At 36.9% G+C, this 144179-nt stretch overlaps 1 protein-coding gene and 1 pseudogene across 3 annotated transcripts; one reads left to right on the top strand and one right to left on the bottom strand.

Annotated features, from left to right (window-relative positions):
* The first annotated feature begins 796 nt into the window (after nucleotides 1-796).
* ATP6V1H (ATPase H+ transporting V1 subunit H) lies at nucleotides 797-113087 on the top strand. Of its 3 annotated transcripts, none has more exons than XM_037506640.2 (14): nucleotides 797-1029; nucleotides 2303-2450; nucleotides 11240-11342; nucleotides 12308-12397; nucleotides 19437-19550; nucleotides 22120-22224; nucleotides 25003-25056; nucleotides 35638-35735; nucleotides 44276-44468; nucleotides 51967-52145; nucleotides 54246-54371; nucleotides 81132-81233; nucleotides 93534-93647; nucleotides 112581-113086. In XM_037506640.2, exons 2-14 carry the CDS (start codon nucleotides 2338-2340, stop codon nucleotides 112639-112641), a joined length of 1452 nt encoding a protein of 483 aa, XP_037362537.1. In that variant the 5' UTR covers nucleotides 797-1029; nucleotides 2303-2337; the 3' UTR covers nucleotides 112642-113086. The 3 variants fall into 3 exon arrangements, with proteins under 3 accessions (XP_037362537.1, XP_054548241.1, XP_054548242.1); XM_054692266.1 differs by having other exon boundaries at nucleotides 2317-2450; XM_054692267.1 differs by lacking the exon at nucleotides 25003-25056 and having other exon boundaries at nucleotides 112581-113087.
* On the bottom strand, nucleotides 46119-46687 carry LOC119256964 (60S ribosomal protein L28-like; annotated as a pseudogene).
* Nucleotides 113088-144179: the final 31092 nt, after the last annotated feature.

The following is a 144179-nucleotide window of genomic DNA, read 5'->3' on the forward strand; positions in this document are numbered from 1 at the left end:
TGCAGCATTATATAATCACTATGTGTTTATTCATAATGTATAATATTGGCTGTTTTTAAACTTGATCTACATTTGTAATTTTTACCAGAAATATATTGGTTTTATTAATGTCTTTCTGTGCTGATTAACAAAAATATGCGATTAAATATACCTAACCATTATTCGCAGCGTACTTTTATTCATTATCTTAAGACCAGCAACGTAGATGAGGCCGGCATTAAGGAAAACTTGGGCTTAAGTCACGTTTATCTGTAAAAAATCAGGGGGCTTGTTAAATTTGAATTTTAGAAAAACTTTTTTTTTCCCTATATAATTGCAAACACTGCCTGGCACATACACTTTGCTAAATCTGCAACCCGAAGGCAGGATAACTTTTGTAACCCATGGCTCAGCATCAGTCGCTTTTTCAAAATCGGTAAGAAAATGTCTGCTTCATTGCGTTGTTAAATCCAAGTGCAAGTCAGCCCATTTAATCACACTAAATTTCGCTACTCGAAAGAATGACGGCTAAGGTAAATGAGATTAGGTCGTCCTGGCTGACTGCGTAGGGGGTCCTCGGGGCCCCAGGTCTGGGCACAGGGTTTCGGGTGGGGGGGGCCCTCAGGTGCTCGCCCCACATTGGCCCGCCCTGCCGAAGCACCAACCCAGCGCTGTCTCCGACTCCCTTTCTCCGGGTCTGGTCGCCTTTCTTCCGCATCCCAGCTTCCGGCTCGGCGAAAGCGCTTCCTAAGAGCACCGCCCTCCTGCGGGCATTTTTGAACCTTCCCGGCTTCCGGCTCCAGGCTCGTCACGTGCCTCTGATCACGTGATCGGCGCTCCTGTCATTCTACTGCGGCCGCTCCGGCTTCCTTCTGCCTGTGCGGTCCTGAGCGTCGGCTTGGTGCGGGTCTTCTTCATACTCCAAGTCTCCATCAAGTCTCCCGCAGCCGTTGAGACTTCCGGGCCGGGCAGGAGACACCGACTTGGCTCCGACTTGTCCTCCCAAGCCGGCCGTGGCCCGGACCGCCGCATCCTCCCTGCCGCCTTTGGGTGCGTTGTAGGGTCCCCAGGGTTAGCTAAGTTAGGCCGCTTTTGGGTCATTTGCCTCGGGTACCAGTCCAAATGAAGCGACCCCTTCTGATTCTCCACCGTCCGTGGTGCGTGCTTGTTTTCCCCTGCTCTGGCCCCTCCTACCCTTCGCCCCCAGGTTCCTAGATTTCTTCCGGGCCTGAACTAATAGATTTTCAGAACTACGGAGCCTTCCCCTCAGGGGCGAGGGATATGAGGGTAATAAGGGTGGCTAGGGAATGAGGACGAGCAAAAACTACACTTTTTCTTACTGGGATTGGGTGACGACCCGGATCTGCTGGAGGTTCGAGTTGTTCAGGGACCTCGATGACCGTCCTGAAACACCTTCCAGGAGATCCCTTGGGCGGAACTTGCTTGGTACCAGCCTGGCCCGGATAGAGCCTGTTTCTACCAGCACCCTGCCATTTCAAATGCTTTTGCTTGTTTAGGCAACAAATCTCAGATATAGAGATTTCAGTTTCAAACTAACTAAGGTCATTGGGACCCCGCAATCGAATTTAGCATATGGTTTGAGCTTCTTAGTGGCTATGGCTGTTAGCGTATATTTTGTGAACCTATATTCTGTGTGATAAAAGGCTTAAGCTTTTATCTGTAAGTTTAGGAATGATAATGGAAAGGTCATCACTGTAGATTGTCATCAGATCAGGCTACCGTTGTTAAATTGTAGCTGGTATTTGTCCCAAAAGTTTCTCCCAAGATTGATTTTGAAAATACTATGAACTTTGGTTGAAAAATAAGGGCTCTATTGTTTAAGAAATTAGTTTCACTTTGGGAAATTTTAATTTGAATAAATAATTTTAGAAAGCGCTTGTAGATTTTTCATATGCATTTAAAAATGATGCTTAGTAAACGTAAGTAAAATAATTGACCCTGTCTTTAATCCACAGTCTCTTGTTTTTTCCTCTAGCAGAAAAGGATAGTTGATCTTAATTGTGTACATTTAATATATTTTTCTAGCTTGTATTCTTAATTTACGTAAGCACGATTTTTGATGTTAATAATTTAAATAATTAAAAATTTTTTACCACAGTATTAGTTTCAGTAACTATAAAAAACTGTTCCTGGAAAAGCAAGAACCTTTAGAGAACACTTCTATGGACAAGATTAGAAGTATTTTGATATGCTTATTATTTAGACTATTTAATATTTCGGTAGGATGCTGGGGAGAGTGAAGTGATGAGGATTATATTAATAACGCTTGGTAATCTGGTTTTACCTTGCATCTAAATTGAAGATCTCTTGAAAAAGGTTCACAATCAAAAAATTTAGATGACCAAAATGGATATTCGAGGTGCCGTGGATGCTGCTGTTCCAACCAACATTATTGCTGCCAAGGCTGCAGAAGTTCGTGCAAACAAAGTGAACTGGCAGTCTTACCTTCAGTAAGTACTGATTTGCTGTGAGTCATGGATAATCATGTGCTTTTTCATCAGCCTTTTTCATGGTCATGCTTCTGTGAGAGAAATACTGGAAAATACTTATGAATGTGGAAGAAAACACTTCCTTCTTAGAAGAATTAGCTGTCATAGAGAGACGTTAATGTATACTAGAGAGTAGTGTGGTGGAACGGTCTAGAGCTCTGGGGAGGCAGAGCTGCTTAAAGGACTTTTGGCCTTCTCTGTCTGGAAAGCTGTACCGTTTGAATGAGTGAAAAACATAAGAGGAGGGAGGAAGAAGATAAAGAGCCTTCCAGGTTGGCCCAGTATTCCTAAATATAACAGTGGGTACAGATGGTGTTGCAGAATGTCTCAGGCAACTAGTTAAAGATCTGGGTTTGAAATCTGATTCTTTTGTCTTCCCATTTGGTGATCTTAGGAAAACCCCTTAACCTCTCTGAGAGTCAATGAAGTAAATATGAAATGTGGGTAGATATCTTATAGGGTTGTTGCTGAAATAATGTGTTTAAAGTATTAGTATTGTTGAAATCAGGCATTAGTTTGTTGAATGCATTCAAAAAATTTAACTCTTCCTTTTTGTGGGTATTAAGATTTAGCATGCTGGTGTCCTGTATTTATCTGTAAAGTAAGTTTCTTGACCATATTTTGTTATATTGACTTTATTTCCTATTTTTATTTTGGTGAGTTATTAAGAAATTGAATTCATATTTTCATATACATTTTGAACAAAATTGAGAAATTTTAGTTTTATATTTTTGCAGTTTTGTTATAAGAGGGATATGCACTGTACAAAAATGAGCCTTTTGTTTTCGTTAACTTCTTTGCTTGTCAAACATTTCTTAATCACCTGCCAAGTTTGAGACATTTTCCAGGCTTTAGGGCTACAAAATAATAAACTCACAATCTAGTAGGAAAGTCAGATATATTTTTTTAAATTTAGTATGTTAATTGTGATACTAGAAAGATGCAAGGGAATGACGGGTGCATAGAAAAAGGACAGCTGATTCTGTCTCCGGAAGTTTTCCGTGTTCCCTGAGCTGAGTTTTAAAGTTCTTAGCCATTTCGCAAAAAGAAGCAACCTTTGCAAGAAGAAAAGCCAACATAAGGAAAAGCACAGAATTAAAAACGGCACGCTCGGTCGGAAATAATACATGTTTTGGAGCAGGCAGTGGGGAGAGTGGAGGCTGGAAAGGTGGCCAGAAACCAATAGTGAAGGCACCGTGTGCCGTCAGGAGATGTTTGGACTTGGTCAGTGGTTCTCAAGATGATTCTTAAGATATTAAACCCATCTTTGATGTGAAGCCTAATGAAGCTCAGCATGTAAAACAAATGAAAATGGTAGTTCAATGGAGGTAGGAGATTTCTGTCTTAGCACCTTCTTTTGAGGCTGTTCACCACCCTAATTAGGGTTTCAAGGAACACAGTTTTGTTTTTTAAACCACTTTATTGAGGTATAATTGACACGAACAAAGCTGTACATATTTCATGTACAAATTAAGTGTGCTGAGAAGTATACACTCATGAAATCGTCACCACAATTTATGCCATAAATATACCTCCAAAAGTTTTTCCCACTCTCCTATTTCATTTTGCTTTACCTTATTTTGTGATAAGGACACTTAATGTTAGCACATTTTTTGATTATACAATATGGTATTGTTAACTACAGGCATTTTGACATACAGTACCTCTCCAGCACTTATTCATTTTGTATAGTTGAAACTTTGGGGCCTTTGACTAATATTTACCTTCAGTCCCTGGTAACTCCATGATACTCTTTGCTTCTATGAGTTTGACTGTTTCAGATTTCTCATGTAAGTGGAATCAAATAGTGTTTCTTCTTGTGTGCATGCCTTATTTCTTTTAGCACAATGTCCTGCAAGTTCATCCATGTTTTTTTGCAAATAGCAGGATTTCCTTCTTTGTTAAGCATGAATAATATTTCATGGTACATAAATAACACATTTTCTTTATTCATCCATCCATTGACAAACTGTTTCCATATCTTGACTCTTGTAAATATTGCTGCTGTGAACGTGGAAATGTGAATATCTCTTTTAGATTCTGATTTCGAATCATATACCCAGAAGCAGTATTTCTTGATCATATGGTCATTCTATATATATATTTTTTCAGTTTTGCTTGATTGGTACCTGTGGTTTTTTTTTTTTAATTGATGTAATATTATGTTCCTCCCCATCAGGTATATTTTTATTTTTGGAGGAACCTCCATGCTGTATTCTGTAGTGACTGTACCAGTTTATATTTCCACCAACAGTGCACAAGGGTTCCTTTTCTCCACATCCTCACCAACACTTTTGTTTTTTTTAATAGCCATTGTAACAGGTATGAGGTGATACCTTCTTATGGTTTTGACTTGTATTTCCCTAATGATTTGTGTTGTTGATCACCATTTCATATACCTGTTTGCCATTTGTGTGTCTTTGGAGATTGTCTGTTCAGGTCTTTTACTCAATTTTAATTGAGTTATTGGTTTGTTGTTGTTTTTTTTTTTGCTATTGAGTTCTTTATTTATTTTGGATATTAACCCTTACTCAGATAGAATTTGCAGATATTTTCTCCCACTCCACAGGTCATTATATTGATTTTATTTCCTTTGGGAAGCAGAAGCATTTTAGTTTAATGTAATCCCAGTTGTCTATTTTTGCTGCTGTTGCCTGTACTTTTGGTGTCACTCTAGAAATGAATTTAAGTCTAATCCATTTTGTGATGATTTCTGTGAGTTGTGTAAGATAGGGTCCAATTTTATTCATCCCCATGTGACTGTCCAGCTTCCCAACATCATTTATTGAAGTAACAATTGTATATTCTTGACACCCTTGTCTGAGATCAGTTGACCATATATACATGGGGGTTTACTTCTGAGACCAAGAAGCACAGTTTTAAAAGCACTGTTGAAGGTGTAGGCAATCACCAGTATTTGTAATTGGGTGTTAGATGATTGACATTTGGTTGGATCACTCTGTCAGCCTGAGTTTGTGGATAACAAGCCTAGGGCTCGAAGAAGAGGGACTTTCTGCTGTTTTCCCTGTTTATTGCTATCTGTATAATTGTTTAAATCCCCTGTGAAATTAGGATTTGAAGCTGTTTCCTAATTTTAATCCAGAATGAGTTTAGAACAGGGAACAAGGAGTGTGGTATTTATAAAGTCTGAATCTGTTTATAACCTAAATAGAATAGTGTTGTTATTAATCATAAAGCACTGGCTGACTGGCAGAGGTTCTCTAGCATTGGCATTTGGAACATTTGTAGTTACATGGAGCCTTTCATTGCTTTGTCTTCTGTTCATCCTGTCCTATGCCTCTGTACTACATAAGTTTTATTCTCCCTTTTTCTTTTTATATCCTTTATTCTATTGTCCATCATATGAATTTTTTCTTATAAATCCCCTCTTTGTATGTTTATGCAGAAATATTCACCAAATGTTAAGTGTGTACCTGCAGTTCATGTGCTTATTATGGGGACATTAGTGGGTGTGCACTGTACGTCCCCTAAAAGAGCTTATAGGTTGTTGGGGACTGGATATGATAGATGAATTATTAGTGAATCTTCTGTCACATCATATGCTAATAAAACAAAACCTATGGAAGAGTTCCCCAGTGTCATAAAGGCAATATGCTTTATCCTTCACAAATTAAAATGTTATCATGAAAATGCAGTATTTAAAATATCTATTTATATATGATTATGTTTTTCTAAATAACTAGACAGAACATAAAGGAATTTAAATGGTAGAATTTCAGTCAGAATGGAATCCCTGAAACTATGTCTTGAGGATATAAGAATCTAAAATGACATTCTTCCTCTTGAATTTATAGTTTAATTTTTAAATGAACCTTTAAGTAAAAATTTAAATAATATCATGAGTGTTAAAATGAAGACAGATTGCAAGGTTTTCTCAAATAATTACTTGGCTCCTCTGGAATTTCACAGAAAACATAACAATACTCAGGAGCTGTCTAAGCTCAGAAGTTGGGACTGTTGTGCAGGAAGCTCTCTCTCACCCTGTGGAGGGTTGGGGAATAAGACTTGGAAGAATGTGCAGGTAGTCTGGGTGACTCCTTTGAGCTGTGAGAGGCCAGTTTATGGCACTTTCCTTCACCAGTTTTATAGGGTGAAAAGCTGGGAGCTGGGAGTCATGTCCACTCTTCTCTTTCCCTTACAATCCATATCTATTAGGAAATTCATTTAGCCCCGTTCAACACCTGTTCCTTGCAGATCACTTCCCTCGAGTTCTACTGCTCCTGCTCTAGTGCAGGCTGTGGTCATCTCTCATATACCCTCTTCTTATAGCCTCAGACTAATGTCTCTGCTCGCAGTGTTGTGGGAGCAATTCCTTACATAGTTGTAAAAGTTATTTCAAAAAGTAGAAATGAGATCATGTCACTCTGCTCACAAACCTTTGGCTATTCTGCCCTTTTTGCTCTTTCTAACATAGCAGGTATTGCCCACCTGGGTCCTTCCACTTGCACTGTGTCTCTCTGGAACTTCCTCAGATCACTTGACTCATTAGCTCACTACATTGAGGTGTCTAAGCAGGCGACCTTAGAGAGGCCGTTCTATAATCCAATTAAAATTGGTCCTTTTCTCTGGTGTCACTTTCTTGCTCTTTATGCAGCTTCAGTTATTTTCATAGCATATACAGCCCTGGCATTATGATGGTATGTGTATATGTATTTTTCTAATTTTTTAAATTTTATTTATTTTTTTAAAGATTTATTTATTTATTTTACAAGAACCGGGGTACAGGCCAGATGTGCAGGAGGGTGAGAGGATTCACCAGAGACAGAGCATGGAACAGAATAGGCAAACTGACGAAATACACTGCTGAGGGGAGCAGTGGGTGAGACAGGAGAGATCTGTCACACCATGTGGGATTCTCCCCGGCTGGCCAGCATTGAACCTGCGCTGCAGAGGCTGCGGACAGCTTCGCAGAGTGGCGCTCAACTGCCTGCGCCACCAGGGGAGGACCCATATATATTTTTTTTTTAAGTATTTTTTTTGTTTGTGTATTTTTTATTTTCCCAATGAATTGCAAGCCCAAAGAGGGATATCTAATTTGTTGCTGTGTTGCCTGTTCTTAGAAGTATCTTCCTGGCACTTAGTAGACTGCCAATTAATATTAGTTGATTAGTCTATGGCCGTACCATTCTGAACATGCCCCCTGAATCTGTCTGATCTTGGCTGATATTGACTAAGTCACCATTAAGTAGCATACTTTTTGGGAAGTGGTAGACAAGTGTTTGCAAAAGGATTCTTTGTAACTTGTGGTTTCACATTATCTCTTCTCCTCCAATCCCTTTTTATTGACTTGCCAATGGTTTACATTTGGGGACTACAACTTCACATACCCATATGTGCATATACTTGCATATACTTCACTTACCCTCCAGCATTATTTTCTTAAGTGTGACATAAGTTTTCTGCCCTTTATTTTTTAATTTTATTTTTTTAAAAAAATTTATTTATACAAGCGCTGGGTACAGTCAGAAGCGTGGGAGTGTAAAAGAATTTACCAGTCAGGACCAGAACAGGAAGACTGATGAAACACACTGCTGAGGGGAGCAGTGGGCGCAGCAGGAGAGGTCTGCGCTCCATGTGGGACCCTTGCCCGGTGGCCAGGGATCGACTTAGGCTGCAGAGGCTGCGGACAGCTTTGCAGCCCAGCATTCAACCGTTGCGCCACCGGGGAGGCCCAAATTTTCTGCCCTTTAAAGATGAGTGGATAGGTATTCAAATAGGGCAAGTAACATACATGCTCATCAAGGCTTTATTTAGTCAATTCACTAAAAATGTTTTTATTGAACAGCCTAGGTGCTAGGTAGAACTATCATTCAAAGTCTGATTGGTATGGAGTAATAGGACCAGCTGTGTGCTGGAGAAAGTAAGTGGAAAGAATGTGGAGGAGAATTAGATTGGAAGTGTGAAATCCTTTGGACTGTTACCTCAGGGCTGAGTTACTATAGAGGCAGGGAAGTCAAGGGGAGGGTAAAATTAGGCGCTGGAATTGATAGTGGTGATTAGGATAAGACCAGAGTCCCAAACCTGTTAGATTTTGGAACTAGCAAAGGAAGACTCAGAAACAAAAGAATTTAAACAATAATGGCAAAGGCTACTGGCAACAAACACAAGGAAGTCAGATTTTAGAAGGAATGGTTTGTCAAATAAACACAATTATTTAAATGGAAATGAAAGCTGCAAAATTTTAAAGTTAGCAAGTGCAGCCTTAATTGTACACCTTCTTTATGGTAGGAAAACTACAACTTTTCCATATGATTATCTTATTTACAAAGGTCATGACACATCAGCACAGCAGAATTTGGGGGTAAAATTGTTTTAGCTGGAAGGTTGAGGTTTCAGAAAAGATTTCACTTATTTTACTTATTTTCACAGACCCAGATAGAATGACATTTCTATCTTGTTCTGTCCAGAGAGCAGAGTGCAGTTTTTCCTACTTGGTATGTGAAGAGCTCAGCCACAATCGAAACAGGACTCTGTGTTCTTTTTTGCTTCTCTCATCCCATGGACCAGGCTAAGGACGGAGCATATGTGGGGATGTATATCAGTTAGTGATTGTAGTTCTGCCCCGGTAGGATCTGCAGTGCCTCTAATCTGTGGAGGGAGAGGTCCAGTACCTACACATGAGTAACGTCTATAGGTGGTCAACCCAGAGTTCATACTGTGAGTTATTAGCTTGGAGGTTAAAGGGGAGCACTCTGGGAACCTATGGAGTGCTAGTGAAGAGACCCTCCACAGAACCTGAGGCACATAGTAGGAGTCTAGAAGACCATGAAGAGGACTGGCCTGAGGAGGAGAGAAGAATCCAGAAACTAAGAAGTAGTGACCACATTGTTACCTGACTCAGAGAACTCTAGAAAGACAAAGACTGAAAATTATCCTTTGGATTGGCAATGAAGGGATCATTGGAAAAAAATAGATGTGAGTAGTTTAAAAATTATTTAACAAATGGAAGCATATATGAAAACAAATTTACAGTGCTTAAAACTGTAGCACTGATACAGGAAATATAACAGTGGGAAGCAAATTAAAACTATAAAGTAATTTAGAAGCAAATTCAGAAGCAAATTAAAACTATAAAGTAATTTAGTGTGTAGTAATTATATACAACCTAGAAGGGATAAAGTGAAACACAGGGATTCTGAATATGTAAAAGTCAAGATCTTTGGGAGAAGGTGGAGTTGGGATAAACGTGGCAGGAAGTATGAGAATTTAGCACCCTTGTCTTAGGGAGGGCACAGCTCTGAGTTTCTTACCTCCTGTGTGCTCAGGGAAAGCTGTCCTTTAAAGGGCTGTGCTTTCTTCTTTCTGTATCCTGTGTTTCTTTCTCAAACCCTCATCTCTCCTGGGAGCACTTCCTTATAAACAACTGCATATGAAACCTCATCTCAATGCCTGCCATTGGCAACCCAACACAAGGTAGCTCCAAAAGAGGACCATACTTGTGTAGCTATGCATATTGGAAAACTAGTTGAAATTCAGTGACTTCTCCCTTAACATAATGGGGGGCAGGGAGTGGCAGCTTTTTAAATTACTGTGTTAAAAATATTGATGCTCTTTGGATAATTGTGTATTATAAGAAGTTTAAAAAAAATTAAACTTGAATATACTCCATGTTGTATACACCAAGTGCTTCCTCTCGTATTTTTTCACAACCATATAATTGCAGATAGTATTGCAATTGCCATTTGACTAGTGTAGAAAAATAGTGGTTAAACCTGTCAAATAAAATTAATAAAAATAAAAATAAAAATATAATTTACCTGTCAAAGTTTCAAATTGGAGTTGGAAATCTTTCTCTGATTGACTGAAATTCTGTGCTTCTCCTACTAGTCTCATGATCCAAAAGAGTTGACATATATCCTGAGCGAACCAGCAAGGCTGTTTTGATATTTCTTTTAGTAAGAAAGGGTGGGACCAAGTTTGCTGTAGTGTGTTTGAGGCCTTAATGGACATAAATGGTTTGGATTGGAAAACAATGTGAAAGGTTCAGTGGTGATGATGCTGAATTTGTGAAAGGGGCATGATATAAAAGACAGTTGGAGTTGGATATGGTTTGGGAGAGAAAGAAGACAGAACTCTTGATTTGAATCTCATTGAATGAAATTATTTGGAAAAGAAAAGCAAGATTCCAAGGATTCAGTCATGGGGAGAAGCTGTGCAGAGCAAAGAGCCATTAAAGAAGGGAGCCCTGGAAGAAGTAGGAGGAATTCTGGATAGTGTGGGGGTTCTGCTGGGAGGGTAAGATGGGATCAGGATGGAGAGTGTATTTTCTCTGATGAGAAGGATCACATTATTTTTAAAGAATACGCTGGAGAAAATAACTATAGATGTTCATGTAAAGTGACTTTTGTCTTGATGAATTTAAGGTCAAATAGATTGTCTAGCTTGGAGAGGGGAGCTAAAGCTGAGATTTTGGATAATGACATTTTATTGAGTATCTATTGTGGCCAGGCTTTGTGCTTATTATCTTAATATTTAATTAACATCCTCAATATATCCCCTTAAAGGCACATTGGTTGTTGTTCCCATTTTACAGGAAAGTTGACTCATTTCCAGAGGTCATACTATCAGTAAGTAAGCTAAGCTTTAAACTCAGATCTTTCAGATGACATTGCATCGTCCCGTAGGTTTGCTACAGAGAAGAGGGGAGAAAGACTGGGAATTCCTGTATCATTTGCTTACTGCGGTCCTTCAGCTTTTATGAACAAAAACAACTTATTCTTACTTCCTAGGGGCCAGATGATTTCTGCTGAAGATTGTGAGTTCATTCAGAGATTTGAAATGAAAAGAACTTCTGAAGAGAAGCAAGAAATGCTTCAAAATGAAGGCAGTCAGGTGACTGATACAAACACTGTGTCATGAATGCTCTTCTACCTCATTAAAAATTCTAGAAAACTTTTTAAAATCACCATGTAATATTTCATTGTTGGCATGTGTCATATTTAACTGAAAATCATTTTTTACTGGGAGACATATGAGTGAATTTCAGTTTTTTTGGTTAATATTGGAAAAAATGTTATATTTTAAATGTTTATTCTTTCATCCTTTTTTATTTCTGAAAATCTTAGAATTGATTCCTAGAAGGGAAATTTCAAAGTATGTGATGTTTTCAGAGTTGCTTAACTTTTTTTTCCCCTTAGGAAATTCTTTCCACTTTGTTTTCTTACTAGAATAAAATGCAATTCTACTGCCCTTCAGATTTTCAGCCAGGCTCTGCTTGGCTGAAGAAAGCCATATTCAACTCAGTTTGATTTTCACAACAGTCCTGGAAATTGGGGAGGAAACATAATATTGACTGCAGTTTTTATTGTATTCCAGAGAGACTACATAGTTACATAGTTGAGAAGTTTTAGAATGAAGACAATTTCAGTCCCCAATACTCTGTTACTCTAGTGTTTTGCTTTCTTGTAAATGCAAAAAGCAAAACTAAACCCCAAAACTAGAGATAAATTTCAGTTGTCTGTATAATTTAATCTTTATGCTCTTGTGGGTAATCAGGAGTTGATATGATTAGGTGTGTTTAAAAATGGTAAGCATTTTGAAATTTATCACTAGAAACTACAAAAAATCTGAGACATACTTAACAAAATTGGTAAAAGGTGTACATTTTCCATAATAGAAATCTGTTAGGTGCTCAGGTACATTAAGTAACATATACATGCCTGTCTAGGTTTTAATTAGTCAACTCATTAAAAATTATTTTTTATGATTTATATAAGTAAAATAATATTTTACTGAAATCCCATATTAAAATGTTTGCAGTTGAAAACAGTAATTACCGTTAATTTTATTTTTTCTAGTGTGCTAAAACATTTATAAACCTGATGACTCATATCTCCAAAGAACAGACCGTTCAGTACATACTAACTATGGTTGATGATATGTTGCAGGTAGGTATTCTTAATACATGTGGTGACTTCATCTTTTCGTGTACTGTGCTGTAACAATGTTTTTGTAAGATTTTATTTACAGCATTGGTTCTTTTCTAGAGTGTAAATAAAATATTTTTTCTTCATTATGTAGTTGTAATTTACTGACAGTGATAAAGATGGGTATGGCCCCACACAGGCTATTTTTATTATTTTTCAGATTGTCACGTAATCACTATACATATTTTACCTCAGTAACTCACACCAGCAATGTTTGGTGAATCACTCCAGGCTTTCTGGATGCTCTTGTTACTTACAGATGATATGTAGTGCATTCTCTGTATAATCAACAGATTTCAATGCTCCTGTGTTCCAAATAAGTGCCAGGCACTGGAGGTTCAGTGAGGAATTTAAGGCAGGGTGCTTCCTCTCAAAAGCATATGAGACTTTTCCAGTTGCATTAAATTGCTATTTATTGCTTTACTGTTCCTGAACATGAGGGGCCTTATTTATCCACAGTCTTTTATTTTATATCAGAACATAATCTAGGTTTGGATTGGTGGTATATAGAGCAATTCTTTTTGAGACAAGTCATCTGGCTGCTAAAATCAATGCCTGTCTATGTCTCAGTCTTGAAGAAAAGTATCAGTCTGACTTCTTACAGGGAATTGTTTTGTTAGTGTACTAGGAAAAACATTTATTGTTGGCCTGCTGTATGCCAAGTACTATGCTATATTTAGGCTGCAAAGGTCAGCAAAAATGGTGTTATCTATCTAGAGGCCATATATTACAGGAATATGATGATTTATAATGTGAGTCAGTATCAGTATTCAGCCTGGACTGATGCAGACCTGTCTGAAAGTGTCCTTCATCTCTGAAAAATTTTTCTTTTAAAGAGTTAAGAAAAATGGAGATGGCAAACATTGGTTATCCTGGTTATTATATAAGACTGCACCGAGAATAAGGAAGCTGTAAGGTTCTATGCATACCTTGGTTTCTTACACACACACACACACACACACACACACACACACACGTGCACATAAATATACTGAAATTTTATACACACTTATACTATACTATGCTATATACTATAAAGTAAAAACCATGAGTTTATGCTATATCCCATTTCATTTCAGCTAACACCACAGAGTTTATTGTAGTCTCCCCTTTCTGTAATGTAACTCTTTTCTGTGAAATGTTGAGCTCCTCTTACACTTTGTGTATTTACTTGTTTGTTTTACCTGTAATACCAAAAATGGGGTTTCAGAGTTGCTGGCCCATACAATTGTGAAAAACAAGTTCTTTATAGAGTCAATATTTGTATTTTATCTTTAAATGGAGTATTTTATCTTTAAATGGAGGGTATGTTGTCAGAGCACTGTATTCAAGTTTATTTAAGAGTTGTTATATTTCTTGAAATGCAGTTACATTATTTTGTTTTTGCGTTCTTTATATTTTGCTTATGTATGTTGATCTTATTATTTTTGATTATGTAAAACATTAATGTTTCCAGAAGTCAAAACTGTACAAAAAAGGTACACTCAGAAATGTCACCAATCCTCATTCCATTCTTATGTACCTCTTGTGGATAACCAATATTGTAGATTTCAGGTTTATTCTTCTTCTCCTTTTTGCAAAAATAGATCGGTAAATGTGTGTTTTCTTATTTCATCCTCTTTCATATAAAAATACATATTATAATCTCTTGTATTTCACTAGTTTTACTTACTAAAATGTACCAGAACATACAGCAAGAGAGGGGGAAGGAGAGGAGTGAAAACAGGGGAAAAAAGAGCACAAGGGAATATGATGATAGATGATGGGTCCTATGGTTGTGGGAGTATTATGGGGACTACACCTGAGGGGAGAAACCAATTACTGTACAAAAATAAAAACAATGTAAGAAAAGAAAAATAAGTAAATAAATAAAAGTAAAAAAATAAAATATGCCAGAAATCATTCCATGTTAGTTTATAGAAATCCCCTCATATATTTTGACAACTACAAAACATGCACATTGCCATTAGTAAATATACCATAGTTTACTTAATCAACTTCTAATGTAATGCTCATTGAGGTTGATTCCCATATATGTATTTGTATTTTTGTGTGTGTGTTTGTATATATATAAATAAATATACACACAAATTTATACAAAAATGTGTATAACTATGTATACACACATACATACAAATGTACTGTTGACCCTTGAACAATGGGTCAACATTGTTCTGACATAGCACTGACCTCTGTGCAAAAATCTCTGTATAATTTTTGACTCCCCCCAAACTTAACTACATTCATCCGTGGTGTCCATAGGGAATTGGTTTCAGGATCCCACCCCACCACCTCATCCCCTCAATACCAAAGTCCAGCAGAACGCTCAAGTCCCTTATAGTCGGTCTTCCATATCTGGATTTTGTATTCTTGGACTTGATCAACTGAATAGTATCTGGCATCAGTTGAATTTGTGAATGCAGAACTTACGGATAGAAAAAATATCTGAGTATAAGTGTTTTGGTACAGTGCAAACTCATGCATACATGCATTTTTTTGTTGTTGTTGTTTAATATAAAGTTCTGTTTTTCAAACTATACAAGTGGGAGGGACCTGTTCACTAATGTATTTTCACCGGTAACTGGGGCATCTCCAGCCTTCATGTTTCTGGTATAAATTACTTGAGCTGTGTGCTTTGAAGCCCGTGAATGATTTCTTTACTGAGGAGCTCCTTAAGGACTGCCTTGGCCAGGGAAACTCCGATCTTCAATAGCTCAGAGACAATAGCAGCTGAGCCTATAAGCCTATAAGCTTATTGCATGTGGTTTTGTTATTGAACTTGATCCAAACTTTGCCTTTGTACCACTTCTTTTTTGACTCGGTCCTCAGATTTATTCACTGGGTCTTTGTCTTGTTAGACTTCCTGGCTTCTTTCTTTCCGTGGATGGCATGGCATAGCTCAGAGAGCAACTGCTAGCACTGCAGTGTAAGATGTAAGATGTAAAACCAAAGATGTAAGATGTAAAACAAAAAGTGGCTCTAATCCTTTATAATTAGAAATAATGTGACCTTGTGTGAATGTAATTTTATATTGTTAGGAGGGTACTTCTTGACAGATTCTGAGAATTGAGATTTCTAGGTAAAAGGAGCTATAAAAATAGAAGGGATTATTCTCAGTGAATTAATTCAGAAGGAAAAAGAAAAGTATCAGATGGTTTCACTTATAGGAGGAATATAGGGAAACCAAATAAGGGATCAGGGAGAAATAATAACAATAAAAAACACAACAATGCAAAACAAAAATAAACAACTATAAATCAGAGATATTTTGTAGGGGAGGAGGAGGTAGAGGGGTCAAAATGAGGGTGGGAAGAGCACAAGGGACTCTGGTGATGGTGCATGGGTGAATTGGTGGTGGAAATTCTATGGGGACTACACCTTAGAAAAGAAAGCAAACATTGTAAAAAAAAAATGAACAATCATGTAATATATATATATAAATATAAATTATTAAATATCGAACAATAAAGGTAAATAAATGAAAAAAACCTGGAGTAATTGACAAACAGTAAAAAAAAAAGAACTACATGTTTAGTTTTGTCAAGATACTGCGAAATACTCCATCTTGCAGTACCAACAACATAGGAGGGTGCCTGTTCCCCTACGACCTTGTCCATGGAAGGTACTTTTACCAATCAAGATGGTATTGTAAGTTGAACATCTTCATAGATACAGTTTTGTTCTTGTCTTTCTGAAGGATCTATTGAAAGATTCTGATTTAAGTAGCTGACATCCTTTGCTACCAATTCAATGCATTTTTGCATCTGATTTTATTAGGTGAATTTTAGTTACATTGAAAAATTTGTACAACTTTGACTATTTGATTCCTTGTATTATGTGAAAAAATTATAGTTACAATTTACCCCTATTTCTAATTCATTTCATTTGTGACACTTTTGAGTAGAATACTCTTTGAAAGAATTGCTTGTTCTTCCTCACATGTTTGGGTTATAACTTATCTTGGTATGTATGTATCACTTTGTTTGGAACTACTTGGGCATCTTGGATCACAACCTCTGGTTGGTCTCCCATATTGAGATGGTTTTCAGCAAATATTTCTTTGAATAAATTTTCTGTGCCTTTCTTTTTGTCTTCTGGGACCCCTATGATACATGTTACTTCTCTTTAGGTTGTCCCTAAGGGCTCTTACTCTCTTAAATTGTTTTTTAATCTATGTTATTCTATTTGTGTGTTCTCTGACATTGTGCTTTGACTTCATTAATTCTCTTCATTCCATTTGTCTGCTTTTGAGGCCCTCTGTGGTATCTTTTAATTTGGTTATAGTGTTCGTTCATTACTTCTAATTGTAACTACCTTATATTTACTTGTTCTTTATTCTGTTGCTCTTTTATTGTATCCTCCACTATTTTTTTGAATTCTGTGGGTAATGTTATAACAGTTACCTTGAACTCCCTTCAGTCATGATATACGGGATTTTATATACTGGATATTTATATACTGGATATTCTGCTGGATTGAGACTCCTCAGGGTTTTTATTTTCACTTTGGTATTTGTGTTATGTTCTTCTGTCTCTTCATTTTCTGTCATTAAGGGTTGTAATAGGGATAGACTTTAAGACCATTGTCTTTGCACCTATTGAAGTAATTAGAAAACTAGTACTGGTGAGGGGTAGTAGGTGAAAAGGACCAGGACAGTAGGGCACCAAAGGATCACCTCTAGTAAGTGTCAGGGATTGACGCTTTCTACTGTGCTGTGGATACTGGAGTTGTGTGGTGGGGATTCACAGGGATCCCCTCTGTTAGGCCAACACTCAGTCTAAGTGTCTCAACTGGGCTCATGTCAGCTTCCACCTCTAGGCTTTTTTTGAGCACTCGATACAATCTGTGCTCAGATTGTAGTTGATACAGGGGTCACAGGCCAGAAGTTGTTCTCTTTTCTAGCATAGATCCTCATCCTTGGTTATTTGCTCCTATTGTTAGCAGGTACTGAAACACTGGTTTATGCAAATTGCATTTATTTTCTTGTTTTTTGTCCTTGGGTGGAGTGGTGTGTGTTTTGAATATGCCAACCTATGAGTAGTAGCCTCTTCCCTGAGGAGACACTGGCCATCTGACTTGTTTCTCCCCACTGATTCAGTCTCCAGTGTTCTATATTGTGAGCCTCAGGCTCAAGCCAGTAATCCTTACTCTGCACTCCTGCTGCTATAGTTCTCCAACAGTGTACCATCTGTCCTGGGTACCAGCTCTGAGAGTCCCTTACCTAGTGCAGTGTGGGGTCTCCAAAGTCCTCAGTGTTGGTTTATGCCCCTCAGTTAACCACGGTGGGGGCCCTTCATAGCAGCTGCCCTTCCCTCTTGTGGGTTGTACTGCCCCAGTATCACAGTAAAATCTGTTCACTTTTTTGTATTCCTTTTGGACCATAGCCCCTAGTGTGTGCCGTGGTCTGTTTTATCCTTCAAGGGCTTTTGGCTTTGTTCTTCTGCAATCTAGTTGTGGATGTAGGAGGAGCAACCCAGGGCCTTTACTCTGCCACCATCTTTGGACTTAGGTCTTAAAGCAGGAATTGAAGAGGAACATGGCTTAAAATAGTTTCTACTCTTTGCATATGCAGGGTACTTTGTTTATTTACGTGTATAATGAGACTTACATATTACAACTTTGTAAATAATCCACCAGTGGAGTGATGATGACCACCCTGAACTTTGATCCTTTGATAAAGTCATTATCATAGTTATTCTAATTGTTTATTCTGAACATTCTAAATAATGTTTTATTACTTGAAGAGATGGTAGTTTGTTCCCTAAATAGGTACTTTTTGGCACAGACCAAAATTAAAACCAGTATATTTAAAAAGAATTAAATGTTGGTCTGAAAATTTGAATTTTTGTTTATGGAGCTCAGAAAATACAGTAGCCCCCTTATCCATGGTTTCATTTTCTGTGGTTTAAGTTACTCGTGATCAATCTCAGTTTGAAAATATTACATGTTCATAAGATATTGGTGGGGGAGGGGGACAGAGAGGCCATGTTCATTACTTTTATTACGCTATATTGTTACAGTTCTTTTGCTACTAGTTATTATTAATAGCTTGCTGTGCATAATTTATAAGTTAAACTTTATTATAGTTATAGATGCATAGGAGAAAACAGTATATATCTACAGTTCAGTACTATGCCTGGTTTCAGGCATCCATGGAGTTTGTGGAACATATCCTTCATATGTATTGCTACTTAGGAACCATATTCACTTAGTGAACCAGAAAATGTACTAAAGTACATTTAGTCAGTGGTACACAAAGGAAATTTAGGTGAGAGGTAGCATTTGCATGACTTGAATTCAGAATGAATTGTTCCCTAAATCCTGTATCCATCTGCTAGTATGATATGTTGTTTTTACTGTCTTTTTTTTCCTTCTGATTTTTGTATTTGTATGGCATAGGCAATGGTAGGTCAGAGGTGCAGTTTGAGAAGAAGTGTAACTTAAGTTGCTACATCTTGCAGAACTGGGACCTGTTATCTTGGCGCACTTGATTTAAACTTAGAACTTTTTTTTTAAGATTTATTTATTTATTTATTTATACAAGCACTGAGTACAGTCAGAAGTGTGGGAGGGTGAGAGAATTCACCAGAGCCAGAGCAGGGAACAGAACAGGCAGACTGACGAAATACACTGTTGAGGGGAGCAGTGGGCGCAGCAGGCGAGGTCTGTCGCGCCATGTGGGACCCTCGCTGGTGGCCAGGGATCGAACCAGAGCTGCAGAGGCTGCGTGTGGGCAGCCTCGCAGCCCAGCGCTCAACCGCTGCACCACCAGTGGAGGCCCAAACTTACAACATTTTTTAATGGTGTTTTTATTTTTAAAATATCTATGCCCATTCCCATTGCTAGCCTCAATCCATAATAACATTTCTTACATACTGGGAAAAGAAAACACACTGATAGGATATAAAATGGAAGGTTGAGAAGCAGTGCACAGTTGTTAACAATCTTTTGTAAAATGCATTCTAATTGGTGATATCATTTTTCTTTTTTCTATTTTTAGGAAAATCACCAGCGAGTTAGTATTTTCTTCGAGTATGCTAAACGTAGCAAGAGCACTGCCTGGTCCTACTTTCTGCCAATGTTGAATCGCCAGGATCTCTTTACTGTTCATATGGTAAATTTTACATTGATCAAATTTCTGATTTAGGAAAGAAACAAAACAGGACCATTTACATCTTGGTAACCTCCCAGTTTCCAGAAGAATAACTGCTGTGATGCTGACTTTTCACAGCAATTTTTCTTTGTAATGTTCGTAAATTGATGTTTAGTAATGTGGGAATATTGGGAAGTCAAAGAAGATATGGTTAGTTTGAAATGAGTTCATTGGCATAAAAACCTTTGGTAAATTCACATGCTTAAACAGCTTTTGATTGTCAGTGATAGGATTAACTGAATTTTACTGCAGAAAATTAAATTTTGCTTTGAAATTGCTGTGTTTAATTTTTTATTTTAATTAAGTAATACTTAATTGCTTTTTAATATTAAACACTCCTGTTTTAAACTTAGCCTGGGGGGCTGTTTTTTGGAAGCTTTAGCACTGAAAATCTTCATGGAGTATGGAGAAATTATGAGAGGAGGGTTGAGAAACTGAAGTTTTATACAAGCCTTTTCTTTTCCAAGTGTGGAGTGGGCTATAGTGGGGGAGTTCCTGAGGCTGCTCATTTCAGTGGATGCTTTAAGTTTTTCAAATCAGGAACCACTGCCCATGAAACATTTTAAAGACCAATTATATATTTTTAAAGATCAATTATATATTTTCTTTCTTTAAATTGTTGAGAAAGTTGTGAATATATCTAGTTTAAATATCTTCCTAATTTTGATGGCTTTATAATAAAATTGCCAAATATATTAAAGACCAAATAAACATTTGGGGCAAGGTTGGTCATCATTAATTGTGTGGTCAAATCCACATTTTAATTTTTTTTCATTTCAATTACTTTTAACTAGTCTCAAACTTTGAGGGTCAGGTTGTCATTGGTTCACTATGTACTCATGAAGAACTTATGCTAAGAATGAAATTGTTTCTTTGTCTTCTGTTTTTCTTGTGCTTACGTTGCTGATAATATTTTAAATCCCTGGTTTTCTTACAGTAATTCTTTCTAGATAAACCTTGATAAGTCTATCCATTTCATGAAAGATCAATTTAAACTAGAAAACATATCTATACATTTACTTAGCTAGGCACATGAAAATGTTTTTATGTCATGACTGAATGAAAGAATCAAGGTGCTGTTGTTAACCCTCCATGGTATAGAATTCCAAATATTCTATAAGATTTAAATATTTGACATATTGACCTTGAAAGTGTGCCTCTATTACTTGCCTTAGCTGTATCCAAGTATAAGAACATACTTGGACCATACTTGGGTAGGGAGTTTGGTTAGCATATCCTCAGCCTTCCAGTCTCTATGAGGATGAATTATTATTGAGTAATAGGAGTTTTGAAACACTGACTTGCTTTCAGAAAGAATATTTATTAAATTGGGTTTGTATATGGAATAGTGGTATTTTCTGCTGCTTATTTTTTCTATATATTTGTGTGTGTACATATATATGTAATTACAAATAAAATTATAGGATTAAGATTATATATGAATTGGTAAATATAGACTTATACTGCTTATTTTTTTTTAAATTATGATTAGTTTTACAGGTTGAAAGAAAATTGAAAAAAAAAAAATCTCTGAATGTGCAGAAGGGGTATTTGTTTATATCATGAGTGATGACTATTCAATACCTAGTATATATTTTATTTATTTATTTATTTTAAAAAAGATTTATTTATTTATTTATACAAGCACTGGGTAGAGTCAGAAGCGTGGGAGGGTGAGAGAATTCACCAGAGCCAGAGCGGGGAGCAGAGCAGGCAGAAGGACCGAAGACACTGCTGAGGGGAGCAGCTGGTGGCAGGAGAGGTCTGCGCACCATGCGGGACCCTCCTCTGGTGGCCGGGGAGCAGCCGGGGATGGAACTGGTGAGGCGGAGGCTTCGGGCAGCTTCGCAACCCAGCTTCGCAACCCAGCACTCAACCGCTGCGCCACCGGGGAGGCCCTAGTATATATTTTAAACAAGAATAAAGATTTTTAAGTATGGCCACTCACAAGTAGCTTAGAATGAGGAGGTGTAGTGCGTGGAAAAGATTGTTTCTCCGGCAAGTGAATTGATGAAAGTCTGCCTCTTAAGAAAGCTTTTTGTGTTCCTTGAATTTTTGCTTTGAATTCTTACTTTTTTTTAAAAAAAGATTTATTTATTTTTATACTGGAGTACAGGCCAGAGGGGCGGGAGGGTGAGACACTGCTAAAGGGCACAGCAGGCGAGACAGGAGAGGTCTGCTGCGCCAGGTGGATATCTTCCTGGCTGGGGATCGCAACCGCGCTGCAGAGGCTTCACAGTGCTGTTGCTCAACCAGCTGCTCCACCGGGGAAGCCCTCTTACTACTTTCAAATCTCAAAATAATACAGGAGTGTCATGAAATTCTTAGAACACAACTAATTTTGTCTCACTCTGATGGAAATAATTTAAAAATACATTGTCGCTATTTCAAAATACATTTTAAAAATGAAAAATTAGCAATTTTATATGAATTGCTAAAAATCATTTGGCAAAATAGTTATGAGTCTTGAATTTTTAGGTATGTGATGTGATTTTTTTCATAGTATTTTAATGCATTCCTTATTTTTCAGGCAGCAAGAATTATTGCCAAGTTAGCAGCTTGGGGGAAAGAATTGATGGAAGGCAGTGACTTAAATTACTATTTTAATTGGATAAAAACTCAGCTGAGCTCACAGGTAAATGACATTCCTTTTAGAATCTTTGGAAGGAATATAGCATCCATATTCTCTTAAGCTATTTATGGTAATTATTTGACATGAAAAAAAGTCACATTAAAATAATGCCATTTTGAACTTGATAACTAAGTCAGACTATTTTTAGGTGTCCTAGTATGCTGTATGCTCACTTTTTCTTTAGCTGTCTTCAACTCATTTCTGTCTTTTCTGCCATTTGGGATTTCCTATTCCTGCTTTTGGGTGGGTAGGGAACATCTCTTTTCTAGGTGGCTGCTGAGATTGCACAGGTCGGAGAATTAAAAGGACTCGAACAACTCCAAAGAGCATACTTATGCAAGGCTTGTAAGAAAGGAAGAGAAACAGTGCAGCAGGAGAGAAAAGGCAAGCTTTGGACTGAGTAACTTCCAGGCATAGCCTCCTTGAGACTATGAGCCCCCAAGACTTGTGCAAGAAATCTTGGTTTTGGGAGCTGTATTTTTGTGATATTGAACATTTAGGCTTAAGGTTAAACACGCAGCCTGCTCGTTAGTTACCTTTGTTGCTTTGAGGCACTCAAGCCGTATTTCTCCATGGAGGAAGATAACTTGCTTGTTTAATGGCAAGTTAAAGCAACAGAAGTTTTCTATTTGTCATGGTAAAAGTTAAGACACTTGGCTCAGTGGAGTGTCCCTTTATTTTATGCTCCAGTGATAAGCATTAGGTTCAACTAAGGGGGAGACTTGATAGGAATGATACTTAGAAAAGGAGGGATTGAAGTTGTGTAGGGAAGAGTATACTGGGAAAGAAAAGACTATGAAATTTGGTATGGGATAGGTGACATGGCAGAATGGGACCAGAGGTAATGTTGGTAGTTACATTGTCAGTGTTAGGTAACAAATAAATGTCTATTGGAAATAAAGTTTTGTAATTTAGATTTCAAATCACCAATGTTTTAATAGATTTTTAAACTGAGGCAAAAAAGACCCAAGATGACATTTTGCTAAGATTTTTTTTTAATCTTGTCTCTGCGTTGCATTTTTTTGATGGAGCCTCACTGATTTTTTTTTTTTTTATTTGGATTGGGATATTCTTGAACAGAATTATTTTTCTTATGTCAACAGTATGAATTTTAGCACTTGTTTTGGTGTAAGCTTTAAAAATATTTTACAGGAGCCACACATTTGCAGATTTTACTGAATTTTTGAGGTATTTCAACATAAGATATTTAGAACATGAAAAATGGGTATGAGGATGATATTTAAACTTTCTCAGTATCATTTGGATTCAGAACGCTTATTAAGCAGGTAACTCTTCTTCCCCTCACTACTTTTTTTTTCTGTTTTGAATTTTTCCTTTGAACAAATTACGTTCTGCTTTAGTGCTTAGTGGTAATGAGGCTCTTCTTGTAGCTGGATTCATAAAATGAATTTTGCTTGGAAAGTATATTGTATTTTCCCACCAACACTAACGTTGTAGGTTGTGTTTTCATCGTAGACTTTTCCTCATAGGAGTAACATTTATTTGTGTCTCACAGGTAATTTTTCTCTTTTGGAACCATTAACTGTGATCGTTGCAGTGCCCACCAAATGGGGAAAATACATCTCTTGTCACTAGTAGAAGGAAATATTTCAATGTCTAGGACAATTTATATTACAATTGAGCTTCTTGGTATTAGATAAGTGCTCAAAATATTTTCTATATTTTCCTAGCGCATTCTTTTTATTGCACCATCTTTGACTTTGGTTATGGTGTGGCATTTCTGCTTTGCAAGTCCTTCTGCTTCAGGTGACTTCAGGCTGTCTGGGTCTATTGTGGCTTTGCTTCTCAGAGTCTGTTCACTGTGTCTGCTGGGTTCTGGATCATACTATCTCTCTTATTGTGGGGAGACATGTCCTTTAGAGTGTTTTATCAGAATTAAATTACAGAATTCTTGTTTAAAGAATGAAGTACAGGATCACTGGGGATTTTATTTGCTGCTTAGCTTAAGTATCGTATGATAGTTCTCTATCTGGCTGGCTTCCTACTCTTTCTTAAGTATTTTCTCCCTCATTAAAAGGGACCACATTTGCATGATTCTAATGAAAATAAACTATCAAAAATCCAAATTAGCAGTAATTTTGGATATTTTATTCTTTGACTTCATAGTGAAATTTAGGAGTCTTTTGGTAGTCTAAGATAGTGTTCTTGGCCTATGGGAACACATGGCTGGCACTTAGTATTTAGTTATTGAAAAAATCAAAATCAAAATTTTCTTTGAGATACTCATTTTCACTTTTCTCTTGCACATTCAGCCTCTGACATTCACCCTAAACTTTTCTTTGATCATTTCTTTACAATATGTGAGACTTTGATATTGTAACTTGTTCATATTCCTGTGAATAACCTAATTTTAGGTTCTGTGTAGTATCTTCCCATCATCAGGCACCTGTTTTGAAAACTTTGCCACAGAATATAGCATAGATGGTTCAGTTTTAAGGCAGTGTCTTATTGGAGAAACAACTCATTAACTCCTGAGTCTTGGAAATTTATACCAGCTTCACTTATGAAATTTAACTTGATCCTAGCATTCAATTTATTTTTGTTTCATTTTAATAATTTATTGATTAAAGTATTATTTGGAAGACCATAATGATATTTAGAATATTTTATATCATCCCTATGCTTTCTATTATTTGGTGATGCTCTGGTGAATAGAATTAGGGAAAAAATATAAAATATACTTAGCTCCCATACATAAGCTGATAAATTAGGATAAAATTAAAAACAAAACTAAGTAATAAGTTATTTATTTCATAATAGAAACTGCGTGGTAGCGGTGTTGCTGTTGAAACAGGAACAGTCTCTTCAAGTGATGTAAGTATATTCCTTCTTAATTCACTGACCTCCTAACATCCTGAATATACATTATTTTGAGTTGTGGACATTTACAGTTTTGAAAGTGTAAATCCATGAATTTGATGTCATCTCCAGTTAGGTTAATGATATTATAAAAACTACGTAAATATTTATGGCCTGTGGCTATCACTTTTTCTGTTGGTAGACATGACACTTGGTTTTTCCTGCTCTTTTTTTCAGGCCCCTTTAGTAATGAACTATAGAAGTGATCCCTGAAAGTACAGTTTTGCCACTTTAGAATCAAAACAATAGTCTGACTTCAGATGCATGGCAACAAGGTGCTCTTTGATTTCCCACCTTCTTTCCATTGGTGACCTTGAAATCTGAACATACTCTCAGTCTCTTTCTTGAAGGTTCTTCCTTTTTTCAAATGGCTGTCAACTTGAAAAGTAGACTTCTTCATAAGCTATTAGGCTGTTAGCCCTTCCTTTGATAGTTGTATTTCAGTAGAATAATCAAATGGGTAGTTAATACTTACTGAATATTTATTATGTATATAGTACCGTTTGACTCATTTTATGTTTACATCTCTTCGAATATTCACACTTGCACTTTGACATAGGTCTTACTCATGTTTTATGGATTGGTTATACAGAAAGGTATTCTAGCTTGCTACAGGTGTTGCAGCTAATGAGTGGCAAAACCCCCAAAGAATTTAATTGCTTACTGAGAGAATTAACTTTTGAGGGAGCTAAACTGAAGTATTGGATCTTTAGGTATTCCCCAAGTCACAAAGCCTATTCAGGCTTAAAGAAATACTCATACTTTTTCTTAAATTTCCTTTAGGTGTTCAGAGCCATTTGGCAAACTGCATTATATAATATTGCCACTTGATGTCAGTATAAACAAAGTTTTATGCTGCAAAGTGAGAAATAAGTATGAGCCAGTAGTTCTTACCATCTAAAATGACCAACAAAGTATCATCCTAAACTGTGTAATACTTTTCAGTCTTTTAGAAGAGGTGGACTCTTTCTGAAGAAGTGATTTAGTTCTTTACTACTTTGTTGCTAAGTGCATCAAAAGTGCTGCCCAAATAGCAGAAGTAAGTGAACTCTGGCAGTGATTCATACAGTTCAGGCCTGTTATTTAACTGTAGTTTTATCAGTATGGTGATTTGTAAAGTCTGTGAGGATCCAAAGTAATTCACAGTTACATTTTTTAAGTTTTAAGAGCATTGCTATTTACCTAAACAATTCTTGGATGATTTTCATTGTTCAATTACTTTATACCTTACTAAAATCTTTAATACACTTAAAATATTGAGGATGAGTAAAATATGTGCACAGAATGAATGTTAAAAGGAGGAAGTAGAAGAACCTGAGAGTTTGATTTTCTGGTTAGATTTGGCAATGCAAAAGAAAATTAAATGGTAAAGTATTTTACTACAAGACTTTTTTTATAGTCATTCTCAAAGTATAGTGCTGATAACAATAACAAGGTAACTAATATTATACATTAGATGCATTCTTAGAAGTTGTATTCAAAGCAGTAATTTATAAAGTAAATCATACTTTAAGTCCATATTCTTTTTCCTCTAATAAAGAATTCCAGTAGTCATATAATTGAGTTATATGACTAAGCAAATTCAATTGAAAGTAATACTTGAAGAAGATTTATGAATTTGTAAGTTAATAATGAAATTAATTTTTTTGTGAGATTGTATCTTCAGTTAGATATCAATTTAATCTAGGTATTTGATAAATACTCATTAGAGAATCCCTTTTAACATGCCCACTTAAAGAGAATTTTTTTTGTGTGCTTTGCATCTTTTTTTAAAAATTATTTTATTTTATATAATTCTTACATAATTTTTCATTTTTGCATAATGTATGCATTTTCATTTTGGTTATATTCCCCATACAATTCCCACCCCCCTTATTCTGACCCTAATCCCACTTTTCCCCCCACCCCCCACCATAATGTGTCTCTGGTCTATAGTTCTTGTTGATTTTGATTTTTCCTTTATTGCAATTAGTCTTTTTCCTGGTCCTTTATTTAGGGTTTCTAAATTCCTGCTATTAGTGACACCATCTGGTATTTTTCTTTTTCTTTCTGGCTTATTTTGCTGAGCATGATCCCTTCCAACTTCATCTATATTGCTGCAAATTGTGTGAGTTTATCTTTTTTGTTTGCTGAGTAATATTCCATTGTGTATATATACCACATCTTCTTGATCCAGTCATCTATTTTTGGGCATTTGGGTGGTTTCCATAGCTTAACTATTATAAATAGTGCTGCTATAAACATAGGGGTGCAGGTGCCCTTTTGAATTAATGTTTCTGTGTCCTTTGGGTAAATACCTAGGAGTGGAGTTGCTGGATCATATGGAAGCTCTATCTTTAGCAGGTTAAGAAATCTCCACAGACTACATCAAATTAAAGAGCTTCTGCACAGCAAAAGAGATAATAACCAAAACAAAGAGAAACCCCACCAACTGGGAGAAAATGTTTGCACACAAAACTAATGATAAAGGACTGATCACAAAAATCTACAAAGAGCTGATGAAACTCAACAAAAACAAAGAAAATAATCCAGTCAAAAAATGGATAGAAGAGCTAAAAAGAAACTTCTCTGAAGAAGAAATGCAAATGGCCAACAGGCATATGAAAAAATGTTCAACATCACTTGTAATCAGGGAAATGCAAATCAAAACTACAATGAGATACCATCTCATACCAGTGAGAATTGCACATATTAAAAAAACTAACAACAACAAATGTTGGTGAGGTTGGGGAGAAAAAGAAACTCCTGCATTGCTGGTAGGAGTGCAAACTGGTCCAACCACTATGGAGAGCTGTGTGGAGATTTCTTGAACTACTTAACATAGAGCTTCCATATGATCCAGCAATCCCACTCCTAGGTATTTATCCAAATGACACAAACAGTAATTCCAAAGGGCACCTGCACCCCTGTGTTTATAGCAGCACTATTTACAATAGCTAAGCTATGGAAGCAACCCAAATGCCCAAAAATATTTGACTGGATCAAGAAAATGTGGTACATATACACAGTGGAATATTACTCAGCAATCAGAAAAGATAAACACATGCAGTTTGTAGTAACATGGATGGAGCTAGAAGGGATCATGCTTAGCGAAATAAATCAGAAAGAAAAAAATACCAGATGGTCTCACTCATAGCAGGAATTTAGAAAACCTAAATAAGAGACCAGGAAAAAGACTAATCAATACAAAGTAAAAATCAAAATCAACAAGCACTTATAAACCAGAAATTCACTGGAGGGGAGGGGCGGGGTGGGGAAAGGAAGGACTAGAGTCAAAATAAGGTGGGGGGGGGTGTAATTGTATGGGGACTATAACCAAAATGAAAATGCATACATTGTGCAAAGATGAAAAAAAAATGTAAGAATTATATAAAATAAAATATTTAAATAATAATAAAAAAGAAATCTCCACAGAGCTTTCCATAGTGGTTGGACCATTTTGCACTCCCACCAGCAGTACAGGAGAGTTCCTTTTTCTCCACATCCTTGCCAATGTTTTTTGTTGCTAGTTTTTTTAATATGTGCCATTCTCACTGGTGTAAGATGGTATCTCATTGTAGTTTTGATTTGCATTTCCCTGATTACAAGAAATGTTGAACATTTTTTCATATGCCTGTTGGCCATTTGCATATCTTCTTAAAGAGAATTTTTGGCCTACATGTATTTTATTCCTTAATAAGAGGTGATAATTATCATATAACTTAGAATGTTTTAGTGCTTTGTAGAAACTGATATTTAGTTTCTTCCAGGTTTTTTAAAAATCTGCAACTGAAATCAGTATTATTTTCCTTCACTGATAAGAAAACAAGTTTAAAAGTTTAAGTGATTTGCCAAAGATAATTTGGCCAAACTTCTGTGATTGGTAAAACCACTCTTTCTTTCCTCCCTTCTTTTCTTTGGTTGTTTTTTTCATCATACCACACTTTATATAAAGTAAAATGCACATATTTTAAATATCTAGCTCAGCAAATTTATATTATATAGCCTTCTACTCAAAACTTTCACCTCAAACTCCTATAAAGGTTATTCTTACTGTGACATCTAATACCCTAAATTAGTTTTGTCTGATCTTGAGCTCCATGTGCGTGGAATCAAACAGTATGAATTCTTACATGCCTGAATTCTCTTGTGCAATATTGTGTTTATGATATTCATTCATGTTATACTTAGAAGTAATTCATTCCTTTTATTGCTGTGCAGTCTATTAAATAAATATTATCCAGTCTCTTTGTGATGGGTAAAGTATTTTACTTTGTGATGGGTATTTGTATTGCTTCTAGTTTTTGGCCATTGTGAATAATCTTGCTGTGAACATTCTGTCAATTTTTTTTTGTCAATGTGATCACTTATGTTTGGAGCACTTAATGCTAGAATGCAAGGGATGTGATATAGAGCATATGTACATTTAGTTTTAGTAACTCTTTCCCATCAGTTTTCTAAACCATTTTATGTATTTGTCAAGAAAGTATATGAAATCCAGTTTGTTAATACTTGTTTTGTAACTCAATATGTGGTTAGTCCTGGAGAATGTCCCTTGTACAATTGAAAGAAATGTGTTTTCTTCTTTTTTGGGGTGCAGTGCCCTATATGTGTCTATTAGGGCCTTGCTGTCTAATTCTTTGCTTAAGGCTAATGTGTCCCTATTCATTTTCTGTGTCATTGATATGTCTGTTGGTGAGAGTGGGTTGTTGAAATCTCCTACCACAGATGTATTTTTTCCAGAGTTGAAAGTAGTTCCCTATTATATTTTGGTGTTCCTTTGTTTGGTGAATATATATTGATGAGTATTATATCTTCCTGATGTATTATTCCCCTAATGATTATGTAATGTCTAGCCCTGTCTTTTGTTAACTTTTATAACTGGAAATCTATTTTGTCAGATATAAACATGCCTGTCCCCACCTACTTTGTTTCCCGTTCACTTATAGGATTATTTCCCAACATTGTTCCTTGAGTCTGTGTTTATTTTTGAGCTCAGATGTGTCTCCTGGAGATAGCAGGAAGTTGAATTTTGTTTCCTGATCCAACTGTATACTCTGTGTCTTTGAATTGGTGAATTCAGTCTGCTTATATTTACAGTGATTAATGATACTTGAAAGTCTGTTGCTGTCAGTTTGTCCTTTATTTTTTGGTTGTATCTGTTTCTTTTTTCAGTTCTTGGTGTATATTTTACCATTTGGCTTAGATCCTAACCTTGCTTTCAGTATTTCTTGGCAGGTGGGGGTCTAGTATTTGCAAACTCCTTCAGTTTCTATTTGTCTGAGAAGGCCTTTATTTCTCCCTCATATCTAAAGGAGGGTCTTGCAAAGCAGAGTATTATTGTCTGGCTTTATCTTTTTTGGATAACATTCCATTCTTTCCTTGCCCACAGTGTTTCTTCAGAGAAGTCTGATGTTCGTCTGACTGGATTGCCTTATAGGTTATCTACTTTTCCCCCCTCACCAGCTACAATATTTTTTCTTTGTTTTGAGCTTTTAGAAGTTTCACTAGTATATGTCTTGGTTTAGATCTCATTTTTTAGGTAGCCAGCTGTTCTTTAGCTTCATAGATTTATATATTTAGTTCCTTCTCCAGTTTCATATAAATAAATTCTCTATTTTCTCGCTCTCTCTTCCCCTTCTGTAATACACATTCTTATATTACCTTTATTCATGGTATTGAATATAGTTCTTGAAGTGTTTCTTCAAAATTTTTCTTTATTTCTCTTTTTTCCCCTTCAACCTTGCCTCTTTGTTTATTTGGGTTTTCAGATTCTCTGGTTTTCTCTTCCATTTGGTTTAGTCTACTTTCATAGCTTTCTGCAGTGTTTTCCATCTCTTTTACAACCTGCATTTCTGTTATTTCTTATTTAGACTATCAATTCTGATCTTCTGTTGGTTCATTTTGTTTCTGAGAGCATTAATTTATTATTCTGAATTTTCTTAAACTTCTTGGATCCAATTTTCTGTGCTCTTCAAATTTCTTTATCATGGAATTTTTGAATTCTGTGTTAGGAAAAATTGGTCTTCAGTTTTTTTGTGATTAGGTTCTGGGAATTTATCTCTTCCTGTGGTATAGTAATGTCCTGAGGACTCATAAGGCCTTTTGTTGAGTTTTTCGGTCTACCCATTACTTGCTTTCATGGCCATTCTTCTGTGGGTGGACCTTCTGCTGGTCATGGTTCTTCCCCACCATGCTGGACCTGGGCCCTGGGTCCTTACCGGCAGAATTGAGGGTCTTTGGTTTCCAGTGGGTCCTTTGGGCCTTGGCTTGGGTATTGCACTGCTTCTGCACACTGAACTTAGTCTGGTATTTGGACTATACTCTTTGTGTGAAGGATACTGAAACTTCTGAGGAGCTGAAGGACACACTGCAGTATCATTTATTTGTGTTGTTTTATTTATTTTTATTTTTATTTTTATTTTTTTAAAGATTTATTTATTTATTTATACAAGCACTGGGTACAGTCAGAGGCACGGGAGAGTGAGAGAATTCACCAGAGCCAGAGCGGAGAGTCTAACAGGCAGAGTGTTCTACTGCTAAGTAGAACTGCTGAGGGGCACACTGCTGAGGGGAGCAGCAGGCGGCAGGAGAGGTCTGAGCGCCATGTGGGACCCTCGCCTGGCAGCCAGGGATCGAACGGCGCTGCAGAGACTGCGGGCAGCTTTGCAACCCAGTGCTCAACCGCTGCGCCACCGGGGAGGCCCTTACTTGTGTTGTTTTAAAAAGAACTAATATCACACAGAATTTTTACACTGTTAACACAGAAATTCTAATAATGCTTTTGTCTTATGAATGGTACTGAAGGGTGAGTAACTTCTTATTTAACCTTCTCTCTACTGATTGGATGTGCAGAACATTTCCTGTAAAATTCAGGTCAGTAAAAATTATGTACACAAATAGCAGCATAGCTCCATACTACTTGTAAAGTCATACCTCCAGTTCATAACTATATTTAATAATACCTGATCATAGAGACATCCTCTTTGGGAGTTCTGAGCATAGAAGTTAAGGGGACTCATAGAGAGGTTATCTGGGAAAAGGCGATATTCTGCTACAGCTCAGAGAGAAGGCACAGTCTCTTCCTTACTTGTTTCTTTCATGTGACATTCCTATTTGGGAGGAGCAATATTTGATCAACTCAAATACTACTTCATCAGTTTGGCGATTCTCAATATTGTCCTGTAAGATAGACTGTTTCTTTGCCTTTCATTTCTTGTTTACTTTGCCTTTGTTTGAAATCTTACGTAATTTAAGGATTTTCTATCAGCAATTATAGCTATTTCAGGAATGTTTTTCAAATGTCATAATGTCTGATAATAGAATAGGAAATCCTAACAAAAGGAAAAATACACAGCAAACAAAGATCAAGGTTGATGTTTGCATTGAATTGTTTGGAGGATAATGGTAAATTCCTATGTCATAATGGAAATAAACTTAAGGGAAATGATAATATAAAATTTTGGGCCATCTATATTTTGTCCTTTTCTTAAAAATCTTGATGGCATAAAACAAAAATGACTTTACTTGGCCCAAATACATCTTAATACTTTCTGTTCTACTTTTTTCCATCTAAAGCCAAATAGCAAATTAGAAAAAATAAGGTCAAATGGAAGAATATTTATTTATTTAGCAATAAAGACTTTTAAAGTGCTGCTATAAAAAAAGACTCCTTTTTGCCCTCCGGTAAAATGGAAATGATTCTTTTCCCCTTTATTCAGGTAATATTAATTTACAACAATAGATTGGGGTAATAGATTCACACCTCATCAGATGTATGTTTCCACTCTACTGATGGAGATGCTTGATAAATATATGTGCGTGTGCGTGCACACACACACACAGAGGGAATGAATAGAGACTTATTTGTAGTACTATGGAAGTTATTAGTTCCATCTGGAGAAATCAAAATACAATAATAGATGCAGCAGTGAACACTTTTTGGAATATTATGTGACAGGTAATATTGAAAACTTTCACACATTAATGAAATTATTGCCTCACACTATAGGATTTGTCCTATTAACCCATTTTGTAGGTAGGACATTCATTTAAGTCATTTAAATTTATGTAAATTGTAAGTGGCTGAGTGTTGTAGATTGGTTTCTAGGACCTTTGTTCTCAACCATTATGCTATGCCACTATGTTTCTTTCATGGTGAGTAGATAAACCTTGGAGTAAAACTTATAGTATGTTAGTCAACTTAGATGGAGAGTACATGAAAGGAGAGTGTCGTAAGTAGTTGGAGAGAACTGTTTGCTTCTCAGGTGGAAATAACTGTTGGAACTGGCAATTAACATCACTGGTGATCCTGTCACTCTCCATCTTATGGCATGGTAAGATAGAAGAGAGGTAAATATTTGGTGATAAGTATTGGGATAGAGACAGATGAAGAATTTGGAATAGATTTAAGATGGAAAAGAATTGAGTATATTTAGGGGCTGAGGAGAGGATCATCATCAAAAAAAGAAACTGAAGATGTAGAAGAGGGGTCTGACTGGTAGGCATAATGTGTGAGGAATGGGATACAGACCCTGCTGGAGCTGTGGCTCCTGGCTAGGAAGAGGGCCAACCATCTCTGCTAGGTGAAAGGTAAGAATGGCTTTGAAATTAATTTAAAGGAGGTGTGATATGCTGGTACTGACCTTTAACTAATGATCACTTTTTTTCTTTTGCTGAGAGTGAAGGAATAGAATAGAATAGGAGGATCATGGTAAATGTGACAGTGACTCTGGGGAATGACAGAACAAACTGGAATTGCTTGATGATTTTGTGTGATAGTGAAATTTTCTACAATCTTTTGGGTAGGATTAGAGATGGTAACTGGTCGGATTTACCAAAGGCTGATTATTTTCTTTAAAAACATCATTGAATAATCTTATACATGAAGGTAATAGATCAAAGCAAGTGAAGAACAGGGAAACCATATAATTTACTTTGTTTAAAGAATGGCAATAATTTAATCCTTTTTCAGTGTGTTGCCTTCATTATACACTTTGAAAGTAATTTCTGGAATACCATTTAGACTATCTTAGTATGAGAAACTACAGTTTTAGAACCACCATATTTTGTATGCTCATTTATGATGTCAATCCTAAAGCTATAAATAACAGCAAAGAATCTATACCTGCAAATATATTGTATTTCAACATACAGTTTTCTGTCAGTATAGCATGGTAAATATATGCAGAAAAGAAAGATTTATAGTTAACCACGAAATTTTAATGTTGAGAGGAAATTGATGATAAATGTAAGAGGAGCATGTGCCCTTTTTATTCATTGCATGTGGAAATTCTCTGCTTTGTCTCTTTCTCTAAATAAGAAAGATGGAATTCTCCGCCATAAAAGTTTCTACCTGCTGTCTTAACTGGAAAAAAAGTATTTTTTTCCATAGGGAAGATTGTCTTAGAGCTGAAAAATGCACTTATTTTTGGTCATTAATTTCTGCTACTGGATTCATTAATTTCTGCTACTGGTCATTAATTTCTGCTTCACGGCAACTATGTTTACTACTTTTTAAATAAAATCTAAGATAACCTTTTCTTGATAACTTCTGATTATTATGCCAGTTGTACTTTCATCATCGTGTTTTTGTAAGTTTCAACAACTTTTTTTAAAATTAAAACAAGGAACTTAACAGCATCATGTATATTAGTATTGGTAAATTTATGTAACATCAATGGTTCTCTCCTTTTTCTTTTTTCAATTAGCATGTTCTTAAGGGTAGTCTGAAATTTCCTCTTGTCTTGTCATTTCTGGTGGATGTAGGCTCATTGTGAATATTTCAAAAAGACCTAGCTTTGGTAAAATGGAGGAGCCTGCAACTTCCTGGGGATATTCTTACTTATTTCAAGTTTTAAATTTAACCACAATTTCTCTAAGACAGTGCTATTGGACTGACAGTTTTTAAAAAAAAATCAGTCTTTTTCTAATGTTTAATTAGGCTTTTTATAAGCTGTATACCCTTTAAAAAAAAACCAAAAACTTTCTATTTCTATGAAATGACTAGTATATATATCCTAAATGAATACCTTCATTTAATCCTAACATCCTTGTGTGTGCTTGGGATGTTATCCTCATTAAGAACGAAGATATTAAGTACTAGAAAGGTTCAGTAACTCACCTAAGACCATTCAAATATAGGCCTGTCTCAAAGTATACACTTTTCCCTCTTTTATTTTATTGTTCTTTGGCATTTCTATAATTGTGAAGAATTCTATTCTCTATATCGTACCTTTATTCAGAGGTAAATGAAGCATTGAAAAGTATTATGTTATTTATTAAACAATATCAAAGAACTAATTTGTTCCTTTTATCTCCCTAACTGTGTATGTCAAATTGCCTTGAATTGTGTAGGCTTAGTTTGGCTGAAAAATCAGCTTCATTTCTGAGAGATAGTGAGGAAAACAATAAGTTTTGACTTTTAATAAGATACTAGGAAATTTTGATGTTCTTATAAGAAACATCAGTAAAAGAAAAAACAGACTTTTTGAATATGTATCATCTCCTGACTTTCAGTGCTTTCCAATTTTAAACCTTGTCCTCTTTCTTGCATAGAGCTCTCAGTATGTACAGTGTGTTGCTGGGTGTCTACAGCTGATGCTTCGGGTCAATGAGTACCGCTTTGCCTGGGTAGAAGCAGATGGGGTAAACTGGTGAGTCCCCTTTTACGTTTAATGTAGATTAACATCTAAGAGCACCTCTCCTTGACATTTCAAGGAAATTAATACATGTCATTGTCTAAAGCAAGATTTTTTTTTTTATGTCTGCTTAGATATGGATTACGCTAACCTTCACAGAAGTGAATCAACTACCAAACGGAGTATTTCCTCTTTCTCTTGCTTCGTCTATTATTATAAAAGGTTAAGAACTCCTAACAGTCTAATGCTTGACAGAATAAATTCTAGATATTCATAATGGAAAAGTAATTATTAAAGTATCTTATGGTGAATACAGGCAAAAATCAATTATGAAGTGAATATAAATTATCTGTAATGCTATATAGTTAATCCATTTTTTGTTGTGCTTTCATTTGCAGGTGTAGAAAGTTTGTAGGTTTAACAAACTTATACAAACAACCTAGATTTTTGATTGTATGTAATTTCTTAGGGTGGGTTTTTCCTACAAAGACTTGGTTTTGATTGTCATGAATTATTCAATAATCACTGACTTCATAAATTAGTAATCTTATATTAATATGCAAAGTTTAAATAAAGATTTTATTTAAATACATTATATAAAATTATTATATATAAATCATATTTTATATATTTAGATTTAAACTTAGTTTATTAATATAAGATTATTTAACTATTTTACCATGATTTACCATCTATTATGAATAGTTAATAGAATTAAAAGTAAAGAGTTAGAGAAAAACAGCATAAGAAATTTTGATAAGAATTTATATACAGCAAACCTTTTTGTAGTAAATGGGTTTTGGTGCACAAATACCATAAATGTTGAAAGAGAACCATCACATCTCCTTTCAGCAAAATATAGTGGTTCTGATTCTTTTTTGAAATATTGTCTTTCACATTGAATGGCTAATTAGGTGAGCATACCATATTTCCTTTTTGCCTTTAGGAATATATTGTTCACTTACTGATTCTAGAGTTTGAGGAAATGCACAATAGTCATTTGAAGACTCAGAGTTTGAGACTTCACTTATATACATTACCGTCTTCTGATTCATCTAATTATTTGCAAAGACTTTCTCCAAGTAATTGCTATTGCAGGGAGAAAATAAAATGTTCTAAATCCTCTGATTCAGCATATAGCTGTTCTCATGCTGAGCTCTATTACAGAAACAGAATAGGGATATACACCTGATCATAAGGGATATTCAGACAGGCTAGGTCAGGGAGTCATATGAGGCTTTTTTATGCTCTCTCCTTCCCATCATGGAGTCAATAGCACATCCTTTACTCAGTAATGAAAATACAGCAACATTTGTGTGGGTTTGGTGTGGAATCCCACTAGACACTCAATGCCATGTGTTTTATTGGTGGTTAGTCAGGCACCCTCTGCCGGCTGTATGGCAGAATTTCAGACTCTAGAAGGAAAGTAAATATTCAGCAAAAATGTTAAGAATATTGTTCTGGTAGATTGTGACTCACCCTTACATTTAGGAAAAGTTTTGTATTAGTGTAGAGAATTGTTACTAGTTAAGGTCCCAAAACCAACCAGGGACCAGCTTTCAAGCAGAGCTATCTAAGGATAGCAGTCATAGGACTGTGATGTTAATTTTCTTTAACACAGAAGCCTAAAGATAAACTGCAAAGATGGCATTCTGTCTTTTTACCTTCTTGAAAGATAATTCAGTATTTTAGGCAATATAATAAGGAAGTATAATGATTTAACTCATTTTAATTTTATCTTTCTAATAAATGACATATTTATTGATAAAATTGACATATAATGTGAGAATCAAATGTATGATTCAATATACACATATATTTGGAGATGATCACCACAACAGAGCTATTTAATATGTAACCAGTTACAGCATTTTTCCTTGTGAAGAGAAATTTTAAAATCTGTTCTCTTAACAATGTCAAAAATACAATATAGTATTATTTCACTCTTACTTGGAAATTCCATCATTTGCCAATTTTCTTTTAATTGTAGTTTTTAATTTTTTAGCTGAGTTGGGAATAATGAATAAATATTTTTTGTTCTTTGGAGACATATAAGAAAGAATAAAGGTCATGAAACAGTAATTTCCACAAATAGTTATAATTACTCAAAAAATAATCCCAAATTCTAAAATATGGTCCAGTGGTCCCTGATATATATACCAGTGTTAACCAAATGATGCTATTCTAAGTATTGACACTTAATTTTTTTTTAAATGGAAGGTTTTTTTTTTTTTAAAGATATATTTATTTTTATATAAGAACTGGGGTACAGGTCAGAGGCACAGGAGGGTGAGAGGATTCACCAGACACAGAGCCGGGAGCAGAACAGGAAGACTGACCAAAGGCACTGCTGAGGGGAGCAGCAGACTAGACAGGAGAGATCTGCTGCGCCATGTGGGTAACTCCCCAGCCAGCCGGGAATCGAACCTGCGCTGCAGAGGCTGCAGATGGCTTCACAGCACTGCGCTCAACCCGCTGCGCCACTGGGGGGTGGGTGGGGGGCTTGACACTTAATTTTTTAGAGGATTATTCAGTTTAATGATAATAATAGGATAAATAAAATATTCCATGTTTGTCTAGTACATTTGATAGCCTAATGACCACTGGCAAAATTAGCAGTAATCAAACAAATAGACTTTTAGGTTGAGAACAGACAGTAGTAAAGAGATAATATGTTAACTTGCAATTAAGGGTAGCAATTTAGAGAAGTCATTTAATCTTTTCATTTTTTTAAGAAATAGAACATGATTTCTATTTTTTTCATTTCTTTTGTTTAGTATTGAAAGTTTTCTTTCTCCTTTGGTACTCCTCATATCAAAAACATGAGCTGAAATCAAGTGAGGAAAGAAAATTTTCAAGCATAACCTGTTTTTTTGTTTGTTTGTTTGTTTGTTTGTTTTCAAGCATAACCTGTTTGAAGAGAGTAGGATAGAACTGATGTTTTAAAAATTCCAGTATTTTTTATATATATAGTTTCCTTTCTTTTTTCATTAAAAAAATCTGCTATAGGAATGACAAAACAGTGTTTCTGAATGTTTATATATATATATATATATATATATATATGATCAAATATATTCTTTGCATTGTTTTGCTTATTGTTGACCTCACTAAAAAGTCTGAAGGTCAACCTTGATTACTGTAAAATAGTGAAGTCAAAAGGAGGATTTTGCTGGGTGTTATTGCTCCATACATTCCGCTGGCATTAATGAACATTTATATGCTCTACATTTGAAGTACTTTGAATGTATAAGTACTTTCATATAGAGTATTATATAAATGAAAAGATTTATTTTTAAACATTAAAAATTGCATTATTGGGTAATATTATATGATTAGGTGCTTGTTGCATGTGGGTTTCAAGAACAGCAGGTAACTGAAAATGTAGAAGTTCAGCTATAAATTAGTTGTTTGACATCCTACTTCCTGCTTTGGCTTCACTTAAAAAACCTTTATTTAATTAACTAATTATTTTTAATGAAGTACCATTATTTTATATCCTTGTTAATTTTTTACAGTATAGTATTTCTTGCCTAAGGTGTGGTCTCCATAGTTCTCCTACCACCAAAACATCCATAGTTCATTGATTGTACTTTTCTCTCACCCCCCTACCCCCACCGGTTTTCTCTCCTACCCCTTTCCTTCTCCCTTCCTATCCTGGGTGCCTCAGCTCTATGGTCAGCTTTCAAGGCTTGATTTTAAAGTTTGTCTTTGTCTGCCCCTTATTTTTTCTTTTCTATATTACATATGTAAGAGATAACCATCCAACATTTATCTTTCTTCTTCTGGCTTATTATGCTTAGCATAATCCCTTTCAGCTCCATCCATGTTACCTCAAATGTCATGAATTTATCTTTTTTGATCACTGTGTAGTATTCCATCTTGTTCTTCTCCTACACCTTCTTGAGCCTTTCATCCGTCTTGGGACATTTAGGTTGTTTCCAATTCTTAGCTATTGTAAATAGTGCTGCTTTAAACACAGGAGTGGAGGTTTTCTTTTGAATTAATGTTCTTGTGTTTTTGGGTAGCTTATATGGCAGATCCATTTTTAGCGTTTTGAGGAACCTCCACAAAAGTTTCATTCTTTTGCATGTGGTAATCCAATTTTTCCAATACCATTTATTGAAGAGGCTTTCCTTATTCCAGTATATATTTGCCACTCTATCATAGATTAGTTGTCCATACATATGTATTTTATTTCTGAGTTCTGAACTCTATTCCATTGGTCTGTGTGTGTTTTTGTTCCAGTACCTTATTGTTGTAATTATTATGGCTTATAGTATAGTTTGAAGTCGAAGTATAATACCACCATTCTCCCCCTTTTTAGTCAGGAGAACTTTGCCTATTCAGTGTATTTTGTGGTTCCATATGAATTTCAGTAATACTGATTGCATTTCTTTGAGGAAAGCCATTGAGATTTTTATTGGGATTGCATAGAATGTGTAAATTGCTTTGGATAGGATTGCCATTTTGACAATGTTGATTTTTCCTATCCATAAACAGGAATATCTTTCCCTTTCTTTGTGTCTTTTACTTCTTGCAACAATGTTTTATAGTTTTGCTTGTATAGGTCCCTCACATCCTTTGTTAGATTTATTCCAAGGTATTTAATTTTTTTTGGTTAGATTATAAATGGGATGGCTTTCTTAATTTCTTCTAGCTAGTTGTTTGCATATAAGAAGGCAACTGATTTTTGGTGGTGTTTTTGTATCTTGCTGCTTTGCTGAACTGGTTTATTGTTTTAATTTTTCTATGGGGTCTTTGGGGTTTTCTGTGTATAATAGATCATTGGCAAGTAATGATAACTTTGCTACTGCTTTCCCAATTCAGATTCTTTTTGTAGCTTTCTCTTGCTGATTGCTCTAGCTGGGACTTCTAATACTGTGTTGAATAGTAATGGTCAGAGTGAACATCCTTGTCTTGTACTGTATCTTAGTGGAAAGACTTTCAATTTGTTCCCACTATGATTCTAGTTATGAATTTGTCAATATGGCTTTTGTTATGTTGAGATATGTTCTGCTTATCCCCAGTTTTTCAACATGAATTGATGCTGAGTCTTATCAGATGTTTTCTTGACATCTATTGATAAGGTCATATGGTTTTAATTTTCCTTTTTGTTGATGTGGTGAATTATGTTGGTTGATTTTGTGTTTTGAACTGTCCTTATATTCCTGGTGTAAACGCTGCTTGGTTAGGATATATAATCCTTTCAATGCATTGTGAGATTCAGTTTGCTAAGATTTTATTGAGGTTTTTTTTTTTTAAGATTTATTTATTTATGCATACAAAAGCTGGCGTGTAGGCCAGACATGTGGGATGTGTAGACTGCTGAAAAAATATAATTTCTTCTTTCTCCAGAGCATTCACCAGAGACAGAGCGGGGAGCAGAACAGGTGGATCTACTGAAATACACTGCTGAGGGGAGCAGTGGGTGAGACAGGAGAGATTTGCTGCTGCATGTGGGTTAGCTCTTTGGCTGGGATCAAACTCCTGCTGCATTGGCTGCGGATTGCTTCATAGTGCTGAGACTTAATTCCTTACGCCACCTGGGAGGCTCCTTATTGAGGATTTTTATATCTGTATTCATTAGGGAAATTGGTCTGAAATTTCTTTTTTGTGTTACCTTTTTTGCAGGGGGAATTAGCATAATGTTGACCTCAGAAAATGTTTTGAAGAATTTCTTCTTTCTCCATTTTTGGGAAGAGTTTGAGCAGGATAGGTATTAGTTTATCTTTGAAAGTTTGGTAGAATTCACTTGTGAATCCATCTGGTCCTGATTTTTTATTTTTTGGGAGAGTTTTGATTGCTGTTTCAATTTCCTTGCTTGTGATTGAAAAGTAGAAACTTTATTTACAAACAAAACAAGAAAAGGAAATTTGTGCTAGGTAAGGCCTGAATTATTAAAATTACCTCTTAGAACAGAATGAAACAGTGTCAGAACAGGACATTTTGGCCATATAGGCCTAGCCTTCTTTCTGCTCTTGGGTTTGACAATTGCTTGTATTTTTTCAGCTGTCTACACAATATTGTCCTATACATTAGGGGGCGACATAGAACCATACATGTCCTTTCCTTTATGAAATTTACAATCTAATTGGAATGTATTCAATTCCTAACAAAGGTAGCATTTAGGATTCTATAGAATCATTTAGTAACTTTTTCAGTGACCTTAAGAAAACACTAAACTCACCAATTTGAGAGGGATAGCAATGATTTATGTGGTCATCAGGGCCCACTTATTCTTCAGGTCTCAACTCAAGGGCCACATCTTCCCTCTAACTTCCCTGAGAACACGGTGGTCTCTGCCCACCATTGCTTCCCATAACATTGTACCTACTACACAGATCCTTAACAAATATTTGTCAAATTATTCTATTTACATTTTACCTGTGGTCTATGTCTTCTTTGTATCCCCTTAACATGTTCTTCATGCTCCAGTATACTCAGAGTTAGGGTTTTTGCCTCTAAGGAAACCCATTCTTATTCTTGTGAGCAGGAGCTTCATTTTGTTTCATTGGGGTATTTCTTATGATTAATATTTTGGCTATAGAAAACATACTTTCAGTAGAATCATTTATATTATAAATTTTAATTTCTCTTGAACATCTTTGCTGTGTTCATCATTGCACACCATGCCTTCCTTTGAAACTTTTCTGTCTTTATTTCAGCAATGGTGTTCTGCTTGTGGGTGCATGGTAGCCCCTCTGGTCATTTAAAAGTTTTTATTGTAATAGAGATAATTTGCTATGAACTATTGACTAGGTATACATTTGTTTACTAGGTTTCTGAAAACAAAAGGATTCTCAAGTGTTAGGTAACAAGAGTAGATATAATCCCTAAGTTGGGTAGGAAAGGTAAGAGAATTAGAATTACTAAAATTACCCACTTCAAGGAGGGACCATGTGAAGTTGAAATTTAGGCCTTAGAGAGTAGATTACTGCTCATTTGATGCTTGTGTCCATGAGCTCAGTGACGAACCTCATAATTTGGGTTCTTCTGGCTAGTGTCTCTGGGTATGCAGTGAGATTTCTTCTACCATAACTGTCGCAAAATGAATTCAGCTGCTGTCCTAGGAAAGCGTGGTTGCCGTTGGGGTGAAGACAGTTTTCCTGAAGTGATACTTCAGGAACAGGAAGCCAATAGGAGAAAGTTCCTTTCCCCCATCTTTGCTGTTAACCTTTAGCACCTCCTGTTGGCAGAAACAGCTGGCAAAGCAGAAATGCAGTCTATACTCTCAGACACAGCATCACAAAGCAAAGTATAGAAGACTTACTACCTTAATAACTGCAATAATCAGAGAGCAAAGGAAATCAGTACTAGGTATAGAGTATCAATAGGGTAAAATTGCATGATTTTTATAGCTTTTGAAATGCTGACTTCAATATTAAATAAAAGCAAATCTTATGTGACAGTTGAAAAGCAGGAATACTTGAGGGAGAAATCATGCATGAGAAAACTAAAGGCAATTCAGCATGTTTATAACTGTATACAAATTACAAATATGGAGAAATGGTGCAAGTATAGCCTTTCACTAGGTTAATAATTGTGGATGGTAAAATTAGATTTAAAATTTAATATATATTTGTATATTTATACTATATCTATATATAATATATTTAATTTTATATGTTTCTATATAATATATTTTTATATATTATATATATATTTTATGTTTCTATATAATATATTATAATATATTATAATATATATATAATATAATATAATTATAGTTTTAGGTTTATATATTTAAAAAAGCAAAGTATAGAGAATTTCCACATATATACCTGTACCCCTTTCCTCCCATAGTATCCTGTTGTTAATATTTTGCATTAATGGGTATGTTTGTCTCAATTGATGAACCAATATTGACATATTTTTATAAGCTAAAATCCCACCATTTACATTAGGGCTCACGCTTTGTCATGTACATTCTGTAGGTTTTGAGTTCCCCTGAGTCCCTTGATCATTTTTTTTAATGGTCTAATTGATTGATTTCTGTCTTTCATTTTTTGGATATAAACATTCTTCTGGGAAATTTTTTTAGTGTTTTTTTCCTTGTTGTAACCTCTGTCATTCTATGTAGTTTCCTCCAGACTCATCACTATTCCTAAAATAAGTTTCCTAAATATTTTTAAAGCTATAAATGATTCTCTTGGTGGTCCAGACTAAAAATGTTGATACATCTGACTTCACCAAGATACATATCCATTTTGTCGGTAGGATTTTTTGATTATAGCTTCTCTGATGTTTGTCAGGTTTCCTCTTATTTCCTCTGCTGTATTCCACATCTATGTTCCCTTTCTCATTGTTTTGCTACAGCAAGCCCTCTTGCTTGCTAAAGTCCTGTGTTAGTAGGAAAAATGGCTAAGTGTAGCTGTGTTGGAAATGGTCCTCTGTGTTAGGGATTTAGCTTGCTTGTTATTGCTACTGGAAAAGAAACTGAGGACATAATTCAGATAGATTTTGTTTCCCTAGTGCAAAAAGAGAATCATCCATTTTTTCTTTCTTGTTGTGCTGTCATATTAAATGTTTTCTTAATCTGTGTTCCTTTTCAGCATAATGGGAGTTTTGAGTAACAAGTGTGGCTTTCAACTCCAGTACCAAATGATTTTTTCAATATGGCTCCTGGCATTCAGTCCTCAAATGTGTGAACACCTGCGACGCTATAATATCATTCCTGTTCTGTCCGATATCCTTCAAGAATCTGTCAAGGAGAAAGTGACAAGGATCATTCTTGCAGCATTCCGTGTAAGTATTTTATAGTTTTTTAATGTTACCATATAGTTATGAAACTATTAGACTCTTGGTGAACATGATGTAAAATATCATTAATCTGTGTTAATGACATGTGAGCGGGTGGGACAGGTGTGAGGAAATAATTTAAATGGGTGAAATGTTTAGAGTTATACAATGCTTGTAAACAAATATATTGTGCTCAACTAGAGGAAATTCCTTTTTTTTACAGTGTATTCCAAGAGACTGTTAATGAAGTTTTTCTGTAATGGGTCTTTATTTTAGTATGGAGTTGTATTCCAGAATTTGTATCTACTGACTAGCATTATATTTCTGAGACAACTATAAAAGAGGTGTTGTTATTTTGAACAGTGAAGCTATCCTACTAGGATACTAGCATTTTGATGGTTATCAAAGTCAGCTTCCTCCATTGAACAGATGAGGAAGTAGAAGACAAGAAGAGTGGAGGAACCAAACTAGAATATAAATCCTAAGACTTCTGGCTGCTGGGTTTTGTGACACAGAAATATAGTATTGTCAATTTGTTTCACAGAGTTAGTGTATTTGCTGTTGTAATTGTCTGTTGGTAATTTTGTTGGTTGCCTTAGATTTGAGTGGGCTTCTGAGGCTGGCTGACCTAGTGTCTACTAAGGATGTTGCTCAAGAGTAGTAATGGTGGCCATACCTCTTTTAGTGCTTGCTCTGTGCTATGCACCCTTCTCAAGCTTTCCATTTGATAACTTATTTAATGCTCACCACAGCTGGAAGATACTACAGTTGTTTTGTTAGTATATTGGTATCATTAGTAGTGGTTCATCTCTTTTTTTACAAATGGGCATACTGAGACATAGAGAGCACATTGTTATCAGGTGATAGACATGGAAATCCAAGTTATTGGCTTCAGAATATGTGCTTTTATGCCTATGTTGTTCTTATGCTTTCTTTAAATAAACAACAATGAAAAAAATAGTACAGCTGTATTGCAAAATTTAAATAGCTTAGACATCACATTTGTCAAATATAGTCACTAACATCATTTGGATTTTTTGAAGCACATAGACAAAAATGTATAAATAGATGTGTCATTTGTTTTGTATTTAAGAATTAAAGTGGCACCATATTAATACTATTCTATAATTTTATTAAACAATATGCAGTGAAAATGTTTTCATTTTCACATGTGTTGATCTTCAGTATTCTTTTAAATGGCTGTATTCCACAGTGTTAATATAAAATGGTTTATTTTAACCAATATCCTATTAATGGGGTATTTCTAGTTTTTTTAATATATTTTCCCACTGTGATGAAAATTTTTGCTTCCTGTAATTCTAGAAATGAAATTGCTGAGTCAAATAATAGCCTTTTCTATAGTTTTTTTTCCTCATTTTTTAATTTTATGTATATTTTACATCATTTTTCATTTTTGAACAATGTATGCATTTTCATCTTGGTTATAATCCCCATACAATTCCCACCCCCCTTTTTTTGAACCTGCGCCCTCACATACTAGCAAATCACCTTTCAAAAATGTGCTGATTTACGTATCTAACATCTGTATTCTGGGTGTGCATGTTTTCAGTTTTTTCACATGCATTTATTATTTTTATCGATTGATTAGAGACAGCTGATGCCTTTACTGAATGGATAGGAAGTACAGGGGTACACTTAGGACCTCTTGGTGGCCTGGGACCTCTTCACTGTTACTGGCTTATGGCTGTGCAGGATGGCACTGGCCCTGCACATGGCAGCTTTGTGCCTAGGGCAGTCCTAGTTTTTGTGAATGCTGCTGAGGGTGGCTTCAATATTGTTCTTATTAATGGTGGTCTGTAAGTAGGATGTGTCGGGCTTTTGGTGCCAATGAGATCCATGACCACCACACCTCTACCATCAGCTGCACACCCACGTCTGGTGGTAATCAGCCAGTTGTAGCAGAAGGAGTTGTGGGGCTTGAGATTGGGTTTGGTGCTGTACATCTGCTTATTCCTTTAGGTAAGGAAGCAGGAGCAGTTCCAACCGTCATCCAGTGCAGATGTGCAGACGTGGTAGTGGCTCCTCTTACTTGGTGGCTTGAGATAGAAACTGCAATTTTTTGTCACATACATTTAAGTAATCTTTTAGAATATTAAGTTAGTTAAAAGTGGTCCTTTCAAAATTTTATTCTGTTAATGAATGAAACAGCATCTTTTAATAATTTCATCAGCCATTTTTATTCCTCTGATAAATTCCTTACTCATAGCTTAGTCACCTTTAATTTTTATATTTTTAAATTTATTTATTTATTTTTTTGGGGGGAGACCCTCGCTGGCGGCCTGGGAACGAACTGGTTCTGCAGAGGCTACAGGTTCTGCAGAGGTGGTGCTCAACCGCTGCACCACCGGGGAAGACGCTAGTCACCTTTTAAACTTAAAAATTGATATGTAGGATCTCTTTTCTGTATGTTGATAGTTAATAATGACAACAACAATAATAGCTAATGTTTATTGAGAGCTTATTTTGTGTTACATATTGTTCTAATTTTAAATGTTACGCATTTAATTTCCCAAGAACTTCATGCAATTTAGGGCACTAGGCCACCAGAAGTAATTTGCCAAAATACTTAGAAAGTGGCAAAGGAATTCAGACTCATGCTTTTTTTTTTAACTTTTTAAAAAAATTTTATTTAAAATTTATTTTTATATTCACCATACAATTACAACCCCCTTATTTTGACACCAAGCCCTCCTTTCCCCGCCCCCCAACCCCCATAGAGTGTCTCTGGTTCATACCTGTTTGTTGATTATGATATTTTCTTTCTTATAGTTATTCTTTTTCCTGGTCCCTTATTTAAGTTTTCTAGATTCCTGCTATGAGTGATCCATCTGGTATTTTTCTTTTTCTTTCTGGCTTATTTTGCTGAGCATGATCCCTTCCAGCGCCATCCATGTTGCTCCAAATTGCATGTGTTTATCTTTTTTGAATGCTGAGTAATAGTCCATGGTGTATATGTATCACATCTTCTTGATCAGTCATCTATTTTTGAGCATTTGGGTTGTTTCCAAAGCTTAGCTATTGTAAATAGTGCTGCTATAAACATAGGGGTGCAGGTGCTCTTTGGAATTGATGTTTCTGTGTCCTTTGGGTAAATACCTCAGAGTGGAATGGCTGGATCATATGGAAGCTCTATGTTTAGTAGGTCCAGAAATCTCCACACAGCTCTCCATAGTGGTTGGACCAGTTTGCACTCCCACCAACAGTGCACAAGAGTTCCTTTTTCTCCACATCCTCGCCAACATTTGTTGTTGCTAGTTTTTTTAATATGTGCCATTCTCACTGGTGTGAGATGGTATCTCATTGTAGTTTTGACTTGCATTTCCCTGATTACAAGTGATGTTGAACATTTTTTCATATGCCTGTTGGCCATTTGCATTTCTTCTCAGAGAAGTTTCTTTTTAGCTCTTCTGCCCATTTTTTGACTGGATTATTTTCTTTTTGTTGAGTCTCATCAGCACTTTGTAGATTTTTGTGATCAGTCCTTTATCATTAGTGTTATGTGCAAAAATGTTCCCCTAGCTGGTGGGGTTTCTCTTTGTTTTTGTTATTATCTCTTTTGCTGTGCAGAAGCTCTTTAATTTGATGTAGTCCCAGCTGTTTTTCTTTGCCTTCACTATCACTGCTTTAGGTGATGTGTCTGTAAAGATGTCTTTGAGGTGCATATCATGTAGTGTTTCGCCTATATTTCCTTCTATGTATTTTATGGTTTCGGGTCTTATGTCTAGTTCTTTAATCCATTTTCAGTTGGTTTTTGTGCATGGTGTTAGGTAGTAGTCAAGCTTCATTCTTTTGCATGTAGTGACCCAGTTTTCCCAGCACCATTTATTGAACAAATATTCTTTGCTCCAATGCATATTCTTTACTCCTTTGTCAAAGATTAGTTGACCATAAATCTGTGGGTTTATTTCTGGATTTGCTATTCCATTCCATTAGTCTGTGTGTCTGTTCTTGTTCTAATACCGTGCACTTTTGATAATTATGGCTTTGTAGTATAGTTTGAAGTCTGGGAGTGTGATGCCTCCATTCCCTTCTTTTTTTTTCAGAGGAGCTTTGGCTATTCAGGGTTTTCGGTGATTCCATATGATTTTCATCAATAATTGTTCTATTTCTTTGAAGAATGACATTGAAATTTTTATTGGAATAGCATTGAATCTGTATATTGCTTTTGGTAGGATGGCCATTTTGATTATGTTAATTCTTCCAATCCATGAGCAGGGGATGTCTTTCCATTTCTTTGTGTCTTATTCTTTTAACAGTGTTTTATAGTTTTCTTTGTATAGGTCCTTTACCTCTTTTGTTAGATTTATTCCCAAGTATTTGATTTTTTTTTGTTTTGATAATAAAAGGGATGGTTTTTTTGATTTCTTCTTCTTCATATTTATTGTTTGTGTATCGGAAGGCTACTGATTTTTGCATGTTGATTTTGTATCCTGCCACTTTACTGAACTGATTGATTAGTTGAATTAGTTTTTCTGTGGAGTTTTTGGGGTTCTCTATGTATATTATCATATCATCTGCAAATAGTGATAGTTTGACTTCTTCTTTTCCTATTTGGATTCCTTGTATGTCTTTCTCTTGTCTTAATGCTCTGGCTAGGACTTCCAGTATTATATTGAAAAGCAGTGGTGAGAGTGGACATCCTTGTCTTGTTCCCGATCTTAATGGAATTGCTTTCAGCTTTTCACCATTGAGAATGATACTGGCTGTTGGCTTGTCATATATGGCCTTTATGATGTTGAGGTATATTCCTTGTATCCCAAGAATCAAGGGCTTTTATCATGAATGGGTGTTGCACTTTGTCGAAAGCTTTCTCGGCATCAGTTGATATTAACATATGGTTTTTATATTTCTTTTTGTTGATGTGTTGGATAATGTTGATTGATTTTTGGATGTTGAACCATCCTTGTGTCCCTGGAATGAATCCTACTTGGTTGTGGTGAATTATCTTATGGATACATTGTTGGATTCTGATAGCTAAAATTTTATTGAGGATTTTTGCATCAGTGTTCATTAGGGAGATTGGCCTGTAGTTTTCTTTTTTTGTGTTGTCCTTGTTCGGTTTTGGTATTAGTGTAATGTTGGCTTCATAGAACGTGTTTGGTATTATCCCTTCCTTCTCAATTTTTTGGAAGAGTTTGTGAAGGATAGGCACTAATTCGTCTCTGAATGTTTGGTAGAATTCATTTGTAAGTCCATCAGGTCCTGGGCTTTTGTTTTGGGGAGGTTTTTGATTACCATTTCAATTTTGCTGCATGTAATTGGCCTGTTTAGGTGTTCTATTTATTCTATGTCTAGCTTTGGGTGATTGTAGAGTTGTAGGAATTTGTCCATCCCTTCTAGATTGTTGAACTTGTTTCCATGTAACTGTTCATAGTAGTTTCTGATTATTCTTTTGCTTTCTGCTGTGTCCATTGTGATTTCTCCTCTTTCATTTGTGATCCTGTTTATTTGCGCTTTCTCCTGTTTTTCCTTTGTGAGCCTGGCTAGGGGTTTGTCTATTTTATTTATTTTTTCAAAGAACCAGCTTTTGGTTTCATTGATCTTTTGCATTGTTTTTTTTAGTTTTGATTTCATTTATTTCTGCTTTGTTTTTTATTATTTGTTTTCTTCTACTGGTTTTAGGGTTTTTTTGTTGTTCTTTTTCTAGTTCTTTGAGATATGGTTGTTTGAGTTCTTTCTTGTTTCTTGATGTGAGCCTCTATTGCTATATATTTTCCTCTTATTACTGTTTTTGCTGCATCCCGTACATTTAGGAAATTGGTGTCCTCCTAGTCATTGAAATCAAGGAATTTTTTTTTAAGATGTCCTTGTTGTTGTTTTTTTTTTTTTAATTAATTAATTTATTTATACAAGCACTGGGTACAGTCAGAAGCGCCGGAGGGTGAGAGAATTCACCACAGCCAGAGTGGGGTGCAGAGCAGGCAGACTGATGAAGTACACTGCTGAGGGGAGCAGCGGGCAGCAGGAGAGGTCTGCGTGCCATATGGGACCCTCACCTGGTGGCCGGGGATTGAACCTGTGCTGCAGAGCCTGAGGGCAGCTTCGCAACCCAGTGCTCAACAGCTGCACCACCGGGGGGCCCAATTCAAGGAATTTTTTAATTTCTTCTTTGATCTCCTCATTAGTCCAGTGGTCTTCCAGTAGTATGGGTTTCAATCTCCATGAGGTAGGAGAGTTCCTTGCCTTCTTTTTATGGTTTATTTCTGGTTTGATGCCTTCATGGTCAGAAAAGATGCTTGGTATGATTTCAGTCTTGGTATATCTGTTGATGTTTGTCTTGTGTCCCAGTATGTGATCGATCCTATAGAGTGATCCGTGTGCGCCTGAGAAAATGTGTACTCAGATTTTTTTGGGTTTAGTGTTCTTGTTCTATAGATGTCTGTTAAGCCCAAGTGCTCTAGATCCTTATTTAGAGCTTTAGTGTCTTTACTCATTTTTTGTCTCATTGATCTATCGTTTGTTGACAGTGGTGTGTTGAAGTCTCCTATATGTATGTGTTTTCTCTGATGTCTGATTTCAAAGATGATTATAGTTGTCTAATATATTTTGGTGCTCCTTCATTTGGTGAGTATATGTTAATGAGTGTTATTTCTTCTTGAAGTGTTGATCATAAAGGGTCTCTTTTTACCTTTTTGAGTTTGAAATCTGTTTTATCTGATATAAGTATAGCTGTTCCTGCTTTCTTTTTTGGTCCATTTGCTTGTAGGATTGTTTTCCATCCTTTGAGTCTATTTTTATCTTTTGTAGCTAAATGTGTTTCCTGGAGACAGCGAAACGTTGGGTTTTGTTTCTTAATCCATCCTGCGACTCTGTGTCTTTTTATTGAAGAGTTTATTCCATTTACATTTAGAGTTAATATTGATATGTTAGCATCTGTATTTGCCATTGTGTTTGTCTTTCCTCTGGTTTTATTTATTTATTCTTTTAATAACTTTTTTTTTTTGGCCTTCTTTCGTTGTTATTTGTCCCTCTGAGGTTCTGGCTTTAGGACGCCTTGTAGTATTTTTTGGAGTGGGGGTTTAGTCACACTCATGCTTTTAACCATCTAATTACTCTGTCTTTAATGCTGAGAATAAGATATTATAATTTATTGAATGGCATTGCCGTATTTAATCTTCATGTACACCTTCAGATACAGACATGTTCCTATATACATCTTCTTGGGAAGGTAGTTCAACTCATAACCCTTGCACAGAGGCCAGCTCTACTTGGAGTGTACGTAACTGATTTCTTTGATGTTTTCAAAATACTTGTAAAAATAGAAAAATCACATCAGAAAACTAGGAAATTTGCCTGAATGTCACAGAACTTTTGGATGTGGGATAGATGCTCAGGAAAAAATAAATGATTTTCAATGTAGTTGTTCATTTAAAGGTGATAGTTAACCTGTGAATAGAAGAGAGGATGTTAGAGGAAATACAAAGGTCTAAGAACAGCACATAACTAATGATATAGTTGCTTATTATGTCTTTGTTTAACTCAGAACTTTTTAGAAAAATCAACTGAAAGAGAAACTCGCCAAGAATATGCTCTGGCTATGATTCAGTGCAAAGTGCTGAAACAGTTGGAGAATTTGGAACAGCAAAAGTACGATGATGAGGATATCAGTGAAGATATAAAATTTCTTTTGGAAAAACTTGGTGAGAGTGTCCAGGATCTTAGGTATGGTATCCTTTCTAATTCTCACAGGCTGGGTGTATTAGGCTTCATTTCAGTTGCCTAGTATTTATAGAAAAACCTAAATTTATTACTACTATAAACTCAAAGACTTTATTAAAACATTGTATCTTCTGTTATAAACTGGAAGACATCATTTTGGCACCAGTTAGCCAGACCTTGTGTTTTATTCTCTTTTGGGTAGATTCCCACCATTTTCTATTATCTAAAATCTGACTGACAGTACTTACACAGGATGTTGGCACCTCCCTGGAACCCTCGGATAATCTCTCCCTGGTTAAGAATCATTTTAAGCAACCTGGTTCTTAATTTATGGAGGAGGTTTGCCCATATATGGAAAGAGTATTTTTCTTGCTTATTTAAAGGCCCTGTTGGTTTATTTTTTATATTAAAACCTATACAAATAATGTACTTGCATGGGACTCCATGTCATTCCTGCCATCTTCCTGGCACACGTGCACACACCCACTCAGATGGAGTTCTACATATTCTTCTGAACCTTATTTTTTGTTGTTTTATAATATCTTGAGATCTTTCCCATTAACACACACAGTCTTTGCTTTTGAGCTATTGCTCATTTTAGAAGAGAGTTAAACTTTAGAAATAGATCTTTCTTTGCAGGTGGATTAGGTTTGGGAGCTGGGTGGACTTCTATTTGAATTACTTGACTACTTTCTCTGTATGTGCCGTTGAACAAACTTCTTGACTTTTTTTTAGGCTTAGTTTTCTTTTTGGCAAAATAGCAATAAAAATTCTAACCTTATAGGTTTAGTTGTGAAGTTTCAAGTGTCCAGTAAATGTCTCAAGGTAGTATGTGTTCAGAAATGTAATTACCAGATAATGCAATGCAACCTATTATTTAAAGGCCCAGAAGCTTTTATAAGTCGGAGATATCATCCATATCAGTGGTTTATAGTGGAGTTTTGTGAAGATAGTCATGATTTTCATCTTTCTATAAATTCAAACAGAAGTAAGTTAATTGTAATGTAATAAGCAGCAAGAAAAGCTTGCAGTTTTTGTAAATTCTATTGTATTTATTTTATAAAATGTATCAGTTCTATTAAAATTATAGAATAAGAAAATAAAGAAAATGAAAGTATTATAAAATATTTTTAAAATAAGATTGATACTTAGCTTTTTAAATTCTTTAATCTGTGTTAACCAATTATTACATACTGTTTTTTCATGTTGAATGTAGAAATTTGAAAAATATTGCTGTACGTAAAAGATAATAGGGTGAAGGGTGCAGTTGAAAGAAATGTGTATGTTTTGCTATGATAGGTTTAAGATATAAAAAATGTTAAAAAAGATATTAAAAATACTCATATGAATAAGTTATATAGTAAAGTGCTATTTTATTCAACAGGATACTCTGATCAACTTAACCAGTAAGTCCTGGTTATACTGAATTATCAATCAGTATTTCAATAGCTACTCCTTTTTAAGATTTTCACTTGAAAGAAGTGACATTAAAGACTTTTAATGAAATTTTGAATTATTTGGTAGTGAATGTTTTTGAGTTAAAGTACATTGCAGTTTATTTGTTATAGGTACAGAGGACTTACTCTATTATGGGTTAGTTCAATTAATGAATTACCTCTACTGTGTTGGTAGTCACACTGTAAAATATTGTATAACTGTTTGTGTTTTGTTTTTATAATACAGTATATTGATAGTATAATAGTACTCTAATATACCATTTTATTTATGTAAAAGTAGTATAATTTTATGTGTTTACATTAATATATGTAGTGCTTTGGTAAATATAGTATTTTAAGTCACCTGGTAGAACTTCTGCTAGATTATGAGATAATCTGCTGTTACACATTAATATATATACACATTAATATATTAGGGTAAGGATTTTAAAAAGCAAGTGCTCTTTTTACCACCTCATGATAAACATTCAAGTTTGTAGGAAAACTGGACCTTAGTACCTTCAATAAATTTCACATTTTTTTAAAGGTTATTTAAGCTGTTTAAAATTTGTTTAGTGGTAATTTGCTAATGTACAAAGGATGGTAAGTTTTTGTAGATAAAAACTCAGATTCTCATAAAGTTTTGATTTTTTTTTTTTGTAAATAGCTCATTTGATGAATACAGCTCAGAACTTAAATCTGGAAGATTGGAATGGAGTCCTGTGCACAAATCTGAGAAATTTTGGAGAGAAAATGCTGTGAGGTTAAATGAGAAGAATTATGAGCTTTTGAAGTAAGTTTTAAAATTTAGCTTATACTCTTTTTTTTTTTTTAAAGATTTATTTATTTTTATGCATACAAGAGCTGGGGTACAATCCAGAAGGGGTTGGGGTGTGTGTGAGAGGATTCACCAGAGACAGAGTGGGGAACAGAACAGGCAGACTGAAATACACTACTGAGGGGAGCAACAAGTGAGGCAGGAGAGGTCTGCTGCACCATGTGGGTTGCTCCCTGGCCAGGGATCGAACTCGGGCTGCAGTGGCTACGGTTAACTTCATAGATTGAGTCTTAACCCCTTGTGCCACCAGGGAGGCCCTAGTTTATACTCTTAATACTTGCTGTTCCACATCCTCACCAACATGTTTTTATCACTATTATAAAATTTTTAAGTATTTTAAAAAATATTTAAAAATATTTTAATTTGTATTTTCTTGCTCAGTAATATGAATGAATACCCTTTCATAGACTTTTTGGCCATTTTCAGAATCTTTCTTCCAGGGAGGTACCTCTTTCACATTTTGTAGGAATTCTGTATGTATTCTGAACATGAGTTCGTTGTCATTTCTGTTTATCACAGGTATTTTCTCCTATTCTGTCATGTACTGTTCACTTTGAATGTAGCGCAATTTATTAATCTTTTCCTTTATGGCCAGTTGTTTTTTGTGTCCTAGGTAAGAAGTTTTTGCCCACCCAAAGTTATAAAAATATATTTCTATGTTATCTGCTGGAAGATTTATTGTTTAACATCTCACGTTTAGATCTCCATTCCATTTCGAATTAGTTTGGTGGTAAAGTAGGGGTCAAGATTATTGTTTTTCATTACATGACTCTTTAATTGAATCATCATCATTTATTGAAAATAACATTTTCCCCAGTGCATTGTCCAAATCTGTGTAAGTTTCTTTTTTACTGAGATATAAGTCACATGCCACATAATCCTCCCATTTAAAACGTACAATTCAGTGGTTTTTAGTATATTCACAAATATGTATTACCATCAACCAGTCAATTTTAGAACATTTCATCACTTCATAAAAGAAACCTATATCCTTTAGCTCTCACTTCTGTAACCACCTCTTCACCCAGGCCTAAACGACCACTAACCTACTTTATGTCTCTAAGAATTTACCTATTATGAAAATTACATATAAATGGAGTCGTATTTCTCCTTTTGTGACTGGCTTCTTTAATTCACCATAATTTTTTCAATACTTATTCATGTTAGACATTTATCAGTAGTTTATTCCATTTTTATGGTTGAATAATATTCCATTACAGTTGATCTTGATTAGTGGGGGAGCTGGTATTGAGGTAGCTAGAGGTGTTGTCTTCTCCCCTACCCCCCCCACCCCCCGAAAAAAACTTGAAGATCCACATTGTAACTTTTCACTCCCTAACAATTTAACTGCACTTACTTGTCCTTTAGTATCTATGGGAGATTGGTTTCGAGACCCCTTCTTATGATGCAGTCCACAGATGCTCAAGTCCCTTATAGTGGACCCTCCATATTGATGGGTTCCATATCCCATGGATGCCACACGTCTATAGAGAGCCAACTGTATTGCAAAATATTCTGCATGAAGGACTGTAATAGTTTGAGCTCTTATAGTTCATGAGTCAACTGTAAATGGATATATAACATTTTATCTATCCACTCATCAGTAGACTGATATTTGGGTTACAAAAAATAATGGTATTAAATACTTGTGTATAGATTTATATGAGGACATATGTTTTCATTTCTTTTGCTTGGATAGTTCCTTAGTTGTAGATATGCTGAATCATATGGTAACTCTCTTCAGCAATTTGAAGAACTGCTAGACTGTTTTCCACAGATGCTGCACAATTTTATATTCCTACCAGGAGTGTACGAGTTCAGATTTTTCCACTACCTTTTCAACCATATGTCTGACTTTTTGATTCAAGCCATCTTAGTGTGTGTAAAGTTTTATATCATTGTGGCTTTGATTAGTATTTTTTTAAATGACTATTCTGCATTTTATTTTATTTTTATTTTTATTAAATATTTTATTTTATATAATTCTTTTTTCTTTTTTCATCTTTGCACAATGTATGCATTTTCATTTTGGTTATATTCCCCATACAATTGCATCTCCCCCCCTTATTTTGACTCTTGTCCTTCCTTTCCCCGCCCCTCTCCCCCCCTCCCACCCCCGCCATAGTGTGTCTCTGGTTTATAGTTGCTTGCTGATTTTGATTTTTACTTTGTATTGATTAGTCTTTTTCCTGATCTCTTATGTAGGTATTCTAAATTCCTGCTATGAGTGAGACCATCTGGTATTTTTCTTTTTCTTTCTGACTTATTTCACTGAGCATGATCCCTTCCAGCACCATCCATGTTGCTGCAAACTACATGAGTTTATCTTTTTTGATGGCTGAGTAATATTCCATTGTGTATATGTACCACATCTTCTTGATCCAGTCATCTATTTTTGGGCATTTGGGTTGTTTCCATAGCTTAGCTATTGTAAATAGTGCTGCTATAAACATAGGGGTGCAGGTGCCGTTTGGAATTACTGTTTCTGTGTCCTTTGGGTAAATACCTAGGAGTGGAATTGCTGGATCATAAGGAAGCTCTATGTTTAGTAGGTCAAGAAATCTCCACACAGCTCTCCATAGTGGTTGGACCAGTTTGGACTCCCACCAGCAATGCAGGAGAGTTCCTTTTTTTCCCCAACCTCGCCAACATTTGTTGTTGCTAGTTTTTTTAATATGAGCCATTCTCACTGGTGTGAGATGGTATCTCATTGTAGTTTTGATTTGCGTTTCCCTGATTACAAGTGATGTTAAACATTTTTTCATATGCCTGTTGGCCATTTGCATTTCTTCTCAGAGAAGTTTCTTTTTAGCTCTTCTGCCCATTTTTTGACTGGATTATTTACTTTGTTTTTGTTGAGTCTCATCAGCTCTTTGTAGATTTTTGTGATCAGTCCTTTATCATTAGTGTTGTGTGCAAACATTTTCTCCCAGTTGGTGGGGTTTCTCTTTGTTTTGGTTATTATCTCTTTTGCTGTGCAGAAGCTCTTTAATTTGATGTAGTCCCAGCTATTTATCTTTGCCTTCACTATCACTGCTTTGGGTGATGTGTCTGCAAAGATGTCTTTGAGGTACATGTCATGTAGTGTTTCGCCTATATTTTCTACTATGTATTTTATGGTTTCAGGACTTATGTCTAGTTCTTTAGTCCATTTTGAGTTGGTTTTTGTGCATGGTGTGAGGTAGTGGTCAAGCTTCATTCTTTTGCATGTAGTGACCCAGTTTTCCCAGCACCATTTATTGAACGAACGTTTTTGCTCCAGTGCATATTCTTTGCTCCTTTGTCAAAGATTAGTTGACCATAAATCTGTGGGTTTATTTCTGGATTTTCTATTCGTTTCCATTGGTCTGTGTGTCTGTTCTTGTTCCAGTACCATGCAGTTTTGATGATTATGGCTTTGTAGTATAGTTTGAAGTCTGGGAGTGTGATGCCTCCATTCCATTCTTTTTTTTTTTCAGGGGAGCTTTGGCTATTCAGGGTTTTTGGTGATTCCATATGAATTTCATCAATAATTGTTCTATTTCTTTGAAGAATGTCATTGAAATTCTTATTGGAATAGCATTGACTGTATATTGCTTTTGGTAGGATGGCCATTTTGATTATGTTAATTCTTCCAATCTGTGAGCAGGGGATGTCTTTCCATTTCTTTGTGTCTTATTCTTTTAACAGTGTTTTAAGGTTTTCTTTGTATAGGTCCTTTACTTCTTTTGTTAGATTTATTCCCAAGTATTTGATTTTTTTTGTTTTGATAATAAAAGGGATGGTTTTTTGATTTCTTCTTCTTCAGATTTATTGTTTGTGTATTGGAAGGCTACTGATTTTTGCGTGTTGATTTTGTATCCTGCCACTTTACTGAACTGATTGATTAGTTGAATTAGTTTTTCTGTGCAGTTTTTGGGGTTCTCTATATATATTATCATATCATCTGCAAATAGTGATAGTTTGACTTCTTCTTTTCCTATTTGGATTCCTTGGATGTCTTTCTCTTGTCTTAATGCTCTGGCTAGGACTTCCAGTATTATATTGAAAAGCAGTGGTGAGAGTGGACATCCTTGTCTTGTTCCCGATCTTAATGGAATTGCTTTCAGCTTTTCACCATTGAGAATGATACTGGCTGTTGGCTTGTCATATATGGCCTTTATGATGTTGAGGTATATTCCTTGTATCCCAAGAATCAAGGGCTTTTATCATGAATGGGTGTTGCACTTTGTCGAAAGCTTTCTTGGCATCTGTTGATATTATCATATGGTTTTTATATTTCTTTTTGTTGATGTGTTGGATAATGTTGATTGATTTTTGGATGTTGAACCATCCTTATGTCCCTGAAATGAATCCTACTTGGTCGTGGTGAATTACCTTATGGATACATTGTTGGATTCTGATAGCTAAAATTTTGTTGAGGATTTTTGCATCAGTGTTCATTAGGGAGATTGGCCTGTAGTTTTCTTTTTTTGTGTTGTCCTTGTTCGGTTTTGGTATTAGTGTAATGTTGGCTTCATAGAACGTGTTTGGTATTATCCCTTCTTCTCAATTTTTTGGAAGAGTTTGTGAAGGATAGGCACTAATTGGTCTCTGAATGTTTGGTAGAATTCATTTGTAAATCCATCAGGTCCTGGGCTTTTGTTTTTGGGGAGATTTTTGATTACCATTTCAATTTCACTGCATGTAATTGGCCTGTTTAGGTGTTCTATTTATTCTATTTATTATTGTCTAGCTTTGGGTGATTGTAGAGTTGTAGGAATTTGTCCATCCCTTCTAGATTGTTGAACTTGTTTCCATATAACTGTTCATAGTAGTTTCTGATTATTCTTTTGCTTTCTGCTGTGTCCATTGTGATTTCTCCTCTTTCATTTGTGATCCTGTTTATTTGTGCTTTCTCCTGTTTTTCCTTTGTGAGCCTGGCTAGGGGTTTGTCTATTTTATTTATTTTTTCAAAGAACCAGCTTTTGGTTTCATTGATCTTTTGCATTGTTTTTTTAGTTTTGATTTCATTTATTTCTGCTTTGGTTTTTATTATTTGTTTTCTTCTACTGGTTTTAGGGTTTTTTTGTTGTTCTTTTTCTAGTTCTTTGAGCTTTGAGATATGGTTGTTTGAGTTCTTTCTTGTTTCTTGATGTGAGCCTCTATTGCTATATATTTTCCTCTTATTACTGTTTTTGCTGCATCCCGTACATTTAGGAAATTGGTGTCCTCCTTGTCATTCAACTCAAAGAATTTTTTAATTTCTTCTTTGATCTCCTCATTAGTCCAGTGGTCTTCCAGTGTTGTGGGTTTCAGTCTCCTACTACATATGTGTTTTCTCTTATGTCTGTTTCAAATATGATAATAGTTGTCTGATATATTTTGGTGCTCCTTCATTTGGTGAGTATATGTTAATGAGTGTTATTTCTTCTTGAAGTATTGTCCCGTTGGTCATTATGTAGTGACTATTGGGGTCTCTTTTTACTTTTTTGAGTTTGAAATCTGTTTTATCTGATATAAGTATAGCTGTTCCTGCTTTCTTTTTTGGTCCATTTGCTTGTAGGATTGTTTCCATCCTTTAACTTTGAGTCTATTTTTATCTTTTGTAGCTAAATTTGTTTCCTGGAGACAGCAAAAGGTTGGGTTTTGTTTCTTAATCCATCCTGCGACTCTGTCTTTTTATTGGAGTTTATTAGTCCATTTACATTTAGAGTTAATATTGATATGTTAGCATCTGTATTTGCCATTGTGTTCATCTTTCCTCTGGTTTTATGGTTTTATTTATTTATTCTTTTAGTAACTTTTTTTTTTTTTTGGCCTTCTTTCATTGTTATTCATACCTCTGTTGGTTCTGGCTTTAGGACTCCTTGTATTTTTTGGAGTGGGGGTTTAGTCGTAATGAAATTGCAGTTTCTGTTTGTCTGGAAACGTCCTTATTCTTTCTTCATAGAGGAAGGAGAGCTTTGTGGGATAGAGTATTGTTGGTTGCCATTTGTTGTCTTGGAGTCTGTTGACTATATCCCTCTACTCTCTCCTTGCCCGTAGTGTTTCTTCAGAGAAGTCTGATGTCAGTCTGATTGGTTTTCCTTTGAATGTTATCTGTTTCTTCCCTCTTGTCAGCTTCATTATTTTTCCCTTGTCTTGGATTCTTGGGAGCTTTACTATTATGTGTCTTGCTGTATTTTTCCTTTCGTCATGGAAGTTTGGTGTTCTTCTTGCTTCTTGTATGTCTATTTTCATCTCCTTCATGTTTGGGAAGTTCTCTTCATTTATTTCCTTGAATATTTTCTCTGTTCCTACGTCTCTTTCCTCTACTTCTGGGATTCCTATAACTCTTATATTTTCTTTCCTCATGGAGTCAGATAGTTCCCAAAGTCTTTCTTCGGTCTTTTTCCTTTGTACTTCTCTTTCCTTTTCTGTTTTGGTTCTTTTTATTTCTGTGTCTTTAAGAGTACTTATTTGTTCTTCCATTTCATCTATTTTGCTTTCACTACTTTTCCCAGAGTTCTTTAGTGCCTCCATTAATTCTTTGATCTCCTGCATTTCTTTTACTTCCCTCTTTAGGGACTTGATTTCATTCTTCTGATCGTTTATTATTTTTCCCTTATCATTGTTTTCCTTTATGACTTCTGTCAGTTTTTTAATCACAGCAATTTTAAATTCTCTTTCTGGAAGGATCAGAAGTTCATCCAAGTCACTGCCATCTGGTGGATGGTTTTCTTTTTGTGGTATGTCTTTCTCCTGAGGAGTTTTAGGTTGCATGTAGTTTTTCTTCTCCCTGTTGCCTGTCTAATTTGCCGTATGTGTTGGGACACTGTGCTGCTGGTACTGGCAGGCATCTTTTTGTTGTATTCTTTGTGGGGTTTTAGAAACTGGTGGTCCAAACGAGTCAAATACTGTTATGCCAGATGTCTAGTGAGGTAGTTTACTTTGAGTATGTTAATGGCCGCTGTCACAGAATATATCCTCCTTCTGTGTTTAATTACTAGGTGTGTCTTGAAGTCCCTCAAACTTCCCTAGGGGTGGGGCAGCTGGATTACACTCTGGGTTCCAAAAAAACTGGATTCCCCCTCTGGTCTCCAACTTCCTGCCAGGCTTGACCAGGCTTGTGGGAGCCTTCAGCTCACCTCTGACTGCGCAGGGAACCTTCTCCCTCTGGCTCCGCGGGGAGCCTTCTGCCAGTTTCAAGCAGTCTTTATTGAAGAAAGGTCCGTGTTCTAAAATGGCAATGTGGGTACGCATTCCCCTGCGCACCTGGTGTTCCCCGGCCTTGGGTCCTTGGGTGCTGCTCCCCCTCTGGGCTCAGACTGCTGGCCAGAAGGGTCCTGGCATGGGCAAACCTGATTAGTATTTCTTGATGGCTAATGACATCAGATATCTTTGCATGTGCTTATTGGCTATTTGTATGTCTTATCTTTCTATCACTCTTCTACTTAAAAAGAAAAACAACATCCGTTTAATGTTTATGCCTGGTTGGTTTAGAGGAGAACAATTCCTTCAACTATTGTTTATCTTTAAAGATTTTTATGCCTCCTTCAATTCTGAATATTTGCCTAGCTGGTTAGAGGGTTCCTGGTTTGAGATCTTTTCTTTTCAGCATGTTGAAAATATCATGTCATTCCATTTTGGATTATGAGGTTTTCTGAGAAATCTACTGATGTTCCTATATAGGTTCTCTTAAGTATGACTCTACTTTTTTTTTTTTTTAAGATTTATTTTTTATTTATACAAGAGCTGGGGTACAGGCCAGATGTGCAGGAGGGTGAGAGGATTCACCAGAGACCCAGTGGGGAACAGAACAGGCAGACCATCAAAACACACTGCTGAGGGGAGTAGCGGGCAAGACAGGCGAGGTCTGCTCGCCCGCCACGTGGGTTGCTCCAAGGCCAGCGGGGATCAAACTGGCACTGCAGAGGCTGCGGACAGCCTCACAGCACTGCGCCCAACCACCTGCGCCACCAGGGAGGCCCATGACTCTACTTTTCTCTGACTGTTTTAGACATTTTTTATTATTAATTCTTGTCATTTAATTATAAGATATCTTAGTGTGCATCTGTTTAGGTTTATTTTGTTTGGAACTCTTGGAACTTCCTGAACCTGGTATTTATTTCCTCTACAGTTTAGGGATGTTCTCAGGTATTTCTTTAAAAAGAATTTCTGCCCCTTTTTTCTCTCTCTTTCTTTCTGAAGCCCTTACAATATGAATGTTGTTCCTCTTGATACTATCCCATAAGTCTCTTATATAGTTTCATTTTTCTTCTTTTTACTTTGTGTTGATCTTTTTGGATGATTTCCATTACTTTTTCTTCTTTCTCATTAATGATTTTTTTCTCATAGATTTTATTCATGAGCTTTTCTATTGAATTTTTATTTTACTTATTTAATTTTTTTTTTTAATTTGGGGTTATGTTTTTGCTCTTCCATATGTGCACATATTCCACTCTCCCTCTACCAACTCTTTTGTGTTTTTAATTTCAGCTACTGCATTCTTTATGTGATTACTATTTAGAGCTTTTTAAAATACTTTCTGTGTCCAGTTTGTATTCTTTTGTTCATTTATTCTCTTAATTTCAGTAAACATCATTAAGACTACTACTTCTGAAATCTTCATCTTATAATTTGGATAATTCCTTTCCATTAGGGATTTTCCCCAGCGTTTATTGTGATCCATTGATTGGGGTGAATTCTTCTGTTTCTTTATTCTGTTCAATGCTCTGATCCTCTCTGATTCTTTCTACTGATTAACCTAGACTGTTTACCTTCTTAGTCCTGGTATGATGATCTTGCATTAGAATTATAGGTCAGTGGTTTTGGTCAGAGAGCTGTACTTTCTGTTGTTGCATTGGTTGAGACCAATCAGCATGACTGGAGGTCAAGAGCTAGTGCAGGGTGTGGGTCCAAGAATGCAGTCTACTTGGCGTAGACAAGATATGTGTGAAATGTGGCAATTGCTGCAAGTAGATTGCCAGGGCAAAAGTCTTTCTTGGTTTTGAAGCCACATGTGCTACGGATAGATCTTCAGTCACTGTCTGCTCAAGACCCATCAAGGGGGACCATCAGTGGTGTTCTCTCAGAAGCCCCGAACTTCAACTCATGCCTAGTTTTCATTTCGGTTGGGTTTTCTGACATAGTCTTTTCTCTCAAACTCTGGGGTGAGCAGAGTATCCAGGAGCCTGTGGACTTAGGCCATGGTCAGTTGCTGAGAAGACTGCATATTATATATTTGTTAGCCTGTTCAAATGCCTGCAAAGGCCAAATGGCAGGAAGAACAGGTACTTCTTGCTGCCATCTGGCTAGCTGCCAGCAGCCTTATGTGCCATCAGCTCGGCACCTGCCTAGCACTTGCCTGGCTATGGTGCGTTAGGAGCTTAAGTAAGTATCAGAAATCTGGGCAGTGAAGTAGAGCCTTCTGGGTCCACCATGCTGGCCTCTCATTGTCCCACATATGTCAACTCCAGACCTACCCAACAGTCTGTTCTTTTGGGGAGGCAGAGAGGTGGTACTTGCTGGTCTGCAGTATGCTGGGGCAGAAAGTCTTGGGAGTCCATGCCAGGGAAAGGCAGGTGTCTTTTGGGACTACAGAGGGAGCTGCCAACAGCTTGAGGTGTGTTACTCAATCCCTCCCCAGCACTTAATGTTCTTCATAGTAGAAGGGAACCCAAGGAAGTCTCAGGAAGTACAGGCCTTTTTGATATGCCCATCTAACTGCCAACAGCTCTAGATAAATCAGATCCATGCCTGCCCAGCTGCTAGTATTTTTAGAGTAAGCAGCGGTCAACCAACTAAGTGGGTTAAAGCTAGTACAATAGGTTTTATAACTGGTAGAAATTAAGGCTTGTTAGCTAGGAGGAAGCTTCTGTTTTTATTAGTGGTAGAGAGAGGGAATTCCCAGGCAGTGAAAATTCAAAGTCTGACCTCCACCTTCAGCTTCAGCTGGTTCACTCCATGTTAGTATAGTAGTGCTAGAGACTTGGGTCCCATAAATCTGAACCCCCTTGCTCTATTCCAGACTCCAGCATGACCAGTGGTGCTGGTTGCTGAGGCAGCTTATAGTGGCTGTGTACTCTGCCACTACAGTGTTTGTGGCCCTGTCTTCCCACTGCTGACTCAGCTAGTGCCTCCAGCCCATCTTCAGTAATGCTGATGATTAGGTAATCAGGTGTTCGCCAGCGATAAGTTGATATGAGATATATGAGATACTAAACTTTTCTGGATATCCCTAGGGAGATGTTTTCCTGACAAGGCTAACATGTTTCCTGGGCATGACCCCAAAGTTATTATTATTTTTCTTTAGTTTTTATTCATATAAATTAGCATGGGGGTGATTGACAGGAGGGGCATTCTAAAGCTGCCCTTGAAAGTACATGATAAAGTAGATACAGATGGAATCTTTATTCTGCTATTAAAAAGTACAGTGTCTACTGGCCTTTTTATCTGTGGTGAACTGGACTTATGTCAGACTCTGACCTATTTTCTAGCTGCTTCCAAACTTAACAAGTATGTGATTTAAGTTCATTTTTTACTTTTTCATTTTTGAATGTAATAGTACTCAGAAAATACTTTGTAATCTTGTATGTTGTCATTTTTAATTAGGTGTGTATTTTGAATAAGAAAATAATTGTGAAACATAAGAAACTGGGCAGATGATAAATAAGAGAAAAGCAAAAGCAAAGGGTACAATCTAGTTTCTAAAACTGAGGAACAACATTGTGAAAGAGAACAAGAGCAAATTTGTGAAGTGACCTATTAGAATAATAATTAAATTCTATTTTGGATTTGAATAGACACTTTCCAAAATTAAATTTCTAGCAAATGTCAGACATAGAATTTACTTTTGATCTAACTCCAAAGCTGTGATATATTATTTTCTTGATCTGTGTGGAGTATTGTGGTTAATACGGCAATAGTGAATTACATGGATTATGGTTGATGAATCCATTGTTGATTTAACAATTGTATTTAGAGATAGACGAAACTCTCTGCTTACCACAGAATCTCCCTTTATTGAAACTATTCTTTTGGAACTCTTTTTATTGATGATTTGAATATAGAAATAGAAAGCATGCTTAATAGATTTTCAGATAATAATATAAGAGTATATTATATCTTCACAAGAAGATATTCAGTGAACTAAGTGAACCTATAAAGGATACCATTAAAATCATTTGTTTTCTAACTTTGGGGAGAAAATCCCTATGATTCTTTCTAGTTCTAATTTACTTTGTATCTGACACTATGCCATTCAAGTCTTAAAGGTCTATGTTGGGTCTGTCATTCAGCATTTCTTTTTTTTTAATATTTTATTTTATATAATTCTTACATCATTTTCATTTTTGCACAATATGTGCATCTTCATTTTGATTATATTCCCCATACAATTGCATCCCCCCTTATTTTGATCCTAATCCTTCCTCTCCCTGCCCCTTCCCCCTCCCTGTAGTGTGTCTCTGGTTTACAGTTTGTTGATTTTGATTTTTACTTTGTATTAATTAGTCTTTTTTCCTGGTCCCTTATTTAAGTTTTCTAAATTCCTGCTATGAGTGAGACCATCCGGTATTTTTCTTTTTCTTTTTGACTTATTTTGCTGAGCACAGTCCCTTCTAGCTCTATCCATGTTGCTGCAAACTGCATGTGTTTATCTTTTTTGATTGCTGAGTAATATTCCATTGTGTATATGTACCACATCTTCTTGATCCAGTCATCTATTTTTGGGCATTTGGGTTGTTTCCATAGCTTAGCTATTGTAAATAGTGCTGCTATAGAACAATTATTGATGAAATTCATATGGAATCACCAAAAACCCTGAATAGCCAAAGCTCTCCTGAAAAAAAAAAGAAAGGAATGGAGGCTTCACACTCCCAGACTTCAAACGATACTACAAAGCCATAATCATCAGGCTGTATGGTACTGGAACAAGAATAGACACACGGACCAATGGAACCAAATAGAAAATCCAGAAATAAACCCACAGATTTATGGTCAACTAATCTTTGACAAAGGAGCAAAGAATATGCACTGGAGCAAAGAAAGTTTGTTCAATAAATGGTGCTGGGAAAACTGGGTTGCTACATGCAAAAGAATGAAACTTGACTACTACCTCACACCATACACAAAATCCAACTTGAAATGGATTAAAGAACTAGACCTAAGACCTGAAACCATAAAATATATAGAAGGAAATATAGGTGAGACACTACATGACATGCACCTCAAAGACATCGTTACAGACACATCACCCAAAGCAGTGATAGTGAAGGCAAAGATAAATAGCTGGGACTACATCAAATTAAAGAGCTTCTGCACAGCAAAAGAGACAATAACCAAACAAAGAGAAACCCCACCAACTGGGAGAAATGTTTGCACACAACACTAATGATCAAGGACTGATCACAAAAATCTACAAAGAGCTGATGAGACTCAGCAAAAACAAAGAAAAGAATCCAGTCTCTTTTTAGCAGAAGAGCTAAAAAGAAACTTCTCCAAAGAGGAAATGCAAATGGCCAACAGGCATATGAAAAAATGTTCAACATCACTTGTAATCAGGGAAATGCGAGTCAAAACTACAATGAGATACCATCTTACACCAGTGAGAATGGCACATATTAAAAAAACTAGCAACAACAAATGTTGGTGAGGTTGTGGAGAAAAAGGAACTCTCCTGCATTGCTGGTGGAGTGCAAACTGGTCCACCCACTATGGAGAGCTGTGTGGAGATTTTTTGACCTACTAAAGATAGAGCTTCCATATGATCCAGCAATTCCACTCTTAGGTATTTACCCAAAGGACACAGAAACATTAATTCCAAAGGGCACCTGCAGCCTCATTCAGCATTTCTAATAGGTGTTCAGGTGAGACTGTGATGCTGCTTTGCAGACTGTATTATGAGTATCAGGGATCTCAGTCATGTGGAGAATGACCCAGGTCACTGAATATGTTTAAAGGCAGGCATTGGCTAACATTTTCTATAAGGGCCCAGATAGTAAACAAGGCTTTGTGAGACAATCTCTCTCACAACTACTCTTTTTTGTCCTTGTAGTGTTAAAGCAGCCATGGACACTAAGAAAAGTAATGAGCATGGCTGTATTCCAGTAAAACTATATGAACAGGTGATTGCTGTTAAAACAGATGAACTTCAACTATAATTTGATGGCTTCTGATTTAAGGTATTCAGAAGTATTCTGTTATGCTTTTAGGGAAACTTATGTTAATATTCTTATTATTTTAAAAAGTAGTGTCAGTGACATTTCAAAATAATAAAATAACATCCAGATAATTTAATCTTTTGAAATTATTAAAATCTTTCAATGCAATTAAATTGAACTTAATTTTAGAATAATTTGCAAGTTGGCCTTTTATAAAGAATGTGGTTTAAAATTTTAAAAGTATAAGTATATAGAAAAATTGATTCGATGTCTAATTTTTTCATAGTGGATTTTTGTGTGCTTAAATTGAATAATCTGCCATCAGGGTGCTATTGTGCTTTGTGTGGGCTAGACTCAGCAGAAATAATTCAACTCTCAGTTTCAATATTTGTTTTGTCCTTAGGCAGATTACATAACTTCTCTGGATTTTATTTCCTTGTTTTTGGGTTGTTGTGAGGAATATATTTGCACAGTTTTGAACATGCATGTGTATAATAAAAGCTCATTCCTTTCTCTTCTTATATTTGGGAATGCTGATTTTCCAATTAGTCTGGAAAATAGGAGACTTGTAATTACTTCATAATGAAATTATGACTTGATTGAAAACAATGTTCTTTAACAGTACTTCCTGTTATTTATAAACATTATATAGTTTAACTATTTGACAGCCTAAGATGATAAAAAAGGCAGAGACCAAATAAATGTGTTCCAGGAATAAAGTAGAGCTTCCCAGTTTGCCTACTGGTCTTCACAAATCATGCAGATTTTAAACATTTTTTAAATTTTTTTTTAAAGACTTATTTATTTATTTATACAAGCCCTGGGTACAGTCAGAACTGCGGGAGGGTGAGAGAATTCGCCAGAGCCAGAGCAGGGAGCAGAACAGGCAGAAGGACCGAAGTACATTGCTGAGGGGAGCAACAGGCATGGCAGGAGAGGTCTGTGTGCCATGTGGGACCCTCATGGGCCTCTGCCTCTGCAGGCAGCTTCTCAGCACAGTGCTCAACCACTGCGCCACCAGGAAGGCTCAGATTTTAAACATTTATCCCTTGAAGTGTCTTGGTGCAAATGGTATGAGCAAAAATAGTTGTGATTCAAATTCATTTCTAGTAAAGACTTTCAAAATAAGACTTGTATTTTGCATTTTGTATATTTTTGTATATGGTTTTACGTATGCAACTAAGTGGTTTCAATTTTCCCTCAAATATTTTAAACTGAAATTTAAACTTAAATGTTAAATTTGTTGTTGTAAGGGATAATAACATCTTGAGCATCTTGATAAGATTAGGTTAACCTTTTTTTTTTAAATTTTATTTTTATATTCCCCATACAACTGCAACCCCCTTATTTTGACCCCAAGCCCTCCTTTCCCTGCTCCCCCCCACATAGTGTGTCTCTGCTTCATAGTTGTTTGTTGATTTTGATTTTTTCTTTCTTATAGTTATTCTTTTTTCTGGTCCCTTATTTAGGTTTTCTAGATTCCTGCTATGAGACCATCTGGTATTTTTCTTTTTTTTTTCTGGCTTATCTCGCTGAGCATGATCCCTTCCAACTCCATCCGTGTTGCTGCAAACCGCATGTGTTTATCTTTTTTGATTGCTGAGTAATATTCCATTGTGTATATGTACCATATCTTCTTGATCCAGTCATCAGTTTTTGGGCATTTGGGTTGTTTCCAAAGCTTAACTATTGTAAATAGTGCTGCTATAAACATAGGGGTACAGGTGCTCTTTGGAATTACTGTTTCTGTGTCCTTTGGGTAAATGCCTAGAAGGGGAATTGCTGGATCATATGGAAGCTCTATCTTTAGTAGGTTGAGGAATCTCCACACAGCTTTCCCTAGAGGTTGGACCAGTTTGCACTCCCACTAGCAGTGTAGGAGAGTTCCTTTTTCTCCACATTCTTGCCAACATTTGTTGTTGCTAGTTTTTTTAATTTGAGCCATTCTCACTGGTGTGAGATGGTATCTCATTGTAGTTTTGATTTGCATTTCCCTGATTACAAGTGATGTTGAACATTTTTTCATATGCCTGTTGGCCATTTGCATTTCCTCTTTGGAGAAGTTTCTTTTTAGCTCTTCTGCCCATTTTTTGACTGGATTATTTTCTTTGTTTTTGTTGAGTCTCATCAGCTCTTTATAGATTTTTGTGATCAGTCCTTGATCATTAGTGTTGTGTGCAAACATTTTCTCCCAGTCGGTGGGGTTTCTCTTTGTTTTGGTTATTGTCTCTTTTGCTGTGCAGAAGCTCTTTAATTTTATGTAGTCCCAGCTATTTATCTTTGCCTTCACTATCACTGCTTTAGGTGATGTGTCTGTAAAGATGTCTTTGAGGTGCATGTCATGTAGTGTTTCACCTATATTTCTTTCTATATATTTTATGGTTTCAGGTCTTATGTCTAGTTCTTTAATCCATTTTGAGTTGGATTTTGTGCATGGTGTAAGGTAGTAGTCAAGCTTCATTCTTTTGCATGTAGAGACCCAGTTTTCCCAGCACCATTTATTGAACAAACTTTATTTGCTCCAGTGGATATTCTTTGCTCCTTTGTCAAAGATTAGTTGACCATAAATCTCTGGGTTTATTTCTGTGTTTTCTATTCAGTTCCATTGGTCCATGTGTCTGTTCTTGTTCCAATACCATGCAGTTTTGATTAGTATGGCTTTGTAGTATAGTTTGAAGTCTGGGAGTGTGATGCCTCCATTCCCTTCTTTTTCTTTCAGGAGAGCTTTGGCTATTCGGGGTTTTTGGTGGTTCCATATGAATTTCGTCAATAATTGTTCTATTTCTTTGAAGAATGACATTGAAATTTTGATTGGAATCGCATTGAATCTGTATATTGCTTTTGGTAGGATGGCCATTTTAATAATGTTTATTCTTCCAATCCATGAGCAGGGGATGTCTTTCCATTTCTTTGTGTCTTCTTCTATTTCTTTTAACAGTGTTTTATAGTTTTCTTTGTATAGGTCCCTTACCTCTTTTGTTAGATTTATTCCCAAGTATTTGATTTTTTTTGTTTCGATAATAAAAAGGATGTTTTTTTTTTTTTTTATTGCGTATAGGAAGGCTACTGACTTTTGCGTGTTGATTTTGTATCCTGCCACTTTACTGAACTGATTGATGAGTTGAATTAGTTTTTCTGTGCAGTTTTTGGGGTTCTCTATGTATATTATCATATCATCTGCAAATAGTGATAGTTTGACTTCTTCTTTTCCTATTTGGATTCCTTGTATGTCTTTCTCTTGTCTTATTGCTCTGGCTAGGACTTCCAGTATTATATTGAAAAGCAGTGGTGAGAGTGGATATCCTTGTTTTGTTCCCGATCTTAATGGAATTGCTTTCAGCTTTTCACCATTGAGAATAATACTGGCTGTTGGCTTGTCATAGATGGCCTTTATGATGTTGAGGTATGTTCCTTGTATCCCAAGAATTTCAAGGGCTTTTATCATGAATGGGTGTTGCACTTTGTCGAAAGCTTTCTCGGCATCAGTTGATATTAACATATGGTTTTTATATTTCTTTTTGTTGATGTGTTGGATAACATTGATTGATTTTCGGATGTTGAACCATTCTTGTGTCCCTGGAATGAATCCTACTTGGTCGTGGTGAATTATCTTATGGATGCATTGTTGGATTCTGTTGGCAAGGATTTTGTTGAGGATTTTTGCATCAGTGTTCATTAGGGAGATTTGCCTGTAATTTTCTTTTTTTGTGCTTTGTTGGGTTTTGTTATTAGTGTAATGTTGGGTTCGTAGAACGTATTTGGTAGTATTACTTCTTTTTCAATTTTTTGCAAGAGTTTTTGTAGGATAGGCACTAATTCACTGCTGAAAGTTGGGTAGAATTCATTTGTGAAGCCGTCTTGGCCTGGGCTTTTGTTTTTGGGGAGTGCTTTGATTACTGCTTCAATTTTGCTGCTTGTAATTGGTCTGTTTAGTTGTTCTATTTCTTCTTTGTCCAGCTTTGGATGATTATATCATTCTAGGAATTTTCCTTCTCTTCTAGGTTGTTGAATTTGTTTGCGTATAAGTGTTCATAGTAATCTTTGATTATTCTTTTGATTTCTACTGAGTTGTTGTGATTTCTCCTCTTTCATTTATAATCCTATTTATATGTGTTTTCTCCCGTTTTTTTTCTTTGTGAGTCTTGCTAGAGGTTTGTCTGTTTTTTCAAAGAACCAACTTTTGGTTTCATTGATCTTTTGAATTGTTTTTTAAATTTCTAATTAATTTATTTGCTTTGATTTTTATTATTTCCTTTCTTCTCCTGGCTTTAGGGTTTTTTTTTTTTTTTTTTTTGTTCTTTTTCTAGTTCTTTGAGATGTGACTTTAGGTTGTTTCTTTGAGTTCTTTCTTGTTTGTTGATGTGAGCCTGTATTGCTATATATTTCCTTTTATTACTGCTTTTGCTTCATCCCATGCATTCTGGAAAGTGGTGTCCTCCTTGTCATTCAACTCAAAGTATTTTTTTAATTTCTTCTTTGATCTCCTAATTAGTCCGGTGGCCTTCCAGTAGTGTGGATTTCAATCTCCATGAAGTGGGAGGGTTCCTTGTTTTCTTTTCATGATTTATTTCTAGCTTGATGCCTTTATGATCAAAGAAGATAGTTGGAATAATTTTGATTTTCATGTATCTGTTGATGTTTGTCTTGTGGCCCAGAATATGATCGATTTTGGAGAGTGATCCATGCACACTTGAGAAAAATGTGTACTCGGATTTTTTTGGGTGCAGTGTCCTATAGATGTCTGTTAAGTTCTATGTCTTTATTTAGGGCTCTAGTGTCTTTGTTTACTTTTTGTCTTGTTGATCTGTCCATTGGTGAGTGTGGGGTGTTGAAGTCTCCCACTATATATGTATTTTCTTTAATATCTGTTTCAGAGCTGATAATGATTGTCTAATATATTTTGGTGCCCCTTGATTTGGTGAGTATATGTTGATGAGTGTTATATCTTCCTGATGTATTGTCCCGTTGGTCATAATGTAGTGTCCATCTATGTCTCTTTTTACTTTTTTTAATTTGAAGTCTATTTCATCTGATCTAAGTATGACTGTTCCTGCCTTCTTTTTTGGTCCATTTGCTTGTTGGATTGTTTTCCAACATTTTACTTTCAGTCTGTGTTTATCTTTTGTGGTTAAATGTGTTTCCTGGAGACAGCAGAAGGTTGGATTTTGTTTTTTAATCCAGCCTGCTACTCTGTGTCTTTTTAATGATGAGTTTAATCCATTTACATTTAGAGTTAATATTGATATGTTGGCATCTGTGTTTGCCATTTTGTTTGTCTTTTTTGTGATTTTATTCCTTGCTTTATTCTGTTCTTCTTGTTCATTCCTCTGTTGGTTTTGACCTTAGGACTTATTGGAGAATTTTTTGGAGTGGGGGTTTAGTTGTAATGAATTTCTGGTGTTTCTGTTTGTCTGAGAAGGTCCATATTTTTTCTTCATAGAGGAAGGAGAGCTTTGCAGGGTAAAGTATTCTCGGTTGGCATTTGCTGTGTTGAAGTTTGCTGAATATGTTACTCCATTCTCTTCTTGCCCGTAATGTTACTTCAGAGAAATCAGAAGTTAGCCTGATTGGTTTTCCCTTATAAGTTATTTTTTCTTCTCCTTTCCAGTTTCATTACTTTTTCCTTGTCTTGGACTCTTGCAAGCTTTACTATTAGGTGTCTTGCTGTAGTTTTCTTTTCATTATGGTAATTGGGAGTTCTTCTCGCTTCTTGTATGTCTATATTCATGTCCTTTTTCATGCTTGGGAAGTTTTCTTCTATTAATTCCTTGAATAATTTCTCAGTTCCTTTGTCTCTCTCTTTACCTTCTGGAATGCCTGTAACAATTACATTTCCTCTCTTCATGGAATCTGATTATTGTCTAAGAGTCTCCTCATATTGCTTCATTTGCACTTCTCTTTCCTTTTCTCTTTTGGCTCTTTTTATTTCTGTATCTTTGATGGTACTGATCCGTTCTTGCATCTCATCAATTCTGTTTTCATTGCTTTTCCCAGAGTTCTTTATCTCCTTTAGTAATCTTTTTATCTCCTGTGTTTCTTTTCTTTCCTTTCTTAAGGTCTCAATTTCATTCTTCAGTCAGTGATTATTTGTCTCAAATCATTTTTTTCCTTTTCGTTTTCTTTCTGCTTTTTAATCAGGATGATTATTAATTCTCTATCTGATAGGCTGAGAAGTTCCTCCATGTCATTGTTGAGCTCTGGTGACTGTATTTCTTTTTGTGGTGTGTCCTCCTGCGGGCTTGCTTGGCTATTTATATTTTTTCTTCTCCCTGTTGTTTGCTTTCTAATTTGTTCTAAGCCTTGGGACATTGTGCCACTGGTGTTGGCGGAAATCTCTTTGGAGTGCTCCTTTAGGGGTGTCGGAAACTGTTTACCAGATTGAGACCAGCACTGGTAGGCCAAAACTCCACCAGGGTATTGATGCTGTGTTGCTGGGCACAGTCCCTTAGAGTTCCCTTCCTCTGTATTTACTCAGTTCCAACAGGGAATCAGTTAGTTGGTGATTTAGTTCTGGTCACGAGGTGGCGCCAGAGACCCGTACTTGCTGAGCTGTGCTTTTTCCCAGTCATTCTCTGAGTGGGGGGTGGGGAGTGGAACCCCTCAACACAGGGGCTCTTATTCAAGCCGGGTGCTGTGTCTGCCCCATGTTCACCTAGTGTTGTGCCCGCAGCTGTATGGATCCCGCACCCTGAATTCTGCACTCTAGGTCTCAGTTCCAGGGCTATCAGATCCAAAATGCTGGCTGTCACCCTGTGCAGTGCCCCGCTGCTATGACACGTCCCACACCCCTGATCTTGTGCTTGGCTCTCAGTTCCAGGATGGGGTCTTGCTCCACGCCTTATTTCCCTCCTTACCCCCATTTGCGTGGCCCACCTTCTCTCTGCGTCTTAGGGTGTTTTTGGGATTCCTGGTTTCCAACTATAGGGTGTTGGTGATTTTTTTGTGGCTGCTAGGTGGCGCCAGAGATCCTTCATAGTGTCCTTCAGGATCTGTTTTTTTTTTTTTTAATATTAAATTTTATTTTTATATTCCCCCATACAATTGCAAACGCCCCATTCTGACCCCAATCCTTCCCCTCCCGCCCCCCACCCCCCAAAAAGTGTCTCTGGTTCATAGTTTTTTGTTGATTTTGATTTTCACTTTCTTATATTCATTTTCCTGGTCCCTTATTTAAGTTTTCTAGATTCCTGCTATGAGTGAGACCATCCGGTATTTTTCTTTTTCTTTTTGGCTTATTTCGCTGAGCATGATCCCTTCCAGCGCCATCCATGTTGCTGCAAATTGCATGTGTTTATCTTTTTTGAATGCTGAGTAATATTCCATGGTATATATGTACCACATCTTCTTGATCCAGTCATCTATTTTTGGGCATTTGGGTTGTTTCCAAAGCTTAGCTATTGTAAACATTGCTGCTATAAACATAGGGGTGCAGGTGCTCTTTGGAATTGATGTTTCTGTGTCCTTTGGGTAAATACCTAGGAGTGGAATTGCTGGATCATACGGAAGCTCTATGTTTAGTAGGTCCAGAAATCTCCACACAGCTCCAGGATCTGTTTTTTTACCCCATGTGTCTGGGGGAACAGAGTGGGAGTGGTGTGGAGCGCCTCAATGGCGTGGGGGTGCTGTGTCTGCCCTGTGCCCCACTGTTGTGGGGATCCTACTCCCTGAATTTCGTGCCCCGGGTCTCAGTTCCAAAGCCCTCAGGTCCAGAACGTGGGCTGTAGCCCAGTTCAGTGTCCACAGAAATGGCGCCTTTTGCACCCTGTTCCTGTGTCCAGGCGCCAGGTTTCTGATTACTCAGTGAGGGACATTCACCTCAGTGAGGGCTTCTGAGCATCTCCCAGCAAGCCTAGGTCACAGGCTCAGAGACCTGGGCAGCAGTGATCCGCATATGCTTTTCAAGTGTGCTGCTTTTCAACATAAGCTTACTGGTTGGCCTTGGGCTGTTTGTAGTCTCCTGGGAGTCTTTGTTTTTCTCTAATGGCGCCTGGAGCTGTTTGCTCACCTCCATGGGTGATTCCTTCAGGGTTCTCCACAGCTCCAGTTCAAAGGGTGCGGTGGCTGAAATATTTCCTTTCCACTCACAGTCCTGCTTGATGCGTAGTTTGTTCTTATTGGTTGTTTTAGTTATTTTTTTTTTCTTCCTTTCTGTTGGTAGGAGAGTGCTGACTTGTGGGTGGGAGAGGGTAGCAGGGTTCTGAGCTTTCCTCCCTTCTAGTCCTCTTTTATGGCAACTTCCTTGGGCAGTTTGCCAGAGTCGCCCATTTATCTTCTGTGTCCCAGTTCTCGTAGGGACCTGCAGCTTTTCCTCCCCATTCACTTTTTTTTTTTATGGGAGATCTTACTCCCAGCGTTTCCTCCCTGCCTCGCTGCCGTTGAGACACAGGGCAAGCTAGGAATTACGCAGTTTTAAGGACAGTGCAGGAGGGGACCTCTGAAGAATTTAGGGAGGCTTCAGAGATAAGGACAACCAAGGGAATGTAACCAATTCCACTAGGAAAAACAAACATCTCAGGACCAAGGACAACATTGTTAAAGCTGGCCTGGTTTCCTTCAGGTGGTAAAGGGAGGCCGAGATTGGAGAAATGGAGAGTGGTTTAATTTATGGACAACTTAGAAGGGCAGCTGTTTAACTTCAATGCAGGGATGCCCATCCAGAAGACTGGGCCATAAAGATAAAGATGCAACAAATGGGGAAAGACAAAGCTGTTAGATAAGGAATGTGAAGATCCCCCACTCAGTAGCAAATTAAGTGAGACAGACGAGAACTAACCAATCACAAAGAGACTGGTGGAGCTTTAGAATAATGAGGGAAAAAAGGTGTATATTCCCTAAGACACAACTCCACTTTGGCTTCCTTGCCCCTTCCAGGCCCGGTTTCCTGGCCTGGGAGTCCCACTTTATTTCTGTTCTTTTTCTCCTCAATAAACTTTTCTTTCTCTAAACAAACCTGCCTCTTCTCGCTTGCTTGCCTGATCGTCTGCGAAGTTCCTGCTGCGGCTTTGTGAGACACCAACCCATGGGGGTCTAGTGGCTGGGACTCAGCGCTGCCCCTGCAGCCTGGGATCTGTTCCTGGCTGGGAGACTAGGCCTGACAATTCCGGTATCACCATGTTGATCCAAGTACTGGACACTCTCCTGAGTTCTTTTGTCCATAGACTTGCCTAGATTGATGTACTTATTTGTTGTCACCATATTAAATGAGTTAGTTTATGACTAGTCTTTTTACTTACTTATTTTTTTCTTACTATTTATTTGGGATCTTTTAAAATTGCTAAGTCTCTGCTCCTTTGTCAAAGATTAGTTGACCATAAATCTGTGGGTTTATTTCTGGATTTTCTATTCGATTCCATTGGTCTGTATGTCTGTTCTTGTTCCAATACCATGCAGTTTTGATGATTATGGCTTTGTAGTATAGTTTGAAGTCTGGGAGTGTGATGCCTCCATTCCCTTCTTTTTTTTTCAGGAGAGCTTTGGCTATTCGGGGTTTTTTGTGATTCCATATGAATTTCATCAATAATTGTTCTATTTCTTTGAAGAATGACATTGAAATTTTGATTGGAATAGCATTGAATCTGTATATTGCTTTTGGAAGGATGGCCATTTTAATAATGTTTATTCTTCCAATCCATGAGCAGGGGATGTCTTTCCATTTCTTTGTGTCTTCTTCTATTTCTTTTAACAGTGTTTTATAGTTTTCTTTGTATAGGTCCTTTACCTCTTTTGTTACATTTATTCCCAAATATTTGATTTTTTTTTTGTTTCAATAACAAAAGGGATTTTTTTTTTATTTCTTCTTCTTCAGATTTATTGTTTGTGTATAGGAAGGCTACTGACTTTTGCGTGTTGATTTTGTATCCTGCCACTTTACTGAACTGACTGATGAGTTGAATTAGTTTTTCTGTGGAGTTTTTGGGGTTCTCTATGTATAATATCATATCATCTGCAAATAGTGATAGTTTGACTTCTTCTTTTCCTATTTGGATTCCTTGTATGTCTTTCTCTTGTCTTATTGCTCTGGCTAGGACTTCCAGTATTATATTGAAAAGCAGTATGGAAAGCTGTGTGGAGATTTCTGGACCTACTAAACATAGAACTTCCATATGATCCAGCAATTCCACTCCTAGGTATTTACCCAAAAGACACAGAAACATCAATTCCAAAGGGCACCTGCACCCCTATGTTTATAGCAGCACTGTTTACAATAGCTAAGCTTTGGAAACAACCCAAATGCCCAAAAATAGATGACTGGATCAAGAAGATGTGGTACATATATACCATGGAATATTACTCAGCATTCAAAAAAGATAAACACATGCAATTTGCAGCAACATGGATGGCGCTGGAAGGGATCATGCTCAGCGAAATAAGCCAAAAAGAAAAAGAAAAATACCGGATGGTCTCACTCATAACAGGAATCTAGAAAACTTAAATAAGGGACCAGGAAAATGAATAACTTTAAGAAAGTGAAAATCAAAATCAACAAAAAACTATGAACCAGAGACACTTTTAGGGGGGTGGGGGCGGGAGGGGAGGGATTGGGGTCAGAATGGGGGGGCTGCAATTGTATGGGGAATATAACAATAAAATTTATTATTTAAAAAAAAATAAAATAAAATGCAATCACAATGAAAAAAAAATTGCTAAGTCTCTTTTTAAAAGAATGATTTATTTATTTATGCATAGAAGAACAGGAATGTAGGCAGAAGTAGAGCAGGGTGTGAGAGGATTCATCAGAGACAGTCAGGGAGCAGGTATACTGAAATACACTGCTGAGGGGAGCAGTAGGCGAGATAGGAGAGGTCTACTGTGCCATATTTGCGTTAGCTCCCTGGCAGGGAATTGAACACAGGACCCAGAGGTCATAGCGTGATAACACTGACCCCTATGCCACTAGGGAGACCCTGACTGGTCTTTCCCCTCCCCCCCCTTTTTTTTATTTGACTACTTTATTTCACTGAGCCTCATTTTACCTCTTTGTAAAATAAGAACTGGTAAACTTGGTTGTATGAATTAGATAAAATGTGGGATATGAAGCTGCTTTGTATACCAGTTCCTATTACTATAGAGTAAAAATCCTAACTCTGCTACATGGTCATATTTGTTAAGATAGTATACATAAATGTATTTGTGGGGAAAAAAATTTTTTTTAAATAGATTTTCTTTTAAGATTTATTTATTTATACACACAAGACCTGGTGTACAGGCCAGAGGTGTGGGGGTGAGAGGATTTGTTATAGGGCAACCCCGATATAAAATAAAATGGGTTGCCTGGCTGTGGGTCCTCACCTGCGCGCTTAAAAGAGACTTATTAATACTCCACTATAGGCACACACACAAAGTGTTAATAAAAGGTTTATTTACAAGGGAAAAGGAAATAAGGAAATGTAAAATGTACAACTCAGGGAGAAAATAGGGAAATAAAGTCTTTAATGTGTCCTACCCGATCCGCTGACCTGGAAACCCAAAGGCGCACTCAGAATTGGCTGGAGCTGCGAGCTGGCAGAGAGCCAAAAATGGGGGATCCTCTCCAAAGCCCATGTGTCTGGCTTTATACCAAACCTGGCTGCTTAACCCCACCCTCAGGTCCCAGCCACCTTCCCTTTGGTGATGATGGGATTTGGAGTTCCCAGTGTCTTTTGGCTTTGGTCTGGGGTGGGGGTGGAGTCCACAAAGCCTGTATGGAATTAGCTTTAGGACATCCTTTCTCCCTAACGGATTCACTAGAGAGAGTGTGGAGCAGATCTACTAAAATACACTGCTGAGGGAAGTGGTGGGCGAGGCAGGAGAGGTCTGCTGTGCCATATGGGTTGCTCTCTAACCAGCTGAGGATCGAACTCTTGCTGCAATGGTGCCCCATAGCTTATACTCTTGCTGCAGTGGTGCCCATAGCTTATAGCGCTCTTTAACCCCTGCGCCACCAGGGAGGACCTGTGAAAATATTTTTTAAGATTCTTAGAAACAAAATTACAGGATTGAAGAGTCTGTGAATTTTAAATTTTATTAGACACTGTCGGAGTTGTTTTTCCCAATTGACAGCACTGTTTTATATCTAATTATTCATTTTTTTCAACAAGCATTTATTGAGTGTCTGTTAAATAGTCAATACTGTAATTTGTGTTGTAGATACAATGGCAAGGAAAACCAAGCTCTTTTTCTCATTAAGCTTGTGTTATAGTTTGAGGAAAAAACAAGCAAATAGTTATCTGAAGTATAACATAAATAGCTGGTAATGATTAGTTCTGTGTTGAAAAATAAAATTAGGGAGAAGGAATAGAGAATAATGGAGGGAGGTGGGGTACCATCTCATCATAACTGGAGGCTCTCAAGCAAGGTAGGTGACATTTGAGCAGAGAGCCAAATATGGTATTCTCTAGGTAGACTACTGAGTTAACTAGCTAATTTTTTATGGTTTTCATATATCTATATCTGAGTGACTATTGCTGGAATACTAAAAAGCAGTTTTTTAAAATATGTAAGTCTTCTACCTGTCCATTAAAATAGATGCATTCTGTTTCATCCTTATATTTATTCTCTGCTTATAGAATGAGTTGAAAAGTTTTTAGATTTGTGTCCTTGAGCAGTTTTAATAGCAGGGATTTTCTGTTCCATGAATGATCTCCGTTTACACTCAGGAGAAGGTAGCCTTTTCTCAACTGGATTCTGAACAGTGTAGCCCCCTTTTCCTTGCTCCCTGAGAAACATACATCTTTTAGGTAAGAGGAACCGTCTCTCTGGAGGCCTTTAGGAGGTGGAAATTTATGGTTGTGCCTCCAGGCTCCCAGCATGGGGTCTTTCTCTGTGGGTGGTGGTTGATTCCTCTTCTCAAAAGTACTTGTTAGGGGCCTCCCTGACAGCGCGAGGGGTTAAGACACAGCCAATGAAGCTATCCACAGCCACTGAAGCATGAGTTCACTCCCCGACCAGGGAGGAGACCCACATGGCGCAGCAGACCTCTCCTCACTTGGCCTGCTGCTCCCCTCAGCAGTGTTTTTCTGTCAATCTGCCTGTTCTGCTCCCCAATCTGTCTCTGGTGAATCCTCTCACCCCCACACCTCTGGCCTGTACCCTACTTCTTGTATGCATAAAAAAATAAATCTTAAAAAAAAAAAAGGAACTCATGCTGTTGTGAATTTTGTTAAATTTGTAAAATGTATATTCAAGTCTGTTGTAAGAGAGCTAGAGAAAGGGGATATGTGTGTGCTCAGTGCTCCGTTCCATGATCACATCTGAGGGTAATTTGTTCACAGTACTAACCAAAGGTTTGAAAATGATTTATTTTCAAAATATAGTTTACAAGGATCCACAGATAATTGTATACTAAGGTAACATTTACTCATGTTCTGTTTTCCTTTCTTGAGATGAAGGGAGTCCCTGATAGTTTGAGAACTGTGCGTGATTTAATTTGTGAATCTGAAAATAACCTGTTATATATGTAAAAAGGTTTGAAAGTTGCTAACTTATGTGTAATATATTATGTGTGATAGTTGAGATCTGTAGAAAATACAATTGTATATATAAACACTTATTTCAGAAAGATATTTGCACTATACCTGTGCTTTGCTGTCCTGTATAGAAGAATTAGGATTCAATGTCTTCAAATTTATTTCAGAATTTTGACAAAACTTCTGGAGGTATCAGATGATCCACAAGTGTTAGCTGTTGCTGCTCACGATGTTGGAGAGTATGTGCGCCATTATCCACGAGGCAAGCGGTAAGAGAAATGCCATTAATTTCATTTGGTCCTAACTAATGTTCTTATCTAAAATAAAGTAGATTAGCAGAGAAACTAATAGGGAAGCAATATTAAGATTATTATAATACTAGAAATTATGTTAAACCTATAAAATATGTGCAGTACAAAAATGTAAGTACACCTATATATCAATAATACTACTGTATAATAACCAACAGAGGTCACATTAGTAATTTCATGTTGAGAAATTTTGTGGTTTGTACAATTTGATTCAGTAGTCATTTTGTGAGCAATGATTATTTTTTGGCTAATATATGTAATCATATAGATGAATTTGACATTGTTATTGAACACCACAGGTTCAAAGTGTAAGAGAAAATATAATAACTATAAAAAAGTTAATAGTAGATGTTAAAATGATGGAATTGTATATTTCATGGTATTAAAGAGAGGAATTCTGTGTGGGCAGAGAAAGTAAGACTTTCAGAGGAGGTGATATTGAACATATAATTTAAAATCACTTAGATATATTAACAATGAAAAAAGGACAGGCTTTTTCTCAAAAAATAAGAAATCAAAGTGCCAAAATTTATCGAGGGATGAAAACATTAAATGGGATGAAGGAGCTCTTTTATATTACTTGGAAAAGCAGGGATGTACCTTGGTTTGAATTGTTACTGTTCCCACTTGATTGATTTCCTAAATGTGTAAAATTGGGATGATAATCATATTTCTTATGAGGTTGAAGTGAGGATTAAATGAGTTAAGGCAAATACAGCATTTAGAACAGTGCTAGCAGGTGCATAGTAAGTACTTGATAGGTTTTAGCTACTATTTTTAATGTTAATGTTTTATACTCAAGAAAGTTGTACATAAGAAAGGCATATCAATGTTTTCCTTATTACAAATAGTAGACTTGGAGTAGGTAAGCACACTTTTGGGTTCAGATATGGGAAAGGGAGATTGTAATTTAGGTCCTTTTTTGAGTTAAGGCAAATGTTTCTCTTATTCTGGGTTGGAATAATGACTATCTCCGAAGTCTATGTGATGGGTTAATGTGTAAGTGCAGCATGGTGACCAGTAAGAGTGGCGAGATGGATCTGTACTATAGTTAGAGCTCTTTTTGAAAATACATGAGAGAAGAAACATTAAGCGGGTGACATATGGAAGACTACTCAGTAGTACCTACTTCAGGCAAAGTAGAAAAGTATTTAATATAGCTATGGAATGTCTTAGTGTTTGAAGTGCAAGATATTTTCATTCTGACCCAGAAAACCTTGTTACCAGTCTTTCATATTTTAGGTGTACTTCAAAAGGAAGATAGGCATAGATATAGACAGATACATAAATCTCCATGTGTGTAAGAGTTTAGTACATTATAAAAAACTTCAAAAAACAAATGCAAAATATTGTGAAATGCTTATTTTGTAGGAAAATAACTAAAAAATTAGATTTATGCCTCACTCCATAATAAAAAAAAGCATCAAGATTCTACACTATTTCTTTTTTAAAATTTTATTTCTGTGAGATAACATTGGTTTATAATAGTTTGTATATTTTTGTGGGATAGGTTCACACTCTTTTCAAATGTGTATAACCACACCACACCAACCACAAGAGCACCAGTAACCCTCCACTATAGTCCGGTGGGTCTCCTCCCACCTTTCCTACCCACCTTGCACCCTTCCCTTCTAGTTGTCTAGATTCTGCAGATTTCTGCGATTTGTTTTGACTTAGTTTTGCCCCTTTATTTTGTTTCTTTATGTTCTATATGTGAATGAAATTATCTGGTATATTTTTTTCGCATTGTCCTTATTTCATTAAGCATAATCCTCCAGTTCCATCCACGTTGTCATGAATGGCAAGATTTCATCTTTTTTTTTAATAGCAGAGTAGTATTTCATTTTCTATACTATTTCTTACAGCATTCTTTATAATAGCGAAAAATTTTTAAAACAACCTAAACATGAAATATTAGTTGCGTTGTTAAACACTATGGCACATTCATGTACAACAATGAGAAATTTTTGATGATAACATGGGAAAGTGTTTGTTATGATATACAATAAACTGAGCGTAGTACAACCTCAGTTATTACATATGAACATACACATTCTACACAAAACAATTCAATTAAAATACTACAACTATCTCCTATCTGTAGGATTACATATTACTTCTATGACATTCACTAGCAATGTATGAGAACAGCATCATTACCACCCTATCATATCATTTCCTTTAACCTTTACTGGGTAAAATAGTATCTGATGATTTTAATTTATATTTTGATTACTTAACATGATTTGCAGGAATATTTTCTACCTTACTTAAGATAAACATTTTAAGTTTGCTGTTTACATTATTATTCTGTTCATAAATTTTTGTCATACATGATTTCCAGTTACTGTATAGTGATATTCTTTCATTCATTATTCATGTTTTATTGAGTGTCTGGTACTTCTAAGTACTGCTCTGTGGAGCTTATTTTCCAGTTAAAACCTTGTGGTTTTCTTCCATTATTTTTTATGTTTAGAAAGAACTTCCCCACTTAGAAATCTGATGATTATTCTCCTAAATTACTTTTTTGTTTTAAAAAAAAAGTTAATAATTTTTCTATTATAAGGGGAACAAAATATATATGATTTCAGTGATTACTAATATTATACACTCTACAGAGTATATTGCTACATAGATATGAAATATTCTACTTTCATAATGGTAGACTCAAACATGCAATGTAACCATTTATAGGAATGTGTTGTAAATTGTAATGTTATAGTGCAATATAATTAGCTATGAGTAGAATGCTAAATAATAAAATCCTTATCAGGATACTTTTTGTATATTATGGAACTAATTTGAGGGGACATGACCTTTAAAACAAACAAAAATAGTGCTGTGTTATTTAGGATACTTAACTTTATTCTAGAAGTACCTTATTGTTTTCCTAGCTGGTACATTCCTGAACTGTTCTTACTGTTACAGAAATTGTTATTCCTGCAGTATAGTATTCCAAGACTTGAAAGCTTAACATACAGTTCACTTGACATGTTTTGAAATACAATTAGCAAGGTTTTCCCTATTAGGCAATAGATAATAAACAAAGTACTCAAATCTATTTGTAAATTAAATCATCTTAGTACCCTGTCTTTTAAATGCTGTCTTAATCTTCCAACTGGAAAGATTCAAGCATCTGTGATTTTGGACAGCTGTATAATCTGAAAATAATTGGTGTTCCAGTTGTATCTTAAATTTACAAGACTAAAAAACATCTGTTTATTTCATAGCACCAACTTTCAATGAGTAGACTTTCTCTATCCCTTTGTGAGATCTGTTGGACTCTCTGGGATAGAGGGCAGTTAAGTTGTATAGTTTGAAAGTGAATGTTTAGTAAATAAGTACATTAATATAAATTATTAAAAGAAAAACTCTTCAAGGTTTCTTGCCTGGGCATAAGATAGATAGCTTAAGAGGCAAGGGTTTAAAAAAAAAAAAAAACCCATATCACCTTATATAGAACTACGCAGGACTAGGTAGTACATTTGTTGTGAGAACTACATGAGATAAAATAAATGAAGGGCTTGGCATAGTGCCCAATTTGTATAAAAGTGCTCTTATTATAAATGGTGTATGCTCTCTCTTTTTAAGGTCTGTTACTTTACATACATATGGCTGTTTTCTGAAATAATATTCAGTATACAGTAGATTCTATACAATATACAGTAGATTCTATTTATGGATTCTAGATTTCTGAATCTCTCTATGTGTTAAAATTTGCTTGTGACCTTCAAATTAAGACTTAGTTTTCAGGATCATTTGTGGACATGTGCAGAGCAAAGTTTGAGTCACTGGATGTTTGTGTCGCTGGTTGCACATATTCCTAGCTGAGGTCAGTCAGAGATACATTCTGTCTCCCTCTTTAGCTTTAATACTCTGAACAAATACCATTTTTGGGACCTTTTCATTGCCCATGTTTTGTTTTGTTTATATTTTGTTGGTGATTGTACTCTTTAAAAAGGCCCCCAAGCCTAGTGCTGAAGTGCACTGTCTAATGTTCCTAACCACGAGAAGGCTGTAATGTGCTTCATGCTTCAGCAGCTGAGTGAGGGTTGTCCTTCAAAGGTTTTTACTGTAGTGAGTTTGTCTTCTTTGAAATTTTACTTGTCCTTTAATGATGATATGTCTTTTAACAAAAAGAGATATAGTGGATATTAGTTACAATATAGGACATACTGATAAAAGAATATAGGTAATAAATATTTGTTTGATGAGTATTTTCTCTCTTGAGTCCTAGGAACACAGTGGAGAACAAGATCATAGTTTCTTTTTTTTTTTTTGGTACCTCATGAAACTTCTTGTATAATGGGAAAGACTAATACTTTTGAAATAATCATTCAGGTATAAAATTGTAACTAGATAGGTACAATGAAGGAGAGATATATAGTGCCTTGGAAGGGACAAATTAGGGAAATTAATGTGATATGGGTGGAGAGAAGGTTTCCCTGAAGAAGTGACAATTGAGCCAAGGTCTGATAGATGAGTAAAAGTTAACTAATGGAAAAGAGTAAGAAAATTTCTGGGAAAGAGAGTATATGCTAATATGCTGTGACTGGAGGAACTCAAAGAGATGAGTAGAGTCAGAATGCAGAGGATACAGAGTGTATGCCTGTTCTGTGGCACTCGAGACGGCTCCATGTCAGATTATAGCAGGCCTGTTATTCATTAAGTTAAGCAGGGAATGTGATGTTCAGATTCTTAGAAATATCACTTTCACTACATTGAGGGAAGTAAAGAGCAGCAGCTCCTGTATCCTTAGCACTATCATTTGTCATAACAGCAGACATGGGCTTACTATGTTGCAGGGATGTAGACTTTGTGTCCCTTAGTCTTTACAGCAGCACCATAATGGAGGTGTTCTTGTTCCTGGATTTGATGATAGAATTTACTAGAGGGGCCTCCCGGCTGGTGCAGCGGTAGAGTGCTGGGTTGCGAAGCTGCCTGCAGCCTCTGCAGTACCGGTTCGATCCCCGGCCAACGGGCGAGGGTCCCGCATGGCATGCAGACCTCTCCTGCCACTCACTGCTCCCCTTAGCAGTGTACTTCATCAGTCTGCCTGTTCTATTCCCTGCTCTGGCTCTGGTGAATTCTCTCACCCTCTCGCGTTTCTGACTATACCCCAGTGCTTGTGTAAATAAATAAATAAATCTTAAAAAAAAATTTTAAAAAAAGAATTTACTAGATTAAATGATGTGCTTCATGTTACGATTTTGATAAAGAGCAGAGCTGATGTATTAGATGTGATATTTTAAAGTACAGTATCTGCAGCATCAACATAGTCACCAGCAGCAGCACAGCCCATTAGTAAGAACCCTTGATGAGCACCAGGATCAGAACCACACCCAGCATGGGCCCCACCTACAGCATTGGGGACCAGGAAGCCAATAATGGGATGGAAAATACAACAAATGGCACCATAAGTCCTCAGGGGAATACTGCACTGAAGAAACAGAACAAATCATTACAATCCAATCACAAAGATATGGAAGGGCTATTCATTTTATTGGATACAGAGTTCATAATTTCTATAATAAGGAAATTCAATTAAATGGAAGAAAACAAGCCACAGAAAAGTTGATGAAAGATATACCAGAGAATTCATAAAAACAAGTGAATTGTCTGAGAAATAAAATTAACAAAGTCAAAGTTGAACCTATACATAAGAAAACAAAGGAGATGCAGGATGTAAAAAAATTAATAAATGAAATGAAAAATGTTGGAGAAAGCTATGAAGTAGAATAGACTAAATGGAAAATTAAATTAGTGATTTGAAGATGAGAATGCACCAAAAAACAAGGTAGAAGAGGAGAGCAATAAAGAAAATGGATCATTTCAAGAATTATCTGACTGCATGAGGAAAGGCAATGGGGGAGGAGGAGAGAAAAGAGATCAGAGAACTTAATTAAAGAAATAATAGAGGGGGCCTCCCCGGTGTTGCAGCAGTTGAGTGCTGGGTTGTGAAGCTTCCCGCAGCCTCTGAAGCGCTGGTTCAATCCCCAGCCATTGGGAGAGGGTCCCACATGGCACGCAGATCTCTCCTGCCTCCCACTGCTCCCCTCAGCAGTGTACTTCGTCAGTCTGCCTGCTCTGCTCTCCCCTCTGGCTCTGGTGGGTTCTCTCACCCTCCCATGCTTCTGACTGTACCCAGTGCTTGTATAAATAAATAAATAAATCTTTAAAAAAAAAAAAATAGAGGAAGATTTCCCAAACTGGAGGAAGGAACTAAAAATACAAGTCCATGAAACTAAAAGAACGCTAGAACACCTAAAAAAAAAAAAAAAAAAAAAAAAAAAGGCCCACACTAAGCCACATAGTAGTGAGTGTTCTAAAAGTTCAAAGACAAAGAGAGACTATTAAAGATGAGTAGGAAGAAGCAGCAGCTAATCTATGAAAGAACCCCAGTCAGACTAACATCAGGAATCTCTGGATAAATACTTTGGGCAAATAAGAGAATGGAATAATGTGTTCAGAATACTTAATGATAAAAACTGCCATCCAAAATAATCTATCTTGCAAGGCTCTTCTTCAGATATGAGGGAGAAATCAGGGCCTTCTTAGACAAACAGAAACTGAAGGAGTTTTCAAACACTACACTCTCCCCCCATGAAATGTTGAAAGGAACTCTTTTATCTAAACTGGAGATGAACTGAACTGAATGCAAGAACAGGACAAGAGAAAAGAACCACAAAAATTAAGGTCAAAATGATAGCAACAGACTTATATATCAGCAATTGCTCTAAATATAAATAAATTGAACTCACCAATTAAAAACACAAAGTGGTTAGATTTGGAAACATTTCACCTTTTTGCTGCCTTTTGGACAGCCATACTTATATCACATAAAATAGATTTTACCGTTAAAAAAGCTAATGGGATAGGGATGGACACTATATAATGATTAAGGGAGAATTCATTAGGAAGACTTAACACTCATAACATATTCTTACAAAATTAAAGTGCAGCAAAAGGGCCTCCCTGGTGGCTCAAGAGGTTAAGCACAGTACTGTGAAGCGATTCACAGCCTCTGCAGCACGAGTTCCATCCCCCAGCTGGCCAGGGAGCTACACACATGGTACAGCAGACCTCTCCTGACTCACCTGCTGCTCCCCCCAGCAGTATTTTTCCATAGATCTGCCTGTTCTGTTCCTCACTCTGTCTCTGGTGAATCCTCTCACCCCCGTACCTCTAGCCTGTACCCCAGTTCTTTTATGCATAAATAAATAAATCTTAAAAAAAAAATAAAGGTAATATCAGTTCTGAAAACCCATTGTAAAAAACACATTCATGACAGGGGCACTTCAACACTTCCTTTTCACCAATGGACAGGTCAAGTAGACAATGAATAAGGATATAATAGCCTTAAGGACCACATATGCTTTATAGACATTTATAGGGCACTGTACTCCCCAAAAGTTGAATACACATTCTTCTCAAGTACATATGGAACATTCTCCAGGATTGACCACATATTGAATCACAAGACAAGTATCAATAAATTCATTAAGATTGAAACCATACCATGCAACTTCTTTGACCATAAAGGTATCAAACTAGAAATCAACTACAAAAAGAAAGCAGAAAAAGCTTCCAGTACATGAATACTAAATAATGCACTGCTGACTGACTATTGGGTTAATGAGGAAATCAATAAAAAATTCGAAAATACCTCGAGACAACTGAAAATGCAAACACACCTTCCAGAACTTATGATGCATAGCAAATGTATTACTAAGAGGGAAGTGTAAGTAATACAGGCCCACATCAAGAAAGAAGAAAGAGGTCAAATGAATAACCTTAATTCTCATTTCAAGGAACTAGAAAAAGAAGAACAAACAACATCAAAAGCCAGGAGAATAAAGGAAATAGTAAAAATTAGAACTGAAATAAATGAGGTAAAAATAAAAAAAAAGATGGGCAAAAATCTCAATGAAACTAAAACTGGTTATTTGAAGAAATAAACAAAATGTACAGACCTCTAACTAGGCACACAAAGAAAAAGAGGAAGAAAACTCAAACAGGATCAGAAATGAAAGAGAAGTTACAATATATTGCACACATTCAGAAGATACTTTGAGCATTTGTATGTTCATAAATTCAATAACCTAAAGGAGATGGACAAATTCTTAGATCGTACAACCATCTGAGATTGAATGGGAAAGAAATGGAAAATCTAAATAGATTAATCACAAGCAGAAAATAGAAACAGTAATCAAAGCTATCCCCCCAAAACACTAGCCCAGAACCAGATGACTTCACAAGTGAGTTCTGTGACTAATGATGAGGTAGTACCTGTCCCGCTCATTTCTTTCAAAAAATTTTTGAGAAAGAGGGAGTACTTGCAAATACATTTTTTGAGGGCAGTGTTACTCTAATATCAAAACAAAACACAGGAAACACAAACATTGAAAAATTCAGGCCAATTTTTGTAATGATCAGAAACAAAAATCTTCAACAAAATCTTAGCAAACTGAACCCATCAAATACATTAAAAGGATTATATACCATGACCAAGTGGGATTTATATCAGGGACATAAGATTGGTTCAGCAGCCAAAAAATCAATCAATATATTCACCTGTCAGTAAAACAAAAGATAAAAACCGTATGAATTTATCAATAGAGGCCAAGAAAGCATTTGATAAGATTCAAAGTATGTGTATGATGAAAACCCTTGAAAAAATGGGAATAAATGGAACATATCTCAAAATAATAAATACCACATGTGGCCAAACAATAGCTAACATTTTCAGTGGTGAAAAGCTGAAAGCTTTTCCATTTAGATTAAGTAGAAGACAAGAATATCCTCTTTGACCACTACTGTTCAACAAAGTATTGGAAGTCCTAGCTAGAGCAATTAGGCAAGAAAAGGACATAAAAGAAATCTCAATTAGGAAATAAGTAGTAAATCTATTATTACAGATGACATGAAAATATACAGAGAACCTTAAAAACTCCACAGAAAAACTAATTGAAACAGCAAAGTAGCAAGTTACAAAATCAATACACAAAAATTAGTTTCTTTCTTACATGCAAATAATTGTCTGCAAAAGGAAGATATTAAGAACATGATCCCATTCACAATTGCACCAAAACAAAATTAAATATAATAAACTTAACAAAGGAGGTAAAGGGCTTATACAGAGAAAATTATAACATAATGTTGAAGAAATAGAAGACACAAAGAAATAGATATGCTCTACTCATGGACTGGAAGAATAAACATTGGCACAATTGCCACCTTATCCAAAGCAATATACATTTTCAGTGCAGTCCCTATCAGTTCCAGTGGTGGTCTTCAAAGAAATAATACAAATATTACCATAAAAGAATCTGAATGACCAAAGTATTCCTGACAAAAAAAGAGGAAGAACAGTGGAATCACACCCCCAGACTTTGAACCATACTACAAAGCTATAATAGTCAAAACAGCATGGTACTAGAACAAAAACAGATACACAGTGAAATAGAGTTGAGAGCTAAGAAATAAACCCACGCCGTGTGGACAGTTAATGTATGACAACGGAACCAAGACAGTTGATCTATGGCATTGGAGAAAGAAAAATCTCTTCAATAAATAGTGTTGGGAAATTGGAAAAAGAATGAAGGTAGACCACTATCTCAAACCATACACAAAAATCAAATTAACTGGATGAAAGAATTAGTTCTAAGACCTGACACCATAAAATAGATGTAAGAAAACATAGGTGAAACATTCCATGACATAGAGTTCAGTGATGTCTTTTTGGGTTCATCTCTAGTAACAAGGAAAAAAGAAAGGCATATAAATGAGTGGGACTATACCAAAATAAAAGGCTTCTGACAGAGAAAGAAACTATTTAAAATGAAAAGACAACTTACTGGATGGGAAAAAAATATTTGCACACCATATATCTGACAAGTGGCTGAGGTAAAAATCTGTAAAGAACTTGTATAACTCAACCAAAAAGAAATCAAAGAACCCCATGAAAAAATGGACAGAAGAACTAAAGAGGCACTTCTCTAAAGAAGACACGCCACTGCCCAGTGAGCACTGAAAAAATGTTCATCATCACTTATTGTCAGAGAAAAACAAATCAAAACCACAGTGAGACACCACCTCATACCTGTGAGAATAGCCCACATTAAAAAGATCAAAAATGAGAGCTGGCAAGAATGTGAAGAAAAAGGAACTCTCTTACATTGTTGGTGGAAATGTAGATAGGTTCGACTCCTAATAAAACAATATGGACATTTCTCAAATGATACAAAACACTAATTTGAAGGGAAATATGAAGGGAATATGAAGGGAATAGTTCATTGTGGTACTATTTACAATAGCCGAGCTGTGGAAACAACCTAAATGTGGTAAGTACAGATGAGTGGATGAAGATTTGGTATCTATATGCCCATGGAATTCTACTCAGTGATCAAAAAAGATAAACTCTTGCCCATTTACCAGAACATGGTTGGAGCTGGAGGGAATTATGCTAAAGAAGATAAATCAGAAAGACAAATACTGGATGGTGTCACTTTTATGTGGAGTTTAGAGAAGCCAAACAAAAAGTCAGATAAAGCCAAACTAAGAACTAACACTAGAAAATGGAGTGTTAAGCACTGCAAACCTCTCCTGTCTTGCCAGCTGCTTCTCTTAGCAGTGTAGCTCAATAAATCCGCCTTTTCTGTTCTCCACTCTGTCTCTGTTGAGTTCTTTCACTCCTGTGCCTCTGGCATACACCCTGATTCTTCCCCGCAACATTCTAGGCTTTCTATTCTGCTCGGTTGTTACATTTGTCTATTCCTATGCCAATTCTAAAAGGTAATTATTATCTTATAATAAATATTGCTGGGGGGAGAGTAAACTCACTCTTGAATTGAGCTTACTAGAGGGGAAAAAGGGAAAGGGGTGAAAACAAGATGGGGAGAGTGTACAGCGGACTAATTTGGTGTACAATAGATGTGCTAGCTGAGGGTGCTATATGTTAACACCACTTGAGGGGAAGTCCTATACTTCTAGCACCCAAACAATGTTATAAACAAATGTTACCTAAAAAGAAAAATTAAAAAAAAAATATAGTACCTGGCACACGACAAGATCTCAATGCTTGGTTACAGTTATACTGTACTTTGTAAAATACTCAGTTTGATGTATTTTTTATGAAGATACTTACAAAAATAAAGTCTCTCACTTCCGTCTACTCATCTCTTAGGTTCCTTTAACTGCTACAAAAATTCTATTATATTTCACCGACTTCAGTATTGATGTCAGCCACTGGACATTGTAGACTGGAGAATCCTCACTGTCATGATGGAGTTAAGATACTGTTCACAGACACACCCTTGCAAAGAAACAGAGAACATCCATTTATGAAACAAATAACTCTTTTTACTTTACTTTTTCATTTGTAGTACTGGATGTCTCAGAGTGTTAGGGGCTTCAGTGATAGAAAGCAATATCAGTTGTCAGTCATCTTGATGTTATTGACAATAGCAATTTTCTCTTTTGTTTCGGTGCCCAGGAGGTCAGTAGCATATTCCGTGATTAAAAGAAAGGGCAGGTATCTTAAAAATTAGTAGTCATTTTCAGGAAATTAACATGTCCTCTACTGAGTCCTTTTTAATCCTATATTCCTACTATCTACATCTCAGCCCCTATCTATTTTACAGTATGGCAACTAGTAAACTTAATATCAATCTGATATTATTATGGATATTAGGCTGTGTTCAATATACTGAATTTTTTTTTTATTTTTATTTATTTTATTTTTTTTTGTGGGACCTTCGCTGGTGGCCGGGGATCGAACTGGTGCTGCAGAGGCTGTGGGCAGCCTCACAACCCAGCGCTCAACCGCTGTGCCACCAGGGGAGGCTCTTCAAGATTCTGATTTTAAGCATGCCAGAAATACTGGTAATAATGGAATTTATACTCAACTACCTAGAAAACTATAATCTAGAATATTGCAGTTATCTGTGAGGTATTTGTCTCTATTAAGAAGTGAGAATAACAATTGAATTTATCATTAGGAAGTCAAAAGAGAAAATGTTTGAAATCTTCTAGCATCCAAACAATGTTATAAACCAATGTTACCTAAATAATTTTTTTTTAAAAGTACAGCACCTGGCATACAAGGAAGGATATAAAAGGCATGTGTTGGTTTACTTATCTATATTATAATTACATTTTTAAAGACCTTAGGCTCCCTGGCATTTGACCTTTTGCTGACTAACAAAACAAGCTTGAAAGTAATCACAGCATCTTCACAAAGTGACTTTTATTCCGTAGGGTTATTGAACAGCTTGGTGGGAAGCAACTGGTGATGAACCACATGCACCATGAAGACCAGCAGGTTCGCTACAATGCTCTTCTGGCTGTGCAGAAGCTCATGGTGCACAATTGGTATGTGTTGCTTTTTCCTCCTGCTCACACTTTCTGCAAGACCTCACTTGCCATTCCAGTATCTCTTTATGTAAATGCTCTGATGAATGGTAATTTTGTAAATTAGTGATTTAATATATATCTAGAAATATATTTTAGTAATCAGAGCAATGAAATGTTACTTTACTTTTTATTGTATTATTTTTATTGAAGTAAAATGGTTTAAAACATTGTACATAATTTTGGGTGTTACAACACCCTGCCCACCACCAAAGCATAATCCTTTATCCAAACATAATCCTTCATCATATTCTGTTGGCATCTTTTCTGATTTGATCCTCTCCTATCCTCCCTACCTCTCTGGTAGCATCAGCTGTAGCATCATAGTCAGATTTCTCGGGTTTGTTTCAGTTTAGTTTTGTCTGTTCCTTTTTTTTGGTTTCTCTATATTCCACAAACAAGTGAAATCATTCAGTGTTTGTTGTTCTCCTTCTGACTTATTTTGCTTAGCATAAATCCCCTCCAATTCCATCAATGTTGGAAATGGCAAGATTTAATTTTTTGATAGCTGAGTAGTATGCCATTGTGTATATATACTAGTTCTTATCCACTCATCTGTCATTGGACACTCAGGTTGTTTCCATAACTATTGTAAATAGTACTGCAGTGTACATAGGAGTGCACATATCCCTCTGTCTTAGTGTTTTGGCATCTTTTGGGTAGATACCTAGAAGTGGGATTGCTGGAATGTAAGGTAGATACAGTTAAAAAAAAATTAGAAACGTTCATACTCTTTTTCTGTAAGCTGGACCAACCTACATTCTCACTGACAGTTGGACTTCTGATTAGAGACTCTCATTTTGCATGGTTTACTATTCAGCATATGTTAATCTGAGTGTACTTCCCCAATTCACTTGAACACGCTAAGCTAAGATTCAGTTCTCACATTTCATTCATGTAGCCTTTTGCTTTTAAAGCTTACCAGTGCTTTTATAAAGGAAAGAATTAATAATGTTTTAGAATGCTTATGTTTGAGATTATAGGGTTTAGGAGAATATCTAGGAGTGCTACTGTGGCATCATGTGTTGAATATTAGTATCTTAATACCTAAACACTTTTCTCGTAAATACTGACATGTCTTTATGCTTTCAACAACTACTTTTTGAGTATTTTATATCCTTGTGTTTAGTGTTGGGATATAGATATAGTGGAAGTGAGTGCAACTTTACAAAGGATAGTAAGAGAAGTCTTCTCTGAGTAGGCCACCTTGGCTAAGCTGATGTAATAATGATTATGAACTAGCTGACAGCTCAGTTATTGGGAGTTAGCATTGCACATCGAGGGGATAAAAAAGCATTTTTATACTCATAAAAGGGGAGAATACCAAGAGCAGTAATGAGCTAGTGCTGATGTCACCTAGTGAGTGGAGGGCAGGGATTCCATTATATCCAAATGCCCAACACTGCACACGCCATTCTCCTCAACAAAGAATTGTGCTGCCCAATGTGTCAGTAGTGCTAAGGTTGAGATACTCTTAATTTGAAGGGCAGTGTGGGGGCTAGCATGGAAAAAGATGGATGAGGTGAGATTAGTGGGGTCCGGACTCATAGTGTCTGGTAAGTTGTCATTTGTTTCTTACTTTTATAAGATAAGTTGAAAGCCATTGTAAGATTTTTAAATAGGGAAATGACAAGATTTGGTTTATGTTTAAAAAGATCACTTGAGTTACTCTCTGAAGAATAGATTGTACTGGGGTATGTGAGCAATATCATTTTAGTAGGTTCTCACGTAATGTGGAGTAGAGATGGTAGGTCACCTGAACTAACACCATACAGTTGAGACAAAATGGACCTGGGATGGACTTCAGTGCAATGCTGGCGGCACTCAATGTACTACACACATTTTCGCTTTCTTCATATCTTCAGTGCAGAAAGAATGAGATCAAATCAGAGGTGAACTGAAAAATGCTTTTTGTCTCTGTAGCAGGAAGAAGAAATTTTCAGGTCTGTCAGTAAAATATGGAGTAGTCCCCTGGATTTCTTTCCTTGTTTCACTTTTCTAACATAAATGAACTATTTACTAATTTCATCTCTCTTGGTTTATGTCTCTTTAGTGATATTAATTTAAAGAATGTTGGCATTTAAGTAAAGTTCAAGACTTTTGCAACCAGTAAGCCAGATGTTTTTCTAAAGTTTCTATCAAGTTTTATTTTCTCTACTTGTTGAAATTAGAGTTGCTAAATATCTCTTATTTTATTAATAAAAATAGTTTCATTTTAATAGTTTTTTCTCTTGAAGAATTTGTTGTGGCATTTTGCCTTTTTTATGTGTATTTCTGAATATGAAAATAGTAAAGATGGGTATAAAATAGGTAGTGAACCTTTTACCTTTGCCCATGGAGAAAATTTTTTGATGGAAGATTTTTATTGTTCAAAGGATAGTGCATTGAAGATAAAACATTTAAATTTGAAGAAAGACTAGAATTCACATGTGACCTATATATTTTGTGATGACATACACATTTCTATGACTGTACCAGAAAACAAAAACTGCTTAATTAATAGCAATTTTTCAGTATGGTAATATGAGACCAAATAGAATACCATTTGGAAAGCAAATCATCTTTGTGCAGCTTTTCATTTCATTTTTGCATGTTATCTGTGGTCGTTGTTTTGCTCTAGGTCACATGTACAGATTTCAAACACACTTTTGATTTTATACCTTAAATAATTTTTAGATTTTTTGATATTGCATTATTCCTAAAGTTTCTGTTGATTACACTAAATCATAGCTATGGTTCTAGTATCATTAACATTTAATTTTGGGGGCTGTACTTTTTTTTAAGTATTAGTTCAAAAGTATATTTTTAGTATAAATTGGATACTTACAAAGCCATAGGACTGGATTGTCTATCTTGATTTTTATTCTGTTTTAAGGAGTTAAATACTAAATTTCTGATAATGTGGAGAGATCTCATTTACATATTGATAACATGGAGCATAGAGTTATAAATCCTGTGAAAATATTTAATTCTCTTTCAAGATTTTATGATTGATTTCAAAATTATTTTCATGAATTGCAGTTGTTCATTCAAATAGTCATTTTTTTCTCCTATCCCATTGCCATCTCTTTTAATGTGGAATACAGGATTACAAATAACCCTAACTGATGTGCATTAGGAGTGGGGGAGGAGTGGGATGAAATAGAGTTGGGATGGAGGGGACAACTGGCATGCACTGGTGATTCCCCTTCTGTCTTACTCCTACCCCCTCACCCCTCATTCAGAGTCACTCTCACATTTCCCTGTAAATGACACAGGAGCTTTTCCTGTCTCCACCCCCACCCCTCAACCTTCCTGGTGTGTCTTGAGAAGTGCTGCATTTTTATACTCATAAACTTGTCAAAATATAAATACAATGACAACCTACTCGAGAACTTATGTATATAACTTCAGTTTATATTTTACAATTTAACATCATAAAATGTCATCATTTTTCTCCTACAGAATGATTTTAAAATGTAATCAGCCTCTAATTCAGGAGCAACAATATGTGCATATGGACAGCTCAGGACTTCAGGAAAGAAACACTGAATTTTGTAGGTAGAGGATATTATGTAGAATTTTCTATTTGTTTCTAGATTCTTTTTCAACTTTTTCTTTTTCAAGCAGAATAGTAAGTTATAAGAGTGTTACCCTCATATAGAGCTTTTGTTTGTAGATAAGTTATATAGCAGAATTCACCAAATAATGGTATGGGTGTTACTGCTTTCTTCACTGATGTTTTTAATTGCTTAGGATATTTTTGTTATTCTGTAATAACATAGGCATAAATATAGTGATTAAAATAGTGACTTACGAACTGAATGAAAGAAAAAGATTTTATGTGTTTTATCTTTTTAACATTGATAATCATGTTACTAAAATATTCAATGCAATTTTTAATTGCCATGAAACATTTCTAGATTTAACATTTTCCATAATTAATTTAGAAAATTGTTATCTGTCTTTGACTGCCTGGAATTTTCTAGATTATTCTCAGGACAATTTTAGTGGAGGATCCTTTGAATGTCTTTATTATCATGTAATTGTGTATTTTTTCAAAAACAAACATAACAGGAGTTTTTGAAATGTGCAAACCAAATCCCAGTAAACAGGAATTCTTTATTGCTCTTGTCTCAATGTCAGTTGAGCAACTCACAGGCCCCAGACTAAAGTAGCTTCCATGCAACATATCAGCCTACATAAACATTTGGAAGAGGTAGATAGATACTGAGTATTTTGATAGGAAGTGAAGAAAATAAAACTACTAGTGGATAATGGAATCTCTGTATTTTATAACTAAATATAAAGTCAAATGCAAATTTCACACATAAATTACCTGTGATTAAGGTGTAAGTATCTGTGGATCAAGTTCATGTTGTGGTTTTGTTTGATTAGGGTTGACTTCTTAGACAAATAGATACTGAAATTGAGTTTTAAAGGACTGATTAAACACAAAGGAAAAGTCTGGTCCAGAAAGATAGGAAGAGAATAATGAACTAACTTGCTTTGCTTTGTAATAGTTTCTCTTCTATCTCTTTCAATGGGTGGGACACTAACATTTGTAGTGGCATAAATATTTCATTTCATGGACTTCATTCTGTGTGTGTGTGTTCTTGAAATAATTGAATAAATATAAATATAGGATAAAAATAATTCAATAGGATCAAGCAGATTTTATAGTTATTTATTTAAAAGAATTAATTAAGTTTTTGAATTATTAGTTTCCTTTTTGTGTGTGTACCATATCCAGATGTTACATTTTCTTTGGGAACTGAACTGACTTGTTAAATTTTTGACACCATTGGAAATTTGAAGAATTAATTTAAAAAATGATAAGGCTGTCATTTTAGAGATACCTTTTGATGTAAATATTCTGTAGTTGAATTTTCATTAAATTTATAGAATTATTCAGACATTCAGTAGGTAACCTATCCTAAATTTAATTAACGTGCAGCTTATTTTCAGTTCTTACAATTTTAAAAATTAGTTCAGTAAAAGAATACTAGAGAAACCAAACAAAGGATCAGGAAGAAAGACAAAACTTGCAAGATCACCACAGATGAGAGTTATAGCAGAGGAGAGGATAGGGGTCAAAACAAGGGGGGGAAGAGCACAAGGACTTGTGATGATGGGTCATGGGAGCTATGGTGGCAAGAGAAGTATGGGAAATACACTTGATGGGAGAAATAAAATGTCCAAAAATTAACAATGATGTAAGAAAGTAATGTAAAAAAATAATTTAAAAAATATACAAAAGTGGACCTCCCTGGTGGCACAGCAGGTTGAGCGCAGCCTGTGAAGCTATCTGCAACCTCTGCAGCACAGGTTCGATTCCCAGCCGCCTGGCAAGGGTCCCACATGGTGCGGCAGACCTCTCCTGTCGCGCCCGCTGCTCTCCTCAGTAGTGTATTTCAGTAGATCTGCCTGTTCTGCTCCCCACTCTTTCTCTGGTGAATCCTCTCACCCTCCCACGCCTCTGGCCTATACCCCAGCTCTTGTATAAAAATAAATAAATCTTTAAAAAAATACAAAAGTGGCAGTATCAGGGCCAGTTTTCCTTAAAGATAAAATTTCTTATACCTACACAATATCAAGGCTCTAAAATATTTCCATTACTTACACCAGAAGCTTCTGCCTTTCTTTTCCTCAAGTGCCTAAAGGTTGTGTATTTGCAGATGCCCCCCCCAAAAAAAAAAAATACAAAAACAAACAACAGCAACCTGGTGCCTGAAAACCCCAGGCTTTTCCTAAATGGCTCAGAAATACCATATGAGAGAACATTTTTGTATTTGCCTCAAAAACTGTACTGGTTCTATTTGTGTGTAGTTTCCTATGTGATAGAGTGGTTATTTTTATCTCTGCCCTTCTGTGTCTAAGTTAAGCATGGGATACTTATTAGGTAATTCAGTATGCGCTAAAAAGATATGAAGTATAAAACAGAGGTAGAGCACACCGGTTCAACACAGTGTTGTGGGGGCTAGGATTGAAACATGGGTAAGTGTCATAAGAACCTGGGAACTGTGCCTCAACCACCGTGAGCCTTAAGGAGACAATGCTTGGGTAAATCTTAATACTCTACAAGGGGTTAGTTGGTGAAGATGTGGTAGAGTATAGAGAGAACTTCTAGGCAAAGGTTCATTGTGGATATGCTGTAAGTGGGAAGCCACAGCAGTGTCACCAGATGTTAAATAGTAAGTCCAGGAGCTCACAAAAGCTAAAAGTCCACCTGTGTCATGCACACTAGCTTAGTATTTCAGGGAGATAATAAAATTATAGTAACCTGAATGCTAATTTTATTTCTTTAGGAATTTTCTTTTTTTAATAAATAAGAAACTAATATTTCTGATGTAATGTGAACTGTATGTTTTGGCAAATCTGGTACAGCAGCTCAACAAGATCACAAAGGAACCAAGAATCATAAACCTTCCTGCTCCCCTGTCCTTAGGATCTAGATTTCATCCTCCTGGTTGTAATAAATAGTTTGTGGTGAAGTGAGGTGCTTTGAGATTATAAATACTTTTTTTCCCAGCAAACATTTGCTCTTTTTTTTTTTTTTTTTTTTTTTTAGCATCCATTGGTGTTTCTTACCTGAGTCAATTATTATAATTTGTCAAATGCCTTTTGAAATTTTGTCTTTTTATATATGTGTGTGCCTTTTGAGTCTATGGTCTATTGATAGATAGATTCATGACTGCATATGAAACTGAATGTTAAGAGCTAAATAATAGTCAGTGTAAAATCTCGTCCGGGTTGGGGAGAGGCTAGAGAAGGAAAGAATGGTCACACACTTTGCATTCCAGGCTCAGCTCTTCTGAGCCAGCAAGAATTGTATCTTACTTTCATTTCTCTTTCCTTCTAGCACCTAAGTATTATTTAATGTAGTGATTTTTTGAGAGAAATGTGGCTCAATATCAACTCCCCATCTCAGTTATAAGTTTCTGAAAATGATATTATGTCTTTGATCTTGTTAGTGTGTTCTTATGAAAGATGTTAATAGTCTTTTAACCATGGTTTTCACCAGAAGTTAATACCTGAGGTTTTATTTGGCATACCAAGAATGATTGTTCAACAATTTTAACACACTTTTAAGAAATTTAATCATAAGACATTAGTTTTCTTCAGTTATTAGGCATTTAATTGAATGAAATGTCTTATTTGGTTAGGTGAGCATCTGTCATGGTTAGTGTGTTAGTAATGTTAGTAAAATATTTAGCAAAATTTTGAGACTACATTTTTCATTTTGTTCTGCTCCATAAGAAAATTGTGTGTATATGTATGTGTATTTACATATATTACATGCACATAACTATTTTCTGAGATTTTTTTTTGTATATCCAGCATGTTTAAATCATACAAGTCATCATCTAGACAACCTGCAACAATTTTGCTGTTTTTTCTCTCAAGAAATAGATGTTATTTTAAGTAAAAATATATGTTCTGACTTATTAACATTTTCAAGTTGCCACTAGATGATTCTACTAGAACAAAACAAGAATAAGTTGATGAAAGAGCAAAGACCTTGGTAAACTCAAGGTCTAAATCTTGTTCTTTATCTTTACCAGGAACGGTTGGTTTGAATAAAACAAAAATCTGACTCCAGTTAGTTTAAATATAAGAATATATATTATGAAAATGTCAGGGCAGCTCACAGACTCTAATGCTAAGGTCAAGTCACAAAGTTGCAGCTAAAACTGGGAATGTGAAAGCTGGCAAGAAGTAGCAGCAACTTTTACCATCTCCCTTTCCATTTGGCCACATGGCTTCTCATATTTATATAGTGCATCTCCTACTTCTTTCCTGCAGACTTTTCCTGCCCAAGACCCTGTTGTGATTTCCTCCACAACAGCAGGCTGAACCTCAGTGTCTTCATGATTTCCTAGTTGAGCTTTCCACACTTAGCTGGGTCTGTTTGGGTGTGACATTCCAAATCCCTTGGCTTGGGATATTCCCTTGCTTCCTGCCTCTTCTATCCGTTGGTCACTTATCTTTCCTTTACCTGATGGAGGAACAGATTTCAATTGCAGCGAGGAGTTGATTTTTTTGGACACAATGAATTTGCTCTCTGTGTGATATATCCAGTTATTTATTATTATTTAAGGGTAAATTTTACCACCACTTCAACTTTACCAAAAAATGTTAATAAATCAGAATATATGTTTTTATGTAAAATAACTTCTATTTCTTGAGAGGAAATACTTAAAAATTGCTTCAAGTTGTCTAGATAATGAACAGTATGATTTAAACATATCTAAAAAGATAGGGCTGGTGTTCAGAAGCAAGATATAAGCAGTATTGATAGATGTAATCACTAGAGGGGAGGTTGATGTCATGGAAATGGGTAGGATCACATTTAGAATAACTGCTATTAATTCCTCTACTTTAATGGCATTAGATATGGTTTTAAGTATTACTTGTCATCTAAAATATTTAATATAGTAAATTTTGATTTACTCTACATTTTAAGTTTCACTTTGACTTTTTTCCTCCACTAAATTGATTTGTCAGTAGTCAGTGCTCTTCAGGCCTAGTTGTTCATATATTATGCTTTTAGAAACATCATTAACTTTTTTTAAAAAATAAATTTTATTTTTATATTCCTCATACAATTGCATTCCCCTTATTTTGACCCTAATCCCTCCCCTCCCCAGCTCCACCCCCCATAGAATGTCTCTTGTTCGTAGTTGTTTGTTGATTTTGATATTTTCTTTCTTATAGTTATTCTTTTTTCCTGGTCCCTTATTTAAGTTTTCTAGATTCCTGCTATGAGTGAGACCATCTTTTCTTTTTCTTTCTGGCTTATTTCGCTGAGCATGATCCCTTCCAGCGCCATCCATGTTGCTGCAAATTGCATGTAAACATCATTAACTTTTAATTTGAAATAGAGAATTCTTTCCAAAGAATAATAAAAGGGCAAGCCACTAATTTCAGTCTTATTTTTTCCAGCTTTAAAAAAATTTTCCACTCCTGTTTTTTTGCTTAATCTTAAATTATGTGCTGATCTCTCAACTGGCATAGATGATGTTAATGGCATAGATGATTGAGGAAGCTTTGATTATGTTTAGGGTTCATGGTCTTTTAAACACCATTCCTTTTTTATTATTTATATATTTTTATGTCATTGTTCATTTTTAAACAATGTTTGCCTCCCCTCCACCCCCAGGTGTAGTCCCCATAGAATTTCCTTCACCAATGCACCCATGCACCATCACCACAGCATCCTAAGCTCCTCCCTCCATTCATCTGATCCCCCTCCCTCCTCTTCCCCTGCAGGATGTCTCTGGTTTAAAATTGTCTGTCTTTGTTTTGTTTTGTTGTTTTGTATTTTTTTTACTCCCCCCCCCCATGTCTTATATGGTTTGTTTTTTGTTTTGTTTTGTTGTGTTTTCTGATTTTTTATTTTTCCCCCTGATGTCTTACATGGTTCCCCTATATTCCTCCGATAAGTGAAACCGTCTGATATTTTTCTTTTTCCTTCTGGCTTATTTTACTGAGCATAATTCCTTCTAGCTCCATCCATGTTGCTGCGAATGGCATGAGTTTATTTTTTTGATTGCTGAATAGTATTCCATTGTATATATATACCACATCTTCTTGATCCAGTCATCTATTTTTGGGCATTTGGGTTGTTTCCAGGTTTTACCTATTGTAAATAGTGCTGCAATAAACATAGGGGGTACAAGTGGTCTTTCTTTTTTTTTTTTTCCTTTTATCCACCTTTTTATTTTGAATCAGTGTCCTTTGGGTAGATACCTAGGAGTGGAATTCTGGGTCATATGGTAGCTCCATTTTTAGTAGACTGAGGAATCTCCAGACAGTTTTCCATAGTGGTTGGACCAGTTTGCACTCCCACCAGCAATGTAGGAGAGTTCGTATTTCACACCACATCCTCACCAACATTTGTTGTTGCTGTTTTTTTGGTATGTGCCATTCTTACTGGTGTAAGGTGGTGTCTCTTTGTGGTTTTGATTTGCATTTCCCTGATTATAAGGGATGTTGAATCATTTTTAAATAATGAGTGTTCAGTGCCAGCCCTGTGTTGTATAAAGCATGTTGCCATCCTGGGATGGAGTGCAACAAGTACATGCATACTTTTTTTTTTTCATTTTGTGTTTTTTATTTTTTTAATATATTTTTTACATCATCATTCACTTTTCAGGACATCAAAAAAGTTTTATTTTTATTTTTTTAATTAATTTTTAATTTTTTTTAATTTTTATATTCCCCATACAATTGCATCCCCCTTATTTTGACCCCAATCTCTCCTTTCCCCGCATCCCCCCATAGTGTGTCATCGTTCATTTTTAAACAGTGTTTGCTTTGCCACCCTCCTCAGGTGTAGTCCCCATAAAATTTCCTTCACCAATGCACCTGTATACCATCACCACAGTCCCCTGTGCTCCTCCCTTCCTCCCTCCCTCCAATCCTTCTCCCTCCTCCTCCCCTGCAGGATCTCTCTGGTTTATAATTGTCTGTTTTTGTTTTGTTTTGTTTTGATGTGTTTTGTATTGTTATTATTTTTTTCCCTAATGTCTTATTTGATTCCCCTATATTCCTCCTATAAGTGAAACCATCCGATATTTTTCTTTTTCCTTCTGACTTATTTCACTGAGCATAATTCCTTCTAGCTCCATCCATGTTGCTGCGAATGGCATGAGTTTCTCTTTTTTGATTGCTGAATAGTATTCCATTGTGTATATATGCCACATCTTCTTAATCCAGTCATCTATTTTTGGGCATTTGGGCTTTTTTCAGGTTTTACCTGTTATAAATAGAAGCACATTCATAATTGTAACTCTAGGAAAGTACTATGTGCCCAGTTATACAGTGGACCTAGTCTAAGCCCAGGAAGGTTCTGGGAAGGGGGCATTCTAGGAGCTGTTAAAAGATCATGAGGAGGTACCCAGTAAAGGGAGAGGGAAAGAGTTGAAGGGTGAGTTTAAATATGTGGAAGCCAGAGAGCTCCTGATGCACCTGAGGAATAACCTGTAGATCCAGACAGCTGGTTTCTGGTTATGAAGCTAAATATAAAGTTGGAGGCATAAGTAGTGGCAATATCATAAAAACAATCTTTACTGTGCTGAAAAGTTTGAACTCTTTCCTGAACACTATGGGATACTGCAGAGGGACAGTAGAAATAAAAATTATTACTTTAGAAACACTAATTTAGAGACAGTGAGGGCTAGTAAATTGTAGGGTAAGACTGGAGGAAAAAAATGCCACTGAGGAAAGCACAGATTTAACCCAGGCCATGGATTATGAGAATGTCCACTTAGATAGGCAGAATCAGAAGTTGACGAGGGTGTAATACAGAAAACTGGAGATAAGTTGGATGTGGCCAAAAAAGAAAGAGGCAGCTAGTGATTATCATGGTTTATAATTATTGTCCATTCTTAATTACCAAATGAAATCAGATGAGCAAGCCAAAACCTCTTATCTCTTTGAATGATGTGTTCCAAATTTGCATAATTATTCTTTAAATAGATTTGAGACTTTTTTCAGGTGATTATAAATTCACATTGCAAAAATAAGTGCCTCATGTATTTTGGTGAAATGATTCTCTAAAGAATAATTTTGTTATCTAGGAGATACTTTAACTTAGTTATAAAGTGATTTAATTCATTTTTCCCTGTACAGCATTAAAACATTGAACTTACCGTAAATTGTTGTTCCTTTACTGTGGATTTAATAGAGCTTTAAGCTCATTAGAGTATGCTACAAGCAGACTAATTTAGAAAGATTTTAAACTTTGTTGAGCAGTCACTAATAATAGACTGGTTTAGGTTATGAAGTAGTTGATAGATTTAACTGCTGGTGTCTGGTCTTTCAGTACATTTTTTTATAAAGACAAATGCATCCTTGTTCAAGTTCTAACTTTTCTATGGAATTCTTCACTGACTTCATTCAGTAGTTGTTAAGCTCATAGTGCTAGGCACTGATCTAAATACTGAAAGAAGGTAAGTCAGACACACTCTCCACTTGTGCACTTCAAAGTCTTACATTCTAAATATATTTCAAAAAAGGAGCCTATAATAAACCTTGAATGTGAATTTTGCTTACATATGAACTTTGCATGCCATCTTAGTAACTGATAGAAAATAGATTTTATTCTTTAAAATGTTGGTAATAGACTAAAATTTCTCCCACACTGCACCTTGTCTAACTAGTTTTTATGTAATTTGGTTGTTTAGGGCAAAGTCTGCAATGTATAGATTACTTTTGGTTGTGAGTACTTGCTGATCAACAACCAGCATTTGAAATTTATTTTTTTTAAAAGATTTATTTATTTATACAAGAACCAGGGTACAGGTCAGAGGTGTGGGCGGTTGAGAGAATTCACCAGAGACAGAGTGGGGAGCAGAACCAGCTGACAGACCAAAGACACTGCTGAGGGGAGCAGCGGGCGAGGCAGGAGAGGTCTGCCATGCCACGTGGGTTTCTCCTTGGCTGGCTGGGAATCGAACCCATGCTGCAGAGGCTGCGGACAGCTTCAGAGCATGGCGCTCAATCTGCTGCGCCACCTGGGAGGCCCATCCTTTGAAATTAAAAAGAAATTCTGCAGTCTTCTCCCAAACCACATGGAATTAAACTCGAAATCAGTAACAGAAAGATAATAGAAAACCCCAAAATGTGGAGAATAGACAACAGATTTGTAAATAGCACTTGGGACAAAAGAAAAAAAAAAACCTCAAGAGAAATAAAGTATTCTGAACTAAATGAAAATATAACATCAAAATTTGTGGGATATAGCGAAAACACTGCTTACAGGAAATTTATAGCATTGGATGCATAGTTTAGAAATGAAGAATGTTTAAAAATCAATAATCTGTTTCCAGTTTATGCAACTGGGGAAAGAAGAGCCAGTTAAATCTAAAGTAAGTAGGAGAAGTAATACAAAATCAAAGAAATTGACAACAGGATATCAATGGAGATAAAGGAGTGAAGCCAATAAACTGACTCTTGGAAGTCAGTGATTTTGATAAGCCTCAATCTAGAGTAACTAAGGAAGAAAAATAAGATGTAAACTACTAATATCAGAAAAAGAAACCCTGGTTTTGGCTGATGATTAATTTTATAGCTAGTTTTAAGATTTTACTAGTAGGAAAAAAGACTGTCATTGTGAATTTTGCCTAAATTGTTTTTATAATAACTTTGATGCATTGATCTTAAAATGTATATTTTTTGTTTCTTAGGACCAGAACTCCCATAAATAGACTCCATTTTACAATCACTGACCTTTTCTTTTTTTAATTTTAATTCCATAGATCACCTCTTTAGGGGTAGTCAGTCAATTCATCTTTGATTTTAGATTTTGTTAGAAAATGAAGTGGCTAGTGACTATGAAAATATATTTGTGAAAATAAATCAGGAGCCTGTACTGTGATGGTCTTAAGCTTTTTATTCGCACATATATATATGATGATATGTCTTTAGCAAGTGGGAGGTAGAATAATATATAAGTACTATGAGGCAGTACTCTATGTAGTGATTAAGAATGTGAATTTAAAATCAGACTTGGGTTTTAAATATCCTGCCTTCCCACTGACTATTTATTCTAACTTTACAACATTCATTTATCATTGCTTAACTCTAGTTCCTTATCTTTTATAAAATGGGGACTTTTATGGATATTATTCTGAAGAGTACATAAGAAACTATGTCAAGTAGTGCAGTGCATAGTAAACAGTAGGCACTAAAAATTGATACATGTGATCTTAATTCCTACTTCGCCTAGTCTGAGATTTTAAAATACAGTTTCTCTATATGTAAATACTTACTTTGGGAATTTCAATATGTTTCTGTAAATTACATGCAGATGAGAGAGAGAGAACTGTTTTTAACATGGTTCAGTTGTTATATAGGAAAGTGAATTCATAAAAAAATTGTTTTCTTTGTGGTAATACTCAAAATCTTGATAAAAGCTAACTCAATTTACTACTAAACTGTAGAGGGCTAGCAGTAAGGAAAGCAAGATTATATAAAATACTTAAAATTTATTTTTTCTCTGCCAAATAGAAGTCTGTGTTGTAAACAATTATAAAGCCCATGTTTTCTAACATGAATTGTTTCTACAAATTTAGAGAATACTATTTCATTTATAATTAATATTATACCCACTTGTTTTCCAAAACAGAATATCCAATGGTTAAGAGAAATATATTTTGTGTCTCTGTTATAGTTTTAATAATTGTTGTGATAAACTCATGGGATGTAGAATTTTTGTTAATGAAAATTTACACACTGAAAGAAGACTAGAAAAAATGATTCTAAAAATGATAGTAAAAAAATAAAAATGATAGTAGCAGTAGGATTTCTGCCTACCTTCTTGGCAGCCAAGGCAAAAAGGAAAATAAAGGAGACTGCAGTTTTCATAGATTGATGTGCTTGTCATGAGAAAATTTACTTTTTCCCTGGTACTGAATTATGTAAGTGAAGTTACCCTGCAGTTTCTGGCATTAAATTTTGTAGTTGATGTTACCATGTGTTTAAATTATATTGCTGAAGTTAGCACTCTTAATGATATGACTATGTGTGCAATGCAGTTTTAAAGGAAGAATGAAAATATTTGACTCTTTAAACAACCTTAATGAGGGTTTGTTAATTAATGAGGGTTGGTCAATAATGACCAGTTAAATGCTTCCTGACATCTAACAGAATAGAATAGGATATAAGATTGCTAGGTAGTACCTCGTAGAAACTGGAAAACAGTTTTTTCACTATTATAACAGACACCTAAGCATAGATGTTTTATAGCCATCGACAAAAGAATCAAGTAGATATTTCTTAATCTAATGTACACTCTTTTTTAGCACCCAAAATGATCTCTTTTGTGAGCTGTTTCATACTTTAATTTTTAAAGCAGGGAGTGCTTTAAATTATCCTTGTTTCATTTTCAAGGAATTTGGAATGCCAAATGATTTGAAGTTATGGATGAAGTTAAAGAAAAGAAAGTATTCAATTCTCAGATTTTGCTTCTTAGGTAGTTGAAGCAAAGATATTGACATCAGATTGCTATAGATTGCTGTTACAAAATGGGCACTCTTTGAGTGAATTGTAAGTTGAATTTTTATTGTAGAGAAAGACTGACTCAATCTTCAATGATCAGTTTATTTAAAATGACTCCTCTGGAATACTTTGTTCTAGATATGCAATAATCCCCTTGAAGTAATATCCACTATAGTTTTTCCTTTTGCCTGATAGTAATGATAGCTTTTAAGCTGAAGAAATTATTCATACCCTCTTATTATTTTCTAATCTATAATAATAGGAACAGTGTCTCTGCACCTCTGGGCTCATATTAGATGCCAGGTATATGGAGAATTGAAACTGATCCTGGTCAAGGACATTGCTCACTTTCTTCCTGAGCAAGTTATTGAAGATTTCTGAGGTGATAACACCCATCTCCCAGGGATGAAGATGAAGGAGTATACTATGGGGGCATACCTGTAATCAACTTTCTGTGATGGTTTGTAATAAAAAGTAGAGTGTAGCAGCCATTCTATACATGCCTGTATTCAGCTCAGTGCTTGGTGTCAGAATTCAGAGGTAGTCATTCGGTAAGTCTTGGAAATGTTTTCATTGACTACATGTTGTCATTTGATATTAGAGGAGAAGACTTAATGGGTTACAAGCCATGTTCAAAGCATCAGATTGTCCCCAAAGCCTTATATCCACTAGTTTCTATGTATAATACAATATCTTCTTCAGTTGAGCTTCATTTCAGCACCCTTTGCTATTTGACAATCTACATGCCTTAGCAAACGTAGTATTTTAAGAAAGCCTGAGGAGGAGAATTGGTTTTTCTTACCATGGGTGCCATCTGGGCTCTTCTCCCGTGAGACTTTGGAAATTTCATTACCTACAGTATCTCAACAGGAGTTCCATCTGGAGCTCATGCAAATTCTTTTGAACCCTTTACATGTATATGTGTCCTTGTCTTTTGCCTAAGTTCTAAATTGCATAAACCCTTGTTAACAGGCAGAGGAAAAGAGGACCTGATTTTTCTGCATGCCTGACACTAAATTGTGAATGACTCGGAGTGACCTTGTATGTAGGAGAAAAATGAAAGTATAGTAGAGCATGTTATCCATTGTAAATACCTTTGACCAGGGAAACAAAGGTCCTGTATTCAAATTCTCTGTTGGAAAAACTTGCCTTCGCTCTCTTTTAATATTCCCCCTGCTTTGATCCTTCTTCAACATGTCTCTTTTGTGAAGAAATCAATTATCTTCCCCACCTCCAGGTATTCACTGTTTTCCTCTACATAATTAAACCTGGTGTGGGAAATGAACTATCCTTCATATCACTGAAAGGGATGGAGCAGATGGGGACTTCTGTGTGACACATCCACAAGGACACTTTTTCTCTTGCCAGTTGGCCTGGAACTTACATTTAGAACATGGTCTTTGACTTGGTCCTTTATTGAAAGAACCAAAGCTTGTTATTGAAGGGTCACATGGTATCATTGCATAAAATCTGAAAATGTTTTCCAAGAAATCATTCTAATGAAGAGGAAAAATAATTTCCTCCTAGCTTTCTGAGTTCTTGGTTGAGACTATTCTAGTAAAAGACAGACTGTTTTTCTCCTGAAAAAACAAAGTTATTAATATGTTATGCCTCTTGTACATGTGGGAAGTATCCAGGAAACAATGAAACAAGTTGCTTTAGATTTTAGGTTTAAATGGCATCTTAATAAGGAAGGGGGTGGGAATGTAGGCCTACTAGGAAAGAGTAAATAGTTTTTAGGAAAGATGAGTGGGTCCTTAGAAGAACAGATGGGAAGTATGACAGTTTGTGACAAAGTTTGTCTGCGTGTAGTATAGACTTCTAGTCTCTTTTCTTTTGATAAGTTCTCTCTGGTTGTTAATATTCCCGAATAGGGGATTTATGACAACTGACTCCTTTGGGGAATATTTATCTTTAGGCAGATAAGGGGAGTTCAGAAAAAGTCTTTCCTTGCATTTAGGAATTTTTAAGGGCCTACAGATCAAAAAAATATTTCGGGGGTGACATTCTGCTGCCCTTCAGGCTAAATAGTCTAACGTTCAAAATTGGAATACATGAAGGCCTTGCTGAAATGAAGCATATATAGTTTCAGGCTTAATTCCATATACATATATATGAGTGATCTGGAAAATTTGTAGTAAATATTATACTCCACCACTACCTCCTCCCTAGCAAACCTGTACAGCACATATATTCCTTAGTTGCAGGCTCCCCCAGAGAGGTGGCTTTTATAGTGATTGTAGCTTTTTCCTGTCTAATAAAATATATAGGATAGTGTCTCTTTTGGCCTTTGCATAGACACAAACTGCTTACTTACTATTAGTTGAAAATAAGATCTCCAATTGTTTAATTTATGTCAGGTAGTATTAGTACAAGAAGATTATAGGCTTAACTAAGATAACTAAATAGACAGTGATAAGAACTTTCCTATATGGAGAACAAAAAAAAGCCATAAACCACACTCATGTCATAGGGAGTGTCAGTCATTCTCATACTACTTGTAATTATAATTCACCTTCATAAGCTTTCCAGGGAGTCCTTGACCCCTCCACTAGTTCACAGAATCCTCTTTCCTATTCTGAATGTTTTTTTCGCAGTCTTGTTTTATATCATTGATAGTGTTGAACTAAGGCCTAGGGTTGTGCCAGCAGAGGAAAGAGCAGGAAGTAAAACACTAGGTCACTACACCCCTTATTCTGTACCTTTGTGGAGAAAGGCCAGAGGATCACATTCGTCAGTGGCCACCGTAGGTATCCAAAGGATGTGATCTGGAGGGGCTCAGATAAGGAAAGGTTTAATGGCTAGTTGATGAGTGGGGGGAAGGATGATGTTGACCTGTGTGCTCCTTCCAAGAAGGGCACCTTCATACTTGTAACCCTCCATTAACACTGTGAGGGAGTGAGGGGTCTTCTTCCTGTGTGCAACCTCTGGGGACCAGCCATGAAATGTGGAGCTGGAATGAACAACCAGGTCTCTATTCCTGTTATTTTATAGGAGGGAACCTTTTAAGTAATCTTTGAAGAATATCTTTTTCTTATCATAATTAGGTAGTTCAAAGATAGAAGTTTAGACAGCTCCTTCAAGTAAATAGGAAAAAGATTGTTTTCTGTCCTGGAATTAACAATGATACATATGTGTAATTAGAACTAAGTATAAACATATTATAGATGCACACTCAAATTTATTTTCTGAAGGAAAATGTGATTTAAAGAGCTTGGCAATTGCTACTCTAAGTCACAGTTGCCTCATCCAGAAAATGAGACTACTTCTCAGTTCTTGTGGTTGGTCTGTGGTTTCCATATAAACATCTTTATGGAAGGTTTAAATTGTGTTAGTGCAAAATGAATGTATAACTCATAACTCCTATAATGTAGTGATCTTTTTTAAAAAAATTTAATTTTTTTAGTTGCGGTAGCATTGGCTTACATTATTTTTGGTATTTTGGAAGTGTCGTGATCCTGATGTTATATTCAGTGATTTGTTTTCATTTGCTCTAGGTGTAGATATCTTGTATTCTTCAACTTCAGCACTTTTGCTTTCATGTGTTAGTCCACTTACTCATAAAGTTGATTTCTGAGCTGCTTAGGTTGTAGATTAAGGATAAGCAAGACTTACCTAACTAGTAGACTTTTCCTGAGAAGTAATTACATTGCTGGGTAATCATGTGCAGAATTACTTGTTTCTGTGTGTAATGACTTGTTCACATATGGTAAGTAGAGTATTTTAAATTCATATAGTACAGGTGTCTTGGAGTTTGGAACAAAGTTGGTTTTCTAGGGCTATTTTATTTCTAGATACTGAAGTAAATATATCTGACAGGGTTTGTTGTATTTTGATTTTGAAAAGAGGTTTTTGTTGTTTTAATTCTGACTTGCCTTGTTATTTTATTTTATTTTATTTTATTTTTAGGGAATATCTTGGTAAACAGCTCCAATCTGAGCAACCCCAGACTGCTGCTGCCCGAAGCTAAGCTGTGCCCTCCAGCCCAGGAATCTCCCACCTTTCCACTTTACCTCTGATGGAACACCTGGAGTGTGAATCTCAGTAGTTAATGTCATGAACAAATAATTTTTTATTTTGCTTAATAATTTGCATATGTTGTGTAGCTTTTCCCAGTGCTTATTTCTGATAAAGGTGTTTGCCCGTTAAGTTGTATAAAAGTAATTGCTTTCTGTATCTAAGGAAAATATAACTGTTACATATTCTGCTTATAATTCTGTATTTATTGTTCTTTCAAAATTAATATAGTTATTAAAGGATTCATATCCCATTCTCTTTCTCTTTTTACTCATTCCTTACTTGGATTTGAACAAGTTCACCTATTGTCCCAGCCAAATTAGGAGAATTGTTGCAGAATAGAGAATCCCAAATAAATATTTTGAAATCATGTATATATCTATATCAGCTGTCCCTCTATCCACACATACACATTGCAGCACTCCTCTGCTAATATTTAGAAAACTTTTTTAACATTTTAAATTCATTTGTAACTTCACACCATAAGAGATTTGCTTTTCTGTACTTTTTTTCTTGGACTTTAATAGCTCAAGTTTGTTGTCTTTCAATATTTCTTGGTTTATAGAGACATTCTGCAGGGGGGAAGAAGGGAGTTGGCACAAAACATGGGTGGGAAGAGCACAAGAGACTATGGTGATGGGCCTCCCCGGTGGCGCAGCGGTTGAGTGCTGGGTTGCGAAGCTGCCCGCGGCCTCCGCGCCGCTGGTTCGATCCCCGGCTGCTCCCCGGCCACCGGAGGAGGGTCCCACATGGCGCGCAGACCTCTCCTGCCGCCCGCTGCTCCCCTCGGCAGTGTATTTCGGTCCTTCTGCCTGCTCTGCTCCCGGCTCTGGCTCTGGTGAATTCTCTCACCCTCCCGCGCTTCGGACTGTACCCAGTGCATGTATAAATAAAACAAATAAATAAATAAATAAATAAATAAATAAATAAACATGCCTCTATTAGGAAAAAAAAAAAAAAGAGACTATGGTGATGGTACATGGGTGAATTGGTGGTGGGAATTCCATGGGGACTATACCCTAAATTATTAATAAGGCATGCATTGTATAAAAATAAAGACTGATGTAAAAATAAATAAGTAAATAAACAAACAAACACAAACAAATAAATAAATACATCTCCCAAGGAGCTCTGCTTCTCATGTGACAGCATATATAGCTATATTTTAATTTTCAATATTTGAAGAAATGAAGTCCATTTTTTAATTCAGAAAAAAAAATTTCTTGGTTTAAATATTGCTGATAGATATTTTATTTCTCTACTCCCTGCCAACCTTTTTATGGAGGAATAGCAAACTTTCAACAGGATGTAAAGGTTTCTTCCAAATCTGAGCCTCTTGTTTTTTAGCCTCACCAGCTAATCTCCAAGTCTCATTTTTCATCCTTTCATTTTATTTTCGCTTTTCATTTCTAGTATTTATCTAAATGTCAAGTTGTTGATCAATATGGTAAGGCTAATAAACCATTTTGTTAAGGTTTTTTTTTTTTTTTATAGAATGACATAGTATCCATCTCCTGTTTAATGATCAAACATTGTTTCATTTTCAACAGATCTTGTGAGAAAAGGTAGTTAAAATGATGGATTTTTTAAATTTTATATTTTTTTTTACATCATTCTTCATTTTTGCACACTGTATGCTTTCTCATCTCCGTTGTAGTCCCTGTGAAATTCCCACCACCAATTCACCCATGTACCATCACCATAGTCCCTTGTACTCTTCCCACCCCTGTTTTGATCCTATCCCTCCTCACCTGATGCAGAATGTCTCTGGTTTATAGTTGCCTGTTGATTTTGATATTTACTTTATTATAATTACTCCCCCCCATCCCTTATTTGGATCCTCTACATTCCTCCTAAAAGTGAAACCAGGGCCTCCTGGGTGGCGCAGCGGTTGAACGCTGGGTTGCGAAACCCCGCAGCCTCTGCAGTGCTGGTTGGATCCCTGGCCACCGGGAGGGTGCCACATGGCGGGCAGACCTCTCCTGCCGCCCTCTGCGCCCCTCAGCAGTGTACTTGGTCAGTTTGCCTGTTCTGTTCCCTACTCTGGCTCTGGTGAATTCTCTCAACCTCCCGCGCTTCTGACTGTACCCAGTGCTTGTATAAATACATATATAAATAGGGCCTCCCCGGTGGCGCAGCGGTTGAGCGCTGGGTTGCGAAGCTGCCCGCGGCCTCTGCGGTGCCGGTTCGATCCCCGGCTGCTCCCCGGCCACCGGAGGAGGGTCCCACATGGCGCGCAGACCTCTCCTGCCGCCCGCTGCTCCCCTCAGCAGTGTGCTTCGGTCCTTCTGCCTGCTCTGCTCCCCGCTCTGGCTCTGGTGAATTCTCTCACCCTCCCGCGCTTCTGACTGTACCCAGTGCATGTATAAACAAAACAAACAAAAACAAACAAATAAAACATGCCTCTATTAAAAAAAAAAAAAAAATACATACATAAATAAATAAATCTTTAAAAAAATAAAATAAAAGTGGAACCAAAAGTGATGGATATTTTTCTTGGTCAGTGAGTTCATGTAAATCAATGATTTTTTTCTTGAGGAGTTGACTTCATGTTTGCTAAGAAAAATAGTCTCATCATTTTTTTTTTATAGACAGAAAGTTTAAAATCTTTAAAAATTGATTAGACCTAGGGTTGTTTTTCCCTAAAACATGGAAAAATACTAGGCAGAATTTTTCTCAGTGGTAATTACAGAGTAAGCATTAGCAAAGGGTCACATTTCATGTTATTATATTAACATAATGGTGTATACAGTTAATAGATTTTTAGTCTAGAAGTTCTGGTAACCTGAGACCCTGTGGTCTTCTGAATCTCCTAAAAACACATTCTCTGAGGGCCTCCCCAGGTGGCACAGCGGTTGAGCGCTGGGCTGCAAGGCTGCCCACAGCCTCTGCAGCACTAGTTCGTTCCCCGGCTGCCAGCGAGGGTCCCACCAAAAAAAAAAAAAAAAAAAAAAAAAACATTCTTTGAGATCACATGTTGTGGTTTAGATATCAGTGACAATCATTCTGGTGGATGTCATTAGAACTTTGGTTCCATGAAGTGCTTTTGTACAGGAGAGGCAATCCTCCCATACCCTCCAGTTTTCATTATTATCCCATAAAAAACTCAACTTACAGAGCTACTCTTAACAATTACAAAAATAATCACTTTCAATTTTTCCTTACTGTTTTTGATTAACAATTAATGATTAAATCCTCCTGAAAATTCAGCCCCACTTACGTAAATGTTCTAGTCTACAACATCTCTAACAGTTGGCTTATAAAATCCAAGCAATTAATGCTTATAAAATCCAAGCAATTAATGCTTATAAACATTATCAGACATGCATTTAGTAGAACAAATTGATATACATTTTTAAGCATCTTTAAAAAGCCTAAACAAAGAAGACAATGATTACAAAATGTGTAACTATAACTGTATAAATCCAGTTTACACAAAATGTTACAGAATTAAATAATTTCTTTATTTTCTCTGTTCTTACACATTTCTCCTTTAAAATACTTTTGTTTCTCATTCCATATCAATCTATTCTCAACTTGTCAAAGGCAATTTCACTAAAAGCTGAAATACATTAGAGAAACTTGGTATAGAATTTAGATATGTTTTTATTGGATTTCTTATTTAAGGCACAATAGGTTCTACAAAATTTGACAGGAAATCCAAGTACAAAAACTAATTTCTAAAATATTCATTAATCCAGGTATATGAAAAAATGCTCAACATCACTTGTAATCAGGGAAATGCAGATAAAAACCACAATGATATATACCACCTTACACAGGTGAAAATGGCCCATATTAAAAAGACTGGCAACAGCAAATTCTGGGGAGGATGTGGAGAAAAAGGAACCCTTTCACACTGCTGGTGGGAATGCACACTGGCCCAACCACTATGGAAATCTATGTGGAGGGACCTCAAACTACTAAAAATGGAGCTACCATATGACCCAGCAATTCCACTCCTACAAATCTACCCAAAAGACACAAAAACACTAATCTGAAAGGAAACCTATGCTCCTATGTTTATTGCAGCACTAGTTACAATAGGTATGATATGGAAACAACCTAAATGCATCCAGATGACTGTATCAAAAGATGTGGTATATATACACAATAGAATATTAGTCAGCAATCAAAAATACAAACTCATGTTATTTGCAGCAATATAGATGGAACTGGAAGGGATTATGCTCAGTGAAATATATCAGAAAGAAAACAAAAATACTGGATGGTTTCACTTATAGAGGAATACAGGGGAACCAAACAAGGCATTGGTAAAGAAAAAAGCAAAAACAGTGGGCAAACTATAAATTGGAGACATTCAGCAGGACAGGGGCAGGGAGAGAGACCAAAATGGATGGAAAGAGCACAGGAGACTATGATGATAGTTCATGGGTGATTTAATACTACACCTGAGAGCAGAATTCAAACACTGCACAAAAATGAGCAATGATGTAACACACACACACACACACACACACACACACACATACACACATTAATCATCTTTGGTAGAATAACCTGAATAGGTTTACATGGTAATTTTTTTTTCCCCAAAGAATATAAATGATTTTATTTTTTAACAAATATTTTATTTTATATAATTCTTACATCATTTTTCATCTTTGTACAATGTATGCATTGTCATTTTGGTTGTATTCCCCATACAATTGCACCCCCCCCCCTTATTTTGACCCTAGTCCTTCTCCCCTTCCTCCCTGCCCGCCATGGTGTGTCTCTGGTTGCTTGTTGATTTTGATTTTTACTTTGTATTAATTAGTCTTGAACTTCCAGCTTTTAATCTTGAGAAATACAGAGACATTCACATTAAAGAGAGAATGAAATCATATCTTGCTGTTTTTAGAAAGCTTTTTGTGGTCTTGCTAATGATTGTGTTCTAAAAGATGTATGAAATGGACCTCTCATTGGCAGGTGAAGCTTATTCCCACACACTGTATCTGACCAGTCACAAATAGCTGTTTTATAGAACAAATACAATTTTAAAACCCCTCCATTTTATTTATCTACATCACAGTAGTTGAGCTTAATTTTCACATAATTAAAATTTAAGTAATTTTATAGCTTCTAGCTGTCAAATCTTGGAAAGCACATAACTAGGTTTTGATGCTTTGGGATTATTTAGTAATTGCTTAAGAAGTTTCCAGATCTCAATCTTTGCTTCTGAAAATGAGAATATTAGAGACTAAATTTTTCAAGTTTAAAGTTAGTAGGTGTTAATGTTACTTTCTATATCTGAACCCTGTGATAAAATTGTTTTAGCTTGAATTTTTTTTTTCTTCTGTACAAAATGTTCTGTTCTAGCTAAGAGATGGGGCTCTTGTAACTTTCTCGTTTCCAGTAGAAAAGTCACCTGGAAAGAAAAGTGAGCTGAGAATAATAATGTTATGTTATTTTAACATTTATGCAAATCTGACACTGAGTTCACATTCTCTTTTAGTTCTTAAAACAGAAAGAGTGGATTATTTTCCAAAAATAAAAGTAAAAGAACACTTCTATTGAAGGAATACTGGTTCTAGATGCTTTCTCCTCCAGTAACTATTTATGCTTTGTTTTACCCTACCCTCAAAGAAAGAAAAGAGGGAATTTGGTTGTATAAATTTATATATATATATAAATTTTTGAAGAATGTAACAGGTAAAAAATAAAATATTTGCAACAGTAGCACAAAAGTTAAAGGAGGAGGACAAAGAATCATATTTTTTAAGTTTCTTACATTATACATGGAGTGGTATAACATTAATATTAAGTGGACTGATAAATTGGGAATGCATATTTATTCTCCTAGAACAATTACTAAACCTGCTACAGCCAAAGAGCCATTAGTAAATGTAAAATGGAATGCTAAGAATACTTGATTAATCCAAAAGGGGTCAAAAGAAAAGGAACAAATGAATGTATACATATAAATAGCAAGAAACAGACTTAACAATAATTACATTTACGGGAGGGGCCTGGAATTCCCACTATTATGCTTCCAGAATTTTTTGTTTCTCACACAAGAAAGAATGCTCCAAACATTCACATTTTTGAAGCAAATAACAAAAAGCCCAGTTTACCAAGTTTTTAAACCTAATGTCAACATTACATAATTAAATAATTGTCAAAAATAGCTAAGTTGCCAGCATTACTACACAACCAGAAAGCATCCTCAATTTGCATTAAACCAGAAACTTATTGCCATTAACGTGTTAATAATATATTTATTAAATGTTGAAGAAAAATTACTTTTGTGGAAGATTCATCCTGGCAATGTTTGCAGCAGGCTGACACCACTTGGCTCACATTTCAAACAATGAAAAGCCAGGTCTGTTCTGGTGTTAGTGTACGAAAGTCATGGTCACTTTGGATTATGTTTGATTAAAAAGCAAAGTTCATGCAGAGATTTGCAAAAAAATGTTAAAGGCAAAAAAATATGGTCTTGTAATGGAATAAACATTTTGGGAAACCGGGGCTGACTTATTTGCTGGGTCCTCACCACATGCTTAAGAACACAGGGTATGAGCCAAAAGCAGGTGCATGGGAAAACAACAACGGGGTAATGCACAGGGATTAAGAAAAGCGAGCACTAAGAAAGGAAATATTTACAGCCTGCCACCTCACCAGATATCCTGTTCTAGCCTAGGTGGTGTCCACTGAGCAGAAACCTTGGTCCAAGTCAAAGCCACCAATGGCAAATTGGCAGCTCCTCTGCAGACAACCCAAAATATACTCAAATGAGTTTTCAATGTTGAATACATCATCTGGGTTATAGACTCAAACTCAAGTGCACTGTCAAAATAGCTTCCAACTCTGCCATTTAATCCTATGTTTTTATTTTTGTCATAGATGCACCAATTTTTAGCATCTGATAGCATCTCACAAGCCTCAGTAAGTTGTTTGAATTTTTTGCTTCTTTAGTCTCAGAATTTTTATCTGGGTGCCATTTTAATAGCCTTGGCTGAGGCATTAGAACTTCATACTCCACCATGTTTTAACAAGTTGTTGGAATAAAGAAGCCTGAGCCAGTGGCAGGACTATGCTTGGCTCCAATTCTTTGTGCAGTGGCTACTTTTTGTGCTTTCTTTTTTATACATCTAGAATTTTAATGGCTCAGTGCCACCACCTCTGGAAAACCCATTGCTTCCAGTTCCCAAATAGAAATGCTGAGGTTCGATTTCATCATTGTTCCTCATCTGCCTCATATAGGCTGTTAAAAAAGTGGAAAAATAGAAACCTAAAATTAGTTACCATTTGTTCATCAACTCTGCAGATTCCAAAATTTCCTGGATGTCATTCGCCATCACTTCTTTTGTTATTTGTCCTGTGGGGTCCTTCCTTCCCTCCTTCCCTCCCTCCCTCCCTCCCTCCTTCCTTCCCTCTCCTCTGTAGCCTTTGGAGTGGGGTTAGGGAGGAGGCAGAGTAAATGTGTATGTTTAATTCACTTAAAACCCCAAAGGTGTGTTTTTAAGCAAAGATGATATTTAAGTTTCATATTAGAATAAACCTAGATTAAGTTTGGGAGTAAGGAGGCAAGATGTGCCAGAGAACTAGACTCAAAATTGGAAGGATTTTAGATGCTGTCTATTCTAACTGCTTAACATTTGGAGTTTAGAGAATTGAAATTAGTATGTGTAAGGGGTAAAAATCAGATCAAACTATTATATGTGATTGTTAGATAGCATGATGAATATCCTGTCTCTTTCTGATTTATAGCAGTGACTTGCAACCTGTTTTATTGCAAATAGCTCTAGTTAGAATGGTTTTTTTGTTTGTTTGTTTGTTTTTTTGTTGTTGCATTGAGCCAGTATTGGTTTCCAGTAATTGTCAACATTAGGGCCAAATTTGATCTTCAGAATATCACTAAATAAGTCTTAACAGTCTACTTTCTTTTAAACGGTTTATTTTTAAAGAAAAAATCTTAATTGTTATCACTCAAAATGCTTCTATTTGAATGCTAAACATTTTAGATCACATTTTGACATAGAAAATTGAAGGGAGGTATATGTCCTGTGATGTGTTAATCAGTTGATGTGGCCATGATCTCCTTCCCAAGCAGCCTTGACATCCATTGGAATTGTCTGGAGAAATTATTCTAAACCTGAAGTTTTAATTTGGATGGGATGTCACAAATCATTTTAAAACAAGACATTTTCTTTTTTTCTTTTCTTTTCTTTTTTTTTTTTTAAAGCCAGGTCTGGGCATTCCTGCATTTTTTTTTAAGATTTTTATTTATTTATTTATATAAGAACCGGGGTACAGTCAGAAGCATGGGAGGGTGAGAGAATTCACCAGAGACAGAGCGGGGAACAGAACAAGCAGACCGACAAAATACACTGCTGAGGGGAGCAGCGGGAACCCAAGTTCTTGCTTTTGAGACCTTGGCATCTGAAACTTAAGTGAAAATAATTGGCAATGAGATGATATAAATGGAAGAAATACCCAGAGACATAAAGAGGCAGTAAAAACCCTAGTCAGACATCCATGAGGTGGAGATGATAAGAGAGAGGATGGGTGAGCTGGCATGACAGATGAGTGGGAACAGCAAGGAGATCAAGGAGTTGGCCTGGCATTGCTGAGGGCCAGTGTAGCTACCTGAGAGTCTCTGGGGCTGCTCTGGGACGCCTTTCCCAATGTTACTTATCTGGAGGCTGTCTCCTGTTTGCCCACCTTGTCAGGATATCCTTCCCTGTCCCCATTGATCCTCTCAGCCTGAGTGTTCCTCTGGAAAGCATCCAGAACACACAGGAAGACACATGGCAAGTAGACCAGAGCTGCTGCAGACAGGCTTCCATGATGAAAGATAGGACACACTTGCTTGTCTGGGGAAATCATATTTTTGACACTTGCAAATGAAACAGTCAGGATGGCTTTGAAGGAGAGAGAAATTTGTAGGATCACAGTAGAAAGTTCTAAACTCTCCCTTGACATCAAGAGAAGTTTATTCACTTACCAATCCATCTTCTGTTTACGTGCTCATCTGCCTACTCACTACCATGTGCATCGCCTTATGGAGGCTCCATTTATTGCTAGTGAGACTGAAGTGCTTCAGAAACCACAGTGGCTGTGAAGATAAAAATGTGTTGGTCTCTGCTCTCCTCAGGTTCATGAGAAGGTGGGATTTCTGCCTTAACTCCCCTGAATACAAGGCTTTCACCCAGTGAGTCCTTGTCTACCTTGCCTCATTGAACACACTGTTACAGTGACTTGCAGCCCTCTCTCTTCAGGAAGTCTCTCTCTCCCACTCAACCCATTAGAGGTGCCTTAGCCTCTAAGTGGGTACGTCACATTCCTGTACCCTACCCAGAGGTGACCTGGCTTCTACTGCACTTACACTGAAGGAAATCCATTCTTCTGCTTTTTGGGGAGGAACTCAATGTTCCATTTCAAGCTAGAAGAATAATCCATAAACATTAAGATGTTTCATTGGGTTTGGCTCTTAATATCTTTAGATGAAAAAGGGGACAAATAATGGTTGCTATAGGCACTACTTTGGTGGATTTCCTTCAAAATATACCCTTCTCTTCCCTGCTCTGGAAATCATTCTTAAATATTTGTCTTGTGCCTCTGTGGGCACAGAAAAGGATGGCAGGGAGCATGGGGTTGGAGCTTGGTCTCCTTCCATCAGCTCTATAGGTACTCAGATAAGACTGCTTGACTATAAGAAACAGTCCTTCAAAGTAATACTCTTAGGATATACATGTTGGAGTTGTATTTATATTTAAAATTTCCATTTACAAATTTCATTTGCATTTTAATACAAATAGTACTGAGAGGAAGTGGTTTGAGTGATGCTACATAACAAAATGATGAAGTTGTAATTAAGCTTTTATTGGTACATTTGAAATTTGAAAGTTAGAAATTTCTCCTAAATATTTGCTTAATTTTTTCCTACCAAATAACTGCTAAATATAAATAAATATCTATCATACACTAAGCACCATGCTAAACCTGGACAGGGAAAACCAAACAAAAAGGCTGGAACTTACTTTCCAATACCCATGAACCACAGAAAAGACATGTTTAACCTCACAAAATACCAGGCAATAATGTAACTTTTTGTCCTGAAAAAATTACTTCATTCCCCATGATTATCAGTTGGTACCTAGATGGGCTTCCTGCCATAGCTATATTACTCATTGCTTGGAGTTCAGAGGTTGTATGTGTATGTGTGTGTGTGTATGTGTGTGTGTGTGTGTGTTAAAATTGGTTGCCAGAGTGAGATGGGACCTCCTGAACCTAAAGAATTTGGATGAAACTAGGGCTGTCCTGCTCTGTGCCAACAACCTATGAATAAAGTGAGCATAGGGTTTATGAACAGGTTATGGCTCCTGGTGCCATTTGTGTGCCCTGTACTTTGACATTGTGTCCAGTATCAACAGTGGCTTCAGAAACGCTTCCACCCACTGTGTGAAAGACCGAGTGATACATATATAAATACGTTCAGAAAATATAGTCATTCCTTGGGAAGCAGGGAAGAGAAACAGAATATGGAAAGTTAAGAATCCCCTCAATAGGCAAAGCAAATGGACTGTATCAAGTGAAATGAAAAGGTAACCTACTAAATGGGAGAAAGTAATTGTAAATTATATATTCAACAAGGGATTAATATCCAAAATTCATAAACAATTTATACAATTTAATGACAAAAAACAAACAACCCAATTAAAAAATGGACAGAGAAACTAAATGAGTATTTTATCAAAAGAAAAAAAAATATAGCTGGCCAACAATTGAAAAAATGTTCTTCATCTTCTATCATTAGGGAAATACAAATCAAAACCACAGTGAAATATCACCTTAAACCTATGAGAATGGCTATTATCCAAGAGATAAGAAACAACTGTTGATGAGGATGTGAAGAAAAGGAATATTCATACACTGTTTGGTGGCAATGTAAACTAATGCAACCACTACAGAAAACAGTGCGGGGACTCCTTAAAAATTAAGAACAGAAATACCACGTGATCTAGTTGTTCCACTTCTAGGTATCTAGTCAAAGAATAAGTCAAAGAAGGTATGGTATTGCTACACAACTGAATACTACTCAGTTACAAAAAGAGATGAAATCTTGCCTTTGTGGCAACATAGATGGACCTACTGGGCATGATGCCAAGTAAAATAAGTCAGCTGGAGAAAGACCAATATCACATGATTTCTCTCATGTGGAAAATACAGAAATAGAGCAAATGAACAAAAACAAAACAAAAGCCAACTTTTGGATCCTGACAACAGAATGGTGATTACAAAGGGAAAAGGGTTGGGGAGTTGGGTACAATAGAGTCAGCCTATGATAGTGGATGGAAATGGGATTTTTGGGTAGCAGTCATAATGTAGTATCTAAGATATATATTGAAGTATAAGTTCTGCATCTGAAAATTATGTAATGTTATAAACCCATGTTACATCAATTTCAAGAATAAGACAGGACACTAATAGAACAAAAAGTAACACGGTACTGAAACACACTTCAACCTGGATAAATTTTGAAACTATGACACTAAATGAAATAAGTCAGTCACAAAAGACTATATTATGATTTCATTCATATGAAATGTTCAGAACAGAGACATCTACAGTGACAGAAATTGTCTAGAAAGTGGAAGAGTATTTGCTTAGAGAAGAGTAGGATGGATCAGCAATAGTGAAGTGATAACCAAGTGGTTCAGGGTTTCATTTGGAGGTGAAATGATAGCTACACATATCTGTGAATATATTAAAAACCATTAAATTGTACATTTTAAAGGGGTCAATTAGATAAATATGTTAATTAAATCTTAATAAAGCTGTTTAAAATAAAAAGTATCTCCTCAAAGGCAATAATAAATGTAGAATGAGGCACAGACCAAAGCTGGTTCTTCAGTGGTGGGCACCCTGGAGTTAGGTTGACTTCAGAAATGAAATTATATAAATATATTTTTCTGTTTATGAAGTGCAAATATTGCTCCTCTCTATTGAACACTACTCACACCAGCCTCAACGTTGATTTGTTTGTGTTGATACTTGAGTAAATGGAGGGACTTGAACTTCCGGCTCCATGCTGAACTTCCTGTGGCACTGACCACATACAGATCTGGTACATGCTGAATTCTCTATCTGAACACTTCTGCTTGTCCTCCCTCCCCCAACTCTTCCACTCTGACTTTCCCTACTTGAGTACTTAAAGATTGACACATTTGCATATCAATTTGCAAGCTTCTGAGACTTTTGTTTGTGCAGGCCACCTAAGTCCCATTGAGGGTAGCTGCTTTTCCTGAATCTACGTCATGACAGTTTGCAGAGCACCATTCCATTACTTCTTGGGAAGTTAATTCTTGTGAGACTGGAGAGAAATCAGCTGGGAACTAAGAAGCCTATGATACTGAAATGGAGACATGGGAAATTGTCTTTGGGAGTGGAGTTTAGACTGGTTTCAGAGAGTGAAGCAGTAGCATAGGCTTCCTAACCTCAGAGCATTCCCCCTCCAATCCAAGACTCTGAGCACTTACTGTAGTCTTCCTCTTCCCCATACTTCTCCTAGTGCCTAGAAAACAAGAGCCCAAAACTAGAGCCACAGTGCCACCTACTGGGGAAAAAGGCAACTGCTCACATGTGAAGGAAACAAGGGATAGAAATGTTGAATGAGAAAGACAAAGCAACAAATGTCAAGTATTATGACATTGGATTGAAGGAATAGACAAAGAGCTTAGAAGAACAATCTTAATGAAACTTAATAAAATTCTAGACTCGCTTAAGCACAGAAAAGCCGGTCCAGGATATCAGAAAAGATAGCCAGGAACAAAAGGAATTCTTTATTAAACATAAATAACAAACAAAAAAACACCCAAGCAGAATAAGAGATGTAAGGAATAAGATGAAAGAACTGAATATAGTCATAGAAAGCAGTAAATTCGTTTACTCTTGCAAAATAGCGCATTTTGGAATTAGAAGACAAAAATATACAAGTCACTGTAAAAGGAGAGTAAGAACTAATATTTAAGAAATATGAAGAAACTATGCAAACTATCAAACTGCACAAGAAGAGGAAACATAATATCCTGGAAGGTGAAGAAATAGAGAAGGAAACAGAGCTCTTATTCAAAGAAGTAATAGCTGAGGTCTTCCTAAACCAAAGAATAGAACTACATGTAGATGTCCAGGAAGCAGACAGAACACCCCAATTTCTAAATATGAAATGACCTACACCATGAAGTATCATTGTTAAATTATCAAAAGCCAAATATGAAGAAAAAATTTTAAAGTTTGCAAAGGATAAAAAAGCAGGTAACATACAAAAGCACCCTAATCAGGCTTTCATCAGACCTTTCAGTGGAAACTCTGAAGGCTAGAAGAGAGCAGAATGACATTTTCACAATTCTGAAAAATAAAAACTGACAGCCAATGATACTATATGCTACAAAAAGATTACTCAAATGTGATGGGAAAATACTTTCCCAGAAAAACAAAAGTTAATGGAGTTTACTGCCACCAGACCAGCCCAACAAGAAATTCTAAAAGACACTCTCCTACATGAAAAGAAAACATGAAGCAAAACAAAACCTTAAGTGAGGTGATGACTAGAAACAGAATAAGAAACATAAATGAGACAACAACAAAACATGAAAGGTGAGGAAGAAAAGGATACAACCTGTATAGTCAAATGATGATGAATTGATAGCAGCACACCAAAACAAGACTATTCTGGATGTAGACATTTCAATACAATCCTCGTGGTAACCACTAAACAAAAATGGAAAAAGAGACACGCAGGAGAAATGATGAAGCTGTTAGAAACACCATGGGAGGGGGCGGAGCAACATGGCGGCGAGGAGACGCTGCGAGTAAGATCTCCCATTAAAAAAAAATTAATAGGGAGGAAAAGCGGCAGGTCCCAGTGAGAGCTGGGAAACGGAAGATAAACGGGTGACTCCAGCAAACTACCCGAAGAAGAAAGTGGCCATAAAAGAGGACTAGAAGGGAGGGAAGCGCAGAACCCTGCTCCCCTCCCCCGCCCACAGAGGCGGCACTCTCCAACCGGCAGAGAGGAGGAAAACAACAAACCAAAACGGCCCACAAGAACAAACGACGCAGCAAGCGGGACTGTGAGTGGAAAGGAACTATTGCAGCCACCACACCCCGTGAACGGGAGCTGAGGCGAACCCTGCAGGATTCGCCACGGCGGTGAGCGAACGGCTCCGGGCGCCATTAGAGAAGAACAAAGACCCCGGGAGACGCGCACACAGCCCGGGCTGCCGGTAAGCTGGCGCGGGAAAGCGGCGCGCTTGGCGTGCTTGAAAAGCAAATGCAGACCTGGATCGCGGCTGCCCAGGTACCCGCGCCTGCGACCTAGGCTTGCAGGGAGACGCACGGAGGTCCTCACTGAGGTGAAGGTCCCTCCCTGAGTAAGCAGGAACCAGGCGCCCAGGCACGGGAGCGGTGCAAAAGGCGCCATTCCCGCGCCACTGAACTGGGCTACAGCCCACGTCCTGGACCTGAGGGCTTTGAACTGAGACCCGGGGCACGAAAATTCGGGGCGTGGGTTCTCCACGACGGTGGGGCACAAGGCAGACACAGCACCCCAAAGCCGTTGAGGTTTACCCTACCATTCCCACTCTGTTCCCTGTCCCACAGGGTGGGGGGGGCGAAAAACAGCCCCCCAAGGACAATAGGAGAGATCTCTGGCGCCACCTAGCGACCAGGAAAAAAAAGTCACTAACACCCCATAGAACAGGAAATTTCTTAAGACTGCTTGAAAAGGGCAGAAGGCTTCTGGAGGACCCAGTGGCCAGCCGGGAAGTTAGCCCACCCCACGCCAGGCCCCTTCCGACCAGCAGTCTGAGCCCACAGAGGGAGCAGGCACCCACGTCCGGGGCAGACCGGGGGCGCAGAAGAATGTGACTGAAACCGGAGGCGCAGGGACTGCATCCCGCTTCGCCATTTTAGAACAGGGACATTTCTTCAGTAAAAACTGCCTAAAACCAGCAGAAAGCTCCCCCAGAAGACAGAGATGGCTCCTGGAAGAGCCAGAGGGGAGCGGAGAAGTTCACCCAAGATGCCAGTCAGTCCAAGCAACACAGTGTCCCAACGCATACGACAAATTAGAAAACAGACAGTAGGGAGTAGAAGAACCACACACAACCTAACAACTCCTCAGGAAAGAAGCACACCACAAAAAGAAAACCACTCCCCAGATTGCAACGACAGCAACTTGGAAGAACTTCTGAGCCTTCCAGAAAGAGAATTTAAAATTGCCATGATTAAAAAAGTGATAGATCAGAAGAAGGAAATAGAGTCCCTAAAGAGGGAAGTAAAAGAAATGCAGGAGATCAAAGAATTAATGGAGGAACTAAAGAACTCTGGGAAAAGCAATGAAAGCAGAATAGATGAAATGGAAGAACGAATAAGTACTCTTGAAGACACAGAAATAAAAAGAACCAAAACAGAAAAGGAAAGAGAAGTACGAAGGAAAAAGAATGAAGAAAGACTTCGGGAACTATCTGACTCCATGAGGAAAGGAAATATAAGAGTTATAGGAATTCCAGAAGGAGAGGAGAGAGATGTAGGAACAGAGAAAATATTCCAGGAGATAATTGAAGAGAACTTCCCAAATGCGAAGAAGGAGCTGAAAATTGATATACAAGAAGCAAGAAGAACACCAAACTTCCACGACGAAAGGAAAAACACAGCAAGACACATAATAGTAAAGCTCCCAAGAATCCAGGACAAGGAAAAAATAATGAAGCTGACAAGAGAGAAGAAACAGATAACATTCAAAGGAAAACCAATCAGGCTGACATCAGACTTCTCTGAAGAAACACTACGGGCAAGGAGAGAGTGGAGGGACATAGTCAACAGACTCCAAGAAAACAGATGCCAACCAAGAATACTCTATCCCGCAAAGCTCTCTTTCCTCCATGAAGAAAGAATATGGACCTTCCCAGACAAAGAGAAACTCCGGAATTTCATTACGACTAAACCCCCACTCCAAAAAATACTACAAGGAATCCTAAAGCCAGAACCTCAGAGGGACGAATAACAACGAAAGAAGACCAAAAAAAAAAAAAGTTATTAAAAGAATAAATAAATAAAATCAAAGGAAACAGGTGGGACTACATCAAATTAAAGAGCTTCTGCACAGCAAAAGAGACAATAACAAAAACAAAGAGAAACCCCACCGACTGGGAGAAAACTTTTGCACACAACACTAATGATAAAGGACTGATCACAAAAATCTACAAAGAGCTGATGAGACTCAACAAAAACAAAGTAAATAATCCAGTCAAAAAATGGGCAGAAGAGCTAAAAAGAAACTTCACCGAAGAGGAAATACAAATGGCCAACAGGCATATGAACAAATGTTCAACATCACTTGTAATCAGAGAAATGCAAATCAAAACTATAATGAGATACCATCTCACACCAGTGAGAATGGCACATATTAAAAAAACTAGCAACAACAAATGTTGGCGGGGCTGTGGAGAAAAAGGAACTCTCCTGCACAGCTGGTGGGAGTGCAAAATGGTCCAACCACTATGGAGAGCTGTGTGGCGATTCCTCAACCTACTAAAGATAGAGCTTCCTTATGATCCAGCAATTCCACTCCTAGGTATTTACCCAAAGGACACAGAAACATTAATTACAAAGAGCACCTGCACCCCTATGTTTATAGCAGCACTATTTACAATAGCTAAGCTTTGGAAACAGCCCAAATGCCCAAAAATAGATGACTGGATCAAGAAGATGTGGTACATATACACCATGGAATATTACTCAGCATTCAAAAAAGATAAACACATGCAATTTGCAGCAATATGGATGGAGCTGGAAGGGGTCATGCTCAGTGAAATAAGCCAGAAAGAAAAAGAAAAATACTGGATGGTCTCACTCATAACAGGAATCTAGAAAACCTGAATAAGGGACCAGGAAAAAGAATAACTATAAGAAAGAAAAAAAATCAAAATCAACAAACAACTATGAACCAGAGACACACATGGGGGTGCAGGGAAAGGAGGGATTGGGGACAAAATCATGGGGTTGCAATTGTATGGGGAATATAAAAATATAAAAAAAAAACATGATCCATCTATATTGTATGTGGGAGCCTCACATCACATCTAAAAACAACCAAAGTCTTGAGTGAAAGGTAAGGGATTTCATGCTAAAAACATGGAGGGAAAAGCAGGAACTGCTATTCTCAAATCTGTTGAATTTGACTTTCAGTCAAGAAGGTTAATTAGTGATAGAGATTGGCAATATATAACGATCAAGGAGACAATTCATCAGCAAGATATAACTGTCATCAATATTTATGCGCCCAACACAGGTGCATCTAAATATATAAAACTATTAACAGATCTAAAGCAACACATTGATGGCAACACAATAATAATGGAATATCAACATACTACATATATCAATTGATAACTCATCAAAACAAAATCAACAGGGAAATACTGAACTTAAATGCAATAATAGGTCAGATGGACTTAATAGTTATATATAGATTAGTCAATATCAAAATAAATGAAAACACATTCTTCTCAAGTGCACATAGAACATTCTCAAGGATAGATCATTTGTTAGTACATGAAACAAGTCTCATAAATATATTCAGATTGAAATTATATCAAGCATGTTTTCTGATCACAATGGTATGAAACTAGAAGTCAACCACATTAAAGAAACCTGGACAAAATCCAAAATGTGGAAACTAAACAAAATTCTTTAGGGCAATACTAGGTCAATGAATAAATCGAAGGAGAAATTAAAAATTATCTGGACACTAGCCAAAATAAAGAGACAAATTACCAGATTCTGTGGGATCCAGCAAAAGCAGTGTTATGAAGTAAGCCCACATCAATAAATGAGACAGGTATCAAATAAATAATTAAACTTTACATCTGAAGGTGATGAGAAAATATATTATTGAGCAAATGAATATAATAAAGATTCCAGTAGAACTTCCAGCCCAGGTACAATGAATACTCAAATGCAGACATAATTAACAAATTTGCTTACTTACACCTCTTTCCTTTTAAAGATTCATGGCCAGGGCCTCAGCTCCTATCTAAACAAAGTTGCGTTTTAGAAGGGTGGGATAGTCATTCAAAGCTGGTCTATCTCTCCAAGGCCATCCTGGTTGTCTGCCTCTTTCCCCTTTTATCTGTCCTCTCCTGCCCTCTTGTCTGGGTCCTCATGCATGAGTAATAAAATTTCTCCTGACAGCACCATTCCTGAAGTACCACTTGTTCTTCCTCTGCCTGGGTAAAAGGTCAGATTTTCTACAACAAAGGAACTAGAAAAAGAAGATCAAAGAAACAAAAAATCAGTAGAAGGATGAAAATAATGAAAAATTAGAGTGGAACTTAGTGAAAAAAAAACTAAAAAGATAATACAAATGATAAATGAAACCAAGACCAGGTTCTTTAAAAGAATACACAAAATTGATAAACTTTAGCTAGGCTTGTTACAGGGCAACCCCGCTCTAAAATGGGTTGCATGACTGTGGGTCTTCACCTGTGTGCTTAAAGGGGACTTAAACTGCAGGCACACACTAAAAGTTAACAAAGGTTTATTTACAAGGGAAAGGGAAATGAGGAAATGTGCAACTCAGGGAGAAAAGAGGGAAATAAATTCTTAAATGCGTCCTACCTGTTCCGTTGACCGGGAATCCCAAATGACCCATGGAGACCAAACCTGCCTGGCCAAGAGCACAAGCCAAGTGCCCCAGACCCCACATGGCTGGTTTTTATTTGCAAACAGAGAAAATGGCTGCTTAACTCTGCCCTTAGGTCCTTGCAACTTCCCTTTGGGGTCATGGGATTTGTAGTTCCCAGTGTCTTGATGGAGTGGGGGTGGCATCCACAAAGCCTGTATGGAGTTTGCTCAGGACATCCTTTCCTGCTAACAGGCTCACTAAGGAAATAAAAAGAAAACCCTCATAAAAGGAGTCATAAATGAAAGATGCAAACTTACAACAGATGCAAAGGATTATAATACAAAGGATTATAAGAGACTACTATGAATAATCATATACAAACAAATTAGAAAATCTAGAAGAAAGGACAACTTTTGAGAATCATAACTTTCAAGATAGAACTACAATGAAATAGACAATTTGAAAAGACCAACCACAAGCACTGAAATCAAAAGAACAGTAAAACATTCTCCCTAAAAGTGAAGGCCTATGACTAGATGGCCTCAGAGTAAATTCTGCTAAACTTTCAGAGATGATCTAATATCTATGCTTCTTAAGCTCTTCCAAAAAATTGAAGAGGGGGAAAGCTCCCAAACGTAATTGATGAGGTCAGTATCACCCTGACCCCCAAACTAGATGAGAATAGCACACAAAAATGGTGATTAGAAAACAGTATCTCTGATGAATATAGATGCAGAAAGCCTCAACAAAATTATGGTAAATCTTAAGAGAATCATCCAGCATGACCAAGTGGGATTCATTCTAGGAATGCAGGAATGGTTCAACATATGCAAGTCAATCAATGTCCATGCACCACATGTACCAAAAGAAAGACAAAAATCATATGGTCATAACAATAGATGCTGAAAAAACATTTGATAACATTCAACACATTTCTATGATAAAAACTCTCAATTAAATGGGAATAAAAGTAAAATAATCTCAACATAATAAAGATCATTTATGATAAACCCACAACTAGCATCCTACCCAGTGGTGAAAATCTGAAAGTGTTTCCTGCAAGATTAACTAGGAAAGTATTACTATTGTTGAACATAGTATTGGAAGTCCAAGCCAGAGCAATCGGGGAGGGGGAGGAGGCATAAATGGAATCCAAATTAGAAAGTAGTAAAGCTATCATTATTTGCAAATGACATATGAACCTATCACTATTTGCAAATGAGATGAAGGATCTACACACTGAAAACTAAAAGAAGGTTAAAGTAAACAAAAGAAACAAAGAAATGGAAGATATCCTGTGTTAATGGATTGGAAGAAGAAACATTGCTAAAATTGTTACTGGAATTGGGTCTGGCTTTTCTCTACTCATAAGCCAAAATTTGAGAGAAGAGAGTTGGTGGAAGGAAGTCAGTTTTCATCAGGTGCTAACAACCTGATAAATCATTAACTCAAAGGCAAAGGAAGCTGATTTACTCTCATTAACTCTCATCTCTCAAGGTTTGGGACTATGAGTGGTTAGTAGCCAGACCCAAACTCTGCTAACAAACTGGTAACTAACATGGGGCTTATTCACTCTAAGTTATGCAGTTCTCTTGTTTTACAATTGATGGAGCAATTGGCACACCAGGGTTGATACATTCATAGTACTGGGAAGAGCAGTTGTTGCTTGCGAGAGCCAGCTGCTTGTGGCAAACTACCCTCACAACTGGGAGTTTTGAAACTTCCCTGCAGCTCCCAAGAAACCATTTTTTAGGGACTCCCTTTCTCCTGTTCATACCCTTTTTTCTGCCCAGCTGACATCATATTAGCTGCCTACAAACACTGTTGATGGAAGGCAATATTTTCTGGCAGGGAACTGATGGATTCCAACTCCTGGGTAAGTATTCCCAGAAGTTCACTCCAGGTCCTTTGTCATCTGGCATCTAGTTACTGGTAACAACTGACTGTTCAGGAACAATCTGGATTGCTTTGGCAGCCATCTGGGTCTGTTTTGTGTCTTATGTGCATTTCAGTACTAACTAGAAGGGTACAAGGTAAACAATTCAGCCTTGGGTGTCTGTTTCTGTGTATGCACTTCTATAATCTGTTTCTATTTTGAATATTATACTAAAAACAAGTCATATGGACTTGTAGAGGCAGGAATGGACACAGTGCAGGTTTTCTGATCCCTCAGACGGGGGTAAAGGAGGAGTCAGAGTCCTCAGTGGTTTTTGCAGGACTTTCATTGGGATTTACCCGGTATACAGCAGGCAAGGGTACTGGGGGGCCAGGAGGCTGACAGGCCTCCCAGTCCCCAGCAAGTCCTCACTCTATCTGGGCTCTTCGGTGATCTCTGCTTCTGCTGCTTTGCTTCTCTCTCAGCTTCTCTTTTGGCTTCAGCTTGCGTCCCCGTGACGCCACCCTTAATAGCCCAGTCTCTGCCCAGGTGAATCTCATTGACCTATGCCCACACCCTACTCCAGGTGTCCGCCATCAGGCATGCATTCAGGACCACAAGGATCCATCATCTATCCTGATGGTAGGAGGGCAGAAAAGCCTGACATTTTTCCTTACCCTACAGGACTCCAGTTTCATTCAACTAAATAGACCACTTGGGCATGTTCTAACAAATTGAACCTTTATAGCTATGAGACCATGACAAAGAAAAAATTGGTCTTTTAGTGTAACACTGCCTGGCCTTGTATGAATTAAAACCAAGGGACAAAGGGGCCTTGAAAGAAATAAAGTCCCTGGGAAAAGGAACATTTTCAAAGAGCAACTGCATTAAACTTCTGATAATGAAAATACCCTAAAACTCTAAGGAAAGCTTGCATTATTTTTCTCCTCTGGGTTTTTTTTTTTTTGAAGTTGACTTTACTCAGTTATTCGAATGTAAAAATACCAGGGAAAACCCAAAATAGTGTTCATAAAGAATGAAGGGGGAAAAAATCAAAATGGAGTCTTTTAAAATTCAAACTGTTAGGAATTTTCTCATGACTTTTCAACTTGTATTGGAAATTAAGGATTATAAATGATGATAGAAAAATTGAAAATGTATATGAAAAGCAGATAAAGGGACCAGGAAAAAAAAGAATAGAATGTGTTTTCTGTATAAGGAAGGATTAAAGGATATGAGTTTTATTTTGGTGAAAGAAGAAAAAAAGGAAACATTACATCAAGTAATTAAGAATGAATAAAAGGTAGATATAATGGAATGAATATAGTATGCTGTAAAAGGTCTATGGAAGTTGATGAAGATTAGTGAAGTAAGATTAAGGAAAGATAAAGATTTTAGGTATTCTGATTTGTTTGATTCAGGTTGCCTGTATTAGAATTCCATCCTAGGAAAAACTAAAACAATCTTTTATTAATTGAGTCTTGATAGAGCACTCTGAATCTGTTTCTTTTAGTTTTGCTGAGTACTTTCCAAGTATTGTTTGGAAACTGGGATTTTACTAATTTTATTAATGGGAACTTATTAAATATTCATATCATTCCACTAAAATGTTATTTACTGAACTTGGGTTTACTTTTGAAATTAAAAAAGTTTAATTTATTAATAAACTGTGTTTTGTGTCACCTAAAATTAAAAAAAAAAGTTGCCAAGTTTAATTACACATTTCAAGCACATGTTCTAGAAATTAAAAAGTATATACTTGTAAGTTTTTCAATCTAAAATCACTTGTAATTTAACAGCTAGGAAATAAGGGTTTTAAGAGTTAAGAGTTCTAATGCAAAAATATAAAAGCATAAAATCTTAAAGTATAAAAGTATAAATTCTTAGTTCTATTTTTTTTTATTTAGTTATGCATACAAGAGCTGGGGTACAAGCTAGAGGTGTGGGGGGTGAGAGGATTCACCAGAGACAGAGTGGGGAACAGAACATGCAGATTGACTGAAGAACACTGCTGAGGGGAGCAGCGGGCAAGTCAGGAGAGGTCTGCTGCGCCATGTGGGTAGCTCCCTGGCTGGGGATCAAACTCGAGCTGCTGAGCCTGCATATTGCTTCATGGTGCGCTACTTAACCCCTTGCGCCACCAGGGAGGCCCTCTCTCCCTTTTCTTGATTGGGGACATCCATCTTTTTTTTTTTTTTTTGAAGAGTTATTTATTTATGCATACAAGAACTGAGGTGTAAGCCAGAGATGTGAGGGGAAGGGAGGTGAGAGGATTCACCAGAGACAGAGTGGGGAGCAGAACAGGCAGATTTACTCAAATACACTTCTGAGGGGAGCAGCAGGTGAGGCAGGAGAGGTCTGGTGCCCCTTGTGGGTTGCTTCCTGGCCCAACAGGGGATCGAACACATGCTGCAGAGGCTGTGGATAGCTTCATAGATGGCGTCTTAACCCCTTGAGCACACCAGGGAGGCCCTAAATTCTAGTTCTAAAATAGAAAAGCAAGATGGCTCTATAAAGAAAATGAAATGGGGCTACCCTGGTGACAAAGGGGTAAAGTCTCAGTGCAATCACGGCTACCACAATAATTAGATCACTGGCCAGGGAGCTAACCCACATGGTGCACCAGACCTCTGCTGTCTCGCCTGCTGCTTCCATAAGCAGTACATTTTAGTAGATCCGCCTGTCCTGCTCCCCACTCTGTTTCTGGTGAAACCTCGCATCCCCACGCCACCTCTGGCCTGAGCCCCAGTTCTTCTATGCAAAAAAAAAAAAAAAAAAAGAAAGAAAGAAAAGAAAATGTACATCTCAGTAAATAGTCTACGAAAAGAAAATATTTTTGCTGGGGAAATTATTTCATTTCAGGCCAAAACTAATTTCTTTTAAATTGGGAAAGTAAAATTTATATAAAAGATTTTTTCAAAAAAAATTTAGGAAGAGAAACTTTGTATATGGTCAACCTAGATAAAATCATCAATTATTGTAAGGATTTATAATTAAGTTTTAATATTAATAATGCACTTATATGAAATTAAATTTTAATTTCTTTGATCTGCTAAAAGGAACAAATGTATTTTTAAACTGTTGTCAGTAAACTGTTTTAGAAGTATGGAGATCTGCTACTTCAAGTAAGTTAACTTTAAGTGAAGTCTCATCAATAAGAGAAACTTAATTTTTTGTTTGTTTGCATTTTTGTGTAAAAGAAATGGGGTGTACGCCAGAGGTGTGTGCGTGGGGGGCAGTGAGAGGATGTACTAGAGACAGGGAGATTGGCTGAAATACACTGCTGAGGGTAGCAGCAAGTTAGATAGGAGAGGTTTGCTGCGCCATATGTAGTTAGCTTCCTGGCCAGGGCTCGAACTCGGTCCATAGTGGTAATAGTGCTGAGACTTAACCCCTAAGCCATCAGGGAGTCTCAGAAACTTAACTTTGTTAAAAATATGTCCTTCTTTTAAAGATCATTGCTGCTTTGGCTAACTGGATAATTAAATATGGTGTCATAGTAATCTCTATGTTAAAACCTTTTAATACCCATGACAAAATTTTCCTGAAATCAAACCCCTAAAGTCTTTACTTGATTGTGAGAAAAATATTGGATGTGGCACCAGAATTCCTAAGGTTTACCCCAGAAAAAAATTGTTCCCTTCTTGTGGGAAAAATATAGTAAGTGATACTTGCTGTTTGAAAACTTCAGGGAAACACTGTCATATAAGGGAAAATATTTAACTTTCTTAACAAAAATCAAACTATTGTTCTTGTCAATTGTTTTATAATCCAATCTTTAATTGCAGACATTTTAAAGTATTTTGCCATTTATGGAAATAACATATTTTAATATTGTCTTCAGAGTAAATCACAGGAAAAACTTCATTAAATATCTGACAATTCAGTTTTATCTTGGAGCTAAGAATAAAAATAGTACAAAATTTATGAAAAAACTGGACTCACAATAGTTGCTAACCAGAATCAAAATCAAGTTGGGTCAAAATAAATTGAAAAACTAATATAAACTTTTAATGTTAGCTTTAAGAAAAATTCTCTTTTTTTAAGCTACGACCTGCAGCAATGGTTAATTAATTACACCTTTTTTTGGGGGGGGGGTGAATAGAACAGAAGCCTTGTTTTTCTCTCTCTGACACCTTAAAACTCTTAGTAAATATTCTTTTTTCTAATGGCAATGTGTTTGCATAAATCCAGTAAGCCTGTTTTTTATTCCTTTCTATAATAGATAGAAATATGCTTGTATTATCAAAATTTTGAATGTAATGTCATGTTTGAAATCAAAGAGCTTCATGAGTGTAGGGTAAGGAAACATGTCAGGCTTTTCTGCTCTCCCGCCATCAGGATAGATGATGGATCCTTGTGGTCCCGAATGCATGCCTGATGGCGGGCACCTGGAGTAGGGTGTGGGCATATGGAGATGGGATTCACCTGGGCTAAGGCTGGGCTTTTAAGGGCAGCATCACGGGGATGCCATCAGAAGCACAGAGAGAAGCAAGAGAAGCAGAAGCTGAGAGAAGGCCGGAGAGCCCGGAGTGAAGACTTGCTGGGGGCTGGGAGGACTGCCAGCCTCCCGACCCCCTAGCACCCCTGCCTGCCATATACCTGGTAATCCCAATAAAAACCTGCAAAGCCACTGAGGACTCTGATTCCTCCTTTATCCGGTCTGCTGGATCATAGAAAACCTGCTCAGTGGTCCTTCCTGGCCCTTTATAATTGGTGTAAGTCAGCAAGATGATCCATGCAGGCGGGTATGGAGCCCTCTGAAGACCTGGAAGGACTAAGGAGTAACAGACTGTTTGCCTGTGACAACGCTGGAGGTGTCATGGTGGCACAGGAGATGGACAAGGTCCGGGAACTATGGGATAAGACCACACCTGAAGGAGGAGACGCCCGAGAGGACCAGCCAATGACCCCCGAGGCAGCAAGAATCATCGGGGAAGAGAGGACCGCGATTCTGAGCTCGCTAGTGCTGATGGAAGGGGAGACCTAATGGACTTGGACTGATGGACTTGGACTGATAAACTTGGACTGACAATCTCACCAGAACGTGGAGGAACTTTGGCAAGTTAAGTTTTTGAGACCCTGGGGGAGAATACTATTGTTTGTTGTAATGGCCGGACTGGCCACAGTGCAGGTTTTCTGATCCCATGCAGACCGGGTAAAGGAGGAGTCAGAGTCCTCAGTAGTTTTGCAGGTTTTTTATTGGGGTTCACCAGGCATATGGCAGGCAGGGGTGCTGGCTGGGGGGCTGGGAGGCTGGCAAGTCTTCACTCTATCTGGGCTCTCTAGTGTTCGTTCTGCTGCTTCTCGGCTTCTCTTTCGGCTTCTGCTTCGGCTTCTACTGCTGCTACTGGTGCTGCTGCTGCTGGCGTCCCCGTGACGCCGCCCTTAAAAAGCACAGTCTTAGCTCAGCTGAATTCCATCTACCTATGCCCACACCCTATTCCAGGTGCCCGCCATCAGGCATGCATTCAGGACAAGGATCCATCATCTATCCTGATGGCGGAAGGGCAGAAATGCCTGACATTTTCTTTACCCTACAGTCCACCCCCTCAGGGTTTTCTGCCATACAGTCTATACATATATATACAATTTTCTAAGCAAACAATGCAGCCATGGCCCACAAAAGCAAATACATCACAATATAACAAAATACAATATAACAAAATACAACAGAACACAAATAAGTCCAGGCAGGGCACCAACCTAGTGCATAAGACAATTATTGGTACCAGCAGATGAGCCACCAAATCTGCTGCCGAAGGCACTGCTCATGCGAGGGAGGGGAACCACTCACGGCATCTACACACCAGGAACCGTCAGGCTTCCTGGGCTTCTCTGGCTGTAGTCTCAGCTACAAGCCACACACAGCATCCACCCCCAGGATGCACTAGCTCTGGGATTGGCAATTCTATTCTGTTGGGGGTAATCGCCAACCCTCAGGGTTTCTGTCTGCAGTCGCTCCAACACTCGGCCTTCATAGCCACCCATGCGACTCGCAGACCCCTGCACTCAGGCAACCCACTGCACAAGCACATGGGTCGGGGATCCAAACTCTGCATTCGTCTTGGGCTCCACCCCAAGCCACGTTCCCCACCCGTCCCCCAAGGACGGGTTCCTCAGCTCCTCACCCTCACTCAGGAATGAGCAGGGCATCACCCACAGGTGATTTTACGAGACTCACAGGGCTTCAGCATACCCAGGCTGCTTAACAGCCGCTTAGGGCTTCTCAACTTAGCATCAGCACCAGCTTTTGCCTTCTTAGTTGGCTTTTCTCCTCCACCTGGCTGCTGGGCATGCACAGGCTGCTTTTGGCCATCAAGGCCCACTGGCCACCCCCAGATTCCCATCTCCTGGGGTTTACAAACAAAACTGTTCCACCCCCAGGGTCCCAAAACATATCAACCTGCAAGGTCCTCCGCCTTCTGGCGGGATTGTCAGTCCATCAGTCCATCAGTTCAAGTCCATTGGCCTCTCCCTGCTTCAGCAATGGCCTGCTGCCTCAGGGGTCATTGGCTGGTCCTTTCCGGTGTCGTTGGCTGGTCCTTTCGGGCGTCTCCTCCATGCGAGGTCTCGTCCCACAGCTCCGGATCGTATCCAACTTCTGTGCCGCCATGGCGCCTCCAGCGTCATCACAGGCAAACAGTCTGTTCTCCTTAGTCCCTCCAGGTCTTCAGAGGGCTCCAATACCCGTCTACATGGATCCTGCCGACTTACGCCAATTGTAAAGGCTGGACTGGCCACAGTGCAGGTTTTCTGATCCCATGCAGACCGGGTAAAGGAGGAGTCAGAGTCCTCAGTAGTTTTGCAGGTTTTTTATTGGGGTTCACCAGACATATGGCAGGCAGGGGTGCTGGCCCAGCAAGTCTTCACTCTATCTGGGCTCTCTAGTGTTTGTTCTGCTGCTTCTCAGCTTCTCTTTCGGCTTCTGCTTCGGCTTCTACTGCTGCTACTGGTGCTGCTGCTGCTGGCGTCCCCGTGACGCCGCCCTTAAAAAGCACAGTCTTAGCTCAGCTGAATCCCATCTACCTATGCCCACACCCTACTCCAGGTGCCCGCCATCAGGCATGCATTCAGGACAAGGATCCATCATCTATCCTGATGGCGGAAGGGCAGAAAAGCCTGACATTTTCTTTACTCTACACCCCAACAGTATAGAATCGCCAGTCCCAGAGTGAGTGCATCCTGGGGGTGGATGCTGTGTGTGGCCTGTAGCCGAGACTATAGCCAGAGAAGGCCAGGAAGCCTGATGGCTCCTGGCGTGTTACAATAGATGCCGTGAGTGGTTCCCCTCCCTCGTATGAGCAGTGCCTTCGGCAGCATATTTGGTGGATCATCTGCTGGTACCAATAACTGTCTTTTGCCACTAGGTTGGTGCCCTGCTTGGACTTATTTGTGTTCTGTTGTATTTTGTTATATTGTAATGTATTTGCTTGTGTGGGCCATGGCTGCATTGTTTATGTTTGCTAAGAAAATTGTATATCTGTAGATTGTATGGCAGAAAACCCTGAGGGGGTGGACTGTAGGGTAAGGAAAAATGTCAGGCTTTTCTGCCCTCCTGCCATCAGGATAGATGATGGATCCTTGCGGTCCTGAATGCATGCCTGATGGCGGGCACCTGCAGTAGGGTGTGGGCATAGGTAGATGAGATTCACCTGGGCAGAGACTGGGCTTTTAAGGGCAGCGTCACGGGGACAACAGCAGAAGCAGAGAGAGAAGCAAGAGAAGCAGAAGCTGAGAGATGGCCGGAGAGCCCGGAGTGAAGACTTGCTGGGGGCTGGGAGGACTGCCAGCCTCCCGGCCCCCCAGCACCCCTGACTGCCATGTACCTGGTAATCCCAATAAAAACCTGCAAAGCCACTGAGGACTCCGATTCCTCCTTTATCCGGTCTGCTGGATCATAGAAAACCTGCTCAGTGCCCTGTTCCTGCCCCTACAATGAGCCAGGTTGATATCAGAGACAAAATGGAAGCACTTCCTCGACAGGGTTACAATTGTCAGTCAGTAGGGCAAAGAAGTTATCCCCATGGCTGGCCCAACAGCCACAAGACATCTTGGGAACCATGAGAGGAGAATTTACCCAAAGATGCAGGTATTGCAAACTCTTGGTGAGACTGCTCTTGTCCTGAGTCCTGACAGGTTACTTAGGAACTCAATCTGAGATTCTTTATGAAAAGTTCCAACAAAGCAAATTCAAAAGTCTATGGCTCTTTCATGTCTTGCTGATTTTTTGCAAACTGGCCAGGTTTATTGAAGCTAAACTTAATTTGCAAATAAATTTGTTTTGCTGTAATTATTTGGTAAACTTGGGGTGAAATGTAGAGAAAACTGTTTCAATAATATTTATTTTTGTGGCTTGAAATTCTAGTCCTCTTAGTCATTATTTTTGGTTTTTGAACCTCTAAGCTGGACTGGATCCTGAATTTTTTCTAATATAAGATTATGATTTTCTAAACTAACATTTACCACTTTTTTCTAATATTTTTGGCTTCAAATGTTTAAAAACCTAGACTTCCTCTTTCAGAAACCACCAAATGGAAATAAAAATTTAATAACAACTTCAGAGAAATCACTATAATGACTGTGCATTTACAGTCCTTACAACTAACTGCTGCTTTCTGAAAACTTGACAATATCAGAGATAATGCAAGCATCCAAGACAATCTGTTTTCTAAAGATGTTTCAAGTCTGAAATCTAAAATTCTTCTCTACTGACAGCCATCAGAACTCTCAACTGTATTTGCATTTACCTCAATCATTTACTTTTGTTTTTCTTTTGTTTCCATAGAACTATGAAATTAAATTTGGAACCCATGTAAAGGATAGTCTCTAAAAATTGGACACAACTGTTTAATTGGTCTTGGTTATTCTCAGGACTGAAAACTCATTGAATATAAAATCATCAACTCAATTTTTACATTGCAAAAATTTTAAAGTTTATCCAGAGTGGTCATTGCCCTCAAATCCCTCAAATGTGAGGATATAAACACAGAAGGGAATTGTAACCTTAAGTGGAAACCATAAGTCTCTAGCCTTTGCCCTATTCATCCTTGTTCTGTTCCTGTTTCTCCTGTTTATCTTTTCTTGCAGATGGAACCAGAAATCCAGGCCAGAAACTGAAACCAAGATGGAGGCAGAAGTAGACAAGGATTAATTCATAACTTCATTGCCATAGTTAAAAACATGCCAGCCAGTGCCATGACAGATCCAGTCAAGGCCAAACTTGAAAGGAAAAGTGGCATAAATGCAGTTCCTAAACCCTCCTGCTTATTTCTCTGAAATTCTCTGAGGACATGGACACTTTAGTCCATGGTAATCCCAGACAGACCAGTGAGGAGGCACATAGGGAGTTCAGGTATGATATACACAGGCAGGTGTGGCGGTGTTAGTATTAGTCCAGGTGTGACATGAAGATGGCCAGACCAGTGCAGAAAGGAGGAACTGAGGTTCCATCGTGTGCCAGGTGTCTTGGCAAGGGTTTTCTATGTGCTACATATTGTAATTTCTTCTTTAGGATAAGTCCATAAATTAGGGACTTTTATAGATTAGGGAAAAAATAACAGATGAGATAACTTGTTCAAGGTACCTTCACTAGTCCATTGAGTTTGGATTCCAAATCTACCTAGGATATTTTGAAGCATTGTTTAAATGACTAGAAAGGACTATTAGGGGATGGGTACTTACTGAATGTTTTGGGGGAAGGTGATGTCAACAATCTGAGCCCAAATTTCTGGGAACATCTTCATTTTCTTACTAGAATTGGGAGAGGGGGGAAATGGAGCTGGTTTTAATGGAGGTGGGAGTAAGAAGACGGTAACAAGTATATCCTAGACAAATTCAGAGTAGAAAGATTCTTGTAGAACTTCTAGAAAGGACTGGTCGATGAAAGATGAGACTTCTGGAATTTAGACAACACGGAGAAGAAAAAGAAGCTGATGAAATAAGTGTAGAAGCCAGACTAAATAAAGTTGACATTTAAACAACTGAGAGGCTAGGGGCTTTGTTTCAGAATGCCTTTGGATACCAAATCCACAAATACTCAAGCCCCTTTTACTTGAACCTCCTTATCTGTGGGTTCTGTATCTGCAAATTCTGTCAACCCATGGACATCATGGACAGAAGAAAATATCACAAATAAGTGGATCCACCCAATTCAAACCCACGTTGTTCAAGGCTCAGTTGTATGAGAGACATGGTTAACCCACCATGAAGTGTAGAAAGGACAGCTATTGATTTGGAGAAATTAATGCATAGTCAAGTCCTTCTGCTTCCTTTCAGTGTTGGACAAATAGATCCAATGATGCTGAATTGAAACAAGAAAAAGTACTGGGACAGAATAAGAAGGTGAGTAAATGTTGCCTACCTTACACATGGAGAGGTAGCTCTATTTCCCAGAGGAAAAAATTTTCTTAATTTTCACCCAGCTACCCCCACTGGGACCAGGCCCTCTGCCCAATAACTTTTCTTTAGATTCAGGACTTTATGGACATAGCATTAGTGATAATATTGTGATTGTTTGCTTCCACAGCTTTGCCCCTAGCCAGGCTCATATTTATGTATTTATTCTTTTAATTCAGATATTCCAAAACCCTGAAAAGTTTGGCAGGTGGTTATGACTTGATATAGATTTGGAAGTCGTGATCCTGTATTTTTAGATTTTATTCCATGTCTTGGAAGAAAGAGATTTCAACACATGAATGTTATATATTCAATATATCTTCTTATTACATACAAATCACAGGCAATTTCAATTTCCTTGTGAAGCTGACGGCAATTTTGTTGGAATTGGATGCACAGATGCAGCCTGGTCTGCTTCCTTCCTATCACAGAGCAAGATTAGATAACTTTGGAAGTTTCCTTTTCCTCAGAGAACTCAGATAAATACATACACTTCATGCAGGCCTGGGCATCTCCCAAATAAACACTTCCCAGACAAGCACAGAAGTTGTGTTATTAGAAATGACTCTAAAGATACTATTAG

The sequence above is a fragment of the Talpa occidentalis genome, unplaced genomic scaffold (assembly GCF_014898055.3).
Source record: "Talpa occidentalis isolate TD23 unplaced genomic scaffold, MPIMG_talOcc4v2.1, whole genome shotgun sequence".
NCBI classification, from domain to species: Eukaryota; Metazoa; Chordata; class Mammalia; order Eulipotyphla; family Talpidae; genus Talpa; species Talpa occidentalis.

Coding starts and splice junctions, on each gene's coding strand:
- ATP6V1H (XM_037506640.2), top strand. CDS start 2,338: ATGACCAAAATGGATATTCGAGGTGCCGTGGATGCTGCTGTTCCAACC. Junction 11,343..12,307: donor TTCAAAATGAAGGCAGTCAG/GTGACTGATACA, acceptor TATTTTTTCTAG/TGTGCTAAAACATTTATAAA. Junction 19,551..22,119: donor ATCTCTTTACTGTTCATATG/GTAAATTTTACA, acceptor CTTATTTTTCAG/GCAGCAAGAATTATTGCCAA.